General features: G+C 45.0%; 9 protein-coding genes across 15 annotated transcripts; 4 read left to right on the top strand and 5 right to left on the bottom strand.

Moving 5' to 3' along the window:
- Window positions 1-18: 18 nt before the first annotated feature.
- Window positions 19-10,076, top strand: LOC136052714 (cytokine receptor common subunit beta-like). The gene is made up of 13 exons (XM_065743028.1): window positions 19-300; window positions 1,228-1,357; window positions 3,085-3,269; window positions 3,577-3,722; window positions 4,192-4,357; window positions 4,839-4,971; window positions 5,078-5,238; window positions 5,555-5,700; window positions 5,792-5,963; window positions 6,905-6,995; window positions 7,217-7,286; window positions 8,044-8,147; window positions 8,429-10,076. The coding sequence occupies exons 1-13, from the start codon at window positions 150-152 to the stop codon at window positions 9,633-9,635; spliced, it is 2,862 nt and encodes a 953-aa protein (XP_065599100.1). The 5' UTR covers window positions 19-149; the 3' UTR covers window positions 9,636-10,076.
- Window positions 10,077-15,691: 5,615 nt separating this feature from the next.
- Window positions 15,692-24,746, top strand: LOC136052713 (cytokine receptor common subunit beta-like). Its single transcript, XM_065743027.1, is given in 14 exon segments — window positions 15,692-15,778; window positions 15,780-15,882; window positions 16,474-16,603; window positions 18,357-18,541; window positions 18,821-18,966; window positions 19,437-19,602; window positions 20,084-20,216; window positions 20,323-20,483; window positions 20,800-20,945; window positions 21,037-21,208; window positions 21,480-21,570; window positions 21,844-21,913; window positions 22,672-22,775; window positions 23,057-24,746. Coding segments are annotated over 14 exon segments (2,784 nt in total). The 5' UTR covers window positions 15,692-15,724; the 3' UTR covers window positions 24,180-24,746.
- Window positions 24,747-45,061: 20,315 nt separating this feature from the next.
- Window positions 45,062-47,777, bottom strand: CIMIP4 (ciliary microtubule inner protein 4; the record flags this gene model as incomplete). Its single annotated transcript, XM_065741312.1, is given in 5 exon segments — window positions 45,062-45,147; window positions 45,353-45,463; window positions 46,494-46,563; window positions 46,566-46,637; window positions 47,136-47,777. Coding segments are annotated over 5 exon segments (981 nt in total), but the record flags the coding sequence as incomplete, so codon positions are not given.
- Window positions 47,778-50,347: 2,570 nt separating this feature from the next.
- Window positions 50,348-57,374, bottom strand: LOC136052712 (thiosulfate sulfurtransferase). The gene is made up of 2 exons (XM_065743026.1): window positions 56,765-57,374; window positions 50,348-50,728 (listed from the first exon to the last, which is right to left on the bottom strand). Exons 1-2 carry the CDS (start codon window positions 57,336-57,338, stop codon window positions 50,430-50,432), a joined length of 873 nt encoding a protein of 290 aa, XP_065599098.1. The 5' UTR covers window positions 57,339-57,374; the 3' UTR covers window positions 50,348-50,429.
- Window positions 57,375-57,535: 161 nt separating this feature from the next.
- Window positions 57,536-60,322, top strand: LOC136052711 (3-mercaptopyruvate sulfurtransferase-like). The gene is made up of 3 exons (XM_065743025.1): window positions 57,536-57,627; window positions 58,205-58,838; window positions 59,382-60,322. Exons 2-3 carry the CDS (start codon window positions 58,244-58,246, stop codon window positions 59,678-59,680), a joined length of 894 nt encoding a protein of 297 aa, XP_065599097.1. The 5' UTR covers window positions 57,536-57,627; window positions 58,205-58,243; the 3' UTR covers window positions 59,681-60,322.
- Window positions 60,323-68,006: 7,684 nt separating this feature from the next.
- Window positions 68,007-75,201, top strand: KCTD17 (potassium channel tetramerization domain containing 17). 3 transcript variants are annotated; one of them, XM_065741310.1, is made up of 7 exons: window positions 68,007-68,228; window positions 68,784-68,892; window positions 70,638-70,729; window positions 71,671-71,766; window positions 72,091-72,216; window positions 72,935-73,070; window positions 74,490-75,201. In XM_065741310.1, the coding sequence occupies exons 1-6, from the start codon at window positions 68,007-68,009 to the stop codon at window positions 73,022-73,024; spliced, it is 735 nt and encodes a 244-aa protein (XP_065597382.1). In that variant the 3' UTR covers window positions 73,025-73,070; window positions 74,490-75,201. The 3 variants fall into 3 exon arrangements, with proteins under 3 accessions (XP_065597382.1, XP_065597381.1, XP_065597383.1); XM_065741309.1 differs by lacking the exon at window positions 72,935-73,070 and adding an exon at window positions 73,248-73,486 and having other exon boundaries at window positions 68,019-68,228; XM_065741311.1 differs by lacking the exon at window positions 72,935-73,070 and having other exon boundaries at window positions 68,019-68,228.
- Window positions 75,202-75,834: 633 nt separating this feature from the next.
- TMPRSS6 (transmembrane serine protease 6) lies at window positions 75,835-95,415 on the bottom strand. 3 transcript variants are annotated; one of them, XM_065743014.1, is made up of 18 exons: window positions 95,090-95,415; window positions 93,643-93,799; window positions 93,320-93,462; window positions 93,058-93,125; window positions 91,656-91,840; window positions 88,351-88,392; window positions 87,417-87,621; window positions 86,919-87,055; window positions 85,927-86,039; window positions 85,477-85,586; window positions 83,864-84,009; window positions 82,918-83,016; window positions 80,533-80,646; window positions 80,305-80,421; window positions 79,761-79,929; window positions 78,824-79,095; window positions 77,499-77,635; window positions 75,835-76,818 (listed from the first exon to the last, which is right to left on the bottom strand). In XM_065743014.1, exons 2-18 carry the CDS (start codon window positions 93,788-93,790, stop codon window positions 76,660-76,662), a joined length of 2,364 nt encoding a protein of 787 aa, XP_065599086.1. In that variant the 5' UTR covers window positions 93,791-93,799; window positions 95,090-95,415; the 3' UTR covers window positions 75,835-76,659. The 3 variants fall into 3 exon arrangements, with proteins under 3 accessions (XP_065599086.1, XP_065599087.1, XP_065599088.1); XM_065743015.1 differs by lacking the exon at window positions 95,090-95,415 and adding an exon at window positions 94,997-95,030; XM_065743016.1 differs by lacking the exon at window positions 88,351-88,392.
- Window positions 95,416-102,443: 7,028 nt separating this feature from the next.
- Window positions 102,444-123,932, bottom strand: IL2RB (interleukin 2 receptor subunit beta). Of its 2 annotated transcripts, none has more exons than XM_065743012.1 (10): window positions 123,893-123,932; window positions 114,437-114,534; window positions 114,017-114,143; window positions 112,305-112,428; window positions 111,044-111,152; window positions 109,962-110,110; window positions 109,099-109,270; window positions 106,802-106,898; window positions 104,914-104,998; window positions 102,444-103,247 (listed from the first exon to the last, which is right to left on the bottom strand). In XM_065743012.1, exons 2-10 carry the CDS (start codon window positions 114,516-114,518, stop codon window positions 102,444-102,446), a joined length of 1,749 nt encoding a protein of 582 aa, XP_065599084.1. In that variant the 5' UTR covers window positions 114,519-114,534; window positions 123,893-123,932. The 2 variants fall into 2 exon arrangements, with proteins under 2 accessions (XP_065599084.1, XP_065599083.1); XM_065743011.1 differs by lacking the exon at window positions 123,893-123,932 and adding an exon at window positions 115,692-115,762.
- A 7,069-nt stretch (window positions 123,933-131,001) lies between these two features.
- C1QTNF6 (C1q and TNF related 6) lies at window positions 131,002-136,694 on the bottom strand. 2 transcript variants are annotated; one of them, XM_065743009.1, is made up of 4 exons: window positions 136,615-136,673; window positions 133,560-133,766; window positions 132,629-132,866; window positions 131,002-131,797 (listed from the first exon to the last, which is right to left on the bottom strand). In XM_065743009.1, exons 3-4 carry the CDS (start codon window positions 132,858-132,860, stop codon window positions 131,250-131,252), a joined length of 780 nt encoding a protein of 259 aa, XP_065599081.1. In that variant the 5' UTR covers window positions 132,861-132,866; window positions 133,560-133,766; window positions 136,615-136,673; the 3' UTR covers window positions 131,002-131,249. The 2 variants fall into 2 exon arrangements, with proteins under 2 accessions (XP_065599081.1, XP_065599082.1); XM_065743010.1 differs by lacking the exon at window positions 133,560-133,766 and having other exon boundaries at window positions 136,615-136,694.
- Window positions 136,695-139,900: the final 3,206 nt, after the last annotated feature.

Raw genomic sequence — 139,900 nt, 5'->3', positions numbered from 1 at the left:
GTTTTTTTTGTCCATCAGTAATGGCTTTGTAGACATTCTGTCTGAATTTTGTTGAAATAAATACGTGGAAGGAGTTCTTTCTGAATGTCACTTCAACACAGCAAAACGCTGACAGTTCCCTAAATCAGTTTTACTTCTCTTTACAAGAGATGAAAACAAGAAGCTCAACAGTAAGACAAAAAGAAGCATGGACAATGAAAACATTTACTTTTTATAAGGACATACATTCAAAGAACAGTATGAAGATGAAAGGGTTTTTCATCTTTTTGCTCAATCTGTCATTGGTCTTCAGTGACCAAGGTGAGTTTCAAATCTATAATTTCTTTTACTCAATTCTTGTCAACTTTTTTCTGTATGTTTTTGTGTACATGTCTCCTTTCATCAGTTAGTCTTTCTCATTTTCTATTTCCTTTTGCTCCAACCTTGACTGCTGTAGGAGAACAAGCATTTCTGATGAAAAGCAGACAGTTTGTGGCAGGTGCAGGTGCAGACAGATAGGTGACAGTGTGGAGGTTGGCTGCAAAGAAGTCCCATAGAGCAACACACAAGGACATAATCATCACCAAATCCCTGCTGACTGCAGTATCCATGCCCAGGCAGCAATTTCTGCTTGACCAGAAACATGTCTTGCAGGCACAGAGGTCTCCACTGTATTTACTCATATCACTGCTTGACACTTTTGCACTATGGAAGATGTGCAGAATGACCACAGCTTCGTACATATTTTCATAAGTTCATAAGTTCATAAGTTCATAAGGTTGGAAAGGACCTATAAGATCATCTAGTCCAACCATCCTCCTATCACTATCTCTACCCAACTACTAAATTAAATCCTTTAGCACCTCATCTAAACGCTTCTTGAACAGCGCTAGGGATGGTGCCTCACCCACCTCCCTAGGCAGGCCATTCCAGTGCCTGACCACTCTTTCAGAAAAGAAATGCTTCCTCAGGTCTAATCTAAATCTTCCCCTGCGCAACTTGTGGCCATTCCCTCTCGTCCTGTCGTTATTTATCAGGGAGAAGAGGCCCACCCCCTCCTCACCACAACCCCCCCTCTTTTCACCAAGAGTCATTTCCTGGTGCCCTTGGAAGTGTTGCCATCTGTGTCATCCCCAATCCGATGGCAGAATCATTGTAATTCCTGCTCTCTCTCACTATTTCCATTTCCAAGCACGGCATCTTTCTTTCTTTTACTTTTTTTTGTGTGTGTCTTGTTTCCCTTTTCAGAAAGTGTTCCAATGAAGAGCTTGAGATGCCACAATGACTACAACTCACTCGTGACGTGCACATGGAAGGAACATTCAGAGGCTCATGCTCTCCTTGGTTTGACGCTCTACCAAAGGGATGATATTAAAAAGTAAGTACCTGAAATAGACCATGCTGGAAAAAGTCCAGAGAGTACTTGTCCACAACCTGGAATCCCAGTCAGGTTCTCAGATAATAAAAGCTGTTATTGGGTTACAGTGCTTGCTTCTGATGCCTCTTCTAAAAAGGGGAGAAGCCCTTATCACGTGCCTGCGGAGTTAATTTTATCACATTTTCCATTATTTTCCTGTAATTTTGTTATGGAATTGTGGATAGGAAATATGAGGAGGCGTGCAGATGGCAATTCATGAGGTAGTGAAGATAGACGGAGAGGAAGAGCGGGCTTGAGCCTTATTCATAAACCTAGCAGGGAGAGATGCTATTTTGCCTGGTTAGGGTCATCACTGAGAGGATGGCTTTGATCACTTCTGAAAGACCTTGAATATGCTATGCATGTGAAAGAGTGAATACGGGTAAGTTCATCTGTGCTATCAATCTTCCTCCCAGATAAACCAGTCTGTTTATGAGAGGCTCTCCATGCTGCATCTGTTTCCTTTGGAAAAGGGAACAGAATCAGCAGACACCATCAGTTGTGAGGATAAGAGAGGACAAAGAGCGAGGAATAGTGAAGGAGGAGAGGAAGTTAAGGATGGAAAGCTGAGAGGAAAATGTATTAGCATCTTGGGACAGAGGAAGGAAAGGAGAAGAGGGAACACTTGATTTGGTGGTAGGTAAGAGAGAACTGATACATCTAAAAACAGGAGAAATGAGCTGAAGTTCTTTGGAAAAGGACCTTGAAGCCAAAATTCTGAAAAAAAAACCAAAAATGAAAGGAAAGATTAAAAAAAAATAACTTTGATGTTTGGTGTCTGGTCTGGAACACTGTTTGATGATGGATTGTTTTCAGTGGCTGATACAGGAATCATGTCTGGTCAGAGCCATCTTTACTGCAGAAATATCCCTGGTTTTCTTGCTAGTATCCAAACATTGCAGTTGTCTGTACTCCTAAATAATGCCTGCTGGCATACGGTTGGCTTAGAGACCTCATCCAATCCTGGAAGACTGCAGTTCAGCTCAGATATGCACAGCTTTATTTGAACAGGAACAACGGGATGAAGTCATAGGCTCAAGCAGAATCCCAGAGGGTACAGAAAGAAGTATTACATCTCTTCATCAGCTCAGGCTACTCAAGCACACAAAGCTCATCCTCTTCTGACCACCATAAAATATTGTTTTTAATCTTGATGATGCTTTTTGGCCTGGAGAAAAGCTATCTAAAATGATGCCTAACATTCTGGATGAAGTTAATGAGTACGTAAGGTCTCTTGACAGAACAGAACTGCCAAGGATATAGAAATACAGTTTGGCTGAATTAAAAAAAATGCTTAAGTGTCTTTCTGGGACTGCCAAAGGAATTCCTTCAAGAAACTAAGGAATGTCAGAAACCTTCTTGCCTTTCACTCTAAGTATCAGATGCATTTCCCTGATACTATTTTTTATCCATCTACTTCTCACATAAAAAAATGAAAAAATGTGAGATTGGCAATGGTGAGACTGAAAACTAACTGTATACTTATATCAAAACAGAATATTCTGTTGAATACTTTGAAATGGGAATGGGTTTGTGAAAAAAAAAAACAGTGATAGAAATGTTAGTCATAGCAATTGGTGCAGTACCCAAGATAAAATGTTTGCCATGGAATCATTTTCAATTATCTATTTTTCATGAACTGTAAAGTTCCAGATCAGATTTTTATAGATTATTTTGGATATACACAGTGTCAGTGAAAAGATGCATTGCAAGAAGAAGCTGAAAGAAGAATTTCATGATGCTTCAGACCCCTATAGCCACTGGATTTGTTGGAAAACAGTCAACTATTTTGGAATTGGGGTATATGACTATTACAGCTTCAAACCCAAACAGATTCTTGAAGCACAACTGAAAGTTCATCTTTTCCACAACGGTAAGAAATAAATTGCAAGGTAATTTTTCAAATGTTTTTTGGGGATATTTGAGAACTTGTTTGGTGTTCTGTCAGGATATGAATTGCAATGCTGCTGAGAAAACTGACAACCAGCCATACAATGAGAGTGAAAAGGGCCAGAGGCTGGGAATAGGTAGACATTAGAGGAGCACACATCAAGCAGCTTATTACTGTAGCACTGATAAGATGTTGTGGAAATGAGAAAGCTTAACGAGGTGTCTTATTCCCCTCCTTCATGTCCCTGCCCTCAGTATTGCTTCTCATGTGTTGTACCTTCACCTTCCAGTTCAGCTCCTTCCACCTCAAAACCTCTCAGTCAGAGGAAGTTCAGGAGACTTCTTGCTGACCTGGACTGCTCCTGATGGAAGCCAAGGGCTGAGCAATGCACTGGAGTATGAAGTCGCTTACAAACGGGACTGGGAGTCGTGGGAGGTAAGAGCAGGAGGAGCTGGGCTGTCCTGGCCCTGGCTGCAGTCTTCTGGTTAGTTGAGGACTTTTGTTAAAGTCATGCAAATAGGCAGCATTTCTGTTCTCAGGCACTATGAAGAGTTGCAAAAAATGCTGATTTAGGCCAGGAGGAAGAGGTTGTGTTTCTGTCTGCAAGTGAATTTCCTGGTGAAATGCCACTTGTCCTGACTTGAATGCAGAAATCAATTCTTCACTGAAAAAAAACACTGCACTTGGGTTTTGAGTTGGAATTTATTTAACCCTGCGTCCCTCCCAAATGAATTTAGGACATGTTTGAAGAGGAGCCTGTGGGCTCACACGGGAGAAGGGCAAAACACCTTTGAAAATGTTTCACATGCACAGAACAGATTTGAGACACATCCCTTCTCCTTCTCTGCCTTCCCTCCAGCCGTCACCACTGATTTGTGTTCTCTCTCCTTTCCCCTGCTGACAGAAGGCTGCTTCACACCTGCTCTCCAACACCACTCACTGCCATCTCAGCCACCTCATCCCAGGAAGCAGATACACTGCCCGTGTGCGAGCCAGACCAGAGCAGGGCAGAGGCTTCTCTGGGCAATACAGCGAGTGGAGCACAGATGTGTCCTGGGATACCCCTGAAGGTAGAGGCGAATGGAGCAGGGCTGTACAGGGCTGGCTGAGAAGCCAGGACCATGGGACCATCCTTACGGGTCCCTTCCAAATCCAGAAGTTGCAGGAGAAGCACTTTCCAGTCATTGCTTTCTCTCAGGGAGCCTCAACACTTGATTCACCGGGATAGTCCTACCAACAGTGGTGTGGCTGGGGGCTGTGCACCTCTGTGGGAGGTCCACTCCATGGGACTGACTGTGTCTTGGGATGCAGCTCATGAAGAAGACTCGTGATTGTCTTCTCTTGTGTTGTTGGGCTTGTTCCATTTGGAAGGATAAGTATGGCCTAGAAGAGCATGGAGAAGTTTGGAAATGGAAATAAGAGCAAGTGTCCATCTTGTCTCTTGCAGTGTACTTGGCCTTTCCATCCCATTGGCAGGGTCCTTGTTCATGCAAGCCAAGGGCTTTCACTGGACTTGTCCTGCCTCTTAGCATGCTCTGATCTTCTGTGTAGGTGGCATTCAGCCCAGGAACCTTCGTTGCCTCTTCAATGGTGCAAATCTTCTGATGTGTAGCTGGGAAGTGAAGAAAGTGATTGCCACCTCTGTCGTCTTTGGCTTGTTCTTCAGGGCCACTCCAGCATCAGTGTATGTGATCTGCTGAATGCAGCACATCTATCTCTGTCTGTCCTGCTGGGCTTCTGCTCTGTGTCATTCCTGCTGACCTCAGCACCACCTCCTTTTCTCCGCTCAGGGAAGAAGAGTGCTTTCCTGTGTCTGAGAAGGCTTTGCCCCATGTCCCATACGTGCTGCAAAGCTGTGGGATTCCTGTTAGCAATATCAGCAGTCAAAGCCAGTACCAAGTGTCTGTGCGGATCAAGAGAGAGGAAAAGCTGATTGAAGGCAGCAAGAACAGTGAGTTGCTCTTTGGCATCTTGCCTCTCCTGGGAGAGTTGGGTCTGACCCAGGGGAGGTCCTGGGGGTTTGTGCAGTTGCCCCTGAAGCACTGGAAGAGGGAGGTGAGCCGGGTGAGTTGTCTCTGCCTGTGTGTGTCTGGAGGTACTGGTGATGCTCTTCACAGACAGCAGGCAGGGGAGTTCCCTCACTGGGACAAGATATCACTTTGTACCTGAAAATCTTTGGAAATGTGGTGGGTGATTATCGAAGGTGGTGAATGGGTGCGCTGGGTCTGCATGCTGTTACGGACTCTGAGACACTCTCTGTGTTCTAGTTAAGGTGCTGCCACCTGCCAATGTATCAGTGGAACTGATAGAAAACCAAGAGTATGAACTGAGGTGGAAAAAACACAGTTTACAGTATGGTTTCATAAAACAGCAATACCAAGTTCAGTTCTGGAAGCACAACCAATATGAAAAGGTGAATGATAGGTCCTGGTTTCTCCTTGCCTTGTGAGTGGGAATGAGAGTCACCCTCACTTCTGTCATTTGTGCTTCTTTCCTCTCCGCAGACTGTGCAGACAATAAATATTACCAGTGATGAGCCTCCCTTCACCTTCACCGATCAGATGTTGTCACCGTCTACAAAATACAGGGGAAAAATGCGTGCAATGGTGAACAATCAGGATTATCAGGGATACTGGAGCGAATGGAGTGAGGAGTTTGCCTGGGAAACGGAGAACGGTACTTTTCATGGGTAGTGGTTTTGTCAGGGTTTGTGTTCAGTTACGGAATAAAGTGCCTGTAGAGAAATAGTCATACATTCTCTTGGCAGAAGTGGCAGGTAGATCCAGCCATGTGATAGATGGGGCTGCTGAACATGGTAACTGTTCTGTGTGCATCCTTGCAGTGAAGCAGCAATGCTAACAAAGGCAGTGAGAAGGATGGAGCTTGTAAACATATTTCCTGCTTTCCTGCTTTCACCATGCTAATACAACTAGCTGCAAAGGTTACTATGTCGATTATCAAGACAAGATCCTAGTGAAAGGTCACTGCTACTTCCTGATCAGAATAATGTATTCTGCTTTAAGGGACTGAAGAGCCTGAGTATGCAGGAAGACAGAATAAAAATCAGTCATTTCGTTTTACAGAGGGCTATGGCATTGTGTAAAAGTCACACTGCAGTGTACTGGAAATACAGATATTACCATGTTTATGCAGTTTCTGTAGTTAGAAGCAGAATGCCTGTGATTACTGTGGTCATGTGCCCAAAATTATGTGACAGTAGAGAATTTGTCCCTACTATCCTAAAGTAGCAAGATATTCATCTTGATGTTCATCTACATCCATTAGCAGGGACAGTTTGTGAGAATCTCTGAGATTCCAGTCTCTCCAGCACTGTACAAAGTCAGGCAATCTAAGACCTCTGCACACCTCTAGTGGTCCTGGGGAAATACATAACCAAGCTTTCATTAGGATCAATTGTTTTCTCCAATAACAGTAAAAAAAAGATGGAGAATCAGTGAGGGAAAAGATGTCTTTGGTTCTCAGTACAGTATTAAGGACACATTTGGTCTTTTCCACTTCCCAGATATGTTTGCAGGAAGAATGATCAGAATGTAAAACCTGTTACGGGAAGTGAGGCCTCAAGTGATGACTCCCAATGTCTTTTTTCTCTCTTTCAGTTCTTTCACCACTGGTGCTCCCATTGATACTCCCAGCTCTCATCATCATTTTGCTCGTAGTTGCTTATTGCAGCTATAAGTATTTCCTGAGGTAAGTTGCCCTGTGCGGAGGCAGTTTAGCTGTTTGATGGCCATGTTTGTGGAAAAAAGGGTGAGGCACTACTTAGAGAGTGGTCTATGATGGGAGGACCGAGTTGGCTGCTGCTCACCAGGGCAACAGTGGGGCCATGCAGAGCAGCATGGTGCATGAGTTGTGGTCTCTTCTTCTTGCCACATTGAGACACAAATCTTGAAAACTCTGTGTTGTTGAAGGCAGAAGAAGCTATGGGAGGAAAAGATTCCAAACCCCAGTAAGAGTCTGCTGATCCAGAGCTACTTGAAGGTAAGAGGAAACCATATCTTGGAAGGTTCATTACTTCTTTCTTCTAGGTGAACCCCAGTAATACCAAGAGCTCCTCTTTGTGTCCTAGTCTGCAGGGAACAGATGCTTTAAATTGTCTATTCCTTGTTGTTAGGAAAAGTTCAGTCCATTTGCAATAGAACCATAATTGTACATTTATACCTGCAGACTTACCTATGTTGTGCTTGTCAGCATGAAAGTCATTTAATATCAAGGTGGGAAATTTTCAGTATTTTATCTCCTCTGCCAGAAGATAAAATGTTTCTGTTTCTGCTGTAGTCTTAAGTAAATTTTTTGCATGATCTTTCAGTAAAATCTGATTTTTATTTCCCCTCACACTTAAAGAGGCATCTTAGTAGCTTTGTTTATTATCCGTTATGTGTTTCCCCTTTCAGAAGAGGTCAGTGTCTTAATCTCATGGGTCTGTATTTGCACGAACCAACAGCTCTGTTTATTGTGGTCAGAACCTGTAGAGAAGGGTTCCAACCACCCCAGCTGTGTAGTGTTAGGTAAGGTCAGTAGCAAGGCAATTTGGTTTTGAAGCAAGATTCTTCTGGAGAAGTGAAAGCACCTAGCAGTCGTCATGTTGAAGTTGGATCCAACTTTACTAGAGCATACTGCCAGATGCTTTAGCCTCTACTAGTTTTTTTCCTTCTCCATGCTCAGTGTGTTGATCATGATTCTGCTGCTGGTGAAACGCTTCTCTTTCCTCAGGTCTGCTATTTTTTATTTTTTCCAGAAAGTTCCTCTAGGAAACTGGCACGCAAGCAGCGAGCTGGACTTCAACAAATGCAGCCTTGTGGAGCACGTGGATCAGCCTAGCTTCCTTCAAATTGTGAACAGGTGAATGAAGAGAACACTGTAGTCACACTGTGAATGACATGCTCTGAGAGCTCCCCAGCTCATGGGAAGCCAGAGTCAAATGGTCTGTTCCCAGAAAGCCCATGGTGGTTACTTCTGATCTGGGGATAGAGGTCCGTGCTATCTGGTTTAACTTGCTCACCTATACAGATCATTCTAACCATACGCATAGCTACTTCAGTTTTCTACTGAGCTTGTGTTTCTGCTTCATGTTTATCACAAATGTATTCCTCATGAGCAACTTTTAACTGTTCCCCATTCAGGCAGATGAACGTTTTGTCAGAGTCCGATGAAGTGCAGACGGAAAAGACAGAGGTTTCTTCGGATGTTTTGGACCTGCAGAACCCATACCATGCTCTAAATGTGCCAGAGCACGCCCCAGTCATCTTCCCGAGTCAGATTCCAGGCCATTCCTTTTCTGTTTCCGTTTCAAGGAGAAACAGTGGTGGTGCAAGTATTACTTCCCAGACAGCAATCACTAGCTTTGCTTTCAATGGCCCCTACTTGTACAGCCCAGCGATGTCCTTTCAGCCCGAGATGCATCAGACCCTGGAAGTGACCTCAAATCCAATGGGAGAACGGGAGAAAGCAGCGTCCCTACAGTATGTGACCCTTCCAGACAAAGCGAGTCCCCGGGCTGCACAGAGGCAAGAGCAGCCACAAGCAGGTCCTCTGCAGCCGTTCCTGCTCCCAGATCAGAAGGAAGTGATGCAGTATCTCAACGATAAGAAGGAAGTTTCACAACTTCCCACCGCCTGTGGGAAGGACACAGATGTGAGAACAAAAGAGCACAAGTCTCCAGAGGCTCCTGGCTGTCCCACACTCCTTCAGCAGTGCCCCTTGGAGTACATCACCGCAGACAGCCTGTTACTTCCATCAGCCCGTGACACCGCACACCTGCCACTTGTCACCGCTGGGGAGAAACCCTGTGACCCACAGGAGCTCCAGCCCTCCAGTGACTGCTCTTGCCATGAGGTTACTCCTGGGAAATTTGATGTCACGCTCCCACCTTCAGGCCAAGTACCAGCCTCTCCTGAAATGCACGGGGACACATTTGGAGACTACCTTGATGTCCATTCAGGTCTCCGTGGGCCTTCAGAACTCACAAAGACTTCTTTGCCTTTCCAACTGAAGGGAAGTACTCTCCCCAAAGAGCAGCCATTGTCCGAGGGTAATTTGGTGGTGTTAAATCCTGACAGCACTGAGCCAGTTTTCCTTTGCCAGGTTGGTGACTATTGCTTCCACAGTCTGAAATCCAATGAGAAGTTATGTATGAGTCAGGAAAACCCTGAAATAAAGAAACTTATTGGAGGCAGGACAGCATCTGAGAAACCTGTACAAGATGATGAATACGTCACCGGCAAGGAAGGGGATGTATCAAAAATGCAGGCTATTCAGCTTTTCAAAAACCTGAAATCAGATGATTACTTTTCCTGGCAGCAATCTTTAAGGATCACAGAAATCTGCTAGAGGAGCAAATGTCAATGAATAGGAAGTCTAAGAGTAGTTGAAAGTGCTGGCAACTATCTGATAAAAATGAACTCTCCAAGCTAGGAGCTAATTAACAGGAAGACACATTAACAGGAAAGTTGTGAAGGGGTAGAATCCTTTGTCTGGTGGAGATTTTCTGTTTCTCACTGTATGATTTCCTTTTAAGTTCTTTGGCTGTTTAAGCATGATATAATTCATCTTAACCATGTGATGTGCTCATTTTTCTTTTTTCTTCATAAGCTGTACTGAAAAAGAAGTACCACATTTTTCTGCTTCTGCTTCTGTAAATAAAGTGTTGCACGATAGAAGCACAGAACTGCCATTCTGTGATCAGTAAAAGGCTTTTGTTTTTGATTTAGAGGATGGGCTTGCCATTCCAAAAATATATATAATTTTAAGTAATAAAATATATTATTTCTTCTTACAAATCTCTTCTTTCATGTGTTAAAAGTGTTATACTTACAATAACATTAAAATTAGCTCTTTTGAATAGACCTTAAAAGATTCTGTAAGTTCAGAATTTGTAAGTTGACCTTGCTACAGTATTTGACAGACCTAATGAGGAGTTCTATGTTTGTGCCTGCTGATTCCTCCTGCTGGTTTAATGGGATAATGCTGATTCAGAAATTACAGGGAAATGCATTCTTTTTTCGGTTTAATTCCTTACTAATTTAAATCTGAAAGGAGTGCAAATTCAATTTGACTTTCTTGATGGGAAAAGGCATACAGTTGCATCCACTAATACAGCATACTGAGGAATATCTTTAACTATTTTCATTCTTTTAAATCTCTTTGGCCTTTTATGAGTAAGAAAGCCAATTTCTTCCAGGCTGTATGGTTGTGCCCTATCATGGCTGGTACTAAAAGGAGATGTTCAAATTCATATGCAAATCAGGTATGTAGATTCAGATCTCCGATATGCATCACCTTGGAATCAAAGCTTCCATAATCTTTGTTTTTGTCTTACATTCCTTACTGATGTAAGCACCTCAATTATAAGTGTGGATCACCTTTTACAACTCTCTGACTCAAGCTTCAAAGATTTTGCCTGTGTTTTGACAGTAAGAATTTTTCTCTTACTCTCAAGTAATAAGTTCATTATTGCTTATAAGAATAACTCTCAACCAGAGATATGTTACCTGAATTTACATGAGATTAAGCTGCTAAGTAAATAGTGACCTCAATAGTTCCAATGACAGTCCATGCTGAACTAGTCAATTGTTCTGTTTCTGCAAGTCTGGGGGTTATCTCCTACATAAAGAAGGAAAATGAGGGTGAGTGGTGTAATAGAAAAGGAAACAGGAATGGAAAAAGAAAAGCAGATGGAGAATTTCTGAGAAAATTGATCTCGACAGTGTAATGCAAAACAGGACCAACCTGCCCTGCCAATTGATGCAGACTTTCTTGTTCGTACACTGTCAAAAACATTTGTACAGTCTTATTCCTATACATCTCCAATAATTAATCTCTGATCCCTCTCTCTCCCTATGTACTCCTTCTGTTCTCACTGCAGAACTGAAATTTCCATGAAAAGAGACTGTCTGAAACAATCAGCTGGGTTTTTCCTATCCCTGTTTCAAAACCTTCTAGCAACTTTCACAGTGTGCTTATTTTGAGTGTAGTACTTTTGCCTCTGCTGGAGTCATGTACTATACTTTTAAACTTGTCTTTCTCCTGGACTCAGAAGTACACAGGATACCTATGGACATTTTTGAGAATATTTCTTTCATTGGAGACTCATGATGTATTCATGCTGCTGTTTCAGCATTTAAAGATATCATTTTCTTCCCTTGTATGTGGAGCAAATTCTATGATATAGGAATGCAGATGGACACAATGGGCTAACAAGTCATTACATCTCATCTGATATTCTGTCTCTGCCTGTTGCTTACAGTGGATACTTAGAGCAAGAGTGCAGTAGGAATAGGAAAGTACACAGTAAATAAACAGATCTTTCCTTAATATCTTTACCTTGAAACTGGCCCAGAGTCCTTCTGGCTGTTTACGTAGGCCACACTGCTTTCTGCTCATCTGGGCACACCAGGCTGGGGCACTGTATTAGAACAACATGGTGACCATGCTCTGCAACAGCTAGGCTGGGGCAGCAGCGCAGATACAGGGGCCACAATCTTTTTGGGCCTATGTGTGCACCCAGATAGACTTCCCCAGGACTGACAGAGTTGTCCAGACCTTCAGCTGTTGGAAATCTGGACGTCCCTCAACAGCCTGAGGGAGGTGTCATGGGTGCAGGCATCCCCTTCTCAGTGAACATCTTGAGCAGGTGGCCAGGCTGCAGGATGAGATTACTAGGCTGAGAGGCACCTGGCAATCAGGGAGGGGGATGTATCAGGTGCAGTCTAAGCCAACTCATGCTGACTGACAGCCCTGTCTTAAGTTCCTGCAAGGGAAAGAATGTAAGTCTGTTTCTCACTGGAAAAAGGTCACAGTAGCACAGAGTGAAGGGGCATGGACCCTCATTACTGTTAGAAGTAGAAGGAGATGTCTCCTTGTTCCCTCATAGTGTCCCTGAACAAGAGGAATGACACTCTGGTCTGGAAAAAGAAGAGAGTATGGGTAACAGTCAGAACCCAGGAAATAACAAGCGTATTAAACAGGCCCGTTTGAGGAATCACATCAATACTAGTTCCTCCACTACAGAACTGGCTACAGTAGACATGGAGAAGGCTGAGGTACAAAAAAAGTTCTTTGTCTCAGTCTTCACTGGCAGACAGGATTCTCATGTCTCTCACATTTCTGAACCTCACATCCCTGAACTTCTAGGTAGGAACTGGGGAGAAAAATCCTCCCGCTACAAAAGCAGATCAAATCCAAGACCATTTCACAAGACTGAATGTGTATAAATCTATGTGGCTGGATGGCATGCATCCTAGAGTCCAGAGGGAGCTGGCTGGTGGCTGCCAAACTACTCTCCATCATATCCAAGAAGTCATGCCTCTCAAGTGAAGTCCTTGGTGACTGGAAAAAGGGAAACATCACTCCCATATATGAAAGAAAGAAAGGAAGACCTGGAGAACTATACACGTTAGGGCACTTGTTAGAGATGAGCAGGTGATCCAAGGCAATCAGCACGGCTTCAGGCAGATTGTGTCTGACAACTGATGTTGTCTCTATGGACTCCTGCAAGGCCTTTGACGTGGTCCCACACCACATCCGTATCACTAAATTGGAAAGATATGGATCTGAAGGGTAGACTATTCAGTGGATAAGGAATTGGTTGGAAGATTGTAGCCAAAGGACTGTGGTCAATGACTCTATGTCCACGTGGAGACTGGTGATGAGTGGTGTCCCACAGGGGGTCTGTCTTAGGACCTATGCTCTTAAACATCTTTATCAATGACACAGAGTGGGATTAAGAGAATCCTCAGCAAGTTTGCAGTGAGCTGAGTGCTGCAGTTGATATGACAGAAGAAAGGGACACGATCCAAAGGGACTTTGAGAAACAAAAATGATGAGTCCATGTAAACTTGACAAAATTCAGCAAGGCCAAACATGAGTGGCTGCAATTGGGTTGGAACAATCCCAGATATGTATACAGATTAGGAGAAGAAATCCTTGAGGGTAGCCCTGCCAAGAAAGGCTTAAGTGTGCTGGTAGATGAAAAACTTAACACGAGCCAGAAAGTGTGCTTTGGCAGCCTGGAAGAACAACTGTATATTGGACTGCATCAAAAGAAGAGTGGCCAGCAGGACAAGGGAGGTCATTGCCCCTCTACTTGGCCCTCATGAAGCCCAATCTGCAGTACTGCATCTGGGTGTGGGGCTACCATCCCAGGAAGGACATGGAGCTGTTGGAGCAGGTCCAGAAGAGAGTCATGAGGATGATCAGAGGGCAGGAGAACCCCTCCTATGAAGACAGGCTGAAGGAACTGGGCTTGTTGTCTGGATAAGGATCCAGGGAGACCGCATTATGGCCTTCTAGTATAAGCAGGAGGGAAATCAACTTTTTTCAGGGATCAATAGTGACAGGATAAGGGCAATAATTTTAAAACAAAGAAGGAGAGCTTTAGGTTAAATATTAGAAGGAAGTTTTTCACTGAGAAGGTGGTGAGGAGCTAGAACAGGCTGCTCAGAGAGGTTTTGGATGGCCCATCCCTGGAGGTGTCAAAGGCTGGGTTGGATGGAGTCTTGGGCAACATGATCTAGTGCTTGATCTAGTGGTCAGCAACTCTGTCCATGGCAGGGGGTCTTGAACTAGATAATCTTTGAGGTCCCTTCCAATCCAAGCCATTCTATGATTCCACAATTCCCTTATTCACAGAATATACATATATATATTTCTCTTGTATGTTAAAGGAGTTCTTGTGAACTTAGCTAAATCTGCTAAGTATGGGTTTGGTCAGATTTTATAGAAGGTCTAGTGGCTACGAAGAACAAACAGACTGAAGAGTTATATATTCTGTATCTGGGGACCAACCTCAGCCAGCTGTACTTTACTTCTGAGAGCACAAATCCGAATGTGTTTCACAGAACCATAGAATGGCTGAGACTAGAAGGAACTAAGCCCCAGTTTTCACCATTTCCTCTATGTATTATGTATCATCAATTATTAATTGTTGAAATCAGTAAAACATAAAAGGTTTTAAAATATTGCTCAAATTAGAGGATTGCAGAGATAAAGGTAGTCTCTCCTCCCTAGTCCCTCTAATTACAAATTATGCATATGCATACAAGCACAAAGTATAGAATGATCCCATGGATCAAATCTCCGTATAGAATGGAGATTTTTAAGACTTCAATAAAGTAAGAAACAATATCGGAGTAGAAAGAATTTCTCCCTGTACTTTCACACATTTACTGCAGCCAATCCTCCCTTTTTCTGCCCCTTTTTCTTCATAAGTACACTGATGCCACAAACTGATAATTCTTAACACACAGATTAGCAATGACATACTTCCTTCCCCATATTTCCCACTTAAACTGTCCACACTGAGTAAGTGCTTTGAAGCTTAAAATAGGAGGTATGTGACTGTGCAAATATACAAGCAACTGCTTTACTTGAAAGGGTGTGGTCTGCTTCCTCAAAACTGAAATTTGAGTGTATGGAAGGTACATAAATGTAGTCGTATACAGATTCCATTGTAGGGAAGCGGCTAGTTGCTGCATCAGAAGATTCTGAACCTGCTGGGGAGGCTGAACAGTGGTGGTCACCCATCAAGTCTTATCATCTGCCTCACAGACAGCTCTGGATACAGGTAAGGGAACTGCTTCTTTCTGGGGAAAGTAAAACTGAAGAGTCTTCTCTCAGGGAAAGTCTTGAGAGCCCTTAAGGGGACTCCTTGCAATGATGATGGAAGGGCTCATGTATCTGTTTCTGGTATCAAGAAGCTGCATTCAGGAATCTGAAAGTCAAAAGGAATTTAAGAGGAGCCTTCAAAAAGTAAAGTAGGAAAGAGTTGGAGTCTGTATGTTCCCTGAGTACAAGGGTCTCAGCTCTGTAAGTTTGTTATACTTTTGAGAGAGCAATAAGAGATGGCCAAAAGTGCCAGCCAGTATTCCAGTACTGAAGAACGTGGTCCTTGGTCTTTTAACTACTCAATGTTCCCTAGATCTTGACAATCCCTGAAATAAGAGAAATAATTTATTTGGAACTGTTGCTAAAATTTGCAAATTGTTTGAGAAGTGGCATATTGAAAAGAAACCTGATAACAAATGAATAAAGAAATTCAATCACATATTCGGGAGGTTATGTGGTTGGGGAACATATTTTTAAGGAAAGCAACAAAACAGAAGGAAGACTATAAGCATAAAGAGCATAAGGACAAATGAATATGCAGGCTGCAAATATTCACAATTATGCATGTTTCTTGTTTAGTGCTGGAAGACTTTGTGCATTTTCGTGGATATACGTGTTTGCTCTTGATACTTTGCTCATGTTGCAGGTTCGCACAATAAGAAGACTGGGAATTTTGAACATCAGCAAAGGCCTTGTAGACATTCTATCAGAATTTTGACACAACAAACTAACGGAGGGAATTCCTTCCAAACATCACTTCAATACAGCAAAATGCCTAAGGTTCCCTAAATCAGTTTTACTTCTCTTTACAAGAAATGAAAACAAGATCAACAATAAGACAAAAAGAAACATGGGCAATGAAAACATTTACTTTTTATAGAAAACATATGTTCAAAGAACAGTATGAAGATGAAAGGGTTTTTCATCTTTTTGCTCAATCTGTCATTGGACTTCAGTGACCAAGTCATTAAAGGTGAGCTTCAAATTTATTATTTATTTATCCGTTTCTTGCCCTTTTTTTCCTTTTTTTCCTCTCTTTTGTGTACCAGTCTCCTTTCATCAGTTAGTCTTTCTCATTTTCTATTTCCTTTTTTGATGGAAGCATTGAAGTGAAGCATTTCTGATGAAAAGCAGACAGTTCGTGGCAGGTGCAGGTGCAGACAGATAGGTGACAGTGTGGAGGTTGGCTGCAAAGAAGTCCTATAGAGCAATACACAAGGACAAAATCATCACCAAATCCCTGCTGACTGCAGTATCCATGCCCAGCCAGCAATTTCTGCTTGACCAGAAACATGTCTTGCAGGCACAGAGGTCTCCACTGTATTTACTCATATCACTGCTTGACACTTTTGCACTATGGAAGATGTGCAGAATGACCACAGCTTCGTACATATTTTCACCAAGAGTCATTTCCTGGTGCCCTTGGAAGTGTTGCCATCTGTGCCATCCCCAATTCGATGGCAGAATCATTGTAATTCCTGCTCTCTCTCACTATTTCCATTTCCAAGCACGGCATCTTTCTTTCTTTTACTTTTTTTTGTGTGTGTCTTGTTTCCCTTTTCAGAAAGTGTTCCAATGAAGAGCTTGAGATGCCACAATGACTACAACTCACTCGTGACGTGCACATGGAAGGAACATTCAGAGGCTCATGCTCTCCTTGGTTTGACGCTCTACCAAAGGGATGATATTAAAAAGTAAGTACCTGAAATAGACCATGCTGGAAAAAGTCCAGAGAGTACTTGTCCACAACCTGGAATCCCAGTCAGGTTCTCAGATAATAAAAGCTGTTATTGGGTTACAGTGCTTGCTTCTGATGCCTCTTCTAAAAAGGGGAGAAGCCCTTATCACGTGCCTGCGGAGTTAATTTTATCACATTTTCCATTATTTTCTTGTAATTTTGTTATGGAATTGTGGATAGGAAATATGAGGAGGCGTGCAGATGGCAATTCATGAGGTAGTGAAGATAGACGGAGAGGAAGAGCGGGCTTGAGCCTTATTCATAAACCTAGCAGGGAGAGATGCTATTTTGCCTGGTTAGGGTCATCACTGAGAGGATGGCTTTGATCACTTCTGAAAGACCTTGAATATGCTATGCATGTGAAAGAGTGAATACGGGTAAGTTCATCTGTGCTATCAATCTTCCTCCCAGAGATACCGGTCTGTTTATGAGAGGCTCTCCATGCTGCATCTGTTTCCTTTGGAAAAGGGAACAGAATCAGCAGACACCATCAGTTGTGAGGATAAGAGAGGACAAAGAGCGAGAAATAGTAAAGGAGGAGAGGAAGTTAAGGATGGAAAGCTGAGAGGAAAATGTATTAGCATCTTGGGACAGAGGAAGGAAAGGAGAAGAGGGAACACTTGATTTGGTGGTAGGTAAGAGAGAACTGATACATCTAAAAACAGGAGAAATGAGCTGAAGTTCTTTGGAAAAGGACCTTGAAGCCAAAATTCTGGAAAAAAACCACAAATGAAAGGAAAGATAAAAAAAATAACTTTGATGTTTGGTGTCTGGTCTGGAACACTGTTTGATGATGGATTGTTTTCAGTGGCTGATACAGGAATCATGTCTGGTCAGAGCCATCTTTACTGCAGAAATATCCCTGGTTTTCTTGCTAGTATCCAAACATTGCAGTTGTCTGTACTCCTAAATAATGCCTGCTGGCATACGGTTGGCTTAGAGACCTCATCCAATCCTGGAAGACTGCAGTTCAGCTCAGATATGCACAGCTTTATTTGAACAGGAACAACGGGATGAAGTCATAGGCTCAAGCAGAATCCCAGAGGGTACAGAAAGAAGTATTGCATCTCTTGTCATCTCAGGCTACTCAAGCACACAAAGCTCATCCTCTTCTGACCACCATAAAATATTGTTTTTAATCTTGATGATGCTTTTTGGCCCGGAGAAAAGCTATCTAAAATGATGCCTAACATTCTGGATGAAGTTAATGAGTACGTAAGGTCTCTTGACAGAACAGAACTGCCAAGGATATAGAAATACAGTTTGGGTGAATTAAAAAAAATGCTTAAGTGTCTTTCTGGGACTGCCAAAGGAATTCCTTCAAGAAACTAAGGAATGTCAGAAACCTTCTTGCCTTTCACTCTAAGTATCAGATGCATTTCCCTGATACTATTTTTTATCCATCTATTTCTCAAAAAAAAATGTGAGATAATCAATGGCTAGACTGAAAACTGACAAAATTTTATTGTACCAAAATGTAAGATTCTGTTGAATACTTTGAAATGGGAATGGATTTGAGAAAAACAAAAGGTGATAAAAATGTTAGTCATAGTATTTGGTGCAATATGGGAATAATATTGATAATAAGGATATACTTTTCATATTAAATTAGGAAAATATAAACAGATGGAATAGTTTTCATCATTTAATTTTACATGAACAGAAGAGATCCATATTGCGTCTTTATAGATCGCTTTGTTTTTACACAGACAGAGAGAAGAAATGATTTGCATAAAGGAAGTGAAAGATGATGTACATGAGGCTCCAGACTCCTACATTCACTGGGTTTGTCAGAAAACTGTACATAATTTGGGGATCGGGCCAGATGATATTTACAGCTTCGAACCAAAGCAGATTCTTGAAGCACAACTAAAAGTTCATCTTTTCCAAAATGGTAAGGAATAAACACCATGTTCCATTTTGAAATGTTTGGTCCAGAGGTGAACTGTACTGATAATGTGAAAATTGAAAAACATCTGTACAATGAAAGGATGTGACAGGGAGGGGAAAGAGTGAGAGGCTCTGAAAACTGGTGGACAAATGAGGGGCACTCCACAAGTGGCACCTGAAAAGTTATTGTGGAAATGAGAAAGCTTAACGAGGTGTCTTATTCCCCTCCTTCATGTCCCTGCCCTCAGTATTGCTTCTCATGTGTTGTACCTTCACCTTCCAGTTCAGCTCCTTCCACCTCAAAACCTCTCAGTCAGAGGAAGTTCAGGAGACTTCTTGCTGACCTGGACTGCTCCTGATGGAAGCCAAGGGCTGAGCAATGCACTGGAGTATGAAGTCGCTTACAAACGGGACTGGGAGTCGTGGGAGGTAAGAGCAGGAGGAGCTGGGCTGTCCTGGCCCTGGCTGCAGCCTTCTGGTTGGTTGAGGACTTATGGTAAACGTCATGCAAATAGGCAACATTTCTGTTCTCAGGCACTATGAAGAGTTGCAAAAAATGCTGATTTAGGCCAGGAGGAAGAGGTTGTGTTTCTGTCTGCAAGTGAATTTCCTGGTGAAATGCCACTTGTCCTGACTTGAATGCAGAAATCAATTCTTCACTGAAAAAAAACACTGCACTTGGGTTTTGAGTTGGAGTTTATTTAACCCTGCGTCCCTCCCAAATGAATTTAGGACATGTTTGAAGAGGAGCCTGTGGGCTCACACGGGAGAAGGGCAAAACACCTTTGAAAATGTTTCACATGCACAGAACAGATTTGAGACGCATCCCTTCTCCTTCTCTGCCTTCCCTCCAGCCGTCACCACTGATTTGTGTTCTCTCTCCTTTCCCCTGCTGACAGAAGGCTGCTTCACACCTGCTCTCCAACACCACTCACTGCCATCTCAGCCACCTCATCCCAGGAAGCAGATACACTGCCCGTGTGCGAGCCAGACCGGAGCAGGGCAGAGGCTTCTCTGGGCAATACAGCGAGTGGAGCACAGATGTGTCCTGGGATACCCCCGAAGGTAGAGGCGGATGGAGCAGGGCTGTACAGGGCTGGCTGAGAAGCCAGGACCATGGGACCATCCTTACGGGTCCCTTCCAAATCCAGAAGTTGCAGGAGAAGCACTTTCCAGTCATTGCTTTCTCTCAGGGAGCCTCAACACTTGATTCACCGGGATAGTCCTACCAACAGTGGTGTGGCTGGGGGCTGTGCACCTCTGTGGGAGGTCCACTCCATGGGACTGACTGTGTCTTGGGATGCAGCTCATGAAGAAGACTCGTGATTGTCTTCTCTTGTGTTGTTGGGCTTGTTCCATTTGGAAGGATAAGTATGGCCTAGAAGAGCATGGAGAAGTTTGGAAATGGAAATAAGAGCAAGTGTCCATCTTGTCTCTTGCAGTGTACTTGGCCTTTCCATCCCATTGGCAGGGTCCTTGTTCATGCAAGCCAAAGGCTTTCACTGGACTTGTCCTGCCTCTTAGCATGCTCTGATCTTCTGTGTAGGTGGCATTCAGCCCAGGAACCTTCGTTGCCTCTTCAATGGTGCAAATCTTCTGATGTGTAGCTGGGAAGTGAAGAAAGTGATTGCCACCTCTGTCGTCTTTGGCTTGTTCTTCAGGGCCACTCCAGCATCAGTGTATGTGATCTGCTGAAGGCAGCACACCTATCTCTGTCTGTCCTGCTGGGCTTCTGCTCTGTGTCATTCCTGCTGACCTCAGCACCACCTCCTTTTCTCCGCTCAGGGAAGAAGAGTGCTTTCCTGTGTCTGAGAAGGCTTTGCCCCATGTCCCATACGTGCTGCAAAGCTGTGGGATTCCTGTTAGCAATATCAGCAGTCAAAGCCAGTACCAAGTGTCTGTGCGGATCAAGAGAGAGGAAAAGCTGATTGAAGGCAGCAAGAACAGTGAGTTGCTCTTTGGCATCTTGCCTCTCCTGGGAGAGTTGGGTCTGACCCAGGGGAGGTCCTGGAGGTTTGTGCAGTTGCCCCTGAAGCACTGGAAGAGGGAGGTGAGCCGGGTGAGTTGTCTCTGCCTGTGTGTGTTTGGAGGTACTGGTGATGCTCTTCACAGACAGCAGGCAGGGGAGTTCCCACACTGGGACAAGATATCACTTTGTACCTGAAAATGTTTGGAAATGTGGTGGATGATTATGGAAGGTGGTGAATGGGTGCACTGGGTCTGCATGCTGTTACGGACTCTGAGACACTCTCTGTGTTCTAGTTAAGGTGCTGCCACCTGCCAATGTATCAGTGGAACTGATAGAAAACCAAGAGTATGAACTGAGGTGGAAAAAACACAGTTTACAGTATGGTTTCATAAAACAGCAATACCAAGTTCAGTTCTGGAAGCACAACCAATATGAAAAGGTGAATGATAGGTCCTGGTTTCTCCTTGCCTTGTGAGTGGGAATGAGAGTCACTCTCACTTCTGTCATTTGTGCTTCTTTCCTCTCCGCAGACTGTGCAGACAATAAATATTACCAGTGATGAGCCTCCCTTCACCTTCACCGATCAGATGTTGTCACCGTCTACAAAATACAGGGGAAAAATGCGTGCAATGGTGAACAATCAGGATTATCAGGGATACTGGAGCGAATGGAGTGAGGAGTTTGCCTGGGAAACGGAGAACGGTACTTTTCATGGGTAGTGGTTTTGTCAGGGTTTGTGTTCAGTTACGGAATAAAGTGCCTGTAGAGAAATAGTCATACATTCTCTTGGCAGATGTAACATGTTGGAAAAGAGCCAAGATGTCTTTCTTGCTCCTCATTGCGGTATTCAGGACACATTTGGTCATTTCCACTTCCCATATATGTCTGCAGGAAGAATGATCAGAATGTAAAACCTGTTATGGGAAGTGAGGCCTCAAGTGATGACTCCCGATGTCTTTTTTCTCTCTTTCAGTTCTTTCACCACTGGTGCTCCCATTGATACTCCCAGCTCTCATCACCATTTTGCTCGTAGTTGCTTATTGCAGCTATAAGTATTTCCTGAGGTAAGTTGCCCTGTGAGGAGGCAGTTTAGCTGTTTGATGGCCATGGGTGTGGAAGAAAGGGTGAGGCAATGCTTGTCCACTAAAAGAGTGGTCTATGAAGAGAGGACCCTGTATGTGCAGTGACAGCCTTGTGCAAGGCCGAACAGTGGTGAGAGTTGGCTGCTGCTCACCAGGGCCACAGTGGGGCCATGCAGAGCAGCATGGAGCATGAGTTGTGGTCTCTTCTTCTTGTCACATTGAGACACAAATCTTGAAAACTCTGTGTTGTTGAAGGCAGAAGAAGCTGTGGGAGGAAAAGATTCCAAACCCCAGTAAGAGTCTGCTGATCCAGAGCTACTTGAAGGTAAGAGGAAACCATATCTTGGAAGGTTCATTACTTCTTTCTTCTAGGTGAACCCCAGTAATACCAAGAGCACCATTTTGTGTCCTAGTCTGCAGGGAACAGATACTTTATATTGTCTATTCCTTGTTGTTAGGAAAAGTTCAGTCCATTTGCAATAGAACCGTAATTGTACATTTATACCTGCAGACTTACCTGTGTTGTGCTTGTCAGCATGAAAATCATTTAATATCAAGGTGGGAAATTTTCAGTATTTTATCTCCTCTGCCAGAAGATAAAATGTTTCTGTTTCTACTGTAGTCTTAACATAGTTTTTTTGCATGATATTTCAGTAAAATCTGATTTTTATTTCCCCCCACACTTAAAGAGGCATCTTAGTAGCTTTGTTTACTATCTGTTACGTGTTTTCCCTTTCAGAAGAGGTCAGTGTCTTAATCTCATGGGTCTGAATTTGCACGAACCAACAGCTCTGTTTATTGTGGTCAGAACCTGTAGAGAAGGGTTCCAACCACCCCAGCTGTGTAGTGTTAGGTAAGGTCAGTAGCAAGGCAATTTGGTTTTGAAGCAAGATTCTTCTGGAGAAGTGAAAGCACCTAGCAGTCGTCATGTTGAAGTTGGATCCAACTTTACTAGAGCATACTGCCAGATGCTTTAGCCTCTACTAGTTTTTTTCCTTCTCCATGCTCAGTGTGTTGATCATGATTCTGCTGCTGGTGAAACGCTTCTCTATCCTCAGGTCTGCTATTTTTTATTTTTTCCAGAAAGTTCCTCTAGGAAACTGGCACGCAAGCAGCGAGCTGGACTTCAACAAATGCAGCCTTGTGGAGCACGTGGATCAGCCTAGCTTCCTTCAAGTTGTGAACAGGTGAATGAAGAGAACACTGTAGTCACACTGTGAATGACATGCTCTGAGAGCACCCCAGCTCATGGGAAGCCAGAGTCAAATGTTCTGTCCCCAGAAAGCCCATGGTGGTTACTTCTGATCTGGGGATAGAGGTCCGTGCTATCTGGTTTAACTTGCTCACCTATACAGATCATTCTAACCATACGCATAGCTACTTCAGTTTTCTACTGAGCTTGTGTTTCTGCTTCATGTTTATCACAAATGTATTCCTCATGAGCAACTTTTAACTGTTCCCCATTCAGGCAGATGAACGTTTTGTCAGAGTCCGCTGAAGTGCAGACGGAAAAAACAGAGGTTTCTTCGGATGTTTTGGACCTGCAGAACCCATACCGTGCTCTAAATGTGCCAGAGCACGCCCCAGTCATCTTCCCAAGTCAGATTCCAGGCCATTCCTTTTCCGTTTCCGTTTCAAGGAGAAACAGTGGTGGTGCAAGTATTACTTCCCAGACAGTAATCACTAGCTTTGCTTTCAATGGCCCCTACTTGTACAGCCCAGCGATGTCCTCTCAGCCCGAGATGCATCAGACCCTGGAAGTGACCTCGAATCCAATGGAAGAACGGGAGAAAGCAGCGTCCCTACAGTATGTGACCCTTCCAGACAAAGCGAGTCCCCGGGCTGCACAGAGGCAAGAGCAGCCACAAGCAGGTCCTCTGCCGCCGTTTCTGCTCCCAGATCAGAAGGAAGTGATGCAGTATCTCAACGATAAGAAGGAAGTTTCACAACTTCCCACCGCCTGTGGGAAGGACACAGATGTGAGAACAAAAGAGCACAAGTCTCCAGAGGCTCCTGGCTGTCCCACACTCCTTCAGCAGTGCCCCTTGGAGTACATCACCGCAGACAGCCTGTTACTTCCATCAGCCCGTGACACCGCACACCTGCCACTTGTCACCGCTGGGGAGAAACCCTGTGACCCACAGGAGCTCCAGCCCTCCAGTGACTGCTCTTGCCATGAGGTTACTCCTGGGAAATTTGATGTCACGCTCCCACCTTCAGGCCAAGTACCAGCCTCTCCTGAAATGCATGGGGACACATTTGGAGACTACCTTGATGTCCATTCAGGTCTCCGTGGGCCTTCAGAACTCACAAAGACTTCTTTGCCTTTCCAACTGAAGGGAAGTACTCTCCCCAAAGAGCAGCCATTGTCCGAGGGTAATTTGGTGGTGTTAAATCCTGACAGCACTGAGCCAGGTTTCCTGACTTCCAGAGGTAGGACAGCACCTGGGAAACCCATACAAGATGATGAATCCAACACGGGCAAGGAAAGGGATGTATCAAAAATGCAGGCTATTCAGCTTTTCAAAAACCTGAAATCAGATGATTACTTCTCTTGGCAGCAATCTTTAAAGATCACAGAAATCTCTTAGAGGAGCAAATATAAATGAATAGCAAGGCTAAGAGTAGCTGAAAGTGGTGGCAGCTATCTGATAAAAATGAACTCTCTAATCTAGGAGCAAATAAACAGTAATTCCTTTTTCTATCTTACAGTGCAAATTGGTGTTGAAAGCCATGGCTTGATCTTATCCTCCACGACCTTTGCAACTTTGTCATGAAAGACAATCTAAATATTGCCATATTGACAGACTTGGTGTTTTTGGAACTGTTTTTGGCTTTCCATGGAGACGTTACTGAGATACATATATTACTGGAGAAAATCCCAAAGACTCACTCAGTACAGTAAAAGGAATGGAATGGGCCAATAACAGAGAGATGAGAGAAAGGATGTGAAGGGATGGGAGCCCGTGTCTGGTGGGGTTTTTCAATTTCTGTATGTTAAAATATCAAATTATTTTCCTTTAATTTCAGTGGATGTTAAGCATGCTATAATTCATCTTAACTATGTGACATTTTCTTTTTTCTTTTTTTTTTCTTAATAAGTGTTACTGAGAAAGAAAACCCTATGTTTATTTTATTTTATTGGTACTGCTTCAGTAAAAAAAAATCGTTGCAAGATAGGAGCACAGAAATGCCACTCTGAACAGATAAAAGGCTTTAGTTTTAGATCTGAAGATGGGCTTACCATTATAAAGAATATGTGTGTTTTTCAAATATATAATTTTAACTAATAAAATATATTATTTTTTCTTACAAATTCTTCCTTTCATATGTTAAGAATGTTGTACTTACAAAAGCATCAGTCATTTGAACATGCCTTAGAAGATTCTCTAGGTTCAGAACTGGCACTTATGAAGTAGGACGTTTTCTCCTGAGCTTGCTATATTATTTGACAGACCTATTCAGAAGCAGTTCTGTCTTTATGCCTGCTGATTCCTCCTGCTGCTTTAATGGGACAATACTGATTCAGAAATTGCAGAGAAATGCATTATTTTTTCACGATTTAATTCCTTCCAAATAGCATTTTAAATCTGAAGGGAGTGCAAATTCAGTTTGATATTCCTGAAGGCAAAGGACAGACTGTTGCAGCCGCTAATAGAGAATATTGAGGAACACTTTAAGTCATTTTCAGGTTTTTTTTTAGTTTCTTTGCATGACACTAAGTTGCTAAGTAAATTGTGATCTCAATAGTTCTAATAACAATCCATGCAGAACTAGTACATTTGTTTATACAACATCAAACACATTTGTACAGTCCTATTCTATACATCTCTAACGTTTAATCTCTGATTCCTCTCACTCTCTATGCACTTCCTCTGTTCTCACTGCAGAGCTAAAATTTCCATGAAGAGAAACCCTCAGAATTATATTCTGCAAATGAAGAACTGGCACGAGTACGTCAATGACTATTTTGGCCCCTTCTAACTTTTTTCTAGTTGCTCCTGATATTCTCTAGCCTCAGCCATAACTGTGCATACTACTCCATGAATATTTCACAGTGTTTAGCAGGTGGGCCCTTGTCCTGCCAACTTGCTCAGTATAAGTCAGATTTAGGTCCAAAGCTTTGCAGATTCATTATGTCTTTTTCAGTTTGTTGTTAGAGGAGTGTTGATAGAGAAGTGATAGTTTCTCATTGTTGACGGCTAAAATGTTACTCTAAAGCAGCAGACATAAAACTATCTGAAACAATTGGTAGGCTTTTTCCTACCTGTAATGGAAATGCTAAGTCATGGCTTGAAGCAGTGACTGAGCACCTGGTGGGAAGGCAGGCACAACCCAGGGGAGCTCAGGTGCACGCAATGCATCTGACTGGAAGGGGTGGAGCCAGGATTCACCTCTTCCCAGACTTCATCCAAGGGCTGGCAGTGGAGGTGATGGCATTTTGTTGGACATCCTTGTGTGCCTGAGATCCTCCAAAGGTAAACAGCTGATTTCTTTTATTTCTGTGTTTATGGCTGTTGCATTTGAGCAAATTCTCACGTTCTGCAGTCTAGGGCCTTGCTGCTCTAGTGTCATTTTTATGTTTTCCTTTGTGTTACACTATTCCTGTTTCAAAGCCTTCTAGCATCTTGTTCATAATGTGCATGTTTTGTGTGTAGCACTTTTGCAACTGCTGGAGTCATGTAGTATACTTTTAAGCTAGTTGTCTTTCTTCTGCGTTTGGAAGTATATAGGTTAGCTATGGAAATTTCTGAGTTTCATTCATTGGAGACTCAGTGTTAGATTCTTGATCATAGAACAGTAGGAGTTGGAAGGGACCTTGAGATCTCTGAGTTCAAACCTCTGCTGAAGCAGGTATCCTGAAGTAGTTTACACAGGTAGGCATCTAGATGGGTCTTGATTATCTTCTCTGGAAGGAGACTCTACAGCCTCTCTGGGTAACCTGCTCCAGTGCTGTCACCCTTACTGTGAAGAACTACTTCTGCATGTTCTTATCGTTTGTATGAAACTGTTTCAGCATCTGAAGACGTCATTTTCTTCCCATGGAGCAGTCGGTGATATAGGGACATAGCTGAACACAGTAAGACTACCTCTTGTCTGATATTCTCTCTCTGCCGATAGCTTACAGTGAATGCTTACTACAAGAGCGTAGTAAACACAGGAAAGCAAACAATAAATAATTAAATACTTACTTGATATCCTTACTGGCATCTCACTTAGAGCCTTCCTGAGAAGACTTTGTTCTTCCTCTATAAGAATTAAAATGATTGTTCCTTATTTACTACCTCACTCCTGTTTGTGCTGCTTTAATCCTTTAATTCTGGTGTAATTGGTCTTTCTTCTTATCAATCCAATATTTTTGAGAACACTGGTTGGGCTTGTGTGCACCTTTTTTGTTTCTACTGTGTATTCTACAGTATTATTTTAGGCATGAGAGTCCAAGAACTGAATAGAGAATTCAAGAAACAAGGTACTATCCAGTCAGTGATGGTTGAACTCTCCCATTACTGTTATCATTAGTCTGCTCTCACACCTTCTTTGATCTTGTTCTATAGTTAAAACTGTTTCTCTGTAATGTGAATTTTATTGCACTTATTGAATTTAATATCCCTTTTATACCTAGTAACTCAGTGTTTTTTCCATTGTTCTTAGATTTGAGTACTCCAGATAAAACTTTGGTCCTTTCAGTTATCTTTTTTTCCAGATCATTTATCATTATGATGAAGAATATAAATTTCTGGGAGAATTCACATAAAGCTTTTACCAATACAAGGAATAAGTAGTTGTTTTATGTTTCTCATTGTCTTTAATCTACATAAGAATTATTTTTTTTAGGGAGTTCATGAAGCTTTTCAGAAATCTAAATATAATACAGTAATGGGATGACCCTGTCTCTGCTCCTGGAGTTCTTTCAAGAACTCTACCAGTTTTGTGAAGCACTAATACTCTATACAAAAACCCAGATCCTTTCTATCTGCTATTTCTATTCTCCATTATGGTCCATATCAGCTATACAAAAGCCACTATTTTTCTGGATTCTTCTCCAAGTCCTTCTCAAAAACCTCATTTAGTATTTCCTTTTCTCTGATACTAGAACTAACTGAAGCCTTTGATTATTTGCTATAATTATTTGGTCAGCAATTGCATTTTGAGTTCCTTTGTAGATTTTTATTATAAAAAAGCAATTGAGTACGAATATAGGTTATGCAAGGCTTGTAGAGAAGATAATTATATTTTATTAAACCAAAAGATGTAGTTGGAAAAAAAATTAAGTTATCGTTTTTCTTCCCCTGTCTTGCCTCATTTACCTCTTCAGAATATTGAGGCTACAAAAATCTAACCTTTATAGCATGGGTAGATTTGCAAAAGGCTTAAGTTCTCTTCTGAGTTTTAAAATGATTCTTAAAACACCTCCTTTATTGCTGCAAACATTCAACACTTTAAATAGCTTTTTGGGCTTATTGTTGCCATTTTTTTTTTTTTTTTTTTGCTGTTGTTTCAACTTGTACTAGGTCTTGCATGTTATTCAGGACTAATTGATAGTTTATTGTTTTTCTTGTATGTAGTTTCACAAAATAATTTCAAGAAGCAATTATTTACAGTGACTAATCTGTACCTACATCAATACTGGGAAATGAATGTCATAAGGATAGAAGATGTGGGACAATCATAGAACATCTACATACCTGAACTCCTTCCCCCAGTAGTAGGAGAGGGCCTTTTCTGCATGGTGTATTGGAAACTGTCCTTGACCTGCTCATTGAGATGGATAACAGATATATTAAACTGTTTGCTAACAAATAATGAAACCTGTGATCTCAGTCCAGAACTCAAGCTTTTGTCTTGTCCTGGTGTAGTCCTCCAGTGCAAAGTTTGTGTCATGGTTCACTACTACGTTTACCTTGTCTATATGATTGGTCTGTTACATCGCTATCGGTTGTCTGCCCTTCGAGCCCTCTGATTCTCTACAGCACTTCACTCAATTTGGTCAGATGATTGATAGTGCAGCACCAAAAACATACTACTCTTCTTATCATGGAATGAAGTCCCATAGCCATTGAAATTCTGTATTACACCACACTGTTTGTCACTGTACATTCCTAAACATTAATGTGTAAAAAGAAACAACTTGTCTTATACAAAATGTATTTTCTTTTATTAATGTTCCAGCGAACACCTTCCTGTCATCAAACTTCCATAATCAAAGTTTATTTTTAAAACAATGGGCATTCCTTAGTGCTTCTGCTATTTAATCTATATTTTAAAACTGAAGTATTTGAATGGAGATATTTGGACATTTGACTTGACCTGGTTGCTTATTTTTATGTGCTATCACTCTGTGGAATATTAGTTGCTTTTGATTTTGTTTTGTTTGTTTTTCAGCACCTTCTATTTTATTTTTTTTTTTAATTCATAGGTTTTCTCTGATTTCAGACCACACAGATATATCTGTCTGAAGAATTTACTTTCCACATTTGGTATGTTTTCCTCTGTTTTCAGTTTAAAATTCTCATAGCTTTTTTTAATCTTAAATGTCAGCTGCACTGATTTTATTCTTGATAAGGTAGCACCCATCTTATATAAACTCAATCTACTTCAAAAATTTACCAGATAGTAGTAAGTATAATCTCTCTCTCTGTACACAGTTTAATCAGTCATACACTCAACCTCTGCTGTCTGACAGTGTATGTGATAAGGACCATTTTGAAAAATGCTCCTTTGTAGGACTACATTTTTAGTCTCTCGGCTTAAGCTTTCTTTCAGCACCTCTCCAGCCAATCCTCTGTTGTTCATATGGGTAATAAACACTGGGTGTTACTCTTCACTGAGTATGAAGATGTCTGAATTCCTCATGATATGTGCCGTGTTTTCAACTGTATGTGCTTTTTATAGTAAAATGTTTGTCCATCTACTTTTTGTAGATGTTTTCAATCTACTTTTTCATAGTTCTGCTTGATTTTGTTAGAAATGGAAGAGATCTTTTTCTCCTGGAGGAAGCCTGTCTTGCTTAAGACACTCAGCAACCTTTGAACCACTTGATACCTGTTGGGTAAATCACAGTGAGCATTCATAGCTGTTAGGATCACTTTTTTATGATGATCTTGTCCTGCAGGTGAAGATCTAATCCACCGGTTAAATCCACATTGCCCTCCTGGGGTTATCTACCTGCTGCCCTGTCTGTGATTTAACATGCCAGAGCTTCCACTGAGTGCAAGGAAGGCTATGAATGACCTGCACAAACATATCAAGATAGTGTCTAAAGGAGTATCTAGCTTCAACTTCATGTTCAGACTTGGAGGTGAAAGTCTGACTTTGTCTGTCTTCTCAGCCAAAGTATAACTCATTTTTGAGTTAAAAAAATACTATCTGACTAGTAAATGCCTTTTTGGTGTCTTACCAATTCATGATTTTAGGTGAACTAAAAGTCTTTCTGGTCAAGGGCCCCATCCCGAGTGGATTTTAGTAGTGGTCCTGTATTTGTTGCCATTGAAATTGTTTGTTTGCTCATTGTTTTATACAGTTGTGAAGATTGCTTTTGCTGTGGCTCAGGAAACAGAGCAGAGGAAATCCAGGAGGATTTAAGACAAATTCCTTCTACCTGGTCTTTTTTACCAGAAGAGTTGGCTTCAAAATCTAAACTTGTTGTTCAAAATTGTTTGTGGATTTCACTTTAGATAGGAAATTGATATGCTGTCATTGATCTGGGCACATTCCATGCAAGCTCATGTCACTCTAGCAGTATCACTGAAGAGATGTGCCTTTGTTCCAACCACAGGAACTTCATACTCAACTTTACCAACCATTGTTCTGTTGCAGAAGTGCTGCACCTGAAAGGAGACCCTTCATGCCTTGGGTACAAAGATCTAATTTGGCATAAATTAAGTGAGAGGAGTAATGGAGTGTTGCTTGGAAATACACACATTGTGAAAGTGCTTAACAAACATGAAAAGGAGAAAAAGCAATTATGAATGACTGGAGCGTCAAGAGACATAGTCCATGGTTATTTGCTACCAGTCTTCATTTTTTTTTCTTCTTTAAAGACTGCAAATAAATGGAATGACTTCTGTCCGACCGTGACAATTAAGAGTAAAAAAGAATGATAAACTCACATATTCGTCTGTGAAAGGAGCATGAAGGACAGTGCACATGTGACCTTTAGTGACTCTGAAGACAAGTCTCTATTCTCAAGCTCACGTGCTTGTAATGTGCAGTGTTAATTTTTGCAGAATGTCCTGAAAACTACTGTCAAGCAGACTCTTCTTCCTTCCTTCTGCTTACTTTGATTTTTATTCTAGTATGTTTTTTTAAATATACTTCCAACTGCCATGGATGTTACTGAGGACAACCCTGAATTGCCTGAAGTCTGTAACTTTCAATGGATAAAGGTACAGTCCAGAATTCTCCCTTTCCAGAGACTGCACAGTCTAGATCAGAGAAAGCAGTAAGAAATTTCACATCCTCCCACTTTACTAGTTGTCACCACCTCCCACTACCATTCTTCCAGAGATTAAAAAGATCTAAATAAACATTACATTACACTGTCTCCATTTCAGTGCATTTTCTTCTACTGATGCAGTGTGATATTATCATTTAAATTAAAACATAACTTGAATTTTATTCCCTTAATTGTGTTTTTCATTTAAAGAGAATTCACACTTTTGATGCTACTATTTGTACGGAGGCTGCATTTGGGAGTCAGGCTGCATCACCATGATGACATTCACAACGCAAACTAATGTTCTATTTAATGACTGTTTGACTAGGTGGCAAAGAATTTTCCTTGCAGAAAACATTGTATATGAGGAGAATGGTGAGTTAAAGTGGAGATTTTGAGTACGACTCAGCAGAAGAGAGAACAAATCATTACGTATCTTTTGCTGAAAAATTAGCCTCTTTTCTTGAGAAGTGTTTAAGCAGAATATAACATGGAAAAGTACTTCCTTCCCTCTTCCTCTTAATTGTATGACATCTGATCAGTTGCTTAGCTGTTGAACTTATGCTGTAAGCTGGAAGGTTAGAGATAGTGAGTCACACATCTGTCTCTTTGATACTAAAGCCAGTAACTGCATAACCAAAAGGGAAAGAAAGTACAGGCTAAGGGGTAAGACTGTGCAGTTGCATTTGCACCAGCTCCCTGTGAGCGATAAATAGGAAAGTTGCATATCCATTTTCTCTGAAGCACCTGCCTTGAAGATCACTCAGCATTCCTGTAAAGGCAAATGGGAGGAAGGAATTGGCAATGAACACTCTCCCTTTTAACAAACAAGGGCTTAAAAGCCCTACGAATCAGGGCTTTTTGTAATGGGAAGAAGTAAGGGGATTATATCTCTCAGCTTGCCAGAACTGTATTATTGTAAGTGGGAGTGGTAAGAAAGATAAGGAAGTGCTTCTTTTTAAACAGGTTCATTATTCAGTGGATCAGAAAGTGTACTTCATGTAGATTGGGAGGGTGAATCAGCGTGGATAATTAATTCCTTCTCATAACACAGGGTTTATTCCTGACTCTCAAGGTGAAAGGAAATGGTCAAAAAACTTGACATTAGTTTTAGAATGCAAAATTTATTGTCCTCTGGTGAAGAGGTAGAATTTTTTTCTTCTTAATAAGCATCTGCATATCAAAGTACTTTGAAAGGTCACTTAAGTGTTGATGAACAGGTAGTCTGGGGCCAAGTGAAGGCTCAAGACTTACTCAGCAAACAACATGAGCTTTGCTTCCAGCTAAAGCAGGTGATAAAGAAGGATATACAGTAGCGGTAAAGCAAAAAGGAAAAGCAGACACTGATGGAGGGATTTGTTGCCTGACAAATCATACTTGTGTGTAAAGATGCGAAGATGACAGAGTTCATCATTTTTCTGGTGCTATGCATGATTTAGGGAGATGGAACAACTAAAGGTGAATTTCAGGCTATTTGTCTTTATTTTTTCCCCTCCTTTCTTTTCTATTTTTGTTCTTTTTCTTTTACCTGGACATTTCTCCATCCTACTTTCATCTTGGTGACAGAAAGAGAAGGAGACCTTGAGTGCACATGTATAGTTACTAGGGTTATATACCAAGTGCTTCAGATGTACATTAATGGCAAGGCTGTGAATGGCATTTAGTTAAGACCTTGAAATTCATGGTTCAGACTGTGTTCGGTCTGTTAGTATTTTCATTTAAAATAGGTAGTCATAAAGTTTCATATCTAGCTGGGTCTCATTATTGTTTTATGAGCAGAGACTTTGCCTATCCCATTACTGAATATCTTTTTGGCTTATACAAGAAAAATACTTCTCCAATCTTCCAACTTTCCCCAATAATAAGTGTCCCTTTGTTACATCTATTGACTTGTCCCATCTTCTCATAATATTCTCCTTTTCTTTAGGGCTGGCTGTGCCCTAAGAAACAGGGAGCTGAGAACCAATTGATAGCACAACTGGCAGAGCAGAGGTTACGCCACCTGTATGAAATGAAGAAATTGCTCATTAATTACTCTGTTATAGGTACCAAGATTGTATTAAACAAAAGGCAATGAAATAATAGGTATGCTGGATGAATTATGCTGTCTTGGCTAACACTTGACTTCCATTACTAAATAAATACCATGTTTTCTCTGGTCTCTTAAGCAATGCCCCTGTGAAGACTGAAAAAAACTTCTTTCCAGCATGTTCCATCCATTCTTTGAACGTGAACATAGCTTGGGTTGGGCGCACTCTCTGCCTGCATTAGGCAGCCATAGGCCTGCTAGAAATTCCTTGACATCTCTTGCCTGCTGTTCCTGAATAAAGAGCTCTCAATCATGCTGACCTTAGCTCAATAGTTTCTGTCATAGCAGGGCCTACTCCAGCACCTCTTGTTGGAGTCTGAAGCATCACAGACAGGCAATTCCATTTTCCCAGGTTAACAGTGGTTTTTCCTCACCACGACTCCTTCTTGCACTGTTTTTTCGCATTTACAACATAAAAGAAGAAAGCAACTTCTCTGTGAACCCCTCTACATGATACATTTGCCTGCTGATAGAAGGACACAATTTCTAGCCACTAGAGTCTTGAAATATTTTCCTTACCAGGAAGCTTTCAGTGATGTTGTTGTGGCTACCTGGAGAGGGGTGTCTCTCACTTCCGCATACAACTTCCTAGAAGCGTAAATCTTGCTAAAGCAAGTGTGTGTCCTAGGTGGGAATGTGAATATATTCACCGCTGTGCTAGTAACCCACAAAGGAAAACTGAATGTTCTGCTTAAGGAGGCATCATTTATTTTCTTTAAATATGTTTAATACGTTCACTCATAGCTTCCACTTACTGCCTTTGTACCAAGAGCACTCCTAACTGTTAGAAGAGCAGTGAATTGGTGATGGCATTGGTTTAGCTTTTAAAACAAAATCTGTGATTAGATTATATGCAGTTGTTTTTCTAAACATCTTCCAGGTTTTTTCTGTCTTTAAGACATATACTGGCTAGATCCTGGGGGCCCTCTCATCCATTTTGCAGTGTCTGGGAGTCTAAAATCATCCCAAGATTTAGCAAGGACTAAGAATTGTGCTGACTTTAGGACAATGATGCTGAAGCATGTGCTCAGCTAAGTAAATCTCCATTCAGCACTGCCCAGTTGATCTTGGTATTCTCACTTCCTTCTGCTGGTATTCTTGAAGGGTCATTGAGAGGAGAAAATAAGCTTCTTACTGGGGAGAACTGTTCATTAAGTTTTTTGTCTTATACCCCTGTTTGCCTGCGTGGGTTCTCATTTTTGTAGCAGTTCCATGGAATGCTGCTATTTTGCAGTTCAGGAAAAGAAGCAGGTACAATCTCAGGGCTTAGATCAACTCATTGTGCCAGAGTAGATGTGATTCCTCTCTGTCAGATGGGGAATGGAAAAGCGAGGATGTTTTTTCATGTTTTAATCAATGTTAGGGTACTCTTTAGCTTCAAAGGCACAAAGATCAATGAGGTTTAAAAACACCAAGCTGAAGACTTCATAGAATGTTTCAATACATTTAGATAATTAATTTTACTGTAACAGAACAACTCTTGCTTTTCTTCAGAGCTTGTAGATCAGATTCTTATTTTTTCTTGCATAAGCATCTTGATTTGTGGACGACCAACAAAATTTGAGGCTTTCTCAGCCTTAAGACTCACAATGACATTCTGATAAATAATAACAATGACAGGCCTTCTCGAAGAGCTGCAGCTGTTGTTGGAGACTTCTTGCCTCTGCGGTTTTCCATAAAGGGCTGTATTTTAATTGTGAAAAATCTACTGTATGAGTTAAACTATGTAGTGGGTGTTTCCAGCAGACCCCATAGCCCTGTTCCTCACTTCTCTATCTCTGCTTTCTCTAGCATGGGAACAGAGTTCATGATCCTTTTACTGTTTCCTACTACTTGCTCTGTGGCCAACTTGTCTTTAATTATTTTCTCCTTGCAGAGAACATCCCAATGCAGTCTTTATACTACCATGACGATTACAACTGTCTTGCAACATGCAGAGTGTTCGGAGGCACATCTGTTCCTGAATTTGACTGAACTTTAACTGTATCCACACGAAGTAAATGTCTGGCTGGTGTTTTGTGAAAAGCCTAAAGAGGCTTGTCTGCTGCACCTGTGAGATGGTGATGGGCAATAGGACATTGGCCTAGGCTTCCAGTTAGCATGGAATCCGGCATGCAGGCACAAATGTTATGTTCCAGCTTAGGAGAAAGCTGGATCACTGCAGGATAAGGAAAAATAGGATGCACAGCATGATAATCAAGGACACATTAATTATTTTGCTTGAGTGGAGAAGAATGTGCTTCATTAGATACATGGATGATAACAACTAGTTAGTATGGCATTAAAAGCTTCTTCTCTGTCCTTAAATTTGTAGCATAGCTACCTTGAAATAATTTCTTGAAAACAAGCCGTGGGAAAGTCACAAGTTTTACATGTTTCCTCTCAGAGATACTGGGTTGTGTCTGTCACTATCTTTTCACTGCTTCTGCTTCCTTTCAAGAAAACACAGAGCCTGTGAACTGAAGAGTATGAGGGAGAGAAAGGGACAGAGAAGGAGGAAATGACAGAGGAACGAGAGAAATAGATAGCAGAAGCAGGAGATGGAGGGCTGAACATCAGATAGATTGAAAGGTGTTAAGAAAACATGTGAAATGAGAATGGAAAGAAGACATCTTGGTTTTATTTTTGAGAAAGAGTTATAGAATTTAGTCACAAATTGACCTGACATCTGATTAAGTCAATGAAGATAGTACCCCTTACAGTAAAAACTCCATAGAGTATTCAATCGTATTCAGAATTTGAGCAATTTTCTGTGTTTCGGGGGAGTGAGTCACTGTGCCATCTTGCAAGAACCTAGTGGAGTTCCTGAGGGTTTGTGTAGTGGTCCCTGGAGCGCTGGATGAGATAGGGCTGCACTGCTGAGTTAGGTGTGCTGATGGATCATCTCTGCCTGCATGCATCTGGAAGTGTAGGTGAAGTTCTTTGCAGACAGGAGCCAGGGAGAGTCCATGCACTGGTTGAAAACAGTAGGTCCATGTAAGTGCCCTTGGAGATGAATATGCTGTAGAAAATCTGCCAAGAACTGGGAAAACACCCTGAGAATTAGTGGATTATTATGGGTTTTTATCATGGGTTATGCATAAGCTAACACCCATCAGTCTTAGTTCTCATGCCATTTGCTCATACAGTGTAACCCTTTCAATGTTTCATATGTAAAAAGGCACTCTTAATTGTTTCCTCATTGCAGCTTCATCTCCTAGTGAGAATATGTCGTCGTTCAGGCATGTCCAACCTGCAGGCCACATGCAGCCCAGCACAGTTGGCTCTGGTGCCATCATGGCAGCGGCCTGGCCCTGAGTGTGCAACCATCACACAGCACTGATGGAACATCAATGCAATATTAATGTTGTCTGGACTGAAACCAGGGCATGGGGAGGATGCAGTGTAATACTGACTCTAGTTATGGCAAATAATTGTGTACCACCAACATTCTGTTTCCTTGGGACAGATGGCAGCAGAGGGATGGTCTGACAAAATGGCATCTGACATGGAAGAGTCGGAAGAGAAGCAAAGGTGTGTCACTGAATTCTTCCATGTGAAAAAATGGCACCCACTGACACTCACTGATGCTTGCTGGATGTTTATGAAGAACAAACAGCAGACGTGAGCACAGTGAGGTGGTGGGTGCTGTGTTTCAGCAGAGGTGGCAGTGATATTGGGTCACCTCTGCTGGTGAAGATAATTACAAGCACAGCATATAGGCTCTTGTTCACTGATGGTGGAAATACATAGCTAATGGTGGCAATTGTGTTGCAAAAGTGTTTTGTGGCTGAGAATTTGCTCTATTAAGTAGTATTATTGTGCTCTTTGTATCTGTTGTAGTTTCCACGGAAAAGATTAGGAGGCATTACTTTTGGAACAGCCTTGGTAGATGTGGTACAAGTTGATTTCTCTTCACTCAGTGTGGCCCAGGAAAGCCAGAAGGTTGGACACCCATGCTGCTTTTCCTTCCATTGATCTCAGGCCTATGGCTTCTTTTTGAAAAGATCATGACAGCACAGTATGACCAAGCACATCCCCAGGAATGGAGCCAGCAAGAACATTTTCTTCCATGTAGGAAAGGAGAGAGCAAAAAGTAGTGTGTATTTTGTACAGTCTTATCTTTGGAGGCACTTTAAAAAGTAAATGGCTTTCTATTTTCCATATCTCTCTCTCAGCCATTTCATCTGCAAGGGCCGTGCAAATCTTGTGATCCAGATAAATGATATCCCAGTAGGTAGATATCACCAAAACAGGCACGGTGTGATGCATACTTCAAGTTCTATGAAAATAGTGTCTGAGTTCCTTCTCGGAACTGACTCTTGTGTCTGAGTTTCTCACTAGCAGAATCCTGCAGCCTTATTTATCTGCAAGTCTCCCCTGAACTGCTGGATTTGTATTTGATCTCACATCTGTAATATCTCTATCTCCTTAAGGCAATGTTGCTAATCTCCGTTCCACAGACAGAGATCATACTATTTTTGCCTCTGTGTATTATCTTCTATTTAAGCTAATTGACTCCCACCTGATCTCTGGCTCCCTGCAGTGTAAGTCAGTGATGTATATATAACTTCAAGGAAGAGGGGTCTTGACAAAGATTAGCTTCTCAGTTACCTCTCCAATCCCAATGTTCTTAGCTTTCCACCCCTATCTTCTCTATCAGCCTCACCCCTTACCTTGACGATTCTTCTGTCCCACTTCATCTATTGCTCTAAAGAGAGCTTTGCTTCCCATCTCAAACCCAACTTTCCATCCATAAGTGCTCTCTGTTCTTTACCACATGGTTGTGAGAATTTAGATGCAAAGTGAAGAAAAAGTCTTCTGGACCAGAACATATTCTGTAGCCACAAAAGTCTGATTGCTTCAGTACTGCTATTCTTTGTGGCTTGAAGATTGAAGACAAACAGATCTCATCTTGTTTTGATTGGAGAATGAAGGCTGAAATGTGAAGAGGACCTGCTGTTGGAGCAAGGACAAAGGAGGGGAAAGCTGATAGAAAATGTTAGAACAAATTGAAGGGGTATGAAGGTGCCAGGAATTTATTCAGACTGACAGTTTTTAAGCCTGTGTCAATCTATTAAACATGGCCTGTAGCAAAGTTACTGCTGTGTTTAGACAGGGAAGCAGCATGGCCCTTCAAATGAGAATGCCAAGGTTGTTGGGACAGAATTTTCTTTGAAAAGACCACTTTTGAAGCATGGGTTGATAAACCGTTAAAACTATAAAAGGCAGTGACCAACTAAGATGGAAATCTTGGCTGAATTCCTCCCAGCCCACCTGAGCATAACCTCCCTCTCAGACAAATACACATATTCCTTTACCACTTTCTCCCCCAGAAATGGCATTCTCTCAGCTCATTCAAGCAAAGACTGACTTTGACAGGGGAGAGTGTACACAGAGCTGCAGAAGCTCCAACCACTGTGACTGATTAGAAATAGTTCCAAATTGTTCAAGTTTGTGCCAGGTCTTCAAAGGTGGAGGTGACCATGGTGCTCTGTTAGAGGCTGTAGAGCAGTCAGGGGGAAGATGGCACAAATAAAATGATTCTTGTGTTTCATGATTATATATTTCTTAGGAGAGGAATCGGCCCTTTTCAATATAAACTTTTGTAAGTCATGTGAAGGGCGGATGGGTTATGTTAATTATTTCTTTGAAATTTTATTTTGCCTTCTGAGGGCCCTGATCAAGCTGTAGATGTCCTTGTTCAGTGTGGGGGAGTTGTCCAAGTTAGAAACGCTCCAAGACAAGAATTTCTGGTCAGGCAAAGACCTCAGTGATAGCAGCAATTTCATCCATTATTGCAATAAAGGGCGCACGCCCCCTATTGACAAGGGAGAGATTGAGCACAAGTTTGTGAAATTCATTCCATTATATACCCTAAACTCGGTATGGGTCATGCTCTCCTGGCTTTTGTGGAGCACCTCAGGCTCACAATCTTCCCAACATGGTTGCTATGATACATTTCCATATAAGGTCCATTTCCAGGTCCAGTACCAATCTGTCATTTTTATGGATGATTTGTATTTTTATGGACTGCCATGATTCCAACCAGTGACAGCATGTTCTGTCTGTTCAGTGTTAGGCTTCCCTCCCCACCACCTGCATGTTTATCTTATTCAGTTCCTGTCTCAATTTTACTCAAATTCCTAGCATGTTTTCCCTATCTTGTGCCTGGCTCGAGATGATACCCCAACTTAAATTGTACTGAGGTGATTATAAGCTGAGTTAAGGCTCATGCTACCTAGAAAAATAAGGCCTACACTTACATACAGAAACATGTGAAACTTCCACTGCAAAAACACAATCTACCTCTCATATACCAGATGACCTTCAATAGTCCCAATTCAAATAATTCTATGATTCTCCTTTTACTGATCTTCACATTCAGTACATGTGAGATTCCTGAGACAAGGCCCTTCATTTTGAATGCAACTGCAATGTTGCAGTTGCAAAGCTCCAGTGCTGCATAAATGCTGATGCTAGCAGTCATATTGTCTGAGTCTATACTGCTAAATAAATCAGGGCCAAGATGTATCATCAAGCATTGCCTTGTAACTTCTCATACTGCTTTTTGTTGTCAGCATTCTCTCGGCCATGGTTTGGCCTCTGCCAACTAATGCTCTCCAGGGCAACATCCTAGAACAATTTGAGAGACAGCACAGGGCAGTCACTGTTCCCAGTGTGCAACACAGGCATCGCTGTAGAAGGTTTGGCTTTTTCTAGTGTCCTGCAGCAGAATTCTAGTAATTTTGCACCTAGGCCATGCAACACACAGCCTCATTCTCATACTATGAGTACAGCTGTAAGACAGTGCTCATGTTATAGTGCATGAATCATGTTGATGAAAGCAAGCACAAAACCTTTGCTTTATAGTACAAGGGAGTTTGATAGGATAAGGAAGAATGTCTTTAAACTAAAAGGGGATATTTAGGTTAGATGTTAGGCAGAAATCCTTCACCCAGAGGACACTGAGGCACTGGCACAGCTGTCCAGAGCAGCTGTGGTGCCCCACCCCAGGAGGTTCAAGGCCAGGTTGGATGGGGCCCTGGGCAGCTGAGCTGTTGGGTGGCAGCCCTGCTCATGGCAGGGGGTGGGACTGGGTGGGCTTTGAGGTCCTCTCCAATAAAGTTCTTTCTATGATTCTATGACTCTGAGCTGTGTTTTAGTCTGCAGGGACACCATGGGAGACCTGGCAGGCAAGCAGGGCTGTACACTGTGAACATGGCCATTTCACATCAGGTCCAAAGAACAGTCCCTGGCTCTGTTTTGCTTACAATAAAAGCACAACCTTTCTCAAAATCTAATTTGTGCTTGCACATCTTGGCGCAGAGTTGGAATTGGCAGTAGACTCTTGGCACCTTGCTGTTGCATAGAAAAGGCTGAGGCTTGCATCTTCTGAGGAAAATACAAGAGATGTGGCCAAAGATTCCTCCTGGCTTCCTGGAAGAGAGAGCAGCCCATTACAGCTGCTCCTGTTTGTATGCAGAGATCACCTTAGAGAGCTGTCAATTAGGCAGCTGTCAATAGCAGCTAAGCCCTTTGCTTTTCACCTAAACAGGATGATTAAGAACAGTTCAGCTGAGTTCCCTGGAGCTAGGGCAGAGACAGTGAAGGTTCCCCATTCTACACTGATTCCACAGATTCCTGTCAGATATCAGAAGTGCCACTTAAAGCCTCACTTTTGCCAGCTGCACTTGCCTGCCCATAGAATGAGAGTGCAGCACAGTGCTGCCTATTGGCCAGGGTTCCATGCAAGAGTGCTGCTGATGCAAGTATGGGTTCTCAGACAGCAATCCCTTGCTTGGCTTCCAATGCTCCATACTTGTAGAGTCCAGTGATGTCCTCCAAGCCCCACAAGCCTCAGAGCCTGGAAGAAGACCCAGTGGGAAACCAGGAGAAATTAGTGTCCATTCAACCTACCCCTTTCTTCATTATATGTATTTGGTAAAAAGGGGCAGGCCACAACTCTCATATACCTGCATTTATATAAGCTTGCTTCAAGTGCCATGATAGATATGACTGGCAGGGGAAAAAGCCAGATTTAGCTAGGGCTTCTTTCTAAAAATAGGTAATCAATTTCAGCTCAAGCGTCTCAGGTTATAGGAAAAGAAAATGATTTTGCTTGGGCACATAATAAGCTTGTATAATCAGTTTTCCTGCATAAAAGCAACAAATCCAAGTGTTTAAAAGAAAAGCAATCTTATTAAAAGGGATAAAATGGAAACTCAAAATGAACAGTGGAAGGTCTGTTTACTGAAGTCACCAACAGAACCTGAAAGCATCCTGGTAAAGTAACCCACTCTCACACTTTGCCTGGAGTTGAGAGAGTCCCTTGTTCCTCTGTAAGGAAATGTCCCTAAACCTCTTTTTGTTGCTCTAAAACGCAGTGATTCCACCTCTGATACTGGATGGCTGCTGTAGCAGCTCTAGCCCAAGAAACCTTGGCTTGCTCTCCTTACACTGCCTCCTCAACATTTCACATCCTCAGGGGAAGGAGTCAATGGGAAACAAAATCTCAAGACAACCCTCAGAAAATAAAATTAAAAAAATTTTTCTCCTTCATAGGTCTTCTGTTCTATCAGTATCAACAACACAGGTAATTCCTAATGCTGAAAACATTGTTCTCTACTAGTGATTAATGATGTTTTAAATACCTTCCAGGGTAAGACAGAATTGCACTTCAGTCCCAGTGCCCAAGAATGAAATCCACTGAAGTCAATTCATTTGCATCCTGTTTGTTGGGATCTCCAGCCACTCTGGGAAGCTCTGGATCTTTCTTTAATCCCATTATAGTCAGGATCATCAGTAAGTACTCCATTCCTTTAGGAATACTGGGTTTATCTCAGAAGAGATGTAGCTCTGAATTTAAGTTTTATTTCATTGAAAGCTTTACAATATAGTGAATTTATAGTCGGGTGAAGATTTTGATCAGAACCCTCGCACTGACTTCTTACAATTGTTACCATTTCTTTAGTGAGCCATTTTAAATCATTTTCAGTGAAGATATCAAAGATTAGAATCATTCAGCATAGTACAGGATAGGCAGAAATCAGAGGGGTAAATAAAAATGATTGGCTGGAGAACAGAAAATCTTTAATAGTGATATCCTGCAGAATCACTTGTTTCTCAATTACAGGGATGCATAAACCTAAACTAGGAAATATCATTTACTGCAGGCAAAACAAGAAGGCAGAAGAATCATATAACTGCATATGAGTTGGAAGGGACCTTTAAAAGGTCATCTGGTCCAAATCCCGTGGAATGAATAGGGACACCTACAGCTCAATCAGGGTACTCACAGCCCCTCCAGCCTGACCTTGGATATCTCCAGGGTCAGGGCATCCACCACCTCTCTGGGCAACCTGTCCTAGTGCCTTACCACCCTTATTGTAAAAAAATCTTTTTTCTTATATCCAATCTAAATCTCCTCTCCTTTAGTTTGAAATCATTTCCCCCTGACCTATCAGGAACCTTGGATGCAATTGGTCTCTTCAATTTCAAATTGCTATAGTATGGTTATCTGTATTTCAAGTGCATTACCTGTTTATAGATGACTGAAACAGCACTTAAATAGCTATTTTGGTAAACAGTTTAACTAAGCCAGAGAATAACCATTTTTTTGTAAGCTCTTTCCTGACAGATAAAACATTGGCTCACAGCTGCCACCCAATGATAAGTCCTGGTAAAATCACTGAAATACATTGCAAAGTGCTTACTGAGACTGTACAGCAGAGACTTAATTTCTCACTGTATAAAAAAAGGCAATGAAAAGCCATTTCCCTTTCCACTTCTTTTCCACTCCTCTTCCCCAACATCTGCATAGCCCACCATTTACTGCCCTACCCGTAATGAGGTCTTTTCCTTAACTAATTTGATTTGTTAACTTGTTAACTTTGCTTTTCTTTCCCTTCTGTATTCATCTTCGACTGATCATCAAGTTGAATTGGTTCAAAATGTTGGCAGGTAAGTAAGCAAGAAAGAATGAATAGCTGAGAGATGAATGAGTAGAAGGGAGGCTTTCAGCTGTGGTGAGAGCTTTATTTCTTGCCTACTTTCATCTGCGGTGCTATTTGGAGATCCCAGAACTGGCTTTATATATGCATGTTTGGGTACCCAAAGCAGTCCAGTCATTATGGAGTGCCACATAGCAGTGTTCCTAGCCAAGTTTTGGGCAGAATTATTCTGTTCAGCACTCAGAAACTTCAAGCATTGATTGATTCCAGGAGCTGAGCTGTCTCCTTGAAAGCCATCTCAGTTATCTCGGCAGCTTTCGATGTGTCACCCATCACAAAGTGTTTGCCCCCGTCTGTGCTGTCATTTGGTGAAGCAGAGGAGATGAATGGGGATTGTCATGTGTGTGTTCATGTGGCATCAAACAGCTGCCACCCATTCAAGTCCGTTTACATCAACTATTTTGTATCATTTAACTGCTTATAAAGACATTATTTGAAATTATAGGAAGCATGCAAAATGACTTTGCTGCTCTTTGCTGCAGAAGGCAAACAACACAGTTTGTGACAGCATTTAACAGTAAACCAAGACCTTCCAGTCTGTTTTCCTTCTGAGTCTCTTCATTAGCCTTTCAAGGGTAGCAAAGTGTATTTTCTCCAAGCTGTACAGTAATTCCGCAGTCTGTCTGCTCAGCCATTAGGAAGAGAGCTGTAAATCAGTATGCTGATTCAGCCCACATGTTATGTCTTGTGTGTGTATTAGCTAACCATACCCTGAACTGCCTACTTTCAGTATGCCAAACAATATTGGTATATTTCTATTTATGTTTACTGGAGTAGGATTTGCCTGTGGCACTGTTTCAGAAGATGGTATTTATTATGTACCTGTTATCAGTGACAGATGAACCCAGAACAGGGTGTTCCTAAGAGCAGTTTTGCACTTGATGCCATGAGGCCTCCCCTCAGCCCCCATTGATCTGAACAAACCAAGGGACCTCAGCTGCCCCTCATGCATCTTGCCCTCCAGACTCTTCATCAGCTCTGTAGACCTTCTTTGGATGCTCTCTAATAGTTTTATATCCTTCTTATATTGGTGCCAAAAAACTGCATGCAGTATTTGAGATAAAGCTGTGCCGGCGCAAAGCAGAGCAGTTCATCCTTCACTGTTTTTATGCAGTCAGCATATTGTTACCTAATCCCAACCAACAAAGGGGAGAATAAAAATCCTAATTCTGCCCCCAAACAGTATGTATAATTTAGTGGAGCAGCAGTCTTTTGAAACTGTGTAAGCTTGGGACCGGAGGGGAAGACTCAGCACATCAATTTTTCCAGACATGAATCACCGCACTGCACTGATACACCTTATGGAGCTGGAAGGACCAGCCCTGCAGTAAGGACCAACAGGAACCTCAAAACATCCTGCAGGTCTGGCAGCATTCAAGCCTCTTGGTGATCCTAGATTATTGTTCAGATACACTTTCTGAACTTCAGATTGTGCAGAATGTGGTAGATTCATAGTCTGGTGATGGTGCTTCTCTGGGAGACTGGGAAAGGGTTTGCAGGGATGAGTACAGTTTCTGAGAGCTTCAGTAGGGGTCAATTCACACTGTGGATTCAGGGAGGGTGACATTCAAAAGTCCTGCTCATTTCCACCCATCATCCTCTCATGCCACTCAGTGGGATTCTTGGCCCTGCATCATTGGTCCTATTCCATCTTATGTGTTTATATGGCTTCCTTTCACTACCACATCCTTCTACCCTTGGAAAGGGCATGTACTTCACACCTAAGTCAGGCCCACTTTACCAGTGACCATCAAATATGTGTATATATATATATATATTTGCATTTGCATTCAGATTTATCTCAAATTTCTCTCTCAAAGACACTCTAACTGAGAGGGAAGAAGAGCAACAGAAACAAATCTGTAGTTGACAACTATTAAGCAATGGGTTGGTGCTCTGCATGGAAGTTTATTAGATAGCTGAGGAAGAAATCACCTGGTGAATGCAGTTCATCTTCTAGGGCTTGACATTTTTCTTCCCATATTTCTCTTCCATTGTTTTCTGCAGGTTAAGATTTAGGGCATTTTTCTCATGCCACTTTCCTGAAAAACAGAAAATGATTGTTCAGTTGCAACCTCCCTTCTAATGCTGTTATCCCTCAGGGATTTTTCTAGTTGCAGAAATTCTCTCTTGTGAAAATGCCAATTTTTAGTCCCCACTCTTTGCCCAGATTCATCCATTACCCCTGGCAGAAGCAGCACCCTTCTCAGGAATTCAGCAACATACTTTTCCTGGCAGATTCCATACCTATCTCATCAGTCCTCCTTCCATGCCAGTTCTTGGGATCCCTGGTTGCCTTCTGAAATACATCAGGGGTGTAGGAATCTTTCATCAAGCTTCTGCATTCCAGTGGGCCTCCTACAAGGAACAGCAAATGAGGAAATGCATGCAGATATCACCCTAATGCAGTCCTGGAATTGAAGCAGAGGAGCAACACTGGCAGTTTCAAGGGCATGGGAAAAGTCATGTGTTGACTGCAATACCTTTGACCAGATGTGTGGCTCGGTGCTGAATAATAGCTTCATCACCACCCAGGAGGGAGCTTATGTGTACCAATGTATCTGCTTTTCATTCTTAAGGATGAGACATGTATAGAGGGTACAGCAAGGGTATCACCTTTATTTGTATCCCATTGCACTTACTTTATTCAAGTGCCCACCTGATCTCCCCTTGAGTCTCCTTGTCCAAGTGAGTAACTTCCTACTTAACATTATAGCTCCACAAAAATCACCACCTCACCACTCCAGGTCTTCCTGAGCTCCTCTTCTGCCATAACACTTACAATTAGCTCCTAACCGTGACTTCTCTATTTACTGCCTCTTGACTTCTGGCCAGTTGGGGTGCATTATTTTCATTCTCTTCTCCTTAGTTTCCTTTTAATTGTACCCTCTCCTTGATAATAATAATTTTGAGCTTCCTGGGACAAGATGTTCTTCTTTACTATGTGACAAAGCCCAGGACAATGCAATACCTAACAGAGGTTTGAGAAAACATTTCAAAGGCCCATATCTCTAAATATCTTGAAGATAAATAATGCTAGTATTGAAAATTGAGGTAATCTGAGACAAGAGATGACAGAGCACATTGAATTCCAGATGGTGTTCATTTAGCTCTGAACAGGGAGAACTGGGATCATGATACAGCTTCACTTTTCGTACCTTGGAAATTAAAGGGGAGAGGAGAGGAGAAGAGAGGAGAAAAGTATGTAGAAAGGGAGGCTCCAGCTTTCATTTCTTGGGAAAGGAGTGACTGTGGATCAAAGAAGTAAAAGGAAATGTGGGTCACCTGCAGTCAGACCTCTATCCAAACCAATGCAGCTGCTCTGAGCCCAGGCACAATACAGACAGAATTAGCTTGAAGGTCAGGCATAGGTACCAGCATCCCTTACCTTGGAAGATATTTGACCTCAGGTTAAAACCCAGCTCGTTGTAATCAGTAAATGGCTCCAGCTTTTTTTTTTTAGCATCTCATCACAGTTGCTGAGTCTTTTCTGTCCTATGATGATGGCTGCCATACACAGAGATAGTCGCTCCTGAAAACACAAACAGCAAGGAACTCTCAGCACTCCCTACATGTAGCAGACTCCTAGCGTTTCCATCCCTATATAAGCCTATGAGCTACAACTAATCCCTGGGACTTGAGTCTGCCCTTGAGTTTCCTTCAGGAGTTTCTGTATGCACTGTAATTGCATGAGACATCTGGGAATGGCAAAATGGGTGCAAATCAGAAAGGGACAAGGATGTTGGGCTCTGGACCTTGTCTGAGTGCCACCCTGTTTTGCCTTGCTGAGCTACTATTCTGCCTGACTACAGGAACCTTACAAATGAAAGGGTGACGGAAAAACAAAATGAAAGAAAAACAAAAAAACAGAGAGGTGAAAGGCTGCCTGTGGAGCGTGTCACTGTCCCCTACTCTGAAGCCCCAAACCATCCCTCTCTGTCTTCTAGAAACTGCTAATACCCCACTCTACAGCATAAAACATCCTTCAGTATGCCATAAAGGAGACATAAAACACATCTTTCCTCAGTACCTCTTCATTGTTGGTAAGTTTATCTGCACTGGCAAATTCACTTTTGCTGTTGCTATGGGTCGAACTGTTTTTCTTCTCTAGAGGTACCTTCCACTCTGCTTTCATATCTGGTGCTAATGATGATATGGACCCACAGGCACTCCTGCAGGTTTTCTTGTTTTTTTCACAGCTGGTTTTGGTGGTCTTCCACAGAGATCCAGGCATTTTAGAACCTGGGGCTTGCTGCTGGCCTGATACTAGCTCTTTGCCATTTGACATAGATTTGGAGCTCTCTGCCTCTCTCTCCCTGGATGCTGCAGACAGACGGGAAACATTGTTCCTGCTTCTTGGCTCAAGCCTTGCCCTTGGGTCTTTGGTGGCAGAAGTACCTCCTCCTTCCTCTTCAAGTCTTCTTGAATGATGATTCTGCATGTAAGGAGTTTTGGCTTGGAGATGCTGTTTACTCTGTCTTTTAGTCTGAATACACTCTACAGAAGGAGATATCTTGGATTTAATACATGTGGAGTTCTTTGTCGTTCCCTGAGCTGCTTGGGTCTTGGAGATCTTGCAAGAAGCTCTGCTGGAAGTCTTTTGAGATGTTCTCTGTCTGTTATGACCTAAGTCTGCTGGAAGATGCTTCTTTTTCCCTTCCTTAGTTTTCACTTAAAGACAAAAAGCATAGTTCAATGAATTTGATACTGTCTGGATGATTGATAGGGGGTAACTTAAATGGAGCTGGAAAAAAAAAAACAGGTAGGTCACTGTGTTACTGACAGACAACAAAAGAAAAATTGAACTCTCAAAGAGAGAAAGAAAGCAGAAAAGAATAACAAAAGTAGCTTTGTGTCAAATTTCATGCTTAATCAGAAGGTGCCTGAGGAGTCTTTGATGCACGAACAGGCACAGAAATATGCAAGTAAAAATCCTGAGGTCAGACATGCACACAAAGCTCTGTATTTTCTCTGTATTTTTGACTTAGTTTATTCTCAAGCAACGGACAGTAGTCTATTTCATTCAAGTGAAACATGTGACAGGTTAGAGCTGAAGCCATGCTCCATGATGGTGAACATGTTGTTTGTGAGTCTGCTGGCAATACAAGAGCGACCTGAATCAGACAGGGATATACTTCTGCACTTTTCAAATGAGCTAGGGTATGTCATATATACTTAGTTTCTGCTCTTGAGGCTCTTTTTTGGAATACAGACACCAGCTGAGGGGGAAGGAAACCCTCTGCTTCGAAGTTAGCTCATGGGAACAAACAGGGCTGATCTGAGCCACCAGTTTCTTCCACACTGCTCCAGTAATTTGAAGTAGTGTCTGGTACAACACTGGGATCCTGAAATTGAAGCTGCTCTTTAACTCAGACTCCAAGTGTAAATGCTGCATGCTGTGTAAATGTGATAAGAGAAATAACTTCTTCCACAAATAGAAATAGGCCTTGATATGCAAAGAAGAAGTTAGTCTTGACTCACGTGGCAGCATTTGCTTCTTTTCTGTACTGTTTCTAAAGAGCTAAATATTTAAACATGCACAGGAATCTGTTTCTAAATAAACTGTGTTAATTCCCTCCTCCTACTTAAAACAAAATCACATTTGTTATTATTAATGTATTCAGTGGAAAGTATGTTCCAGTTCACTGTTGTAGAAATTCCTCCCCTCCCCATTTCATTGCCCCTCTTTCAATGAAGCAGGACTTTTGTACAGAGGCAATGTTCACATTTCTCAAACCCCACTCATTGATAACCTTCCCCAGTTCATGCTGGACAAAATGATGCTGAAGTTCTGCTATTGCCCTTGCTTTCCTTACTTGTAATTGCATTTGAAGTTATTGCTATTGTTAATTGTTCATTTTACTTTTGAGCCAGAAAGTCCAAAGTCAAAGTACCATTCTGAGACTCCTAAATCTTAATAAGAAGAAGGTCCCTAACATAATTTTACTATACTTCTGGATAACAGACACCACAGAACTATGTCTACTTACTACTTTGCTAAACCAATTATTTGAGGGACAATATGCATGACATACCAGAAAATACAATTGTTGAACAAACAGCTAAAAATGATTAAACTTGATACTTCTTTCTGGAAAACAAAAGAGGGTTTCTTTGACTTCCTTAACATCTAACCATGGAGGAAATAACAGGCATACAAACCAGCATGCCATTCACACCTGGCCATCAGATGTGATTTAAGCACAACCCCATTTGCCCTCCAGATCCGGCTGGGCCTCTAAAATATGAGGATATTTCATTGACTTTCCAGACCTGGGAAGTTCCATAGGTGTTACAATGTAATGGGATCATTTCCCTCCTTTTATTTTTTTGTTTGTTTCCCCATTATAGAAAAGACCTAAGACTTAACAAGGGGCAGAGCCTGTTCCACAGCTATCTCTTGCCTGGTCCATGGTCCTTGATGTGGTGTCAAAGTGATTCTTAGAAGCAGACAGGTCCTGCTGATGTCCACGGTATGGAGGTGGGCTGAAGGCTGAAAGGCAGCAACAGTTGCTACGGAACAACCCTTCCTCCATCTATGAGCTGTAGTCACCATGGGAACCAGAAGAACCATGGCATTGATGAGCAGTGTCCTTGCTGATCAACAAACAAAACCAAAAACAAGCAAACAAACAAAAAAATACAGCGTAGGAAAGAGAGTAGAAGATTCATGTCTGTGTCCTTGAGTCTTCATCGTTATGTATAGGATTTCTTGGAGTCTTTCATCAGGCAATCCTGATAATCAACAAGACTTTATTTCAGTAGATCTGGATCTTATACCATTTCTAGACAGTTCATGTGAGCTCAGTGATCCCCTCAGAGAGGCAGGGAAAGGTGCCCACCGTTTTCCACACTGGAAAAGGGAGTTGGTTGGCTGACAAACAGCCTCACATCCAGTCAGTAACGGAATCAAGCCTGGACCTCCTGTATTCAGCACCCAGAGCTGTAATTTAGTCCCAGAGTTTTCACCTGTTCCACTACATCATGGACTTGCATTCTTATAAGGCCACAAGAAATTCTGGAAGCCTCAAGAGAAGAGTGCAACTCTCCCTCATGCTGAAAAGCTGCTCTGCCCACCCAGCACAAAGAAATCAGGGGCAAGAAAATTATTAGAGACGTTCATAAGTGCATTATCTTAGAAGTAGATTTTATTTCATTGTGAGAAACTGCAAGATGTGATAGAAAACCACTAATCATTCTGAGAAAAATTGGCAAAATATAAATCAGCATGATTTTTTCCCCCCCTTTTTCTACCTCCTCCCTTTTTTGTACCCTGGGCCACAGACAGCTGCTAGATCTCATCACTCAAGGAATGACACTTCCTCTAGCCCTTGCTGCGCTTCACCTCAGTGACCTTGTACTGAGGTGGGGCACGGTGGAACCATTCGGACCAGGAGCCATCATAAACAGCCACATCAGGTTTGCCACACAGGTAGGCTGCCAAGGCAATGTGACATGCCGTGACACCTTTGCGGCACGTGGCAGTCAGTGGCTTTGAGAGATCCACTTTCTTCTCGAGGAACATCTGCTGAATCTCCTCAATACTCTTCTCATGGCCTGTTTCTGATAGGAATGTTGAGAAGGGCATGTTCACAGCACCAGGGATATGACCAGATTCCAGTCCTGCAAGAGCAAGCGAGAAGAAAAAAATATGAGCAGGGAGACATTAATGTAGGTGATGAAGGACGCCTACAGAAGAGACACTAAAGAGACATCACTGCAGATACTCCCCAAGATGCTCAGATCCTTCACGTGACAATGAAGATGCAAAACAGTAGAGGGCTAAAAAGAGGACAAATGTTTTTTAACTTAGCTAAAGTTACTTAGAAAATTGTTTCCCCCCTGAAAGCAATAGGAGGTAGGAATCTGAAAGCTTTGGCAGTCCTAGATATGACAAGAATCAAAGAGCCACCAGTAAGGGAACTGCTGAGTCACAACCTGAACCACTGACTGAGCAGCCTGGAAAAAAGACCTGGTCAGCCCTGGAAGCACTGGTGAAGGCAATTCTTAGACCTCATTTAAGGGCTGACTGCCACTGAAAAAGGATCTCCTTTGGAGATCCCTCCTTTTTGGAGTTCTTTCCTGTGAACCCAGATCCTCAGAGGCAGGAGAGCATTCCTTTTCTTTTTCTAACATCTCCTCTTTTGTGCTGGTTCCTTCCCTGTTGCACCACTGCAGGGAAGTTCCTAGCAAAGGATCTGGTCAATCTAGCAAATGATCTAAGAGAGACATAGGAGTAAGAATTCAGATTTTTATATCACTTCTTATCCACTTTGTGGATGAAACCAGTCTGAGTTCTGTTTCTCTACTGGTATAGCTAACCAATACAGTTAAGTTGAAACTTACATCTCAAGAACAAGTTCTCTAGAGAAAAGCATGTGTGAAAATACAACGGATGAGATTTTCATCACATCCTTGAAACTCTCACTACAGGTCTAATTGAGGTCTATTATATTCAACTCAAGTTTTTCCATCAACTTTGAGAGGCTTTAGATCAAGCCTTGTCAAAGCAGAAAACATTAAACATTACCTTGAATGGCTCCTTGCTAGGTTTGACTTTATAACAAGATAGCCCTGGGAAAGCTTCAGAAATGGTAGTCTTTCATTTATAGCTCTCGACTTCCCTAAGGCATTAGAGCAGCTGATCTCAGGAGATAGGGACAGACTGAGGAAGGAAATCTTTGCTGTAGCCAAAAGATTTAAGTAATATTTGGCCAGAAACTGGCACTGCTGTAATGATGCTGCAGTTCTATCACTCATACAAAATGATGTCATGACATGACAGGACATGCCACAAGGAAACAGGATTATAAGGTTGTGTAAGAGGGGATTTTTGCTCAGCTGGGCAAAAGTAGGAGCCTATATACAAAGCCATTCCTAGACAGCAAAATTTCTTGTTGTTCAACATGGACCCTCATTGTCTTTGTTCTACCAACACAGAAGAGTCTGTGAACCACAGAACTGCAGCCTCATACCATCCTAGGGCACTGGGGAAGTATTCTAAGGTCAAGAAATCCTGCGGTCTGAACCAGAGTGGCCAGCCCTTGCTCAAAGAAACTTGCTGGGTCACTAATTGGTTCTCAGCTGTTCCAGGTCTAATGGCCATGACTGCCCACAATACATAGGTTTTTCACCCTAATTCTGGAGTCTGCAGTCTTATATTCACTGTTCTTAAACAAATATTTAGTTAGGGGCAGAGCAGATCTGAAAAGTCTCATTTTAGAGTATTTTGGCTTTCATCTGTAGAGAAAGTCAAAAGTTTGTCAGAAAGACCAGTGCTTGTGTTCTGCAAGTGGACGTTGGGGAATTCTGTAGAAACAGCATTTACTCCTGTGTGTGGGCGCTCAGCTGACAAACTAGCTGACACTGCACCACCACAGCTCCTTGGACTGCTGAAGAAGTGCTCTTGAGTGGCTGAGGAAGTTTTATCATCTCCCTCTCTTCTAGCTCCCTCACCTGGGCAACAAACAGTACTTGTGTTACTTGCCCTCTTCTCACACTGAGATAATAACTGTCCCCTTATATGTCCAAGGTATCAGTGAGGTTCAAATGGATCAAATCTACTTTGAGGGTACCTCTGATAGCTGGAAGAAAGGATCAAACATTACATCCATGCATAAGTGTTTCCTTTTCTCTGACTTTGCAGATCAATTCTGTTGTCAAAGAAATTGAGCCCTCAGTTGGACTGCAAATTTACCAAGGTGTTTTATTCAATTCTGCCTTCACTTCAAATATGTTTTATTAAAAAGTTTTTTGAAACCATTAGTTTACTGATGTTATTAGATCAACAGATGCATAGACTATGCTGTACCTCCTAGCCTAAGTAAAAATGCAAGCTTTGCTAGTGTTTTTCTCCTGTAGAACCATGTTCTGATGTGATCTACTTATTAAATGTCTCATTAAGTTTCAATGTCACATAACTGATTTTCTACTTCTCTTGGGGAGAGAAATTATCTGCCTCACAGATTTAAGCACATGGATTTCTTTTGGTTATATACTCTACTTAAAAATGATTATTTCTGCCTCTTTCCCCTTCCTGTTGCTACCTCTCATGCTCATCTATAATAGATGATATCCTCAGAAAAAAAACCAAACACTGAATCAGAATACTATCCATGTACAAAAAAATAAAAAGACATCCAGAAAACTAAAAAATCCAGTAGCACAGCCTCAGTATAATTCTGAAGCTGTACACAATCTTTCACCCAGAACCCCTGCTAACTGCATAGCAACCTTATTTACTCTCTCTCTCCTTGTTTTCTTTTTATTCACTTTGCTCCAGCAGTTTTTGTTGTTTTAATTTCCTTTGCCAAGTCTCTCTCACTCAGCTTGGCTTCTGGCAATTCTTCCTCACACTTTGTAACCTGCAATATGTTATCTTCTTCACTGTTTAATCCCCTTTTCCACATCTGTTAGGTTCTTTGCTTAAACCTCTCTTTTTTATTGGCTATTTATCTAGCTAAGAGTACAGTTCCTTCTCTACAGACTTACCCTTTGCGACAAAACCTCCAAATGGAATTTCTTAAGGGCAAAAAGATAAAAGCTGTGCCTTGTCCACATTTAACTCCCGGAGTAACAGAGTACAAATAGCTGTTCCCTCCAAAATCCCTCTGTTGCCTCCGTTTTTCTCTCTCTTTCATTCAAACCATATGTTTTCAAATGAACCATTCTATTCTACATTCTATTAATGACTTCATCTGACCTATCTTGAACTCACTGGAAGGAAAACTTTCAGTTCAGTCCTGGCCTGATACATCCTCACAGCCAGATCAATAAGCCTTTGCCACCAGTGTCAAAACACTGTGCATGTACTTGGCCACAAGAGTTGACTTGAAGAACTGGCACGATGCTCATTGTGGCATCTGATGTTTGTCAATCTGGTCATAAGATGGACACCTTTGACTGTAAGCTCTTGTGGGATGAAACAGACTTTGAAAGCCTCAATCTTCATGTTGTGCCTCAAGTATTACTCCATGGGCAAAGCAGAGTCAGTGTGCTTTACACTACAGACTGCATTTGGAGAAGAGAGGGATCTCATTCTTCCTGCCACTGAACATTCAAGTCAAGCAAAAACTTTGTTTGGGAGATCTGAGAGCTTGGAAAATGAATAGAACCCAAAGAATAGTGTATGTGTATGGGAGACAAGAACACAAGTACCTCCAGCAACACAGCACCATGTAGGGACACTTAACCACTCTGATTAGCTGTACATGCACACTATGTACAAACATCAGAGCTTCATTTTCATTCCAAGTAGTATTTGTATTTAAGACCTATGAGATCCAGCTTAAAGGCACATCATTTATCTTTCTCCACCCTGGCAACCTGTGTAAACCTCTACCAGCAACTAAAAATGAAGCATGTATTATGGCTTATTTCAAATATTAGAGACCTAAGTACTAGCAAGGTAACAGTTATATAAAAACAAAATGGGGGTAGATGATTCCTACCACAAGGAGCTGAAAAAATTAAGCAGACAAAAGAGTCAGCTGAAATTAGCCTCTTCTGGAGATGGAGTTCATGAAACAGAAGAGATTAATGGACTTAATTAGGAAGTCAAGAGCTGAGGCAATAATTAAACTGAAATCACCTGAGAACACATTAAGTTCCTTAACCTCAAGACCATTCTTCTTTTCTAAATTGCAGGCTACGTTTCTCCTCCCTGATTGAATGACCCCTGTAATTAATCAGCATTGATTTCAAATTACCCTTTTAGGTGTACGCGCTACCTTCTACCTACCACTGGCTGTAGCACAGCTATTGGCTAGCTTGGCTCAGAAAGCTGTTGAGCTCTTGCAGAATGAGCAGCTGCAGATGGAGTGCTTACCCTGCTGGATCTGCTGTGGGAAGCAGAACTGGACTACCACAAATAAACTGTTTCATGCTGACTCACTTCAAAGGAAAAATCTGTTTCCAAGATGCTGTCAGAGGCTGCAGTATTTGTCACCTGGTGACAACTCCCACTTTGGGAAAGAGAATATGAAATCCATCACCTCCATCAGCAAGGGGTGCTTTATTCATGTTTTGAGGTTAAAATTCCACCTTCACTTTGATGGACTGTAGTAGACAAGAAAACAGAATAAGCAATAAGCCTAACTGCCCTCTCCCTGCAACAGCCTCCTCTGTCACTCCTATTATTCCTACCTTTCACAGTGCCTAGCACAGGTCAAGCATGTTTGGGGTTCACCACAGACACTTAGGACCTATAAGAAAGAAGTAGACTCCTTAGCAGGGTCTCTTGCAATGTGACAAAGGGAAATGTTTTCAAGCTAAAAGAGGAGAGATTTAGACTGGATACAAGGAAGCAAGTTTTCTACAGCAAGGGTAGTGAAACACTGGAACAGGTTTCCGGAGAGGTGGTGGATTCCCTGTCCGCAGATATCCAAAGTCAGGCTGGAGGGGATCTGAGCACCCTAAGTGAGGTGTACACGTCCCCGTTTGTTACAAAGGAGTTGGACTAGACGGCCTTTAAGAGTTCCTTCCAACTCAAATGATTATTATGTGTTCACAGCCATTACAGACAAACAGTTCTGAGGTTTGGTTGTGGGAATTCATTTCAGGATGAGACCCTCTGAGCTTAGGACACAATGTCCCACTCAATGGCTGCAAAGCATCACACACAATGAAACTCTGAAAGTCCATGTGCAATGCAGAAGCACAGCACAGCCATCAGACCACGCAAGACTGTTACACATCCTCCCCTTTGGAGCAGACTGTAATTCCGACCAAACCACTCCTGCTGAGTTTTTCCTTTTGATTGTAAAATTCCCACTTTTAAAACCATTTTAGTGATTCTGATTTTAGGGGAAGTTGTTTTGTGGTATACCAAGGCTTAAGTTATGCAGTACAAGCCTCCTTTAGGAACCAACTCAAATTTCATTCCAGGCACACTGCTGCACCAGCTTTCCCCACTGCACAGTATTTCTTCCACCTCTGTTGCTTGCATGTCCAGTGATTGAGGTAACAACATCAATTTTAATTCCTGTTATTTGCATTGAAAAAGAAACAGGATGATAGCTTTAACAGAATACCCCAAGTAGGAAGGGATCTATAAGGATCATACAGTCCAACTCTTGCCTGCATGTCCGGGATGTGTTAGGAGCTTTCCCTTCTTGCTAGATTTATGGCTGAGAGCAGAAGCACCACGATCAGGACCAGAAGTTATTTGTTGGGAATTTGAGCAAAAAGGAAAATGTCTCTTGGGTTACAGCGCTGCCTGAAACAACTTGGGCTTTTGCTAGGGCATTCATTAATGTGAGAAGTGCCTGGATTAATACTGATTAGTTTGTGTGCATCTGTTAGTACAAGATTAAGCCCTACAGAAACCCCTGGAAGCTCTCATCTCCCATTCTGCTTCATCCCATGTGCATTCTTACTATCTCCTGCAGGGTGAGGGAAGAGAGATTCTGTATGCAGCTGACTGCAGACTTCTGGGTGCTTTCCATTCCCTTTTGTGCTATTTTCTCCTGCTGCTTTACAACGAATTACAAAAAAAAAGCATCCAATGAGAATGCTGGAATCCAAGTGCTCAAATGCACATCCCTTAAGGTAAATCCATGAGTTGGGTTGAGGCGTGCCTGCCGGCTGGGAGAATCTGTTCCACCACCAATGCTCACCCTGCTACTACACAGGGAGCAGTCGCCGTTCCCTCTACTTTACCTTGGTCCAGCTCAGTGCCCTGAAACCGGCCAGCAGGGCGAGAATCCACCACCTGGAACTGCTTCGACCCAATGTTTTCCATCATCTCCTCGAAGGTCTTCAGCAGGGTCTTGTCCAGCTTGGCCTTAAAGACTGCTGGCGTGGGCTGGCTGAGCTCTGCCGTCACGGGGTGGCCCTCCTTCACCCAGTTCTTGAAGCCACCATTCAGCACGGAGACCTCACGGTGCCCAAAGGCCCGGAACATCCACCAAGCGCGGGGGGCATAGAAAGTGCCCAGCTTGTCACCATCATACACCACTACATGGGTGTCGTTGCCGACCCCCAGGCGCCCCACGTAGTCGGCGAAGTGGGCCTCGCTCGGCAGCATGAAATCATACGGGGAGGCCTTATCCCTGCACTCCTCGATGTCGAAAAAGGACGCGCCGGGGATGTGCCTCTCCCTGAACTCCTGCCGGGCGTTGCGCTCTTGAGGGGGGTACCAGGAGGCATCCAGCACCCGCAGCCTGGCCCCGACCCTGCCGGCCCGCACGGCCTCGGACAACCACTTGGCGCTGACCAACGCCTGCACCGCCATCACGGAGCACTGAGGCACGACGAGGCGCCCGCAGTGGGCCGGGCCGCGGGCGGGTCGGGGCTGCACCTCCCCCTGGAGCTGCCCTAGAGCGGCCCAGGGCCCTCCCAGCCTCGCAGTCCCTTTGCATTGAGGGGAGGGACAGCCGAGCCGGGGCCCACCCCTCCGCTCGCGCATACACGCACAAAATGGCGGTACGGGGGCGGGGGGTGGGAGGGTTTTGGTTCCCGCCCCTTGAAGCGACGGAGGCCACTGGTGTCGGGGAGCTGCTCGGCAGAGGCCCGGCGCGGAGGTACAGGGCCTTGTGACTTCACTTGTGCTCGGGGTGGTGGGTGTCAGGGAGATGGGTGCTGCGGGATAAGCCTCCCTCGTTACGGGACCCGTCTCCTCAGGGTCATAGGGCTGCCTTACTCCGTGTGCTGTTCTCAGTGCTGGGTGCGAAGGGCCGTGGGCATAGCTACCCTGCTTGGTGCAAGGTTTAGGTTGAGCTCTGTGTGACTCTTTATTCTGAGGGCTGGAACATTGAGCTAGGAGAGGTTCAGGTTTGCTGTTAAGAAAGATTTATGCTTAGAAAGAGTGGTGCTGCAGTGGCACAGGGTGCCCAGAGAGGTGGTGGAGTCACCGTCCCTGGCGGTGTTCAGGAACCATGTGTGTGTGGCACTGGGGACATGGTCAGTGGGGATGGGCTGGCAATTGGGCTAGCTGATCTTAGTGGTCTTTTTCAACCTCAGTGATTCAGTGATTGCAAACTTCTCACTGTAGGCTTAGCTAGCATCTCAGTGCATACACAAGGCTTTGGTACTTAAATACTTCTTTGGCTTGCTTTTTGTGAGGCTGGCCTTTTATTTGCAGCTTTCTTGCTTTTGCAGACAGGTTTCTCAGGTAGCCTCAGCCAGGATTTGGAAGCAATGTCGCAACAACTCCTCTACCGTGCTCTGGTCTCTGCCAAGTGGCTTTCAGAAGCCATCAAGTCCAAGCAAACTGGACAGGCCTTGAAGGTTGTGGATGCATCCTGGTATTTGCCGAAGATGAAGCGTGACCCAAAGCAGGAATTTGAGGAGCGCCATATCCCTGGTGCAGTTTTCTTTGACATTGACCATTGCAGTGATCGTACTTCACCTTACGATCACATGATGCCTAAGGCCAATGAGTTTGCTGAGTATGTGGGGAAGCTGGGTGTGGGAAATGACTCCCATGTTGTGGTGTACGACGGCAGCGACCAAGGTCTCTTCTCAGCACCACGAGTGTGGTGGATGTTCCGGGTCTTTGGACATGAGGCAGTTTCTCTTCTAGATGGTGGCCTGAAGAACTGGCTACGAGAGGGATTTCCTCTGAGCTCTGGGAAAACCCAGGTAGCTCCCACTGAGTTCCATGCCACCTTGGACAAGAGCATGGTGAAAACCTACGAAGACATCGTAGATAACTTGGATTCCCATCGCTTCCAAGTTGTGGATGCACGTGTTGAAGGACGGTTCCGAGGAATAGAGCCAGAGCCCCGAGATGGTAATGTGCCTGCATAGATAATGGCATAGTAAGCCAGGGTAGTAAGGGAACTTAAGGTGTTCTAAGTTTGGCTCTTGTAGAGGTAGGGATGGGAAATAAGGTTCTTCTTTATGGGATGGTACTTGAAACTATGTATTCACTTGTTCTTTTTGCCCTTGGACTGGCTGCTGGTCTTTGAAACTCAGGAGTGGGAGAGCTGTTTTTTTGTTTTGTTTTTCTTGAAGGGCTGGGATGAGGAAAGCAGTTCTCATACACCTCAAAGAGGTGTATTAATTTCTCCATGTACTGGTGCTCCTATTCTATTGGAAGAGCCTGTGGAAGTGCTTCATTGAGAGACTGTAGCGTGGGTTGCTCTGATGGATGGAAGATGTGGTGGGAATTGAGAGGAAGAGCAGAACTTTAACAAAAATTAATGTTATGCTTTTTATTTAAACAAAATACATTAAGCAGTAAATGCTTCTTGTGAAATAGAGGGTGAATTTTGCAGTAGAATTCTCTCAAACAGTAGAAGTTAATTTCTTTGTGTACTGCTTTTTTTTCCAGGAATTGAGCCTGGTCATATCCCTGGCTCCCTGAACATCCCCTTCACCAGTTTTCTCACAGAGTCTGGGTTAGAGAAGACCCCAGAGCAGATCAGAAGCCTGTTCCAAGAGAAGAAAGTGGACCTCTCAAAGCCTGTGGTAGCTACGTGTGGCTCTGGGGTCACTGCCTGTCATGTGGCTCTGGGGGCATACCTCTGTGGCAAACCAGATGTTGCTGTGTACGATGGGGCCTGGGTGGAATGGTACATGAGAGCACAGCCTGAAAATATTATTTCTGAGGGGAAGGGGAAGACTGTGTAATGAGCTGCTTCATCTCTTAGTCATACAGATAATCTGCCTTGAAACAGGATTTGGGAAAACTGAGTTTGTATGTTCCTGGTTAAGTGTCATGAGGTGAAGGTGTTGGGGAACGTGTATGGACACGTGGTGCTTTGGCACTTTCGCCTTCCCCAGTCCTTTAGGAACATAAAGATAACCTGGGCAGCCTGCTCTAGGTGACCATGCATGAGCAGGTGGGTTGACCAAGATGATCTCCAGAGCTCTCTTCCAACCTCAAACATAATGTGATTCTGTGACCTCTTTACAGTTTCATATGTAAAGGAGAGAGTGCTGGTGGCAGTGTGGGAATGTAACTGAGTCAAGCCAAGCTTATGACTCAAGGCATTCACCATGTTTAGTCACAAGATGGTCATATTTGTATAACTGTGCCTCATGGTCTTACTCTCTGCCTCTGTTCGAGAAGCCAGCCATACATATCAGGGCTGTTTTGGGTGAAAAGCTGAGGGAAAAAACAAAACTTTTAAAGGAGGAAATGTGGCTTCTAAGTTGGCATTCATTGAGGTTAGAGACTTAGTTTACATTTCTTCTTGTATTTGGACTCTTAACTGCAATGTATATGCTTAGCCAATTTTGTACCCCCATGGTTCAAAATCCCTTCCCCCCCTGCCCAAAAACAAACAAACAAAAAAACCAACACAAAACAAAACCTGGAATTTAAAAAAGAGCAAATAAACATTTGTTTCAAGGTCTTTCTGCTGAATGGAGCTTATCTAAGTGTTGCTTGGCTGAATTCTTTCCAGGGAATTGTCTAGGTTATTCACATGAGATGTTTCCCTCTTCAGTGATCTCTTATTCTCAAGGAGTTCTTTGGACCTGGAAAGATAATGGTATGCCTTCTCTCTTGGGTCTTTTTGCCATCTCCCTCCTTACAGTCCTTGCTTTTTTGTTTTTAAACTCCATGTTAGTCAGTCTTAGTTCTGTTCCTTAAAGACTGAATGTCAGTTCACGTAGTGAAAATTGGACTGTACGGGTGTCACATCCTGTCAGTGGGAACAACCTGAAGGGGAGGGAAAAGAGTGACCACATTTACTCATTTCAATGAGTGTTCCCATTCTTTCCACAAGGCTTACCATGTAACCTTAAAAACCTTAGTGCAACTCTAACCTACAGCAGAATAGTTCAAAATGGCAAGATTCTTTTTTTACCCCATAACCATTGCCTTATTTTTGAGAGTTGAAATCTCCTTAGGTATCCCTGCCAATGTTCAACAGTTTGCTTTACCTAGGATTTTCTCCCTTAAAAAAAAAAATTAAAAAGCCTGCAGCAATTGTGTCTCACTGGTAACTGAGGTTCTGTTCTTGAGTGTGCAGCAACACGTGCCTGTTGATATCAGAGATGATGTGGTCGTGCTCTCCAGTGAATGCTTATAGTCACAGACTTGCAGAGTCCCTACCAAGGCACTAAATCCAGCAGCTGGACACAGCTCCATTGGAGAAAGGTTATTGTCTGCATCTGCTTTGACTTATGTTCCCTGGCTTACACGGACATGAGCTCCATTTTTGTGGATTTCCTATAAAGTTTAGAATTTTGCTATTCAGATGATTTCTTCCCTTTTCCTATCCATCCATACATGCATTCTGACTCTTTTCCACCACGCTCCCCACCCTCCACCCTCTCCCCAACTTCCAGTGGCTGGAAACATTAAAGTTCCTTAGTTGCATTTCCTCCAGCAGCTTAGCTCCTTAGGGTCTTGGGGCTGACACTGCAGCAAGTGTTGAATATACAGAGTGCACAGGAGTCTGAAACGAGTGACCTTTAAGGGGGCAGAGCAAGACACAGATCTGAATGATCTAATAAAGCTTTATCTTCGCCAGCTTCCATTTAGCTCTTTGGGATTGAACTTCCTCAAAGAGCTTGTTTTTGCAGGTTGCATCTTGAAAATTGTGAAGGCTTACCATTCTGGATCAGCTTCTGATCTAACTGGCTGTTTAATTTTATTCTTCCTGCTGGGGAAAGATTTTCTTCTCTACCTCTTTATGGATCTCTCCACCCATCTAATTGCTGTGTTTGCAAAGGCTGGTAGCAACAGTTTGCCTTAATCCAAGTGGGGTAATTTTCTAGCAACTGTTTCCTGAAGTAGAAAGGGAGGAACTGGTCCACATATCATGTAAGACATCTGATGCTTTTTCTAACTGATGGCACTTGAAAAAGGCTTCTTAAGCTGAAGTGTGGTATTGAGATAAAAATGGAAGGATAAGCACTGGTGTGGATCAGCTGATAGGTTTTAAACTCTCTGTGGATGGGCCTTCCAATGTGAGCAACAAGAACCCTGCTTTTTAAGACACCTTAAATATATTTGGACAGAGAGTGTTGTCTAATATGTAATGCTATAACAGGTCTTGGCCTCTGACATCTCTTCAGGATTTTTAGCTTTTTGCTCCGCCAGCCAAGCTTATGTGTGGTAGGTCATGAAGGTTTACTTTCTGGGTGTGGTGGATTTTGTGTGTCACATTTTGTCAATATGTACAAACAGGCAGACAGGAGTGCTGTGCCTGCCATACTTCTCCATGAAAATTTGTTTCTTAGTGAGAATGGATGCATTCTTTCAGTATTCATCATTCACAATAGATGCAGGGGGCTAGCTTTGTCTTTTGTCCTTTCCAAGTATCCGGCACACTGCTGTGCTGCCCTTGTTTCTTTTTGGGACAGAGCAGTCCTTGGTGTTAGTGGGAATCTGCTTCCTCTTGATCCTGATTTCTTTCCTCTATAATGTGTCTGGCAGAAGTTTCTGGTGCAGCTCTGCAAGTCACCCAGAGATGACAAAATGAAATATTTCCTTCTCCCCATGCTCTGTGTTTCGATTGCGTGACTCTATGGCACCCAGCAGGGCCCTTCCCCTCTCTGGTAAGTGTGCCAAGATTTGCAGAACTAAACTGCTCTTTTCCCTGCTGCCTTTAGAATTACAAAATTTTCTCAGCAGTTTTTCTGCTTCCCAGCTTTCAGCAAATCTTTTACCAAGCACTTAGCTTAGCTTTGATTTCCCCTCTCAGGAGGAATGGAAAACTTCTTCCCCACACCAAGATATTTTGTGTTTCTGTTACATCACATACCGAAAATCTGTCCCAGACAGTCTTCTGATGTTCTCCCTCCCTTTAGCTGAGATCTGTTCTCACACTGCAAAGAACTAGGAACATTGAGACAAAGTTTTCAAAGCCTGGAGACTATAAAAGCCTATTTTGAGCCATAACAGATGCTACTGGACATATGGAACAGCTGAAGGGACTTGCACCAGGACTAAAAATGTTCTGCAGATCTTTATGTCTCTGACTCAGTGGGTGGGTTTCCTATGGAACTGGAAACAGGGATGGAGAGAAGTGGAGGTGAGTGCAAATCATCAATGTTTATAACTCTTCTCTAGAAAATTTACTATTGGGAAAGAGGAATAGCATATTTTGGGTAAGATAGTGTTCCTGGTGGATGAGAAGTAGCCTAAAAATCAACCCTGATATGGGGAGAGGGTCATATTGACCTGTGGCTAACTTCAGGCTTGGGTTTTTCCAGCTTTACATAAGTTTGAGAATTTGAGGTCAATGTGTAAACTTTTTTATTGGTATTTTTTACTGTCTGTAATGCTTTTACAGACCAGCTTTGGACTTACAAACAAGCAATCTGGTCAAGGAAAAACTGTGCCTCTTTCAGAGCACAGATCAGCCTTGGGAGTTTGAATATCCCCAACCCTGCAGGGATGAGACCATGGTGATTATGGCTTGGATCTGCTCTGCACCTGGCAGCGTAGCGGTGTGTGCACTCTGTGGAGCAGTAGTAAAGGAAAGGAAGAGGAAGCACTGCAGCTGCCTGGTAAGTCCACTTGTGGATCTAAATTTAGTGGGAAAGGAAAATCATAGAATCACAGAATCATTAAGTGTGGAAAAGACCACTAACATCACCCGGTCCAACTATCAGCCCATCCCCACCATGCCCACTGACCACGTCCTCAGTGCCACATCCACACGGTTCTGGAACACCTCCAGGGATGGAGACTTCACTTCCCTGGGCAGCCTGTGCCACTGCAGCACCACTCTAAATTTTTCTTAATATCCAATCTGAACCTCTCCTGTCACAACTTAAGGCCGTTCCCTCTCATCCTATTACTATTATCTTGGAGAAGACGCCAGCCTCCATCTTGCTATAAGTTTCTTTCAGATCATGAGAGTGATAAGCTGAGTCTTTCCAGACTGAACAATCCCAGCTTCCCTCAACTGCTCCCCATAAGAGTTGTGCTTCAGACCCTACCCAGCTTCGTTGCCTTTCTCTGGACACACTTCAGGGCCTCAATATCTTTCTTGTAGTGAATGGCTAAAAACTGAATGCAGTATTTGAGATGCAGCCTCACCAGTGCCAAATACAGAGGGACAATCACCTCCCTGCTCCTGCTCGCTGTGCTATTTCTGGTACAAGTCATGATGACATTTGTCTTCTTGGCCACCTGGGCACACTGCTGGCTTGTATTCAGATGTCTGTTAACTAGTAACCCCAGATCCTTTACCTCAACAAGCATTCTGTCACATATGGAGGTTCTCCTCAACTTCTAGGACCATTACTGTGTCCCTCACGTGCACCTCCAGCTCCATTTCATCACACATTTGCAACACAGCTCCACCTTTAATAGGGATTAAGCATGAACAGTTCTCTAATGACAGTCCTACAGTTTTATGTTCCTCACCTGTTTTCTTTACCCCTGCTACCCTCTTCCCTACCTGCTTCTGTGCAATCCTACTGCATGGTTTCACGGTTAACTTCCCTGTGGGCCATTTGTTCCCCCACAAACTTTCCCAAATCCCAAAGCAGCACCACTGTCTCTTCCCACTAATGACCACTGCATGAGGAATGGTAATCACTCTTACCTGCATTGCTCAAAAGAACTGGAGAAAGATCAGCTCTCCTGCATGCCATGGGACTTTCTTCTTATTGGTCCAACATGCCTGCCTCATCTGGCAGTCAAACTGAGCTCTGCTAGTTACAAGTGAACTGCCTTCCTCCCGCCACCATGTCCCATGTAGGATTTTTCCTTTGCCCAGTTTGCTGTGGGTTTAATTGCAAACATCAGTGTTACTTGCCCTCCCCCTAAGAGAAGAGAGGAGATGGTTTCTTCTCCAGTGCCTCATGCCACAGTGTGTTCATTATTAAATGATGTGTTTGCAGACTGCCTGATTGGTGACACTGCCTATGCTGACACATGGTGATTCCTTTTCCTACTGATGCTCCAAAGCTCAACAGTTCCTAAGAGCAGCTTTGCAGATTCAGTGATGCATCACATACCATGTGCTTGGCTGGACTTTTCGGGCTGTGATGTATGTCTGCATGCAGTGTCTGCAGCTTTCTGCAGCTTTTCACAGCAAGCCTGCTGTCTGCTGCTTAGTTTACCCCTTCCCATTGTCCTTGTTCAGGCCCTCTACCTATCTATACAGTGGCTGCCCAGCTTTCCCTGCCCCTGTTCTGTCTGTGCAACTGGTCCCTGTGATCAGCTTTGTATTCACTGGGTCTGTATGACATTGCATAGTGATGTTGCTCTCTATAAGCTCCTGACTGCTGCTGTCTCTGTGCAAATGCTTTGTATGCAGTTATCATCAAAGCAGGAAGAACAGCCATTTATTATTTGAATTTATTTCTCTTCTGTCCTATTGCTTAATTTTAATGGACCTTAATAAGGGCAGCTCAGGATTGTGTCTGGTGATGATGTGCAAATCAGGCTCTTATTTAGCCCACCCCAGCTACTCATTATAGCATTTCAATTGTTAACTCACCCTCGACTTTCTTCTTTCTAAAAGAGATTTTCACTTACTACAGGAAACTCCCTCGCCTGAGGGAGTTCCAGTAAAGCTCATGCTGTATAATGCAGAAAACAAGGGATGAGGTTGATGTACCTTGACCTCTGTTTGTAGTTACATGTTACTACTTCTAGTTGAACTACTTGCCTTTCACCCCATTGCCCTAGAGTGAGCAAGTGTTGGCTACAGATGAAGAATAGCACTGATGGAAGAGGGTGTGCTCTGAACACAGACCATCCCTGCCCCATGAGCAACATTGGCATGGGAGAGATTGTAGAGGAAGGCATCAAAAACAAGGGATTGGACCTAAAATGGAGAAAGAGACCGAGGGGCTGTGAAACAGGTTTGGATGAAAGGGAGGCGAGTTAAACCCTTGACAGAAAAAGGAACAAAACAAAGGCAGGGCAGATTTCTTTGAGGTGAAGATAAGGGGCAGTAGGCTGCCACCTTCAACCGCTGCAGTCATATCAGGCAGTCACAGTTCTCTGTCTCTGCTGCAACTGTTGCCAGAGCTGACAGGATCTCATACTCCTAACACACCAGAGTGTAATGCAGAGCTCTCGGATATGCCATGACTCGACTCAGAGCTGGAGGTAGGAAGTTAACAATCTCACAGCACAGAGCTGTGTTGTACTGTGTGATGCTTCAGCTCAGGCTGGTGATGGTCTGAGCATCCTTGATGTCTTCTGCTGCTCAATGGAGAGTGACCCGGGGGCTGGGGACTAATTTAGTAATGGACCTGCTCCATGCAAATAGGAAAAAAAAAAAACTTCTCCCTATTAACGGTCACTATAGAGCTGGCAAGCTTTTGATATAAATTAAAGGAAATCCAAAGTTATTTGAATTTACACTCTGCAGCAGCTGAATTGTTCCTGTGCTTAAGTTAGCTATAGGTCAGCAATTTCAAAACCTTTTCATTGTTACCCTCTCTTCCTCCCAATCCCCTTTGCATTCCTGCACAGAAGGAGCAAAGTACACATCTTTGTCAAGAGAATTCTGGGTAATTTGGGGGAAGGGTGATGCTACACTCATGTTCTGTGATGTTAAAAGGGAGTGATTTTTAAGCAAAGAGAGAGTGAAGAAAAGATAAGAAATGTGAGTAAAACATGATCTTTGTCTTTTTTCCACTCTCTTCCCCCTGGTAACCCCCACCTCAAAAGACCCATGATCTAGGTGAAAGAACAAAGTGTCTGCAGGGCACAGTGGTGTCTCTGCAGTGCTGCATTGCCATGACTAGTGGCATGATTAGTTTGCAACATGATTAGTTTGCAACAAAGGAGGAGCCACAGTATTGCTTTAGGTGAAGGAAGACTTTGGGCCACATTCAGGTGAAACATCAGCCTTTCTTTTCCATCCCCAGCGTGCTTCACCTTCTTCACCTTCTTTCACCTGGCAGGCAGGTTGTGTTTAGGTAGGAGAGGGGAAAGCAGTGCTGCTGGAGAAAGAACTTATTCAGGTCATGTATGTGCCAAGAAGTGCATTTGAACGGAGTCCCGTGGGTAAGAGCTGCTGAGCTCCATGCTTAACTTGGCAGGAGAAGTGGCAGAGGCAGGGCTGTGCTCAGCAAGGACCAGTTGAGTTGGCACACTGGTATTCAGCATGTGGTATGCCTGGGGAAGAGGTAAAGATCCACGCAGAGCAGGGTTAAATTCTGAGCTCTCTGCAGGCAAGACAGCATCAGAGCTGGGAAATAGCCAGTGGTCTCTGTCTGGAATGGTTTGTGGCGGTAGGACCATACTGGGGGGGGTGGGGGGAACATTTGCTGAATCAGCGACTCTTCTAAGTCAGAAGAAAAATTGTTCCTGCCCCCCTGCCAGCACTTCATCCAGATCCAAGATACTGTTCTCAGAAGAGTCCCTACATATGTTAGCAAGAAGACAACTGTCTGCACATTTTGCAGCAAGAGCTGTGTGGCAACTGATGCAGCACTGTGCTGTGAGCCTGGGGTAATGTATCTCCTGAAGGGAAAGCTGCGGAGTGCAGTGCTGACCGGCTTAATCTGCTGACTGCCAGAGATCAGTTCTTTTTTCTGACTCCAGAGAAGCTTGCCTGCAAGATCCACAGCTCAAAGCAAGCAAATGACTAGCTGTAGAGTCAGGGTTATGTATTACAGCATCCCCTTTTGCCAGGACAGCAAGCTGGGAAAACTACAGTTCCCAGCACCCCTTCTGTGCACGTTCCTGCAAACTACAGTTCCCAGAACCTTTTCCTGAGCCAGGGAGGGTGTTCATGGAAGCAAACACTGAGGAATTTTGCATAACAGTCCATACTCTCAAAGTGCTGGCCAGCCTTCGGTCAATGTAAACTGAAAGAGAGGAAAAGCCAGGGAGCGTTGAGGCTGTGGTTTTGCCCACTCCTAAATAACTGCAGCACGGAGCATCCTTCTCCCACTGGAGCCTCCCTGGGCAGACGTAGGGAGGATTCTTGCCCCTAAGGAGAACACGGCTGCTGCGGAAGGAGAGCAGACAAACTACAGATCCCAGCATTCCCTAGCAGGCAGCACCTGCGGCTGTCCCTGCATGCCAGGGGGGATGAGGGTGTGGATGGAGGGCGGGGAAGAGATGAAGGGTGCTGTGGGGCTGCGCTGCGGCTGGGACCCATCCCCCAATGATGCCCAGGCAAAGTGGGTGAGGCTCAATGTGGGGGGCACCGTCTTCCTTACCACCAGGCAGACCCTGTGCCGGGAGCAGAAATCTTTCCTGTGTCGCTTGTGCCAGGGAGAGGAGCTGCAGTTGGACCGGGTAAGGCAGCTGGGTTGCCTACTGCACCATGCCCCTCTGAGCACGGGGAGGGGTGGAGGGATGGAGTTAGACCCCAACAGCTGTAGGAGAAACCCAGAGGAAAATACCTACACTTTCTCCCAGGAAGAATTTTCTCTTGCTAGATGCCACCTGACCGTGTTGTAGCCCAGCACCTAATTTCCCCACCTAGGAAAAACAAGGTCACCTCCCCTTCACCCCTGCTGCTCCATCACCCCAAATGCCCTGGGGCAACACCTCGGATTTGCCTGCCGGACTCAACCTTTTCCCCTGTGAGACGTCCCTGTTCCCTCACACCAGGCCTGTATGCACGGTTGCAGAAGGAGCCTGAGGTCAGGTTTTTTGGCTTTCTTAGCTGGTTTGGTCTGTGCTGAGATGGACATTCTGAGCATAATAATGCAGGAGTTAAAATCCGAGTGAAGCTGTCTTAGCTACAGTCAAGACAAGTGTAGTGCATCTCAGGAGAGTGAATTGCAGATGGGTGCAGGTCAAGATGCCCCACGTTTTTTCACCTTGTGGTCTACCTCTTGTTGCTAGGATGAGACTGGTGCATACCTGATAGACCGGGACCCTACTTACTTTGGGCCCATCCTGAATTTTCTCCGTCACGGGAAGCTGGTCCTGGATAAAGATATGGCTGAAGAGGGTGAGTCTTGGAGCTCAGAAGCTTCTCACTTAACCACTGCTGAAGCAGCACAGTAGGATTTGTAGTTGACCTCCTTGTCTCTCATTATCCTTCTGAAGATTGGTGTGGGAGATTTGAGGCTATCCCTGCAGCTCTTGGAAAACATGTTCCCTTCACTAAGTGGGAATGAAGAAGGTGAAGAAGGCATCCTGCATGTACAGAGGCTTTATGGCTGTTAGTTGAGCAGAGGTGTCACTGAGATGGAAGCAGACTAGGTCTCTTATCCTTGATAAACAGTTTTATTACCTGTTCCTGATATACTTTTAACCAGACTTTGTGACTGAGGTTTGTGTTAATGACTGAGTGTTTCTAATTAGGAGTGAAAACCCAGAAGACCAAGTAGACCAACTGACTGTAATAAACCCCATAATTAATCAGTGACATGTAATGTATGCTAATAGTGCTCTGATGGGTTGTGGGCTGTAGCAGTTCCAGTGGAGCAAGCCAAACAAACCAATCCCTCATTTGATGTTGACAGGGAGTCCAATAGGATAACTCAATAACATCATCATGGTGTTACAAGCCAGCGATCCCCAATGCCTCATTATTTTTTGGATGTTAGGAACTAACAAGCAGCCAATTTCAAAGACAGGCTGTGTTGTCCAGCCCTTGCCAAGCACAGTTTCTGCAGGTTCATTAGCCTTCTTGCCTCTCTTATTTATTTTTACCAAGGAGTATTTTATTCAAAATCATTTTATGAGTTATAATGCAAAAAAAAAAAAGTATAAAATACTACAGAGTTGTAATAATCAGGATTCAGAGATTTTCCTTACTTGTCATTGATTGTCGCCCTTGGGTCAGACAGAGTTCATCCAAGGCTTTTAACACCAGAACTGAAACATAAACAGGAGTCTTGTTCTGTTCACAGCTTGTCCACTGCCCTTTGCTCCTGACACAGACAGACTGGCATGAAACCAACCCGTTAGAGGGTTCATGGCTGAATGAGGGACTCTGAATGGGTCTGAGTGCTCAGGTGGAGAAGGATCAAACCCCCATTAATTCTGTCTGCATGCTGATCTGAGATTGCTGGTTCCTGGCCTTCTTCCCCTTACTAACCCACTGAGAACCCACCTCCCTTTCCCTGATGGCTTATTAGCAAGCAGGAGTGTGTCAGGAGAGGTGAAGAATGCAGACGCCGTGCAGAAAAAATCAAAATAGTTCTGTTTGCCTGTTTAGTGATGAAGCACAGGTGAGAGAACCGAAGACTGAAGTCATACAGGGCTGCAACTCTAACTTGCCCAGGAGGAAAGATGGAATTTTCTGGGGTCTTTTGCTGGAAAAGTCAGAACAAATTGTAGTTCTCTACCTTCCAAAGAGGACCTGAGCAAAGTGTTAAATAGTGGTCACTGAGAGCATGAGTCCTACATTTATTCTCCTTGACCTGTAATCTGAAAGTTGATTTTGGACTCTCACAGAAATCCTCCTCTTCCTTGGGAATATATTAGCAGACCTTGACACCAACCTTCACTGTTTCTGTAGTAGTAGACAGTGTAAAGAAACTGGGGTGAGCAGTAGAACATAACACTAGAGAGCCAGTGCTCAATTCTCTGCTATAAGGGTTTCAAGCAACAGGAACCTCTTAAAGTTCTGTGCAAGGCTTGGGTATTTCATCCAAGGGACACAACCTTGTGAAGAGTACTTAGAGTTGTTTCTTTGGCTTAAAAACAATCTGTCTGTTAACTTTGTGGTTTGTCATTCTTTCTTAGGGATCCTGGAAGAAGCAGAGTTCTATAACATTGTCCCTTTAATCCGGTTAATTAAGGATCGACTGGAGGAGAAGGACTACACAGTGACTCAGGTATGGTGGGAAATGGCAAACAAAGGTGGTGAAGGAAGAAGGAAATGCTGAAAGACAGAAGTAAATCTAGAGGGAGAGCAGATGTGGGAGAGGCAGCAAGGAGTGGAAAGGAGCAACTAATTAGAGTTTATGTGCTAATCTCTGTTTAGCAAAATCTTGCTTGGGGACAGGCTAACACCAATTTAGTCACTATAAACAAGTTCCACATTTGTTTTGCAGCTCCTGAGGTGGTGTTGGATGTAGCCTCTGTAACAAAATTGGCTTCTGGAAGAAGCCTGCTAGTTGCTGTGGGATATGGAAAGATATTTGTGGTGAGAGAGAACAGGTGTTGAGGGAAGGAGTATTCTGGTACGGGGAGTCCTGAGAGTGTAATCACAGTGTAGAATATGGGGATACTTGTAGAGAATCCTGAAGGAAACAGGTGAAGAAACGTCTGTAGAAGAGAAATGCAGACAATGAAGCACAAGGAATCAGTCCTGTGGCTCAATCACACCTTGTCTTGGCTAATAACCTTTTCAAAACTGTCTTCTGGGAGTCTTGACTGGTGTCTCACTTTTCATCATGTCTGCCTTAGGATGTAAGCCTCCAGCAATGCAATCACTTTGTGCCTGCAAAACCCCATCAGCGTTTGTGGCATTTGCATAAATGACTTTTGATGACAAACGCAAACTCCCAGTTGTAAAGAGGCCAGTATCTTCTGAGGACATTGCAAGAAGCTCTCAACTCAGTCCCTTCTCTCCAAAAGTGATAGCATTGTTCTTGCTCCCCAAAACAGTGCAGTACAAGGCTTGGTTGTGGTTTCCACCCTATCTTTAATCTGGGACGTGATGAGAAGGATAGGTCTGAGAGGAAGGGGTGCTACCTCTTCCTTCTGCATGTGGGCAGTGGCCTTTAGCATTTGATCTCTGTCAACACCCTTATCTGCAATTTTTTTCTGTCAGGTACCTCCTAAACATGTCTACCGTGTGCTACAGTGCCAGGAAGAGGAGCTCACTCAAATGGTTTCCACTATGTCAGATGGATGGCGCTTTGAGCAGGTATGGGGAGGATAGAAGAGGAGGGTGAGGACTTGTCTTTTGGAATACAGATGGATGGCTGTATGGTATCCATACAGCCCTCAATCAAGACTGAGAATGTTGGGTCAGTTGTTGATAATGCTGCCACACCTACTGTCTCTTGCCTCTTCTCTTGAAGCTTAGAGGACATCCCTGTTCTCTGCACTTACTCAGCCTAGTTATAAGGCCTTTCTACTGAGGTCAGGGACTGGAGTCCTATTGAGTGATGGGCTTTCTCCCTTACTCCCTAGGTGAAGTGGAAGTTTGCAGTAATGTGTTTGTTATCATTTCTCTTATCCTCTCTAGCTTGTGAACATTGGTTCATGCTACAGCTATGGGAATGAGGATCAGACGGAGTTCCTGTGTGTGGTCTCCAAGGAACTGTACAACTCTCCCAGTGGTGTGAGCTCTGAGCCCAGCCACAAAGCCAAGGTGAGACCAACTTCACTATGGCCTTTCTCCTGTTGCTTATGAAACAGTTTGCTCTTGTTCATCCCCTCTTCCTTTCTTTACTGCGATCATGGAGCACTCAGTAGTGAAATAGATGGTGATATACAGGGTCTTTTGGTGTGTTCAGCACCTTGACGTTATGCCCATGGCCCAAAACAAGGAATGCATGTATTCCAAGTGGAGGTGCCTAGCTATATGTGGCAGATAGCTTTACCAAGTGACGCTGGCACTTCTCATGCTTCTCTAAAATCCCCCCCATGCCTCCACATAACCACGCTGTGTGTGTGTCACTCTACCATTAGGCTGTGAATTCCCCAAAGGTTCTGCAGCATTCTCATTCCTTGTTGAGTCCCATCTAAGGGACGGGAGGTCACTTGCTCCCCTTGGGAGGGAAGGACAGGAACATGTGGCATTGCATGATGTCCTGTAGACACCTAGATACTAGAAGGAGCAACTGATGGAAGCTCTTGAGCAGCAGGATCACAACACTTGTAAGGATTGCCCTTAGATGATGCTACAGAAGAAGACGAGTCTCTTTGCCCCCTGACCCAGAGCTGTCTTGGCTGTGAGGAAAGGTCCCTTTCTATTTCAGCATCATGACCATTGCTTTTATGCCCTTGTGTGTCAGCAAGAACTGCCATGGCTCATCTTGCAAGTGTCTCCGCTCTTTCTTCCCTTTGTCCTGCATGCTGGCCTGCAGAGCACAGAGGATGACGTGGAGAAGGAAGAGCAGGAGATGGAGGAGGAAGCAGAGGCAGAAGCAGAAGAGAAAGGTGCAGCAAATCCTTGAGGAAAAAATAGACTAACCCCCAAGCATAGACCCATCCACCTTTCTGGTGAGAACTCACAGCTAGCAGCAGGGAAGAGCTAGGGCACGCGTGGGGTGGAGGGAAAGTCCTCCCTGGGAGCAGGAGTCTCTCTGGAGATTAAGTTCATAGGGAGGACTTGTTACCTTGGCTGCTGCTTTGTGTTTTTAACTTGATGGTTTATTTATATTATATTTTTATTTGCAGACCGTCCATGTACCGGACACTCCCTCCTGCTCCCCTTTGTCTCCATCTCTGCACTGTCACCTGCCTGGGACATCCTACCCTATTCCCCAGCCTCCAGCATCCTCCCCTCTGCTCTCTTTGCCCCTCACAGCCTCCTCCCAGCAGACCAGGTTCCCATCTCCCCTCCCTAACCCAAGATTCCGAGTGCTCCCTGCTCAGGGCCCCATCTCTCTCTGCTCCTCACTTTTCCTCCTCTGCAGGTATGATACCTATCTGCACTCTCAGATCCTGCCAGTTTGAGCTCTGCATGAGTGACTCACATTCTTCCCTCTTGTGGATAAAGTCCTGGTTTGTAGAGCTTGGGGAGGGGGAAAGCTGGGGGAGGTTGAGTCATTCCTAAGGTGGCTTTTCTGATTTGCATCATACGTGTGTCTTCATTTGCCAAGCTGATCTTACAGCTCTGGACTGGAGGCTCTGGTAGCAGCAGGGAAAGTGCAACCGGGAGTAAGGAGGAGGGCTGGAGAAGAATGCAAAGCAGGCAGGGGTGGTACATGGGAACGCCTACCGTGTGGCTGCCTGCCATGCATGCCAGATCACTTCTCTTGATTACCATCCGTTCCTGCAGCTTCTTTGCACCTCCCTGCTCACGCTTCCCTGGGCTTTTCCCTCCCCCCACCTCTGTGACAGTTGCAGTGGCAGAGGGTGGTGAAAGTGCAGTGGAAGCTGTGGGTCCCAGCTCCAGATGTTCCTGCAGCTACGCTTGTAAGGGACCTCTGCTCTGTCTCCTACTGAGACAGGCTGCCCATCTGCAGCTGAGCAAAGCAAGCTTTCACAGGGGGACCCCTCTCTCTAGCTGGAAAACAGATTTCTTATTGAAGTGGTGGTGCTCAGTGCCACTTTCCATCCTAATGGGGGACACTTGTTAGCTGGATGGCATTTCTCATTTTCTCTGTTCAAGAGCCTCCTTGTTCATGGCTGTGGGACCTGAGTGTGTGTTATCACACTGTGGGGCCAGTGTGTGTTAATCAAAGACTTCTCCCTCTTTTTTTCTCTTTCCCCACTAGGCTCAATCCTTTTCCTTCTTCCTTCCCTTTTCCTTTTTCCCTTTTCCTTTCCTTTTTGTTTATATCTTGTTTCCGCTGTCATGTGCTCTTTCCCTTTTCGTTTCTTGTCCTCCCCTATATGTTCAATTGATTTTTTTTTTTATTTTATATAATTTCTTTGATTTGGTTTCTCTCTCTCTCTCTCTCTCTCCTTCTCTAGCTGTTACAACCCAGAGGCCTGAGGATGTGATCCTGACGCTACACTCCAGCCTTTTAATTTATGCTTGATATCTTTATTTTTGTACGGTAGCGTATGACAGCCCCTTGTGCTGCAGTGACACCCGCAGCCCCCTTCACACTCCACACTCAGCTACTGACTTTTACAAACTCATCTCTGCCCAGAGTTGGGGGGGGGGGTCAGGTGCTCCAAGGAGAGCTGCGGGGGCTGGAGCCCCCTCCTATGCCTAGCAGAACGGCTTTCTTTAGTGTCACAGTGGCCCCTGCTGGGGACATCAGTGATCAACCACTGCAGAACTTTGCTCACTTCCCGAAAACCGATGTGGTGGCATCTGCATTAGGACCACTCCTTACCCTTTCACAGTTGCAGGCAACTAGTCTGGTCTTTTGCCCAGGGGGCAAATGTAGTGCTGCTGCTTCTTTTTTTTCTCGGTCACCTGCACTACTGGTGGAGTGCCCCTCTTCTGGGTGTCACCTTGCTGGTGTCTCACTTCCTGTCCTCCTAAATATCTCTATATTGGATGGGTGAGTGGAGACAGGTGTGTGCTGCTTGGGTATGTGTTGGGAATGCACTGGCAGCTGACAAGACTGGTAGGGCAAGAGCATTCCTGCCTCAGGGAGCCAGGGATTCACTTCACTGCTCTGTCTGAAGATGCCAGGTTGTGGCTCCTAAATAAATCTCACACTTTCTTCCTTCTTGCTGCCTCTCATTTCAAGTGGTAGAAATTTGGTGTTGGGAGGCTGGGCAAAAGGATTGATCACCTGGAGCCATCAGAAATTGAGCCTGCCTTCTGGGCACTGGGGCATCTCCTGCTGCATTTGTGTTGCATCCCCGTGCAGGTGGAGCTACAGAGCAGGTTTGCTAATTGCTATCTCCACCCCTAAATTACAACAATGAAGACTGTCTTCCTAGATGAAGTGTTGACCCTGCTGGGTCTGGGACATAGCTAGGAGGGAGGGCAGTGTTCTGGGAACTTATGCCAGTTTGCCAGTGCCAGGACTGGAGTTTGGCCAAAAAGATCCAAACCCCAGAAGAATACATAACAAAATAATCATAGAATAGCTGAAGTTGGAGAAGACCTCTAAGATTATCTGGTCTGCCTGTCAGCCCATCTCTGCGGTGCCCACTGACCTCAGTGCCACATCCACACGATTCTGGGACACTTCCAGGGACGGTGACTGCACCACCTCCCTGGGCAGCCTGTGCCACTGCAGCACTGCTTCTGAGAAGAAAATTTTTCATAATATTCAGCCTGGTGCAACTTGAGGCCATCAGCTCTTGTCCTGAATAGTAGGCAATAATAAATGAAGTTAGAGCAAGAAAAAAATCCAAATTATTTTTATTTCTATTTCCAGAGAAGCCGTATAATATATACACATACCTACCTGTGCATATATATATATATGTATGCATATCTTCAGTAAAAAACAACCAAACCCATAGCAGCCCCTTTTAAAGCACTGTGCCCCTAAGCCTTCCCCTTCACCTCCTGGATTATCTGAGTCAGGATTTTGAAGTAGCTGAGAATCCCTCATGTTAATGGCGTTCAGAAGGGCAGAAGGGAGAGAATAGAAGGGTGCTTTAATAGTTTTACCACAGGCCTGGGATAGTCTAAGGGGATCCAAGAGCAGCAGTTGGAGGCTGCTCCAGCAGGGAGGCACTGAATGATGTTGGACTTCATGTATGGGAGTCACTGAGATGTGAAGAGTTGCCTGGCAGAGCTGAACAGCACACGCCAGCTAAGAAAATAAGCAATTAGGGAGATGGAAGAGGAGGAGTGATGGGAGGGGAAGGGGGAAGAAGGATGAGCAGCAGGAAGGAGGAGGGAGGGAGATTGATTCTACAGTTACTGGAATCTCTAACTACATCAGTCACATTTTCTTTCAGCAGATGTTCCAGCATAAGACTGTGGCTGAATCACATGGTTCATGGAAAGTTCAGCTCTTCTTGTACTTAGACGTGCGGGTATGCCTGCTTTCCACTGCAGTCCCCCCTGTAAGCTTCTTTTCCCACCCTGCTCAGAAGAGCATCCTGGGACTGACAACATCCCATACAGAAACTCTCTTTCTTTGAGAAGCAAATGATTAAGGTCAGGAATGAGTGCCATTTGTGAGTGTAGATCTGATGTGGAGAAAGAAGAGGTGCACATTTCTCAGCTCATGGTTTGGTTCATCCAGCCCAGAACTTGAGTGATCCTGGTGTACACTCCATAGTAATTTGGACGCCCACATCCCATTCCCCAGCTGACCAAACCAGCCAGAAACCACCTGCCACTGGGCTCCTCACAGGCTAGTGGACCTCCAGAATCACCCTAGAGAAAAGGAAAGAAAAATGGTGTGATGGTGACCCACCAGATTCTTCTACTATTTGTTTTTCATTGGCTTCAGAGTCTCTCTGCATGTATCTCCTCAACTCATGTCTAAGCCATCCACCACATCTCTTATGCCTTAGACAGATGTCAGAACTGTCTCCTGCGCAAACACCTGATGTATTGCTGCATTCTTTCATCATCCAAATCTCTCCCCATGAGCCAGCTCCCAGGCAGCTGGCAGATCTATTGTCTCCTGTTCCATGAGGCATTTGCAAATACATGGAGAGCAAGTAAGCTGGTGGAACTTAACAGGATATCCTGAGGGATGGGAAACAGAGGAATTGCTTGAGATTGACTGTAATGAAGAACATGTTGGTTACTGTGTCTGACAGATGCTAATGAAATGAGAGGGGAAGAGACTGATGTAGACTTGTGACTTGGAAGCGGGAGGTAAAGAGTGGAAAATGGGCTGCGATGAGAAAGTGAGAAGCTTCTGTGTGTTTGGATCCTGTCTAAGGCAAAGATATTGCGAAGATGTTGTCCGGGAAGCTGTTTTAGGCTATTGAGATCAGAGGAAGGACTGAGGGGTCACCCTCATTTCAGGCTATGGAGTGCATTTGGAGGTCTGGGACATGGGCTCATCTGTGCTACCCACCCTGCTCCCGCAACCCCACTGTCACCTGGCAGGCATCCTTCTTGCCCTTGTTGTAGCCAGCACAGAGCATCCTGGGAGAAATCATGTAGTGATAGGCCTCGCTGCAGATGTCCTGCTGGATGATCTGCACATCCACCTTCTGCAGGATATTGCTAATGTGCCCTGGGGGTAAAGCACCAAGAGCAATGCAGTGAGAAATGGTGGAGCTTCCCACAGCTGACCACGTTAGCTCCAGCCCATCCCCCATCTCATTGCCTGCTGAAAGCTGCCACCTGGACTTCTATTCTGCTGTCCATGAGCATCAGACTTTCTAACTTTCAGCAGAGTGCTCCACCTGCCTGACAGGAATAACATGTTTCTCTGCATATTCCCTGCAGGAATATGTTGTGGGCATTTTAGCTTTTGGGATGAGGAGGATTGTGGTTTAGGTCAACCTCTGGAATGCCAGCATTTGGGTTTACTTCTCATTGAAATGGATTTTAGGCCATTCTGGCTAAGTAATGCAAACCCAAGAGTCTTCAGCTCTGGACAGAACCCTCTGAATATTTCCATTTAGGAAGCAAAAGAAGGAAGTCTGATGGTGTCTGAAGACACAAAGTTGAGTTGAGTGAGCATATATGTATTTCTGTGGCATGCACTACTAAGCAAACAGACTGAGCCTGTTTGTTGCCCTTGTGGGAAGGGGACGTGAAGGATTATTTCCATACAGCTAAGCTCTCTTTTTCTCACAAAAGAGAATGGACTCTGGGCCCATGGGAACAAGTCTTGGACCATGCTGTCTCCTAGTGGTGTATGGGCACTGTGTGTCCAAACTATGCCAATGTGATCCTTGGACATCACTCAAACTCTGCTCTGAATTTACTAGCACAGTTGTTACTTGGAAAAATACAGCTAATAGGATCTTTGATAGGGCGTCCCAAGGAGAGACAGTGTTGGTTTGATGAGGAGCAGTCTTTTGTCTCATCTCTCTCCAGTTGAGCACTGTCTCTGGAGGACAACATGACAGAAGCCAACATGCTTGCATAGCATGAGGCTGGGCTTTGGGACTGGGGCTATTCCATGAGCACGAGTAGCCAGGTAAGTAAGTTCTTCAGGGTTATTCGAGTCTTTGGATGAAGGAACACATGCTGTCCTCATAAATCTTAGTAGACTGTCAAACTTACCTCTTTGAAAGAGGTTTCAAGACATTCAACAGGTAAATTTGGCCAACTTGTGACCAAAAAGCAAAGAGAGTGAAGGATGCATAGTATTTTACAGTGAGCAGAAGCCTGTTCTGCCTACCCTACATCTGAACCTATGTTTCTGCTTGATCCTGCTGCTGTGGGCCACCAGCAAAAACACTGCACTTACCACCTTCCTTGAGGGCTCCCCAGCCAGTGATCCAGCAGTGAAGGCCAGGCTCAAAGAGATGGGAAGAGGCAGGCAAGCAGATGGGCTGGATGAAGGGTGAGGTGATCACAGGATGGTCCAGCTGGAGCAGGGCCACATCATAGTCATGGCTGTCCTCCTCGTAATAGGGGTGAAGGAAGAGGCGGATCACTTTGAAGGACACCTCTGTGTGGCTGCTGGTGTTTTGGAAGTATTTGCCCAAGTAAACAGTCCAGACTGAGGGAGAAGCCAGTCTGTATGATGAAGCAGAGAAGAAAACTTGTCACATAAACAGGGAGGGATGGGAAGAGGTATCATCAGGATGATACCTCTAAGAAAATGTCAGCCAAGGAAGATCCTATCACAGGTGAACTTTCCATGGGCCAGAGCAAAAGGAAGCAAGAAAAGAGATTGTTTTAGACTCAAAATCCTGTGTACCTTTTGCCTTACACATGCTATTTTCTCCCACACTTCCTCTCTGGGTGCAAAAATCTCCCTGCTTTTGTTTGGATCTTTATCTGTTCAACTTTATCTCCCTCTGTTTCTTCTCTCTAGCCCCACTTAACGTTGTCTCCCTGTCAAGCACATGCACACACATACACCATCTAACAGGGCTGCATTAGCTTTATTAATTCTGCATCAGGACTCCTGAAGATGACCAAACTTCATGCTTCCTCCTGAAAGGACAGATCCTGGGGATGGGCAGTGTGGGAAGCAAACAGCATCTTTAGCAGGTGATGGTATCTCAGTCTCATCCTACCACATGCTGATGTGTCTATGGCAGTAATAGTATGGGGACAGGCCAGAGCCAAAAGAAAGAAGGACCAGAGAGGTGTATTTCACTACTGTTGCTCACCCAATGCCGCACTGTGAATCTTAACATCCTTCTCTGGTCTATCACCCTCCTCTGTCTATTTACCTTTCATCCTGGAAGCAGTGTGCAGCTGAGACCACCCAGCGGTCAGCAATGAGCGTTCCCCCACAAATGTGGCGTCCCCGGACTTGCAGGCTGGCTTGCCATGGCCATTCCCCTTCCACAGAGTTAGCACCACCGATGATCCTGCTGAGAGGGGCCTGCAGCCCACAGTCTGTGGAGAAGACATGGTATGTTCTTTAGAGGGTGAAGGAATATGAGATATACCTGCCCTTACTTCTGTTTTGCTGGCTGAAGAATTTGATCATTTGGTTGTAGATTCAAGACCAGGTTGGATGGGATCCTGGGCAGCCTGATCTGGTGGGTTGGAACTCAATGATCTTTGAGGTCCCTTCCAACCCAAGTTATTCTATGATTCTATGATTCTGCAATTCTATGATTCTACTCCCTTGGGCCCTTGCCCTACCTGACAATATGGAAGCTGCAGAGATACCAAGAAGGGCAAACAGAGCATAAGTTCTCTCCCTGCCCAAATTGGGGTTGCGGGGCATCCTGAATCTGCCTAACATGGGGCTGGGCATTTCCTAACCGCAGTGCTTCTCATCAGACATGTCCTTGCAGTCCACGGTGGCGTCACACAACGGGTTGGGTTTCTTGACACAGGTCCCATCATCACAATGGTGGGTGAAAAGACCACAGGGGACCTCTGTGAAGATGAAGGGGGGACAGGGCTGAGGAAATGTGAGCTACACTACCAACAGCCTTGGTCTGAGAGTAGGACAGGGCATGTGTCATCCTCTCCCTCTCCCTTCCCTACCTTCATTGCAGTGCTCCTCATCGCTCCCGTTGACACAGTCATGCTGTTGATTGCAGACATTGCTGAACTCAATGCAGGTGCTGTCCTCTCTGCACTGGAACTTTGCAGGGCACACTGCACAGGATGGAAGCAACCAGCAATTAAATATGCAAGACATTGTGTTAGGTGCGATGTCCCCAGTAGGTTCCAAAACCTCTTTTCCTACCTCCTGGGAAGGGCCTGGTTGCCTGTGAAAAGGTGTTTAATTTCAGGTCCTTGTTGTTGGTCTTTGCCTGAGCTACACTGTAGGTATTTCTACACCACATCTTATACCTTGCTGGTTCTGACCTAGCTTGCCTTGATTTCTTGGCTTCACCTCAGACCTGCCTCAACATTATGAGCTTGTCTCATGAACCCTGGGCTCCGGGTTGACCTTTGTTTACCATCTCCAGAGTTTCTCTGCTTACCTGGCTCAAATTCCTATGGGGTTGCATCCTGTCTGGTGAGGTCACTGTTCCTCCTCTTTGTTCTCACCCTCAGCTTGTGGATCACCTTCCCCAGCAGAGCAGCCACTCCTCTTGCTCTTTGATAGGTGAGTCCTGAACCCTGATGGATTTTCTGATGTCCAAGTTGTCTGGTAGTTGCTCAAAATGGAAACCGGTGCCTACTCATCACAGCTTGACTTCAGCTGTGACTGCAAGAACTATCGTTTGCTGTGTTCTTTTGTGTATTTATGTGCAATGCCAAACATGATGGACCTCCACCTCCTAGGCATTTTCTTACTGCAAAGACTCTAATTTCTTCACTAATTAGTGTGAGACTTCCAGAAGATTAAAGGCACATGAAGGTGTGAGGCAATGTGAAAACTGGTTTTAAAGACAAATATGAGGTTAAATCATCAGACGTGCAACAATGACAATGTAAGAATGTCTGTCTGCAAGAGGGAAATATACAAGCCCCGATGTCAGAGGCATGGAAAATGGGCAGAGGGCATCCTCAGCAAATCTGCAGAATGTACAAAAAGTAATCTTTCCCCTCTACTCAGCTCTGGTGAGAGACATCCAGAGTGTTGTGTTCATTTCAGGGCTTGACGGTACTCAAAACCTGACTGCCCAAGACCATGAACAACCTAGGTGACCCCACTTCAGATGCTGAGGCCTGGAGCAGGTTGCCCAGAGAGGTGGTGGATCCCCACCCCTGGAGACCTCCAAGATCAGGCTGGAGGGGCTCTGATCACCCTGATTTAGCTGTGGGTGTCCCTGATAGTTGCAGGGGAGCTTCTAGAATTCACAGACCCCCTGTAGTTGCCCCCCACTCTCAGTGATCCTGTGAGAGCTCTCATGCTTTCAGCAGCAAATGAAAATTCCCTTTTGAAAGATTTCTCCTTTTGTATTCTCTCTTTTTTTTTTTTTTTTTAATTTTAGACTGAATTTTGAATCTTTCAGAATTGGCCACAGTCTTTAGTGGTTCAGGGATCTTATTGTCTGTGAAAAAACAGCCAGAGGGGACAACTCATGAAAAATTAGTTCTGGCAGCAATGTGATGAACACCCGCTCATATAAGTGTTGGGATATGGTTTTAATTAGGTGTCTTGTCTGAGTCCGAACACCTCTTCCCATGAGAACATGACTTTGCAGGAATCCTGGGGTACTGTGTCTGAGTCAGTACTAACTGGTGTTTGTGGTGAGAACCAATGGTTGGTCAAAGACTTAAGATATTCCCCAAACAAACGATGGCAATACATCGTTTAGGATTTCTACATTTTATGTGTGACAAACGGCCTGGCGGGAGAGGTGGGAGCAGAGCAGATGGTGGTTTTGAGGAGGCATTGGCAGGGAGGGAGGGTTGGAATGGGAGACACTGAGTGCTAAGACAGCAGAGGGGGCTGTAAGCCAGGGCTGAGATTGATTGCCAAGACAGGGTGGTGGAAAGCCGGACAAGGTGGTAGGCAGACTGGACTAGGGGATCTGGGATCTTTCAGACTATCTTGAGCTCTTGGTGCATGACATCAGGGTTCTCCAGTCACTATGCACAGGAAATGTAGTGGATGCTCTATCCCTGGAGACATCCAGTGTCAGGCTGGAGGGGCTCTGAGCAACCTGATCAAGCTGTAGATGTCCCTGTTCATCACAGGCGAGTTGGACCAGATGCCCTGTAAAGGTCTCTTCCAACTCAAACCATTCTGATGGTTCTATGAATATTTGCTGCTGCTCCTTCCAGAACAGTCTGAAAACACTTGGCAGCAAGATGACACCTTTGTGGATACATAGATTTTATCTCCTGAAGGGGGGAGCACAAGTTGTACCCAGGTCATGTGGATCCTTTCCCATCAATCCCTACCTTTGGAAGATCAAAGAGCTGTGTCCTGCTGTGATCAAGGACAAGTGGGGAGAAGTCATCACTCACCGCAGTTTCTCTCATCCAGCCCATTGGGGCAATCTTTGATTCCGTCACAGGCTGGGACGCACAAGCCGTTCACAGAACACAGGAACTCCCTGGGACAGGCTGTGAAACCACCATAAAGCAATCAGTCCCCAGTGACTGGAAACCTCCTTGAAGCAGAGCACGGTGACTTAAAAGTGGAGCATGGAACCGCATACCTTCCTGACTGCACACAAGCTGCAACAGCTTGCACGTGGCCTCACTAAAATCCCCCAGTTTTGCCACATCATCCACCTGCCTGGCATGCTCTACCTCTGGTCTTGCACTGTTCCATGACTCCTGAACACCGCAGCAAAAATGAAGTCTTTTATCTGGGGTTGTGATTAAATCTTGGTCAGGGCCACAAAGGAGCAGTTTTTAAACACTTGTTGCCAGGTGCAAATATTCAGTGACTGATGTGGGTTACATCAACCCTATAGCAGGGAACTGAAAAAATGTTGGACAAGGACTATGTGTGCATATTTGTGTGTAGTTTCATTTATCTCTCACTTGCACCAGTTCCAAGTTGAGCAGGAAACAGCTCTCTCTAAGAGCTTTTATGATTGAAACAAACACCACTTCAAGTCAGAGACGGCCTCCCCTTGAAATCTGAAGGTCAATCTATGCTGTGGGTGTAAGGGGTGAGCCAGTAAGCAATGTCCTGGGCTTTGGTACCAGGATGCTTTTGGAACATGGGTCAGGGATAAGTGCTGAAGCAGTTTAAGATGTAAACACTCCTTTTTGGGAGATCAGTGGTGTGTGTTCATGAGCTCACTGTGTTCATGAGCATGTTCCTGAAGGGCAGCTGGCACCTAGAGCTCACGGGATGTGCCTTCTGTTTCTCCTAACACAACCCAAGCACACGTGTTGCTGGTAGCCATCTGGGACCCCCACCACCCCTTTAAGGAGCAAAGAGGAGTCCTAAACTTACGATCAGATTGGTTATACAGGCTGTAAGCTGCCTGCACGCCGGGGCCAGTTAAGGAGATCTGCGAGGTGAAGGTGATGGCAATGTCAGCAGAGGATGTGACTGGGATCCTCTCGGCGTAGGCTTGTAGGGTCCGCAGGCCACACATCCTGAGGAGCAAACACAGATGGGATGTCCTAGGCAGCAAGGGAGAAGACAGCCAAGTGGGACATGGGGGTTTTCTGGGTCTGGGGGTGTTGGGAAGGAGACTACACAGATGGAGTGCTGGAGATAAATACTTTAATATGCTATAAGGTTATGAAGGAGCAATGGAAAATGGCTGTGATTGACACCCATGTCCAGTTAACACGTAGGAGTGCTGACACTGGATCTTTCTCTGCCCGGCCATAGAGCAGTGATTGAGCAAGACCAAGAGAGAAAAATGTAACCCTGTAGAAACCAGAGGCCCTCTCTGCGCATAAGGTAGCATAACTAAGCTAGTGCCTGCCCCAGAATGGCTAGAGAAGGTGGATGATGAAGCCCCAGAGATAAATAGGAATGAAAAAAGAAAACAACCACACACATATGCTGTGGTGGGAACTGATGCAGAAAGTAGGGAAACAAGTAGAAAAGCCATGAAATTCAAAGCTAAATATCTGGGCACAACAGGGTACAATTAAACCTGATGAACAAGGTAAGAACAGCCTATACATATTGTCACCCAGTTCTCCCCTCTGGTCATATGTGAGTCCAGAGTGACCCTGCTTTTGGACATTTCCCACTATGGGGGCAAGTGTTGAAGTCAGGCTACACAAAGCAGTTCAGTTCTTAACTGTATCCTCCTTAAGAGAACTCATAGAAACTGTAGCTCTGATGGTTTCAGAGAGGAAGGTAAATTGAGAAAAAGTGAAAATCCTAAGCCAGGGGAAAGCAATGTTCAGTAATTTCTGGATCAGATCCCTCAGGGGAAAAGAAACTACCACTGCTGGAATGGTCGAGAAGAAGTCAATGAGGCGTGCTGGAGGAGATTTTGCAGGGAAGAAGACAATCTTGCAGCGATTCTTAGGAAACAAAGGGTCCATCCAGCTCCGAGCCTGCTGTGAGCTCAGCAGCTGTGTCTCCTTGCACCTAGGTGGTGGTGAGCAGCAGCCTATGTATGGAGGAGGCAGATTATGGGAAGTCCCACAGGGGTATGCAGTTCTAATCAAAGCAGGAGGATCTGGAGCTTGGAGGAAGATCTGTACGGAGGTGGATGCAAGGCAACGGCGCACACAGATAATATTGCAGAGGTGGTGACAGGCAGATTTGCAAACACAGGAGACGTGGGAGGATGCCAAGGTTACACACAGAGGAGAAAACTAGGAAGCATGACGCAAACAGCAAGACAGAGGGGGCAGGCTGGTAGTTTGGAGCAAATCTATAAGAAATGTGTTCACTAGAGAACCTATGAATGAGAGAGGCTGAAAAAGAAGTAGGCAGGCAAGAAAGAGACACTGTCCCAGATGGCGACCACTGAGCAGGGTGATGGGATCTCTCTCCTTAGGCTTGGTGGCTGAATTTAGCAGGGAACCTGCAGAGGTTTAATCCCAGTTAAGGAGTGGGTAGCAAGAGACAGAGATCAGGACACCAGCACAAACCTTCTGTTCTGAATTATCCACTGGCCTTGGGTACAGGGCAGGTCCTGCTTCTGTCTGCTGAGTGCGTAGGCATCGAACCACAGAGTGATCCCATAGTTGAGGGATGGGACCTGCAAGGGAGGAGGTCAAGAACAGTGTGGTGATGTCTCCTAAGAGTGCTCCTGCCAAGATTCCAGATCCCTGCTCAGCAATGGCATTTCTGCTCTGGCATGCAATATGAGACTCCCCTGCCTTCAGAAACACACACAAAGTGCAGGCTAGGCAGGCTGCCATCATCTTCTCATGATTGTCTTACAGGGAGAAATGGCCAAGTGACGTACACCACCTTAATCATAGAATCACAGAATCATAGAACTATGGATTTATAGAATCACAGAACTGCAGAATTGTGTAGGATGCCACATGGGTTTCAGGGAGAAGGTGGATGCTCTTGTAGGAGCTGGCACTTACCAACATGTGCCAGGTGCACTGGGTGTTGGGTGAGTAGTAACTGGGGTAATGTGGGGTGCTGATCTTCCCCTGCAGCTCCAGGCCTTCCCTCAGGGTTATATTCATTTCACAGGCTGTAAATAAAGATATTCAAAACCCTGCTACCTGTCAGCTCAGCCTCAGCCTGGGTATATCATGTACGTAACTCACTGCAGTAGAGAAGAAAAGGGGCTCTAAAGCCTGATGCTAACATTCATTAAGGTTGGAAAAGACGTCTAAGGTCATAGAGTCCAACCATCAGCCCATCCCCACCATGCCCTCTGACCATGCCCTCAGTGCCACATCCGCACAGTTTTGGGCACCTCCAGGGCTGGTGACTCCACCACCTCCCTGGGCAGCCTGTGCCACTGCAGCACCGCTCTTTTGGAGATGTTTTTCCTAATATCCAACCTGAACCTCCCTTGGCACAACTTGAACCCATTAGTTCTCATCCTGTCGCTGTTACCTGGGACAGGAGGCCATCCCCCACCTCTCCACAACCTGCTTTCAGGTTGCTGTAGGGAATCCACTATAGAACCAGTTCATTGAGATGTGACTCCTGTTAAGAGGCCATTTCCATCTGGCAAGACTTCTAGCTTTCTCCTCTTGTCCAGGGAGGCACAATAGTAATGTACTTAGTTGCTTTAGTTTCTTATATTAAATTGACATTTATCTGAGTGTAGCTGGATGTGTTGCCCAGATCACATCTGGTCTGCATATTCACAAGAGCTTGAGCTTGTTTCTGATGTATCATGATCACTCTGGCTCTGCTTGCCAGAGCCTAGGCTGCCTAATCTTGAGCCAGATACTGATATGTGAACCCAGGCCAGTGAGCAAATTTTAACTTGCTTTTTGCTCACCAACTCTACCTTTGCAATCTTGGCCCCTAGTGGTAATGGAGCACCCCTAGGTGCATTGTGTTGTAGGAGGTATCCTTTCTGCACTTATGGCCACCCTGCTCCAGCCTTTCTCACCTTTGAGGGGCACCACCTGTGCTGAGAGGATGAAGGGGTCATAGTAGCTGTACAGGGCTTTCTTCCACACAATGGACATGACAGGGCCTGATGAAAGGACTTCCACAACAGGCTCCTGCCGACTGCAGCCATAGATCCTGGAGGGAGAGAAAGAACAAAGATGTGGGGAGAAAGGATGGGAGTGAAGCAAGCGATAAACAAATGAAGGAGAAGAATGAGACAGAGAGACAGCAGAGGTCTGTGTTGTCCATGTCCATTGTGAGACACTAACTGAATCTAATACAGGGCCAGCAGAGAGACAACTTGTGCTGCTGTAATCTGTCAGAATGCAGAGCTGACTGCGTGCTATCCCACATCAGTGACTTCAGCTCATCAGTGCTGGGTTTTGCATCAAAGAGAATTTCCTCTGATGAAGTCTAACACCTTCCCCTGCTGTGGTGTGTTCTGCCATCCTGCCTTGCTTCCTCACCGTGCCTGCCCTGCTCAGGAGCTACCTACGAGGTGATGAGGTGTTTCTCCAAGGGGCCAGCTGCATCATACATAGCCAGGCGGTCCCTGCAGTCTGGCAGAGTCCACTCCAAGCGTAGCTTGATCATGTAGCCCTTGAGGCCATGGAGGTGCCAAAGACAACTGGAGGCCAGGTAGTCAGGGCCCTCCAGTCTTAGGATGTCATCCTCCTGGACGTAGCTGTATCTGTAGCAACCTGAATGCAGAGGAAAGATAGATTGTTTTAAACCTCAGGGTGATATAACTGGAGGGAAGAGGGGCCTAGGGATGGTTGTAAAGGAACTTAAGGTATGGGATTGTCACTTGGGATATCAGTGTGGGCTGTATTTCAGTGTTAGGCTGAACCGTCCCAGTGATCTCAGTTTACTTTCACACATGTCTCAGTGACACCAGTCCCCTCTTAGTCCCAATTTCTCTCTGTAAGAACTGTCCCCTCTCCCTTGGTTAAGTCCATACTGTCTCAGACTTTAAATATCACAACACATACATCTTCCACTGTCTTTCTTTTCTTTTACATCTCTTTCTTCTCTCTTCCCCATATTCTTCCCAGCTTTACAACCCCCATGTTTGCTTTCCAGGCTTCAGCTGCCTCCCGAACCTGCATTTTTGAGTAGAAGTCAGCTTATAGGTGCATTGCCAATAGTAGAGCTAATGCAAATTGCCAGCCACAACACTTAAAGCACTGCCCACGATTATTGAAAGGACTTTCAAACATCATTAGGACAATAGACTGCACCACATCCAAAGATGAGCTATGGAGGAAAACCCCCAGCTTTGTAGAATAGATTTTCTTGTGCTCCTTTGCTCCTGCTCTTATCTCCCCTTCCCAGGTGTTACAGCCTCAGGAAACTAATAGACCTTCTGTTCTTGTAAAAATCCCTCCCACAAGGTAATAAACTCAAAAGAAAAGGAAAAGATAGCCTACCTAAAGTGGATTTCAGCACTACTATGTCTTTCACAGTGGATTCTGTTAGAAAAGAAATATACAAAGGAAGATAAACAAAAAGAAAAAATGGTTGTATTTGCATGCTAGCATGGTAGGTGATGATTCCCTTCCCATGTAGACAACTCCCTTAAAACTTTGGCTTGGGGCACTCTCTATGTACATGTCTGCTCTCAGAGACCTGTTTCAGTCACTTATTTCCCACCACATTCCACTGGAATATATCTCTGGCCCCTGTCCCAAATCCATCATCCCTAATTTGTCCTTTCCAGCCCACCACAGGCTTCTCTTCCTTTTTCCCACTCCCTACTGCTACTCCAGGGGCTTTCTCCCTTTCTTATCAGGGCTGGACATTGCATTAGGCACTCCCTTCCCTGGAAGCCATACCACAGGTCACAGCCTCCCATTCCAGAGCTTTGTCCTTGCTCTTTGAGTTCAAATAAACCTCACTGAAAAGCATGGGATTTATTGAAGATGAGGAAGCAGGTCTCTTGATGGCATGTTGTTGATAGCCCCCAGTGTTCATCTTTTGGGAATCATAGAATCATTAGGATTGGAAAAGACCTTCATGATCATGAAGTCCAACCATCAACTCATCACCACCAAGCCTGGGGAGAGGATAGCCCAGGACTGATTCCTTTGGGCTTTAAGGCATGTTTTGGAGATGCTGGCATCCCTGCTGCCTGAATGGAATGCTCCTGGTATCCTGGTGCTAGTTTCCAGACCAGAGAACTATAAAGGTTGGAAAGGACCTCTGAGATCATCTAGTCTAACCATCAACCCATCACTACCATGTCCACTAAACCATATCCCCAAGTGCCACATCTCCACTTTTCTTGAACACCTCCAGGGAACACTTCCACCAAATATCCAGGTCCTAGTTGATACTGAGGTCCAGGTCCTGAAATTTTGCATCTGAAGTCATGGGTAAATCTGACCTCCTCCCTCTCACATTACCAGGAGTTTTGCTTCTTAATTCTATTGCTACGTGTTGACAGCTTCTGCTACATAGCAAAGTCACAGGAGGGCTCTGCTGACATCTGTGTGAATAATCATGGCTTTTTAGGGTAAAACACAGAAGAATAATTCAGTAATTCAAACAATGGCTATGGGCCCTCCCTGAGACCACTCCCTGGTGTAGTGAGAGAGATTTCGGGGTATGTGATGCAGAGAAAGGCAACAGCATGGACTATAAATTTACGCAGAAAAAAATACAGGGTAGACAACAATTCTAGGGGCTGGGTCTTGCTTCAGCCTCCCAGCTGAACAGGGAGCAGCCAGGGATCAGATGCAACTGCCAGAACAAGAGGCGCCATGAGGTCAACTGGGTGTGAGGACTGCTGCTGGAAGATTGTCTAGCCTGGGCCTTTGGTCTTATTTGGCTTCTAAGCAAAGCTGGCTATTCTGCTGGGAGAGCTCTAGTGTTTTATCACGATATAAACAGATGCTGTAGAAAGGATGATCCTGCAGGCACAAGGAGAGACACATGTGCTGTGTGAAAGGACATGCTGAGCTGGCGTTACATGCTCTTTCATCTTTTCATTAAAACTGAGTTCCTGCAAGGAGAAGGAAGGAAGTCCTGATACTCTTTGGGAGTAATGAGGGAGCTGGGGTGAGTGTGGTTGTTAAAAATAAAGCATTGGATGGCTGGAAAATGTTCCTGCACTAGTAAGTAGTCAGCAGCTCTGCATGTTGTGGCAGACTGCAGCAAGAATTCATATTTAGAGCTAAGCAGGTCAGCAAGTGAGACTGTCAGAAAGCACCGAGGTGCTAATGGCTTGCTATTAGCTGGCTATTTTTTCACTTTGTTTTTAAAGAGCAAAGGAAGCCAAAGGTTAAGCCACTGGATTGAACTCACTCTGGCCCAGCAGTGTAAAAGGCTGTGGCTTAGCCTGGAATGCAGGAAGGATGAGGGAAAGCAGAAAGAGCCAGAGAAACTATGACTAGTGTATTAACTCCAAAATAGGAAGATGGGTGTTCTGCTCGTGCAAATCTACCTGAAATCAAGACAGCAGTAAAACAGATGCAAAGAGAATAAAAGGGAACTGGGGACAGCTTAAAGAATGGCACCATCGTTTGTATTTTTAAGAATTACATTATAAAGTGAGTAAATAAATAGAAACTGCAAGATGGGCTGACTTTGAAGCAGTTAGCATATTGTCTTATGACATCTCTCTTAAGAAAGTTAATTTAAGTTGGCTGAACATAAGGTCTAGTATGCTGGAAACAAATTATAGGCAGAAACAAATGATAAGCAGAAGTGACTAATTCTAACTGCAGGCAGAGAGGTGTTCATAGGATGCTAATGCAGTTTCAGCACAATATCTCAGCACAAATATATGGATGAGAGAGTGAGATCATTTTAAGAAAATCAGATTTACTTTAGAGACATCAGGAAATTTATAACCAAATCAAAGCAACTGAGATGTGGAGGGAAAAGTTAAAGAAATATGAGTGTGATATATTAACATAAGATTAATCTTTGAAAAATGCAACATAACATTGTCTGGGGAAAAACTTGGAGCTGTAACATTTAATGTGAAGAAGAAACTTGGAAGTGAGATACTGTAGATGAAAGAAGAAACATAATGTATTTTAAAACCTCTGTGGTTTAGAGCTCTGTAGGAGGGTTCAGATCAGGCTGAGAAGCTAAGTTTCATTATACAGACTAAATACAAATTCCATCAAACTCAGATGCACTGAATGCAGACTCATCCTGTAGTCCTTCACCTAACACACATTTAGAGAAGTTCTGTAGGGATTTCTTTTGAAACAGGCTGTGATCTTCACTTTGGGCAGGAACTGTATGTAGCAGCTGCTATGTGTTGTCTCAGAATAAGACTAGTGGTGACTTAAATGTATTGACTCGTTCTCTCAGTCAAGTAAACTGGAATAATCTCCCCGTGGAAGGAAACAACCTAACTGATCAACTCAGCTCAAAATCAGCAAGCAAAGTCATGACCTGAGTAAGATGTTTCTTCATACAAGCCAAGGCTGACTGAAAGAATGTGAAAACAAAATTGTTATCTAACTGGTCATGGTCAGCTGCACCTCCAAGAATGTTTAATCCTTCAAAGGAAGGATGTTCACTGTGAAACTTTGATTCCTCTATGAGGAAAAAACATACGTAATTGTCTTGATCCTTATTTCTCTCTTATCCTCTTAGTTTTGTCCTATTCCCTTCAGTAGTGACTTCTGCCCACAACTTATGACCTCCCTTCATCATGTTTGGCCAACTGCAGGCCGTTTCTGACTGCTCAGGACACATTAGAGCAGTTGGTACTTACCCAGCAGAACCAGTGAGTCTGGGTTGACCCTGTACTCTGCCTGGTAGGACAGACTACCTGAGTTGTTGAAGCTGGTGGTAAGCTCTTGGTGGAGCACTGCATTTACCCTCTCAGCATTCATTTCCTTCTGCTGACTTTCGGGAATTTGGAGGGCAAACCAGAAGAAGAAGGTCAGAGCCCCCTCCCTAATGGAGAAACACCATGTTAAGTATCTTTTGGGGTGGCAAACTCAAGAGATAAACCCCCACTGTTTATCCACAAATCCAAGCATGTCTGCGAGGACCCTCAAACTCATTGCTGTGACCCTGAAGAATTATTGTGACTGGTGTGAAAGAGCTGCTGTGACCATGGAACTAGTTAAAATTCAGACCTTCGCAAGACTAATCCATTTTATGCCATCTGCCTTTAGTAATGACCATATGCAGGCAGATTAATTTGTTGATTAACCAAGTCTGGTTAAATGAGTAGTATCATTTCAGGTAGAAGTGACTTTTGGTTACTGCTGGTCAGGGGCTGAAATGAAACTCTTGAGACTTCATTGCATCACCACTGAGAGGTGACAAGGGGATGCTACATGACTCATTACCTTATCACAGACATTAATGCTGGGCAGGCTCAAGTATCAGGAGACTGGGACTGGGAAGGCTCTGTCCAACCAGCTGACGGAAAACTGGCTGGTGGATGGGGAATGGCAGAGGAAGAGATGTAGAAGCAAATCTTTGTTCAGAAAAAAGCTAGAGGCAAGCGAGACAATTCCTTCTCCAATTGAAAATGGAGTTACATCAAAATTGAATGTTTCTTTATCTGAAGGACAAGTTTAAGGGTGTAGTTTTCCATGGGGGAAAAAAAAACAAACAACAAAAAACAGTAGAAGCATTCATATATGTCAGTTTGGAAGTTATTCCTGCTTTCTTGAATTACTGTGATGGCCTCACACCTGTTCCATTCTGCTGTTACCCTACTCTCATGTGGACCACATGTCTCAGCTGAAACATCTTTTCCATGCATTCTGACCTTTTGGTGCTTAGAATCTGGCCACAAAAAAATGATTTCCTCAAGTTAGAGAAATAAATTTCCAGATCCTTAGATTTTATTGAGAATGCCAAGCCCAGATTTTTTTTTTCCTCAGTTGTTCTCAGTCAGTATTTTCCCTCACTTGAACTTTCGTCCCTTTGAGAAAAAAAAAATCTCAGTTTTGGCTTTTCATCTTGACCATGTTTGAATATGAACATCAAAACATCCACAGCTCTGTCATACTGGAGTCACTGGATATGGACTGCCCAGTCTAGCCTTGTGCTCATGGTGGGAACTGCAGCAGCTTGTCATGGCCAGATTTCAGTGAAACCAGCATACAAGGGAACTTCTCACACAAACAAGCAAAAAAGCTGTGGAAGCTACTCACCCGAAGGCATACACCGTGCTTGAGTTGTAATATCGACCCAGCTCTGTGGAATGAATGAGATCCTTCAACTGCAATGAGAGAGTCACTTGATAACAATCATGCAATGATTACAGTGACGAAGTGCATATGTCCAGCCCTAAGTTTTATCCCTCTTGCTGCACAGACCCACCAAGTCTGTCACTTAGATGAGGCTACCTGACCCCTTCCTCGTTCATGCATAGAACTGCCTCAGGGCCAGCTCTGGTCATAATATCGTCCTCACCATACTCTGGAGTTTAGCTGACTCCAGCCAGAAGGCTCTGGATTCCATCTGCCCAAGCTCTGGGAAGTATCGTCGATTGAGGACCTGGAGGCTGCCAGAGTAAAACTGTAGGATGACTGGTTCCAGGTGCCATGGCCTGTAGTCTGCCAATAGAAGACACTCATAGATTACCTTGCTGATACATGGGGAGAGGGATATGCACAGTAATTTACCCAATTTTCATCTGTAAAGATCACCAGAAGTCCAGGCTCTTTGTCATGGACATTGCCTTTACTATACCCCATCCAATTCCTACACAGGAATAAAATATGTTGAATTTTTACCTAGGAAGTACCATGTTGCTGCAGCAGCTCCAGCCAGCAAGAGAAAGACTATTCCAAGAAACACATAGCGGAGGCAGACACGTGAGTTAGTCTCTGATTCACTCTTTGAGAAGGAGCTGGCATCTTCCTCCTGTTCCTCGGCCTCCATCAGGAGTATCTAGTGACAGAGCACACCACAGTCAGGCTGTTTACAGCAGCCTCTTACATCCATCTTGGGAGGTGCACTGTCAGCTCTGCAATCCTCTCCCCAGATCTATATGCCCAAGACATCTGTGGGCTAACCATCGAACACTGCTCAGTGCAGACACAAGCCAAACTTCTAAATCAGTAGAAGACAGGCTTCTGGGAAACTGCCCTGCCTGTGCTCCCTGTGAAACCCTCAGGTTTCAAAGAAAATCACAGAACCATAGGATTTAAAGGGACCCTTAAAGGCCATCTGATCCAACTCCCTGCAGTGAACGGGGACACCTATAGCCTGATCATGGTGCCCAGAGCCTGGGCCAGCCTGACCTTGGATGTTGCCAAAAACAGGGCATATACCAAAATCCCTGGGTTTCCCCTCCTGCTTAAAACACAAGTGAGTACAGTAATAAAATTCCCCATAGACAAGAATGTTGTTCTCTCAGGCTGGGAATAGTTTTAAAACTGGTATTTTACTGACTTGGAGAGCAATACAAAAGTAAATTGATGCCTTCAGTTTCATGAAGAGGTCGCACACAGCAGCCCCAGCCTGGGAGCCTGCAGTTGCACTTTGCTCTTGGTCCCCAAAAGCAAACAAGCTATGCCATTCCCACCCAGTCACCAGTCCCAGGGCTAAGCCCATGCTGGCCCTGACTCAGGAGCTGTGCTAGCACAGGGAGAGCACACAAACACCTTCCATCCTTGGGAACGTTCACAGGACAAAGACTTCTTGGCTTGCCTCCTCTCCCTCCATTCCTGAGCCCTAACACTCCAGGCTGGTTTGCAGCAGAGATGTGCTCACACAGTGTAAACATCAAGCGACCCACTCTAGAAAATCAAACCTAGCTTGGCTTACATCAACACTCTGACACACAGCAGCACATTGCTTGCTCTGAGGCACTCTTCCAGAGGGACATGCAGTACAAACAGCCTAGCAGGACTAGGCTTGATCCCTGCAGGGTCATCTTTCTGTGGGTTCTCCCCACCAAACCCATCAGGCGGTCCAGGAGAGCCACTACCATAGGATCTTTTCAGGAACAGCAGGCATAAGCAAAGAACCACAAACCGAGGGGCAGGGCGAGGGGAGGAGAGCAGGAAACAACAGCAGAAGAACCTCTTTGTTTGAAGGTTTAATTGTAGACACAGGGGTTTCCCCCCAGAGCTGCAGACCTACCTTGGAAACCCGCTGCTGCCTGCGAGGCCGAGCCCACACCCCCCACACAAGGCAGCTCACACGCACATGGAGAGGGAGAGGATATCTATTTACCTAAGCTCAAGGTCTCCTCAGTGATCAATAACCGGACTCCATGTCCCTTCAGCTTGGCCTTTGTCCTGCACAGTCCTGCTGTGGTGGGTCAGCACATCCTGTGCATTCAGAGATAGGGATTTCGGAGGCTTGCTGAGAGAGATCTACAGGTTAGGAGCACCTCCACCTGTGCTGAGAGCAACTTCAGAGGTTGATGCAGGTAGTTAAGTTGTCCTCCTCAGGGGACAGGGAGTTGCTGAGCGACTGTTGTATGCCTCGGACACCCTCCTTGGTCCCATTGGGTGCAGGCAGGCAGAGCTCCCTGGCTGACAGGCATAGAAGGCTCAAAGGAGGGAAGCAGACTACGTGCAGTGACGACAGGGGTTGTGTTGATGAAAGCAAAGCACGGCATCCATCAGTCCTGACCTGCTGCACTCCCTCTGGTCTTCCTGGGCTCCTTGCTGCCCATTCTCTTGCCGTGGTACTCCCCACACTCAGGTGCACCACTGCTCACTCCTTCCTGCAGCATCTGCTACCTTCAATTCCCAAGTCCTTCTTGCCTGCACTGCCTTCTCTCTATGGCCCTGCAGCTCTGTTTGTGCCCCTTATTTTTCACAAAGTAAACAGAGCTATCCCGTCAATAAAGCTGGGAGGAGGACACACAGGCTACTCTTGACCCAGGGCTGAGCTCCAGCCAATAGGGAACCAACTTCAGGTTGAGTGGCATTCTGAATCTGCCTGACTGATGTAGGACCGAGTGCATCCTCCTTGCAGTCAGCAGAGGTGTCACACAGCAGGTTGGGTTTCTTCCTATCATCACTGCTGTAGTTGTACTGTGGTGGGCTTTAGTAGAAAAAATGTTAAGCGTGGATGAAATCTGCAGTATTTGGGAATGTGTCAGTGTGGTTATCCTGACTAAAACACTGTTGCACATATGAGAAACTGAGGTGTACAATGAAAACAAGAAATGCTTTCAGAACTGCTTAAGAGATTTAACTGACAAGACTGCATTTTCAGAAATGTCTTTGAGACAGAATTTCCACAGATAACTGAAGACTAGCTGCATCTCTAAGTGTGTATGTATCACTTTCCAAAACTTAGCATTATGAGAGCTTGCCACAGAGGATCAGACCCCAGCTGAGAGTATTTCTCAGTGCCAGAGATCTTACTTTTTTGTATCCATCTTTCCTGGAAAGAAGCACCTTCCTTCTCTGGTGTTTTCAGCAGAACAAAATATACAGGATTTCAATCTGATCTATCTAAGCGTACCACATCTATCACCACAGTCTTTTGAATCAACCAACCAAGGACCCAAAACCTTGATCAGATTTGAGTTCAGAGGAATTCCTTTATTGCAAATACTCTTTATTTACTGCTTCCCCACAGCAAAAATATATAAAAAATAAAAATAAAAAAAGAGATGTCTGTGGCTGTTAGCTGAACTGTTCAGTTTTGGTATGAGTCTGGTACTGATGGACATTGCCATCTGTCTGTGGTCTGACTTGCACTGTGTGTTCACATCAGCTTGGGAGGAGAACATCTGCCCATGTGACATTTCCAGTGAGCTCTCGGGGACCCAGAAGAGAAAGGGCCCCATATCACTGAGTTTTGTGTCACTGGTATTCACAGCCTGGGTTACTCACATATGAGACCACATGACCTCATCTTCCTGGAAGAAAGGTCCAGTTATCGACAGATCTTATGTTGAGTGCTTCCTGCCGCAGAGTGTCACACATTCACACCCAGTGTGGCTGCTAATGCAGTGCTAACAGCTTGCCAGTTCGAAAGCTGTCAGCATTTTCACATGGGAGAAAAGTACTAATCCAGCAGGATGGTCCTCAGGGACCTGCAGCAGGATTCACTTACATCTCTTCTCTCTGGGCACATCTCAGTAAAAACTTCTTCTTATGGCAGAATCTGAAGAATTTGCCTCATTAAGCCTTTTGTCCTCTGCCCCCAAACTTTTTGTGTTTGCTGTAGATAACACATCTTTCCTTCTTTCTTAATGTTAGCCACCTGTGGAGTGGTGCATGTTCCCCTCACAACTTTATTCTGACCCTACTCCTCTTTGCCTGAAGCTGACTGTTGGAGCTGACTCAGAACCTGCTGAAGTTATTAGGGGAAGTGCCATTCACTATGAAGGGCTTCTGATGGTTTACTCACAGCTGAGTCCTCCAGGCAAGTGTCTTTCCAAGCATCCCCTTTCTTTGCTCTGGCCTCAAAACCCACTTGCCCACATAGTGCAAATGCCCTGTTTTAGGTGGTGGTGTGCCTTGAGAAAGGGAGGAGCAAGAATGCTAACGATAATTGGTCCCAACAAAGCTTCACCCTGTCCAGTACTTGGAAAATCTGTTAGTCCTCCCCCCTCTACCCCAAATAAGACACGATGCTTCTTTTATTTACAAAGAGGAAAAATGGGTAGGTTTTTTATTCTCATCATAGCAGCAAGAATAATTGAGAAGCTTATGAAGATCTACACAGGGACAGGAGAACCATCAGTACAACTAGGATCCCTGGCCTATGTAAGATATTATTTTTCCTTTTGGGGCAAGGGATTCAGTGTCTCCTTTAGAGCTCCATCTGGAAAGACTCTCAAAACAGTGGTCAAATCTTGTGCTTGCTCATCTGGGAAGCTGTGGGATTTTCTTCGACTGCTATGTCCAGGAGGCAAAGGGTCAGACCACATCTTGAGGCAGATGAAGAAGCTGATGAGCAGAGGATAAGGGTTGCCCCAGTCCTCTCTGTTGTAGGCAGGGTCAAGTCCTTTGAGCAGATCTTTTGAGATGATATCCAGGACAGTATGCAAATAATTGGGATTCCTAATGGCATTCAGGCTGCGTAATGGAAGGTCAGATAGCAGTGAGGGACTGGGACCAAGAAGATCAATACTTCTACAGACAGAGGTAGGGAAGAGTTAATTCTGTGATATACTCAAAGGGGTGACGAAAGTACCAAGAGGTTTGATATCCTTGAAAGTTTTTGATCTTAGAAGAAAGATCTTTAGCACAGGGTTGGTATTCTCCCACTTTTGAGTAGTCCAGAAATATGGCAAGAGAAGAGACAGACAGTACGGATGTTGAATGCAGGGAGGGATGGAAGCAGAACAGCATGTCTTGCTCTGCCTTAATGCTTCTCTTCTGTGTTACTGCTGTTTATCCACCCAGAAAAGCAAATGCAAAGAAAAATGTAGTCTTTGCAGTCTTTTTTTTTTTTTTTTTTTTTTGGAGAGTGGATTGAAGTTTTCTTTTCAATGAAGGTGCTGTTTTGTGAGTTAGTTTTCTGGGCTCATTTACCGTATCTTTGCCACTAACTAGGCAATGGTTTCCCTTGAGCAATGGAAGGAATAGGCAGCACCTTTATGACGTTTTCCACTAATACAGGATGTGGAATGAACTAATCTGCAATCAGCTTATCGTAGTCAAATAACAGTGTTTTGCCAGAAGGGCAGAGAGGCTTTCGATTTCATGAAAAATACTGCAGCAAGAATGGGAAATTGTGTGTGTTCTTTTTACTGCCATCATCAGACTTGGGGGAGAAAGTGGAAGGGGAGGGGATTTCCCCAGTATTTTTAACCCAATAATGGGGATTTCTTTTTTACACTGCACTGCTTAGACAGCTGACACAGCTAAGGCTCTGAGCTAATCTTAGAGACCTGAGTCTAAAATTGGACTGAGCAGCTCAGAATGCACTCTGATTAAAACCTGAAACAAGGAAGAACATCATAGGAAAAAAGCAGAAGACACTCTTGGTTAGTCAGGAAGAGGTGTCTTCATGCATTCTATCATCAGCCCCATCTATCAATTTACATCGTGTCCATCTTATTCCTTTCCCAAGTTTGCATCCCTCTAGAGTAACTCTGTTCTCCAGCCTCATTAAAGAACAGTTCCACTGAGTTAGTGATTGGAGACTACACTCCTGCTCTGAAGAGAAGAAATGTACATCTTGTCTTCCCTGCATAGAAGGCCTTTCCCTCTTGTAGACTTCCCCCCAGCATGATCCTAGAGAGAGCAGTGGCTGTTGTTGCAAACTAGGTTTGCAGCAATTGTCCCAGGGTTAGCCCAGAGTGTCGTGGGGAAGCATACACATATTCAATGTGAATAAGCTTCGATTTATTGTTGGTTACATATCTGCTTATATAGTTATTCGGTTGCTAATATTAGGTTTACAGCACACAATCTTTTAGCTACGTGATTGGTTAAAAGAAGCTTACATAAAAGCTATAGTGATTAATAACCACATGGTTTACATTGTTTAGTAGTTTCTATAACATCCAATTCCTTAGATTAGGTTTCCATAACATTCAGTTCTCTCACAACATTCAGTTCCTCAGATAATGTCCAGTTCCATTGAAATCAGATCCAGCCGTTTTGGTCCAGTCGTCTTGGTTTCTGTTACTAAGTATGGTTTCACGCAACATTGCTCCATAACTTAAGACTATTATTCTTACCCAGATTTATTACATCCCTGACATTTCCCCTGTTTTTCTTTTAAAGTAATATAGTCATGTCCTCCCTGTTCTATCAGCCAATTTTGGAAAATATATCGGTTGAAGTGGCCAGATTTACTTTAGGCGTAGCAAGTCGCATAGTACAGCTTACTACTAAGCGAGCTATGATTATAATCAAAATAATAATTAACACTCATTTTATTCCTTCCTTTAACAAGTCGTAGAGCCAGGATGAAAGGCCTGGAAAGATTGATCGAAACCATTCATCAATTGGGTTGTGATCTTTGGTTACCTGACTTGTGTGATTGAGCAACCAGTGGATCTGATTTTGAATAGACTGACTATTATCTGACAGGTTAAAACAACACATACCCTCAAAATCTTTACACCCATGCCCCTGTGCTAGTAATAAGAAATCAATGGCAGCGCGATTTTGCAGTACAGCGTGTCTCAAGCTATTCATATCTTCCAACATTTCTTCAAGAATTAATGATGTAATATTACTTTGTTTAACAGTCCAACAAGCTAGTCTCTCGATTTGGGTTAAGGCTTGTGCTGCTGCTACACCTGGAACCAGGAAAGATGCGAATACATTTGCTGTTGTTGTCCATAATTTTATCTCGTCCGAGCACTCGGTTGTCAGAGCTGAAGCAGCTCTCCGATGTCGACGACTAGTGCTATTGGTTAACTGTTTCCCGAGCGACATACAACCGTAGCATGAGTATTTGACCGACAGTTATTACACCATACATCTGACTTACAGTCTTTACGAAAATAGCCATTTCGTCCGCACTTAAAGCAACGTTGAGGGCGCGGGGTTGTAGACGCCGCTTTACTCTCAGCTTGCTGCAACAGCGGTCCAAAGGCAGCAAACACCCGATCCTGAGCTCCAGCCAGCTTCTCACCTATATCCTGAACAATAGAGCTTAACATTGCTTGAGTGGGGGTAGGCACTCGGCTCATATGTTCTAACATTTCTTCAACAGTGGCATTTAAAGGGAGAGTGGCAAGAACTGCTTTTGTTGCTTGATTACTATTTTCTAACAGACACTGGCGTAACAAAGATTGTTTCATCCAATCAGGTACATCTGCATGTGACAACGCTTCAGTTATCTTATCAACAAAGTTAGCAAAAGATTCTTCTCGACCTTGTTTAATTGACAAATAAGATGGAGTAGGTTTCGAAGATCGAACCATATTATATGCATCTCGCGCTAGATTCATACTTTCCATACAGACTTCTGGCCCCATTTGAACCTGCATCTCTGGTCTAGAGAACATATTACTACCCGTCAATTGGTCAGCTGTCACTTGGTACAATGGATCATGCATATCCCGTGGCGCGTTAGCACTCAATTCACATAAGCGGCGCCAGTGGGATTGCCACATCATTTGTTCTGACGGCTTCATAATCATTCTCATAATTGTTTTTATATCCTCTGGAACAAGCACACTGCTAGACCATATATAAGTTAATAATTGACGAGCCGGTTCACTATGTAACCCATGTTCTGACACTGTAGAACGCAATTGAAATAGCATTTTCCAACCAAGAGGAACATGAACCCCTTGAGCTCCACCATCTGCTGTGGGGTCGTACCGAATGGGAAAAGCCTGACCAATTATTTCAGCCACGTCAGAGTGTCCTTGCTCCACAGCTTGCCGAGCAATTTCTGCCCAGTGAGGTCGCGCAAGGGAACCTGCAGTGGGTCCACTTTTACGCGCTCTGCCGCCTGAAAGCGACGGTGGAGGAGGTAATGGCGGTGGTGGTGGTGGGAGATCCCCGTTTCCCTCCTCTGGGGGAAACAGATCAGGTTCTGCCTCCGGGTCCTCAGCTGTTGGTGCAGTAGGCAGCACCGCTGATACCCGCACAGGGACAGGGATCCCTAGGGACGGTTGAGGGGGATCTTCAATTCGACCAGTCGCAGCGGCAGCTCCGCCATGCAACTGAGCAGCTGCTTGCCCTGCTACCTCCTGCTCAATCTTATGCCGCTTTATACAATTAATAATCTCCCGCCAGGGCTTCATCAGCTTTTTCGCCTCCTTTCTGTCATCAATAACATGATCCCACAGCACGTCACCTAAGGTACGCCACTGATCGATATTAAACAATGTCCCTGCATGCAAGAAAACTCCCACTGTCCGCCCATAATCCAAAATATTTGGCACTGCTTTAAGGGTGCCAGCACTAATTCCCTGCTTTTCTAAAAAGCATGATAAAAGATTTTGGGCTACCTCTCTCTCCATCCGTTCTGTCCCGCAGGAACAAAGGCACTCTGAGGAGGAGAAATTGCGCTGCGCAGTCGCTTAGCCCCGGGATCCCGTGCCGGTCTCGCTATGCGGTCAACCGAAGCTACGCTGCTTTTCCGCTTTTTGCAGCTGTGCCAGTACCGCTGTGTGGTCAACCGGTCCTACGTAGCTTCTCTGCTGCAAAGCAGCAGAGGCTTTGGTCCAAAACCTACGCACTCAGGGTCCCTGTTCGGGCACCAGATGTTGCAAACTAGGTTTGCAGCAATTGTCCCAGGGTTAGCCCAGAGTGTCGTGGGGAAGCATACACATATTCAATGTGAATAAGCTTCGATTTATTGTTGGCTACATATCTGCTTATATAGTTATTCGGTTGCTAATATTAGGTTTACAGCACACAATCTTTTAGCTACGTGATTGGTTAAAAGAAGCTTACATAAAAGCTATAGTGATTAATAACCACACGGTTTACATTGTTTAGTAGTTTCTATAACATCCAATTCCTTAGATTAGGTTTCCATAACATTCAGTTCTCTCACAACATTCAGTTCCTCAGATAATGTCCAGTTCCATTGAAATCAGATCCAGCCGTTTTGGTCCAGTCGTCTTGGTTTCTGTTACTAAGTATGGTTTCAGGCAACATTGCTCCATAACTTAAGACTATAATTTTAACCAGATTTATTACATCCCTGACAGGCTGTATTGGCTTTGGAGGTCCTTCAGAGAAAGGTAGGCACCAGTGTTTGGCACTTGGCTGGAGAAGGCTGTTCTGCAATGATCCTCATCCTGGCATTGCCTTAGAGTTGTAGGCTGAGAAAAGGAAGAGGTAGCATGTGCTGCAGGAGTGCTGGGATCAATTGGAGGGTCTGCTTTCCCACTTGATACATCAGAAGTATTGCTGTCATGCAGGTCTGATGAGGCAGGAAAGTCTGTGTCCAGCTGGCATGGTGCCTCAGCGGGTTGTAAAGCAGCTCTGTCAGTCATCTGCTCATCCTGCCTCAGAACTGGTATTGGTGAGGTGCTTGCTCTTGACAGGGAAGCCTTGGCCTGCTGGGCTTCACCTTGTGTCTCCACCACAAAGGAGCTATTTCGGAAGCCCTGGATCCCATTTATACAGTGCAGAAAGTTGTAGGGCAACACTGGCATGTCCTCTGCCAATGTGCAGAGGTCTGGGGAGGGGAGATCATGGTAAGTCTCGCTGTTCTCACTCCCATTGCTCTCCTGAGTGAAAGGCTCATATGTGAAGTAGACCTGACATGGCTCAATCTCAAAGGAGTTGGGGAGGTGGAAGAAGAAGTAGCCTTGGTTGGTGAAGCAGCTGGACAGAGAGTGCCCACTGGTTTCTAAGGGAGGCTCAGGTTCCAGGGCTCCCTTGGAAAGCTGAGATTCCAGATCGTTCTTCTGCATCACCTCCAGCATTGAGATTTCTGGGGCTGTGCTGTTCACGCACATGGAAGATGTGGAGAATGGGGAGGAGAGCCATTTCTGATGGGAAAGAAACACAGAAGACAGACTGTTATGTCCAAAGTATAGCACAGTGAGGAACAGAAAACTTTTGCTTTTGAGCTATAAAGTGTCCTTTTCCTTGTTCAAGAAATTGGAATTGAGGAGAGGGAAATCTATGTCCGTGATGTCCCAATTGCAGTGTTTCAGAGGTACAATATCTTTCTGCCACTATCAAATCAAGGGCAGATCTTGCAAACCTGTTTTGAGATTTCTGTATGTAATTGAGGATGGAAGACTAAAAGGAAAGGAAAGGTAAGGAGAAAGGAAGAGAGATAAGAATAGAGGATAGTGAAGAAGAGAAGAGAAGAGAAGAGAAGAGAAGAGAAGAGAAGAGAAGAGAAGAGAAGAGAAGAGAAGAGAAGAGAAGAGAAGAGAAGAGAAGAGAAGAGAAGAGAAGAGAAGAGAAGAGAAGAGAAGAGAAGAGAAGAGAAGAGAAGAGAAGAGAAGAGAAGAGAAGAGAAGAGAAGAGAAGAGAAGAGAAGAGAAGAGAAGAGAAAAGAAGAGAAGAGAAGAGAAGAGAAAAGAGGAGGTGAAAGAAAAAAGATAAAATGACAGGACTGGAAAGAGGGGTGGAGGGGGAAACACAGAAAAAAGTACTCAGCTGTATCTCATGCAATCTATTCCCAGAAGCTGAACCAATTTTTAATACTGCTACATGGTTGCATGCAGCAGCTTTTTTGTCTGAACTGCTCTTCCAATTTGATTGTGACTTGACTGGACTTCTACACTCACTGCAAATTACATCCTGGAATGAGCCATTATCCTTATAAATAACTTGGTTTTGATAATATCCAACTGAATTTCACTTATGGTCAGTAAAGCAAATTCTTCTAGTTTTTTCAACGCTGAGAAAGTGACTCTGATGCTCATTGCAACTCCCTCTCTGCACTTTCTCTGCAATTTCTCTGCACTTTCTCTGCAGTTCCCTTCTAAGTTTAGCTTTCAAAGGGTTTTTGCACTTAGGCTTTTCCAAAGCTTTGCTGTCCTATGGATCCTCTGCATTTTGTCTCCATCCTTCTTAAAGTGAGACTGCTCATGGGACCACCTCCCATGTCTTGCATCTGATGCTCCCTTTAATGCTGCACAGAATGGTAATTATCTCCTTGCATCTTCCCATACTCAAGAAGAAACTGGGAAAGGAAGAAAGATTAGAAAGACGGGGTGGGGAAGGAAAAGGAAGAAGAATGTAGAAAATGGCTAAATACCATCCAGAATGATAGTAATTAACAGCAAGAGCAGAGGTGAAGCTCACAGCCAGAAGAAGGGAGAAAAAGAAGAAAATCTGTGAAGAGCTGGGCAGTCTGGGATGGGTAGAGGGCAAGAAGCAGGCTGGAAGGGGATCTGAGAGGCCAAGCTCCCTCCCACAAGTTCTTTGTATTTTCTCAGGGTGTCCTGTCAGGGGAGCAGTGTGCTGAGGTTTGCGTGGTTTGCTGTTTCTCAGTTCTGAAATCAGAGATGCATCAACTGAGTATCAGGTTTTAGGTCAAAAAATAAAACTCAAGCAGATAACCCAGCATCTGGTGCTGTAGGCACATGGGTTATATGTGCACGTAGGTCCAAGCACCTGATATCTGTGCCAGGCACGTGCAACTGATCCATCTCCTTCTTCATTTCTCCCTAATAACCATCTGGATCCTTCCCATACCTGAATGTCACCTCCATGAACAGAGATGAGTGGGGGAAAGAACTTCTCAGGATCTGGGATGTGAATCTTCAGGATCTTCTTAAACCTTGAGAAGAGAGAAGGAGATTGAGAAATGAAGCAGGGCCTGATCCTAACCTCTCTGGTGCTGTGGTGGTAGATGAGCATTTCATTGCATTGCAGCTCATGGTTACTACCTTGGTGTGGGGGAAAGGTGAAGAATAAGAGTGATCCCAAAGGCTCACAACCACCAGTTTACAGCCTTCTCTACCTTGGTCATCAGCTTAGCATTTCCATTGCCCTCTGCTCATTTATAGGTCTGAACAGATCTCTTTTGTTTCTGTGGCCTAGCTACTGTGAGTTATCCCCCTCTTTGTTTGTTCACACCATAGTAACTCAGAGGACCACATGGCATGAGCAGGATCTTGCTGTGTGAGACAGCTGGAACTTAATGGATATGCAAGGCCTTGTGAGCATGCCATACAACAACAGAACAACCTCCGCTTTACTGGAAACAGTGTGTTGTCAATTGAGGCAGCATGAAGTGATCTCATCTGCTCCTTGGTCCCTCTGAGAGGTTGGCTGATCCTGCCAGCATAATGCTGGTGCTTTGCTGCGGGATGCTCAGAGAAGAGACTCTTCTGACCTCTGGAGGCAATCAGTACACTCTCTGAAGCTTGAGAATTTGCTAGTTTTTAAATATAAACTAGCGTCACTTGAATATAAACTTACATCACTGCAGATGCTATTTTTATTCATGCATGTCTAATCCTTCCTTGCATCTTACCTCAGCATTATCCTTCATCCAATCCCACAAGTTAATTACACTCTGTGGAGATAGGCCTTTTTGTCTCACTGTGTGCCATGTAGCTTGTCCTTCCTCAACTTTTTGTTGTGATTTGAGGCAGAGCACAGTGAGCAGTGATTTTACTTGTGTCCATCTCATGTTAATATCTTTCTCCTTTCCTTACAAAGAAACCATCCCAACCTCTGCTGCTTTTTTCCCTGAGAACATTTCTGTCACCAGTACCATTTGGTGCTGCAGTGGCACAGGCTGCCCAGGGAGGTGGTGTAGCCACTGTCCCTGGAGGTGTTCCAGAACTGTGTGGATGTGGCACTGAGGATGTGGTCAGTGGGCATGGAGGGGATGGGCTGGTGGTTGGAATGGGTGATCTTAGAGGTCTTTTCCAACCTTAATGATTCTATGATTCTAGGATCAGTGCCTTGTTTCTCTGTTCGTGTCCTGAGAAGAGAAAACCTGAAGCCATTTCTAATCTCACTATGATGACAGGTCACTCTGTATTATTGCACTGGGTAACCTTGAGAGCCATTTTCAGCCCTAACTGAAAGCCATGTCTGCTGGCAAAAGGGAGTGATATTTGAAATATCATGTAGATGTTTACCAGCATGTGGTGATACACATCAGGACTGCATAGACCAGGGAGAAGATGAACTGTACTTTTAGAGACCAGTTATCAGTCATCCTCGCAGGGATTGTGCTGGAATATTTAAGTGAGAAGATCAATGCATCTGGCCTTCTTTGTCCCATCTGCTGAGAGTGCCCAACCCAGTGACCTGTTATTTTTTTCTGCTGGAAAATATTGCTCTAACTCATGGGCAGCAGAAGTGCTGAGGTAGCTGTTTTCAATTCAGCCAGGCTGTGGCATCAGGTCTCAGCAACATGGCTCAGAATGACAGTGTTTGTAACACAGCGTCATCTTGAGTGGTGATCTACCCAGACAAATGTCAGCCTCAAAATGCTGAGATACGAACAATATATTTGAGTCTCTCTGAATGCTGAGTAATGCTCATTAAAAAATAAACCAGAATATGAGAAGACACACAATATAGAGCAGAGAAGGAACAGACAGAAAAACTGATTCTCATTTACCATCTTGGAGTCCGTAAGTTTATAAGGAAGGCAGTCCCAACGATCACAAAGATGCATGTGCTCACTATAATAGCTGGCAGGACTGGCCCGGATGTTCCTGCAGGATAGAAGACAAAGACAGAATTGCAATGGAAATTTAGCCAGGGTTTTGGAGGCTGGAGCTGCAGCAGTTCCATGGCTATTCAGACTCATCAAACTGGGTCTTTCCATGTAATTATTATATGATGTGTTGATAATTATAATAATACAGTACAATATACTAATTATAGTATAATGCAATGTAATATAATACAATATAATTATAATGAAATGGGATAGGATGGGATGGAATTGAAAAGAACAGAATAGAGTGCATAGGTCAAATAAACGAGTTGTTCTCTGTTGCATAGGATGCCTTTGAGCTGAGATGGGTTTCAATGTCTGCTTAGCTAGGTTTAATAGATAATTCTTGCTGAACAGCTGGAACTCCCTCTTAAGAACAGCACCGCAGCCAAGGACTGCCACAGATGAGGTGCCACAGTCCACTAGTAAAAGAGCTCAACATCCTGCCTGATTCATTGCAAAATGAAGCAGGGAGTCCTAAAATCAGTTTAAGAGGGGTTGGGGAATTCAAACAGCATTATGAGTCTTTGGGGAAATAGAGTCATGGGGTTCATGGGTCTGGGTTAGAGGTGTCACGGTTTGCAGGACAGTTTGACCCGGTACCGTGACAATTTAGGCAGGGGACCCACGGGCCCACACCCCGGGGAAGGGGAAGGGGGAAAAGGGAAAAGGAGAAGGGAGATGGGCCTAGGAACAAAACAGCGGCAACGATCTGAGGAGGAAAGCTATTTTACTAAATAGATATCAGAAAGGAAAAATAACACAATATAATATAATATAATTGGAATTGAGGCAAATGAATCAAATAAAATGAGCAAGAGAGAGAGTGTCTGATAAACCGAAGGCCTTACGCTAACGCTGAAGGCGGACGGCTGCAACAAACACCCACTGCCGAGCTCGGTCCCGAAGGGAAGAGAGAGTCCCGTGACCACAGACAGTTTTTATCTTTCCCTCTGAGCGTAAACACGTAAGAACGCAAAGCATCACAAAGTCCTCTGGGGAATAGAGTTCTTCTTCTCTTCTGAGACAGGCATACCTGGAACTATCGATGGTCCACGGAGCTGGAGCATTAACTCTTTAACTCTAAATGCACTACATGATGTTATGATGTGGAATACCAGTACCAAAAATCATAAAACCATGACAAGAGGGCAGTAGAGCCAAGGATGGACAAGGTTGGGGTCAAGGGCTTAGCCTCTTTCTTTGGATATCTGGAAAAAAGCTTTAAGAAGGCTACAGTTTTCCAACACATGCTAATTCTGATACTTAAATTGTAGGGATAGGACAAAGTGACTGAATTTCTTCATTACTAGCTCTGCCAGCACTCCTCAACCTTTTCTGGCATCATCTCCAACTTTTTTAATCTGCCTCTTTCACACATCTCCCCAAGGCACCTTTGATAGGTCATGTTGTTCTGGTGCCTGGGTCCTCTGCTTGCCACCCCCATCTCCCTCCATCCCTAGGGCCCCTTGCTCTACACCTGCAGAGCTCCTTTGGAGCACACGTGGGGAAGCAGAGAGACATGAAAGGAGACAGTTTTAGAAAGCCCTTTCTTTGCCTGTCCTTGAGATGCTACTCAGATCACTTTGTCTTCTCTGCCTTTGGTACCCTGGTTATCTTTGGGTCTTGGTTGCTATGACAACTGGTTGCGACTGTATCCTGTTCATTGACATCACACACTGTCAAAATTTGATCGCCACAGCAACGCAATGCCCTTTCTAAACATAGCTCCTGTGTTTATATCAGCACCAGGCACAACAGAGAGGGACTGGGCAGGGACAGAGCAGGGTGACGTGAAGAGGAATAACCTCTAGCAGCTTGTTTTCCAGGAAAGATGTGGCAGAGACCACAGCCCATGACTCACCAAAGGAGGCTTGCTCAGGGCACTATATTTCAAGCCTGTAGGTATCCACCATGCTGTGGTTCATTGTAACGACTAGTGCAATGCTCAGCAGAGCTTTTTGGATGGGACTTACACACATGCAAGTGCTTAAGGCCTGTTGAGAAAGCCTGACTGATAGATTAGAAGGAACAGACAGTTTCTAATTTTCTCATTGTTCTTCAGTTAATGCAATCCTTCATTCCTCTCTTCTTCAAGATTTTCAGCTCACTTTGGGCCTCCTGCCTTGGGCCTGCTGTTTTACCTGAGTCCCCTCTTTCTCCTCCACGTCAAGCTGCCTGACTCTGATCCTTACCTTCAGCATGTGTGCTCCACAGTACTGTCTTGCTCCAGTCACTCCACACACCTCTGCAGGTGCTTGAGGCACCTGGCTTTACACGGACGACTGCCTCATACTTCATGTTGGGGGAGAGTCTTTCAAAAGGTACCCACATCTGGTCCTGCTTAATGATGAAGGTCTTGGCCTCCTGAAATGAGGGCAAAATTACAGCATCCCTAGCATCCTGCTGTGGCTTAGCCTCATAGATTCGTTCTTTCCAAGGCCCTCAGAGAGGACCCATCTCAGATTCCTCCACTTTGTGCACTGCCTATTTGCACTGGAGGACAAGTCTTCACTTTACATTTTTCATCCCAGAGGATACCTGTTTGTTGCTTTGTATTTCTCATCATTTCAGGTTTGGCCTGGAGCTACCTGGATTTCTTTTGAGACAGCACCAAGTAAAATAAACTTCCCATCTGTTTCCATGTCATTACTGCATGCTGGCAGCAGATGACACACATGAAAGGGAGAGGGGAGGCAAACCCCTCTCCACAGAATCATAGAATCAATTAGGATGGACAAGATAACTAGGATCATCAAATCCAACTATCAGCCCACCCCCACCATGCCCACTAACCACGTTTCTCTGTGCCACATTCACACAATTCTTGAGCACCTCCAGGGTGATCCCAGCACCTCCCTGGGCAGCCTGGCCATTGCAGCATTGCTCTTTCTGAGACAATGTTTTTTCCTAATATCCAGCTGGAACTTCTACCGGTGCAACTTGAAGCCATTCTCCACACTATAACTTGTTTCATCCTGAGAGGAAGTTCCTAGATGATGTAAGGAAGACCAGGTTTTGTATGGTGTCTAGTCCCAGTGCTCTACCCTGTACTCACCTCCCACGGCTGACTTGTGGTTCGGTACCGTACTTCGTATTCTCGTTTCCCGTTCAAGTAGTGAGAGGAAATATTCAGGCTCCACGTTAAGTTGTAGGTATTTTTAGCTTTGCTAAACAGCTGAAGATCTCCTGGAGGCCACAGTTTTACTGGAAAGACAGAGAGTGGGAATGTCAACAGTGCATTCTCTGGCTTTTACTCAGCTACAATGGCACACACCATGGCAGCTAGGGTGGTGCATAGGCTCACAGAGCCAACCATGACTGGGTGAGATACTCAGGGAGTTTTTTCTCTCTGTTCATCCTTCTTATTCACTGTCACTGATGACAAAAGGCCCGGGGCTATAGTAAAGGCAGTTCTTCCAGTAGCCTGGGAGAATGGCCACTGCATTCAGTGCAATCTCGTGGCCTACATCCTATCACATGGGGTAATCCACAAGGCAGTTGTATGGACAGGAAAGGAGCATGGTTGGGATGACAGCTTCTCCCTAGCTGCTCTTTCAGAGAACTAAAGCCATGGGGACAGGAGTTATACAGGCTGTCTGGGGTGAATCTTCTCAGTCCCTGATTCCAGTCATGACTTCTGGTGACTCACATGGCAGTAATTTCACTGGACTTTTTCTCAAGCCAAATAAACTCACACATCCAGGAAAAAAAAAAAAGAACTAAGAAGATGATTTTTTACTGGATTAGTGAGTTGAATCAAGTCAGCAGATTTATTCTTGCCAAAGCTGCCTTAAAAGAGAGTGGAAGCACATGCCTGGTAGGAGGGGAAGAGCAGCAAGACTTTCTCTCCTTCTTGTAGCACGTATTTTTCAGAAAGTCAGCAGAGCTGTCATAGCCTGTTTGAAGCCAAAACTCCTATCCCAATGCACTATCATTCAGCAGTGTACCAGATACAGAGCAGAATGGGAAGTGGCTGGCGCGACACTGCCCGTTAGATGAGCAGAGGGTGGGAGTCAGTGTACTGCTACAACTTTGCTAGTTGTACAAGGCGCAACAGAAGGAGAGTAGACAGCGATGAGAAACTGAGTATCCCTTCATGGGGAAGCTTCAGGGACTGCCAGACAGAAGAGCACTCACTATTTTGAAGTGGACTGAAATCTTCCAGTTGAGCAGGTATAGACCTATTCTCCCCAGTCTGGCAGTGTACAGACATGGTAAGATGATCCGCTGCAGTGAAGCACTGCATCTGCAATGAAAATTGACCATTAGTGACAATAAAGCCGCATCAATAACCATTGATACTTCCAAGCATTGCCTGCATATAAGAGGATTAAAAATACTTGACAATAAGTATGGGTGACACTTGTTTTGAAAAGCATAAGCTTCAGTTTTGAGTAGAGGAAACAAAAATCTATACTCATCTTTTCTTGTTTCTCACTGAAAAGCAGGGCACAAAATATTTTGGTATGGTATTTTGCTAGGATTGCTGTGTGTGCTGACTAAGCAGGAAAAAGTTACTTTCAGCAAGTGACATTTGTTGAGATAAAATATTTTGACCAAAATACTTCATGTTCATGACTGAGATAATATTGGTATTCAATTTTACTCTTGAAATGAGTAGAACTCTTGAACTGATAGAACCTATTTCTACAGTGGTACAAAAGGGCTATGTATATCACACAGTGTTAAATAAGAAATGGGAAAAACAGCTTGATTAGAAAGAAAACGTGTTTGAAAGAATAGTTTATGGAGTTGTTTACTAGTCCTACAGTTTGTTTTCACGTACAATGTGTGAAAGTAAAAAAACTTGGCTGTTGTCAGAACTCATTGTGACTTAGCCAATAAAGGGAATTAGCTCTTCTATTTTTTCTTTCTGAAAACACAGAAATTACAGTGATTTCTGGATATGACTGAGGGAAGTACCCAATAAGCCTGAAAAAGAGACTGATTTAAATAACGAATGGTAAGTAGAAGAATTGTATCAATATTGGTTTCATTGATGTACTGCTGTTGCATCTTGCATGTGGCACATTTTACCAGGTTCCACAGCAGTTAATAATTTGGAAAATGGCACTGAATTCGTCAAGGAAGATAAGTTCTAGAGGTAACCTTAGAGATCCTGGTCATTCCTCATCAGAGGAAGAGATGGGGGCCAAACCTAGATAAATATGACATGGGACTCCGCACACAATCTACTCTGCACTTCTGCACAAGTCAGGGCATCATGACTCAGCTCACAATGAAGCCGGTCCCCACAAAGGGCAACATACAACAAGTCCAAGCCCAAAACTGGTTAGGCTTGGGCAATGTATAGTGCTCATGAGAGTCACAGTTTATATTCCTAAAATTGACATACCATCCTTATCATTAACCAGGACACCATAGAGGAATTACTCACATTATAGTCTTTGCTGAAAATCTTGATGCATCTCCTCAGTCCACTCATGTGTTCTGCCTTGGGTAACACACAGTGCTCAGATTTTTTATTTGACCTGAGTTTTAAGTAGGAGAATTCCAGTGAGCTGGGGAGTTGGTTTTATATGTAGTCAGATTTTATCTGACATTAAAGGCCTTTTAAAGTATGTTGCACTGAACAGCTTACAGTTAAGATATACTCCCTCTTTCCCTCCCCACAGCATCATTCAGTCAAGTTTAATGTGCTGACACATGGAGAATGAATTCATCCCAGATACCAAAAACCAAAGATAATAGGAGCCTTTCAATTTTCTGTCTATATCCTCTGCTACCTATTGATTTGGGAGACAGTTGCCAGTTTCAGCCCCTCTAGGGTTTTACTAATCTCTTTCAAGCCACTGACAGCCCTATAGCAGCTCAGATACCAGGTGGGAGGTATCTTCTGAACCAGGTCACATCCCAGCCAGCCAGAAATGTATGCCACAGGGGCAAAGACATGTTTGGTTGTCAAAGTCCATGTACCCAGCCTCAGAATGTGTTTGCCTATCTCACCCCATTGGAGACATTTCTACTGACAGTCAAGACAATCTACCCATGTCAGAACCACACTGGACTTTTCTTATGACAGGCACCCAGGGAATTCCTGGGTAGACCAGTAACAATTTTAACTGAAAATGTCACACTTGGAGACCAGAGAAACAGCCCAGCCCCTGCTGCAGAACTGGCTGCATAACTACCCCTCCTCTGGGAGATACTTGGGAGAGGAAAACATCATAGAATCATTAAAGTTGGAAAAGATCTCTAAGATAATCTAGTCTGACCATCATTCCATCCCCACCGTGCCCACTGACCATGTCCCTCAGTGCCACATCCACAGTTCTTGAGCACCTCCAAAGATGAAGACTCTAGCACCCCCCCAGGCAGGCAGCCTATGCCAGTGCAGCACCACTCCATCTGAGAAGAAAGTTTCCCTAATGTCCAAACTGAACCTAGCACAGCTTATGGTCATTCCCTCTCATCCTATTGCTGTTACTTGGGAGAAGAGGCCACCTCACCACAACCTCCTTACAGGTCATTGCAGAGAGTGATGAAGTCTCCCTGGACCTCCTCTTCTCCAGTCTGAACAACCTCAGTTCCCTCAGCCACTCCCCACAAGACTTGTGCTGCAGATCCCTCACAGATTTTTTGCCCTTCTCTGGGGCATCACTGACTCAGAGGGGCATAAGGGCCAGGGAAGAAAAATGGCAGGGGAACGATACATTCCTTCTCTCACTGTTGCTCAGTATGCAACTTTCCTGTCATGTCCAGCTCACTCTGGCAATGAGCAGAAGGTCCCTATATAACTTTAATTCCACCTTCCACTCCCTGTCTTTGCATACCCTCTCGTTCTGTTGAAAGTGGCCTTCAGTACAGAGGGCTGCTACTAGAGAAGGATTTTTGGAAAATGAAGGACAGAATTATGGAGTTAGGATATAAGCAGTACTAGGCAGTTTGGGACCCTCCGATGACAAACACTGAGCAGTGACCAACATCTCAGGTCACCTTGGGTCAGAGACAGACTGATTTCAAAAGCAAACCCTTCATCTGTGAGACTCTACCACACTGGACTTTGTTAGAGGGAGCCTACATTGATGTACTCTCCAGGAGACTTTTCATTCAAAGCATTGTCTTCCCTCAGCCTTCCCAGTCACCCACCTGTCACAGAATTCATACTTTGACAAAATCGTCAGATTGCACGGTGCATCAGCAAGGTCCCTGCCTGAGTTCCAGTCGCAAAGGAGAGCTGCCCTCGAGTCATACCAACAAGTGAGACTGGAGTTGCCTGTCAGCAAGGAAGAGATGGACAACATTGTGGTTGAATTAGCAATGACTTTTGGCATTAAGCAGCAACCGCTGACCCCAGACAATCTTGCCCCATCCCAAACTGCAGACAGACTCCTCAGTCGGATAGATGTCTCCAGGTAAAAAAGACAGAGCTACTCGCTCCTCTGGCTGCTCTCTGCCCTTGGAGGATGGAGTCCTAAAAGCTCTTTCATTAATGCAGCCTCCTCTGGTTGTATGTTAAAATGTGGGCATTACTCAACAATGACACCAACACAGGAGATCATTTCTTACCTTGCTTGGAGTCCGATGCCAATGAGAGAGGAATCAGGCTGAGCAGCCAGAGGTGGTGCAGAGGCAATGAGGAGGGATTCATCTGTTCTGGGAGCACACTGAAAGAGAGAAGACCCCCCCACACACAACCTCATTCAGGAGTGCTAATTAAGAAGCTGTCATCTCACATTGGGTATCCACTCTCCCAGAGCTCAAAACCAGTGTGTTCGTCTTCCACGCTCAGAAACTCATATCCCTTCCACTCCGGTCTGCTTTTTCCTCAGCATCTCATTGTTTTCCTGCCTTGGGGTGCTTTGCTCAGCACTGAAACCATCCACAGAGCAACGCAGATGGGCTGTTTGCAGAGTTGATGTCTTCTGGAAATGTGTGTGAGCGCACAGTGCCCTGCACACTCTGTTTCAGGCTGCTGCTGACTCAGGTAGAGAGTGCTGCCGTGGCTGCATGAGGCTTTTTTTGGTAAGCCCTGGGACTGAAGTCACTAGGAGTCTGCTGAATGAGAAGGCTGCAACTACCAGAAGTTGGCTTGGGAGAAAGATTTTGAGTGGCTAGCTTGGGATAGGGAAAATGATAAAATCAGGGAGGTTTACCCAGTTCTGGAAAGGCAAAGATATACCATACCATAAAATATGACAGTTGCACATAAATTACGCACCATCCTTGCCAATCAGACCCTGTACTTCCTTGAAAGGAGGTGTGCTTTCAGGTATAGCAGAAAATTTAGGCTTTGCAATTAGGTAACCTCTGCAAATCCTCTGCAGCCAATCCCAACACATGGGGCTTATAAGCTTCTCAAGTGAGCATCCCCCTCTCCCCCTTTACCTGCACACCTGTACCTCAAAATCTGACACTGCCTGCAGGAGAAGGGACCATCCTCACTTCTACACACAGGCAGGTCTGGGCACAAGGCAGAGCCCTGCTGAACCCTACTAGGGAAGTGGGAGCTGGGTTTTTTTTAAAAGGCTGGCATGAGGCATGCTATAGATTCCAGTTGTGATAAACGATTAGGATCAGAAGAAGAAAAACAGGATGACAACACAATCATAGACAAATGGGGAGAGAAAGGGAAAGACAGAAACCAGACAATGTCATTTTGAGATGCGGGGTATGATTTGAGAGGATTGTGGAAAGACAGAGATAAATATGCACTCAGCCCTCCCCGACAACAAAAACCAGCTTGTCAGACTGAAACTCCTTCCAAGACGCTTCTCAGATCAGCCACCCCCGTGTGGGACAGAGCTGGCATCGCCTGCATTACCTTCCAGATCCAGGCACCCGGTGCTCCAGGGATGGGGTCGCGAGGACGGATGGATGCAGATGCTGTTGACCCAGCTGGGAGGGAAGCAGGGAGCAGGGAGAGGGGCTGGGGGGAAGCTCTTCTCAGAGCACATCCACCCACCAGCCAGCGCTGCTGGCATGAGAGGAGAGGGGCACGTCTGCTGCGGATCTGTTCCTCTCGTGTGTGATCAGTCTTTGTCTGCTCCCTCTCACCTTGCACAGGAAGCTGCTGCTTGCTTGCCTTGTCAGAATGAGATGAGGCCCCAAAGTATCGAAAAGGCTAGCGAGGCCGAGAATAAAAAGCCCCAAACCACGTCCTACTTCCTGCTGGTAAAGCAATAGGTGCAGAAACAAGGGTGGAGAAACAGGTATTAGCTCGCAAAGCTCAGATATACTAGGGCCCAGTTTGTAACTACTACTGGGAAGTAAAAGAGAGGGAGAAAGACCTGTCCTCTCCAAACACCATCCAGTGACCCATAACTTCCTCTTTCAGATACCCAGAGAGGCTCACTTTCAGGGTCCACATATATGCACAGGTCAATTTGAAACTGAGGAAGGAGTCACTCTGCTGTAGAAATACAAAATGAACCACTTAGTGAAAAATAGCTCAAGTAAGCAGCAACAGAACGAAACCAGCCTTGCCACCAGTGTCCCAGATCCATCCTGGGTCAGAGCTGGAGTGGAACAAGGGCAGCGCTGTGGCTGAGCAAGCTGGCAGCACCACCCTCACCCTTCAGATGGTGTGACACCACAGGAACACCTGTCTTCCAGTGTTCCTACCCAGCAAAACACCCCACTCACTCTATAGAAGGAAAAAGCCTTCCCTCTGAGTTGAACCTTTCAGTTGGTTCAGCCAGGCTACACTTCCCCCTGCTGCAGTGCCTGCTTCACATGGCTTGTGCAGTCAGCAGGACAGAGGGATACAAAAAATACATCAATTTTCTTCTAAGGTTAAATGTGCCCCCGACAGTTCTCCAGGGAACAGTTAGTAATAAAAAAGCCTTTTACCACGGGCAGTATTAAAAAAGCCTTTTACCACGGTGATCTTCCCAACATAGCTTGCTCTCCCAAGCCAATCCAGATGCATAAACACCAACCCATAGGCCCACTAGTTGCCTGGCTCATAAACAAACTTGCACATGTGTGACCCCACACATCTCTCTTTTTCCATACACAAATAGAATTCTCTGAAATACAGCACCTCACATTTCCTGTCTGGTCTGGACAGTACAAAGATGGCCACTGGTGTGTGGTAGGAAGATAAGAATCTTCCTCTGTGCACACAGTGGTCACCGTGCTCCCTGCTCCTCACCCTTCTTTCCCAGAGCAGCTCAAGACCAAGGCACATGTCTGCCAGCAGGTTTTCCTGACTGAAAGTTACAAATCCCAGGTCCCCAGGCAGCTCCTTTTTGAGGACTAAGTAAACTCAGAGGATGGGGCCTCCTGTAACAACAAAGGGATGTTGGTTTCAGATAGTGGAAAAAGGGTGTGGGAGGAGGATAGGTTTTTTAGTCACGGGCAATACAGCCCAGAGAGCGGGTCTAAGAAGATATTAGATCTTAAGAAGAGAGAATGTTGGAGCAAAACAGTGATTTGAAAGCAAAGACAGAGCCATTTTGAAGGAAGTTGCAATGCTGGATACTGAAAGCCATTTCTGGCAGAGTATTTCAGTTCAGACTGCAACTCAGCATCAAGCACTCACTTGCAGTGGTCTAAAGCACAACAACTCTCTCCTCACCATGCTTGACATGGTCCAGGTGTCTCAGAGGTTTCATCTGGATACTCTTGCTGACTATCTGAAGACTGGCAAGATATGGCCACCTTCCAAGAGAAACTGGGGAATCTGACCATCCAGCCCCCATTGAAGAGGAAAATGAATGAGGATGGGCTGTACGCTTGCTTGCCCTTGTTTTTACGGACTGTACAAGTTGCACCTTGAATGCTCCCACCAGGGTTGAGGGCTGGACGAGGAAAGGGTGCCTTGAGACTTTGAGCATCTCTTAGCACTTCTATCAGCACCTGTTCAAATCAGATCTACAGTTCCCAGAGAATTGGCTGTGATCCTATGAGTCCCAGGAGTGTAGGGGACAGCCATTGGGCCCAATGCATGGCAACTGCTGAGAGCTTCTCCTCAAATAGACTCCTGGCTTTCAGGGCCTTTCTACACCACATCCAGACAGAAGATTCTCCTGGTACTGATGATCAAGACGCAGCATTTCCCAGGAACTCTTAGCACGAGTGCAGCTACTCTGGTGTCGAAGTCTTTCAATGATGTGCTCTGTGACTAACTTCTTGGTGTCACCAGCTCTGCAGCTGCAATGCAGTATTCATGGTTACTACCATTTTACTCATTTATCCTTCAGACAAAAAAATTTGCAGCTTCCTTCACTTTGGGAAAGAAAGAGCATAAAGCACAAGTTTTATTATGCAGCTAATCAAGCAAAGAAAACCTCACTGATTTCCTTGGTATTTTGTTTTTGTTTTAATGTGTAAGAAGCAGAAACTGATTGATTTTTTCCAAAACTGTGGGGGAAGGAAGAATGGTCTGACCGATCATCTAACAGAAAATACCCATGCATGAACACACAGACTGCCTTAGTGCCGTTAATTTCTGCTGGAAACACGTCGAATATATATAAAAACAACAACTTCATGGAGTAGGAAGAAAGGGCTGTGCCCAGACCTTACATGATACATAGTTTTCATATTTGATTGCTTACAACACTGAGACTTGGGCCCTTTTTAACTCCTTTACATTGACAGGAACGGTGCCATTTGCAATTTAAAAAAGCCAAACCACACCATCAGTGTGAGGTGTTCTAGTGATTGCCTTCCTGTCCTTGCAATGGTGACCGAGGCATGCAAGCTCACCCATCAGCTCAGCTGTGCAGCGTTAAAGTGTCAGGTAAAAGTGTGCAGTTGGAGGTTTGGTTAAAGGCGTTGTTTGGGCCAGATAAGTGTGTCATAAACAATGCAAGTTTTTTCCAGCCCTCAAGGCTGAAACAGGCTGATCTTTTGCCTCCCTTCTGCTTTCATTAGAGAAGAGTGGTGCTGATGAAGCTTCTCATTTTCAGTTGCACGTCTGCTGAGTGACTCTTCAGGGTGGACAGGGGAATGCTTTCACTAAATACAGAGACAGCGAAGAAGTGTGAAGTGAGGAAGTATGGCACAATTTATCGGCTCACTAGCTGGTTAGGATAGGCACATCGCTTCCCTTTGCTAGCTCTCACCTGGAGCTGAGGTCCCAGGCTCACTGGATGCCTTACTTGTGGTTTACAAATCATCCGACTCACCAGGGACAAATTTGGTGGAGAGCTCCGAAGGTCCATCTCAGTGTCCTTTCCCTGTGGTCCTCTTAAACTGAGTGGTGGGAAGGGTGAAGACTCAGCAGTAGGTGAGGGGATGCGGACAGAGATGGCTTTGATGGCCACCAAAGCTCGCTTTCTGCTAGGATACATTGTGAAGATCTCTAGACGCTCTTAAAGTTATTTCTGGTACTTTCCAAATAATGTTCTCTTAACCTTTACTTCGAATTTCCTGCCCTACACATACAAGCGCTTCTCAAAACTACAACATTGAGCTATATCTGCTGTTATCTTCCCCTTAAATTGTGGTTCTACTCTGAAAAACGTCTGTTAAAATGGCTCTGCGGGGAGCCACTGTTTATTGTATCAGTGATCTTTTTATCAAATTTGTTCACGTTGCCAGTCTATAAGAGGCTTTGCTTTGTATCAAAATGGCAACCTTGGTTGATGTTAAAGCATCAAACTGTTTTTGTTCCCCCTGATCTAATATTCCTAGTGATACTTCTGTTATAGGCTAGATGCTGTCCTTAGGTTCATTGACATGACTGCGTTTAAGAGGAGAGGCACTTAAATGATGGAATTTAAGTTCTGGGATCATGTACTGCAATGTTCATAAGTTCATAAGTTCATAAGTTCATAAGGTTGGAAAGGACCTATAAGATCATCTAGTCCAACCATCCTCCTATCACTATCTCTACCCAACTACTAAATTAAGTCCTTTAGCACCTCATCTAAACGCTTCTTGAACAGCGCTAGGGATGGTGCCTCAACCACCTCCCTAGGCAGGCCATTCCAGTGCCTGACCACTCGTTCAGAAAAGAAATGCTTCCTGAGGTCTAATCTAAATCTTCCCTGGCGCAACTTGTGGCCATTCCCTCTCGTCCTGTCATTACTTATCAGGGAGAAGAGGCCTACCCCCTCCTCACCACAACCCCCCTTCAGGAAGTGGTAGAGTGCAATAAGGTCTCCTCTGAGCCTCCTCTTCTCCAGACTAAACAATCCCAGCTCCCTCAGCCGCTCCTCATAAGACTTGTGCTCCAGACCCCTCACCAGTTTTGTTGCCCTTCTCTGAACACGCTCCAGGGCCTCAATGTCCTTCTTGTAGTGAGGGGCCCAAAACTGAACACAGTACTCGAGGTGCGGCCGTACCAGAGCTGAGTACAGGGGGATGATCACCTCCCTGCTCCTGCTGGCTACACTATTTCTAATACAGGCCAGGATGCTGTTGGCCTTCTTGGCCACCTGGGCACACTGCCGGCTCATGTTGAGCCGAGCATCAACCAACACCCCCAGGTCCTTTTCCTCTCTACATTCTTCAAGCCATTCTGCCCCAAGCCTATAGCATTGCATGGGGTTATTGTGGCCAAAGTGCAGGACCCGGCACTTGGTCTTATTGAACCTCATCCCATTCTGCTCAGCCCAGCTGTTCAGCCTATCCAAATCCCTCTGAAGGGCCTCCCTACCCTCAGGCAGTTTGACACATCCTCCCAGCTTTGTGTCATCTGCAAACTTACTGAGGGTACACTCAATTCCCTCGTCTAGGTCATCAATAAAGATATTAAACAAGATGGGCCCCAAAACTGACCCTTGGGGGACACCACTCGTAACAGAGTGGTGGAGTCGTAATGGAGTCACCATGCTGGTCAGCAAGTCCAACTTTTGTCCCACAGAGGGTGACCAGATAGATCTGCCTGATAAAAGCAGAAGACATCAGATATACAAAGAAATACACAAAACATTTGAGAGATTCTCTAGTCCTGTAGGCTGTGGAAGAACATGGAGAAAAATAGGAAGATGAGTTATTTGCAGATGCTCTCACATGCAACAAGTTTGAGGCTGTAGGTGGGAGGAAGTGTTCACTTTCCCTCTCTATTGGTGATGGTCACAGGCCCAGAGAAGAGAAACAAGAATGGGGAGGGGGGGGGGGAGGTGGGGAAGCATGCTACTTTCAAGCAGTTTCACTCTTAGCCTATTTGAACATAAACTCATGAACATGGAGCAGTCATGAGATGCTCTCACTTATGGAACTCGGGGACATGGTTTAGTGGTCAATATTGGTGGTAGGTGGAGCTGGACTAGATGATCTTAGAGGTCTTTTCCAACCTTAATGATTCGGTGATTGTGTGATTCTACACCCTTGGGCTCAGTGATCTGAAAGAACACCAATCCCTGTACCCTTCTCTGAGCATATGGACACACTATGGGGGGAAGAGCTTGTGACAAATGGCCGCTGAATTGTGGTATCTGCATCTATGGATGTTCTTAACCTGGGACACCTGTGATGGAGAGCTCATCAGTGTGAAGTGGAAGGAAGGTGACGTACTTATGGGACTCCTGACGTATTTATATGGCTCTCACATCCTCTCTCTCAATTTTCTCAGCAGAAAAAAAGGGGTCTGAAAGGTGTTTCCCAACTTCTTCAAGAACTGAGATTCTCAAGCTAGGGGCTAGATCCTGCATGACTAACAGGTGTCCTTTGACGAGGTATGAAGGGACATTATTTAGTTCTAGTATTAAAATGAGCGTATGCAAGTTTGTGAAAGTTAACCTGGCATTAAAAGCTGAAGATGCAAGGCTGGAGCAACTTGTGAACTTGCAAATAGACCTGTACTGAGGGATATCCCAGAACATCTGGAGGATATCTGCTCCAGTTATATGATCTAGAAATATGTAGAGCTGAATTCAGAGATCAGTGTTATGCCAGATCTGTACCCAAGCACAATCAGCAAGTATTCCACTGACCAGTTTACTATTCAGCACCAGTGACTGCTCTTGGCCTTGGGGTAGATTATTACCTTGTTACTTGGACAATCTTGGAATATAAAGCCCTATTTTGTTTTGTAGCTTGTCAAGGTGTTAATCTCTCTCCATTTAAAGTTGGAAAACTTCGTGTGCAAATGCTTGACAAGCCTAATAGGAAGCAATAATGGCTTCCAGACATAATAAATTGAGAAGAATTCAGAGATCTATTTTACATTCACAATTGCTTGAGGGCAATATATGATAGTGCCAGGAGATTCTTGGGAATAAACCCTCAGGTGCTGTGATTAGCAGGGCTTCCTCTCATTTCCCTTCCTTCTCTAGTGGAATTATTACAATTGCCTCCATTCTGCTCAGAGCTCTCCTTGCTCCTTTTCTGTTTTCTTCATCTCTCTGAGCAGTAGTTAGAAAGGGATTTATTAGATTGTTGAGTTTATTTTAAAGTAAGTTTGGTGATGTCATACTCATCCACAGGCCAACCCCCCCATTCCTCCTTAAGCCCTTCTGGGGGTTATTGATTTGCAACAATATGAATTGTTATAATGTCATTAACATGCCTGAATTGAAAAAAAAAAAAAAGACCTGTTTGGAATCTGCTTTCTGTCTCCCTATTGCTCTGTGCACTGGATTGTGATCCCGTCCCTCCCCTGGGTTTAGGCAGGAGAGACACTTTCGCCCTGCTCTGTGACTTCCCTGGTTCAGGCCACTTCAACTTCCTTTGCTACTGAATATCCTCATCCTTATTCCTCACCTTGGGAAGTGAAATATTTGGTAAGAGAGGCAGTTGCGACAGCAAGTGTTCCTATAGAACAGAGTGAAAGGGAAAGGTGAAGTCCAGGTTTGTGACCGAAGACTGGATGGCACCTCACTCTCCCAATGGACATTCTGCCTTGTGGAACAGGTCAGCCTGCAGGGCTCCTCATACTTCTCGAGAGTCCACTTCTGGCTCTGGTTCTCTGCAGACTTTTCCTCTCAGAATGCCTGGTGTAAATTACCTGTAGCAGAGCACCTTTGCAGCTTGAAAAGACTTCGGTGACACAGAACTGAAGAGTCAATTTTCTGTCTGGGACAGCTAACATAGAAAGGTCTCCGCAGAATCATATAATGGCTAGGGTTGGAAGGGCCCATGAAGATTTTACAGTTCCAACTTCTTGCCATGGGCAGGGCTGCTATGCTTAGGATGCCCAGGGCCCCATCCAGCCTGGCCTTGAACCTCCAGTGATGGGGCACCAGAGCTTCTCTGGGCAGCCTGAACCAGTGCCTCATCACTCTCTGAGTTAAGAATATCTTCCAAACACGTATCCTAAATATCCTCTCTTTTAGTTTAAAGCCATTACCCCTTGTTCTACCACTATCACGCCATGTGAAAATTTGGTCCCTTCTTCTTGATACTGAGAAACTGACCTAATCCTGGTGAGCATTTCAGGATCATCACTTGTAGAAAAAAAAAAAGTAGTGTGGAAATGGCTATTTTTCCCACTGTGGCCTCTGAGAAGCCTGAAGGTTTTGCATGCAAGATAGAATCACGGAATCATAGCATCATTAAGGTTGAAAAGACCACAAAGGTCACCTAGTCCATCCATTTGTTACAAAGAGTACATGTGAGATTTCAGGTTTGTTGCTATGAATATGAAGACCAAGGGACCTCTCATCATACTAGCCCCATTGATTGTGTCTATATTGTAAATGGGATGTGAAGGCCTTGGGGGAAATGGGACTTGGTTCCCTGTGAGGAGGATAAGAGCAGAATGCCACTTTCCTCCTCTTCTGGTTGCTGAGAATGGTTATGCACGAACACGAGGGAAAGGCACTTTAGAACTTTGTTCCAGCACTTCATGCAAAAGAAGCAGAAAAGTACACAGAGCACTGAAGCGGTTAATAGTTCTCCCTCTCTCTTCAGCTCATAAGAGCAGTGACAGCTGTTGCAGCCAGCACTGGGCTGGGAAGGCTGCTTCGGGCAGGGTGCTGTGCTGCAGGGCTGTGGAGAAGGCCTGAGGGGGAATGCCTATTGCCTGCACCTGTGCATGCATTCACACTGGCAAATGCACATTCACAGCTGCAGCCAACAGGAGACACACGAAGGGGATCCAGCACTTGGCTCCAGTTGAATGCTTACCCTGGAAAAAGCCCAAGGACAGCACGTGTGTAGGCACCAGGGTCCCATCCCTTGGTCACAGCTCTGCAGCTGAGACCTGAAATCTAAGGAAAACGTGCACCATTACCTCTATTTTTCAAGGACGGGAGCACCAATGCATTTTTATGACCATCTTTCTTTACAACCATCAGCAAGGATCCCTCCTTTCTTTCTTTGCAAGAAGCAGGTTCCTCCATCAGAGGTTCTCAGTGCATGGAGAGAGCTGTGGAGAAGGACTGCTTTGAGGCTTTTATCCCTCTTCCATCTTGGAAACGATGCTGGCAGCCCAGTGCAGCAGCTCTTCTCCTTCCCCCTCTCTTGCCTCAGCCCCCAGGGTACGGGGTGAGGGGGGGGGGGGGGGGTGAAGAGGGGGGGGGAAGGGAGGAAGAGCGTGGGCGGTGGAAGGAGTTGTGGTCCCCAGATGTGTGAATTGTTGCCGAGAAGAAATAGCACACCACGGACAAACGGCAGAGCGGCTGAGCTGAGGGAGAGCCATCACGCTGGGCTTGCGTCACTGACCTTTTCCTCTCGCCCTTCTCAGACCTCACCTGACCCTCCCACTGCTTCCCCTGCACTTTGTACTCAGCCATCTCTCCGCTCAGTGCTCCGCAATGGTGATTAGAGCAGGCACGGGAGCTTAGAGAGGGGGAGGGAAGCGGAGAAAAAAAAAAAGCCCTAAAGCAAAAAGAGGGCATTGTGGCAATCATCTCTTCATTTCCCTCGAGTTCACATTGCCCATCCCACCGCTGACCCAGCACACCACAGTCCCTGCCCACCGCAGCCATTGCAGTGTAAGCACGTAACCTTGAAAATGTGGTGCAATTGCAAAAGCCTGCCTAAGTGTTCTGGAAACTCAAACAATGCCACCAACAGAGTAGATCATAGGATGATAGAATGGCTTGGGTTGGAAGGGACCTCAAAGATCATCTAGTTCCAAACCCAAATGAAAAGAAGTGGGAGTCAGCATGTGGAGAGGATCTGGGAGGTGTTTTGGACCTTGTGTGGAGTGGTGTGTGGGTCCTTGGCTCAAAAGACGTGCGTGTTACTGCCTGTGGCTGCAGGGATAGGGCTGGGCTTCCTAGGAAGTCCCTTCTAGTGCTCTCTCCATTTTACTGCTTCACAAGAAGAGTCAAGGACACAAGGAAAAAAAGTGTGTGTGTCAGGGTGGGAAGTGAATGGTAGGGTGCCATGAGCACAAGCATGCGTGACCCTCAGGCAGCAAGCCTCGGGCACCCCATGAAATGTGTACCCACTTTTGTATATACCCACTTTGTATACCCAAAGATTCCTTTACTCCTTCTTTCAAGAAACGTGGATGTGGAACATGGCTAGTGGGCATGGTGGGGACGGGCTCATAGTTGGACTAGATCATCTTAGTGGTCTTTTCAGCCTTCATGATTTTATGACTCTATGATTCTCTTTGCCCTCCCATCATCACATTGGACCATGTGCAAAGAAGGCTGGAAAAGGGCAGAAGAACATGAAGTTCCCATCCTGTTTCTTCAGAGGTGCTTGGCCCAAGTCTTGCACTATGACACTATTCTGTGAAACACACCTGTGTGTTCAGGGCTTTAAGGCAGGGGACCAGATTAGTGAAAGTTGTGACTGCTTGATGAGAGTCAGTGAGGCAAGAGACCTGCTGCCCTCCTTCTATTTTGATGGTTGTTTCCCTCTCCTGGCTTCTTTGAAGCATTGCAACTGTCCTCAGAGGCAACCAGTGAGGTTTGGACAATTCTCACTCCTCAGAGATAAGCTGCTGTTTATGTTTTCTGGATTCTATAGTGGTTGAGGGAAATTAACAGCTTTGAGGTTGATGTAGACAAGCCTTGATTCTTGTAGGCATGGCTGCAAGTGGGTTAGCATGAATCAAAAGCCAACACAACCCCCACTTCTCTCTTGCCTAGGGCTGGGTTTCCAGCCTTGCAGGCAGATGGGCAGCCCACCAATTCTTAAATTTTTAGGCCTATCTGCTCTCTCCCATCTTAGCCACTGCAAAAAGACATATGGAAAAGCGTGAGATTCTCCAATAATTCCCTGGTCATTTGTGAGTTAAGTGGCATAAACTGAAGTGATTGGACTGGTCTGTGGGTTGAGAAACTGTCAGAAGCTTTTGAGAGGGACCTTCTGCCTGTTCCTCACCATGGTATATATAACTGTGAGGAAGGAGATTGCAGTCTTGTGGGAGCAGAGGGGACACACATCAACAGGAGCTGTACTTGTACAGAAGAGCCTGATGCCTCAGCCCCATTCTACCCATCTTCTGATAGCATCTTCAGAGTGAGCTGGGCTTGCAAAGGGCAATGGTTTCCGTTGGCAGGAAGGCAAGAGATGTCCATATGGGGTTGGTATATGTGTGTACACATGTGTGGGTGTGACAACAGAGCACAGCTCCAAACTGGCCTCTGAAGCCTTGCACAGCCCAGAAAAAGACCATTTTACCATCGTGGAAAATTTGCCCACAAAACTGAAGTATGAATGAAGATGATGATTATCTGGGCGGTCTGGGAGTGAGAGCAGGCTGGAGCTATGTTACAGAGCCTCCAAAGCGGTGCAGAAGTCCTCTATGTGCCTCATACCCTGCACTGTGGCTGGAAGCTAAACTGAGGCTCAAGGGCTGCCTGAGACCTTCCCCTTGACTGCCCCATGGTGCTCAGGGTGCAAGCATTCACACTTGTATCACACACAGAGATAGAACCATCTCCTGCCCTTTACCTCCTCTCTCCCCCATCCTCCCCCTTCATACCTTCAAGACCACAAACCCGCAGGAAACCAGTTTAAAGGGCCAACTTCGTGGAAGATAACTTCATAAGATTTTAATGGGCCCACATCTCAAGCTTGATAAACTGAAGAGATTTTTTAATATGAGTGTGGTTAGATACTGAGACAGGTTGCCCAGAGAAGTTGTGAATGCTCCCTCCCTAGAAGTGTTCAGGGCCAGGTTGGTTGGGAAATTTAGAAACCTGATCAAACCTAATCTGGGAAGATGCCTGTGCCCATGGCAGGTGAGTTTGAACTACATGATTTTTAAAGGTTCCCTCCAGCCCAAGCCATTCTTTGGTTGTATAATTTGATTCTATACCTTGAAGAAACTTGAAGCAAAGCCATTTGCAGCAGGGCTTGGATCTCTCTCCTTCAGGGGAGAAGAGAGGTTCCCACCCCATATATATGGTTCCCACCCCATAGCATGCTTCTTGCTTCACCCAAGAGAGAGGTACTGGCCATCCAGGGTCACATATTGCACCTTGCATGGAGAAGTACACAGCACTGGAGTGAATGGGATGACTGGAGGTCTCATGACCTTCAGGCCATGACTGTATCAACAGATTGGGTAGGAGAGATGTCTCCAACTTCGGGACTGTTCTTTCTACAGTACTGCAGGGTCCAGACTGCCTGAGCTGGGTCTCACCTATGGCAGCTTCCAAGCCAAACCATGGTGCGATGGGTTGCAGTAGCCTCAGACTCTGCTAGTGATGCATGTATTGTAGCCTTGAAGGAGTGGGCTGAATAGATTGTTCAGACAGCATGCTTCTCTCTAAGTGGATAAGCTGAAGGTCTGAATCATAGAAGGCTTTTCTAGAAGGTTTGACTACACATTTCCACTCTCCCCTCCTCCCTCGCTCCACACAAGTGCGATAGAGGCACCTCCAATCTACCAACATCTTACCTCAAGGGGCCAGGAACACACATAAACACAACCCTGGCATTTCCTGAGGGCACAGTTCTCAGAAGTAAATTAAAAAAATGAAAAAAAAAGACTGGTGTCGGATCTGACAAAGTTTCACATTCACAAGCACACATGCAGTCCAAACTCTAGGCCTGAAACAGGACCAAAGAGGCCTGTAAGACATATGGTTATGTTTTCCATTCTGCCAAATGGAGCATCTGCTACATGTCAAACCGCAGCAGAAACTATTTGAAGATGAATGAGCCTCAAAACAGAAGCTCTTATATGGGCATCTGCTCTTGTTTTCTTGTCCATTTCTCTACCTGACCATGAGTGTTTGTCCCAAACTCCAAAGACTGACTTACCTCTTCTACTTGTACTGAGACCTCCTATAAGAATCATTTCCCTCCCTAGGACTCTATCTATCCTATATCTTCCATTCAAGACCCTAAGTCTTCCTGTCCAGTAACCGTCAATTTCACCATTTTCCCTAAGCTTACATGCAATTGTCCCTTGTCTTCTTACCTCTGACCTGAAACTAAAGTCTTTACACTCTGGTCTTCCAAAAAACAGGTGTCCAGATTGAATCCGGAACTACCACCTGCCCCAATGTTAAATGTACAGATGTCTGGTTGAAAGTTTCATGTCCTTCTTGCCTACACATCCTAGCTTTTACCTCTTGGCAGAGAAAACAAAAATACCACAGGGAAAACACACTCTTATCATGCTTACTAAGTGCCTGATGGAAGGATGTGCCAAAATTGAAACAAGTCAAAGAAGCTGATCCCCTTTGGAAAAGTCCAGCCTCGGTCCAGCTTTTCTCAGTAGAATTTGTTAAGTGCTTGAAGACTAATCCTAATTCTTTTCTAATCCTTTTTGGGTTATTTTCAAAGCATTGTGCCCTGAATTTGCTTAAGGGTTTCCCAGGAGAGAGAAGAGAGCTGTCATAACTGAAAGTGTCTGTAAAGCAATTGTCTTTAAGGAAACAGAAAGGGATTGCCAAGGATTTCCTAAGGAAGTTTCACAACTGAATTAGACTTTGTACTTGTTTCTTTCAGATCAGTATCTTTTTCATTGCACTATTTAGCCATAATCAGAGCTAGAATGAATAGTCTGGGATGAAAAAAAACAGATCTAAGTGCAAAACAACCAAGGAAAAAGTTTAATATAACTGGAATTATATGTATATATATATACACACATAAGTTCTTGGAATTTGTTTCTGTAACATAAAGCACCATTAATTCCACAGTACATTACAACTCAGCCTACTGCACCTTCCAGAAAGCACACAAATCTTCTGAAAACTTATTTAGCACCAAGGGATTGCCATCTTGTTTAGCACCAAGAAGCCTGTTAAACATACCCTTTGGTCCCCCTGCCTTCCTCTACCATCTGGATGCTCATGAGTAACAGGTGAGATCTACCACTGGAATTTGAAAAACAAACAAACAGAAAAGGAGGAAAATTGAAGCTTGTTTCTGAAGATAATCAGTGTTAGAAATGTTTGTTTCTCTTCAGGATGACATGGGGCACTTTACACTGTAAATACACAATACCTGCATTTGCAGCCTGTGGCTTAGGAAGACAGAAAGGGATTCAGTCCCAAGCATCACCTACAGCATGCTTCTTCCTCTCTACTGCCTATAATCCTGTCTCTGAGCAGTTTCATACACTTGTCCTGCTAAGGGAGAGGAAAAAACTGTTTCCTTCCATTCCCATGATCCTGTCATCATGCTGTTCCCTGGGAAAGACCCAGCTTTACCTTGGTGAAACTTCGTTTTTATACACATTGCATCAGTGATGACCGTGGGGAGGATCAGGGGCCAAAAAGCACCTGAAATTCATTCCAGTCGGCACAGCTTCCTTAGAATAGCAGGTAAGTAAGCAGAGCAAGAGAGAAAATGTCCTGCAATTCTCTCAAGCATTTTCAATAGTTAACCTGTGTTCCTGCACCTTTGCATCCTGGGCTGAGTGTACCTGATTGAGTCCTAATATAATAATTTGATTTGTATCTCCAATGGGAGATCTTTGATAGTCCCAGTACTATAGACAGAGACCACGGCTAATCATGAGACTGCAGAAGCATAAATCAAAAGACTTCATTATCAATGATGGGCAGCAGAGAAATACAATTTCTCCTGCTTGTCCTGTCCTGAGACTCAAAAAAGAGACAACTGTTGGCACTGCCATTTGTGGCAGCATCACAACACATGGAAGTGATTTTCACAAAGTGCTGAGTCAGCCTCACATCCCTACATGGATGTGAGTGAGGGCAGTGTGAGGCCAGTATAAATTGTACTAGAATATCCTACCACTGGCATCCTTTCCCACTGCAACATCTCCAACCTGACACGGAGAGTGAGGGTTTGTTTTAGCCACATTTTTTTCTCAGTTGCTCTAATGAGACTGCCAGAAAAGGGCACAGAAAATGTGGCAGGGAAGCTTTTAATATGGGTTTAGTTGCTGAAGTCTCGCTTCCTTTCACACCGCTTTTTTGCATCTAGTTTTTTCCATCACAGAGGCAAAGAGATGCCAACCCATCCAGGTCTGGAAACTGTGGTTTAACTGCAATTGGCCTTGCAGCCTACAGCTTTTGTCCTGAAACAGCAGTCCCTCAACACCAATGTGAGAGAACCACCTTCAGGAGGAATGACATAATGGCATGCAGGAGCCAGGGCCATGCCACTGGTACCAATGGGTGCAACTCTGTCACAGAAGTGAGCAGAATCAGGTTCACCAAAATGCACTTGGGAAAGGTAGAGCCCCTTCTGGACTGGGCTGGCTTCCCACAGCTGGGGAATCAAGGCCAAGTGGCACTCCGGCATGTTTGGGAGGGAGGTTTGTAGGGTTCTCTCTCATTCTGTGCTTATGGTCTAATGGGAACAAACTGATGGGCTCTACTCATTCAACAGCAGATATCTCTGAATTATCTGGCTGAGTGTCCAATCTGCTACCTCTCAGAAGAGCTAGAGATGGCTCAGTGGAGGCCTATCCCACCAGGCCACAATTTTACAGCCAGCCTGGGGAAGGACCACAGGACTTAGGAGTCTGTGCCATAACTTGAGGGCTCTGAGACCCTGAATGGTTTCTACTGAAAGTCAATGACATAACAGAAACGCCAACAGACCCTTTTTTGGAAAGGCAGTATCATCTCCCACAGCATCTACCTCTTTCTCTGTGCTACAGAAGGCCAGTAGGCCTCAGTCTGTTCTCCAGTCTACAGGCATGAGTGTTGGCATTAGGGTCATGCTGCAGGCTGCATAACTGTCCAGTCAAGACATAGAGAAGCCAGCATGCAACAAGGACTTTCTAGCCCTTTGACTGGGAGTCATTTGTGTAAGAAATCCCAAGGAAGGACACATCCCCAGGAGCAACATCTTAGTTTTTCTCCCACTTTAAGACCCTAAAAGCCAGCCACATTTTGAACAAGCCAATTACTTAAGCTGGGTCACAAGATGAGGTGTGAGAGATGATAGTGTCATGCTGTAAATCCACAGCTACAGGCTTGACTGCGAGAGAGAGTGAGGTGGGAGCCAGTGCAGCAATTTCACACTCTATGCCTGAGACTTCACAGGCCCATTTCCAAGAGATTTGCAGTGGTTGCGGGCAATAAAAAGAGAGAGAGAAAGAGAGGAAGAAGGCCAGAGAGGCTTTAGAGGGGAGGAGAGGAAATTAGTCAAGGCTTGGCTTGACCAGATATCCACTGAAGGTGATATACACATCAACATCATCACTGTAAATGGCATTCTCCCTCTCCCGCTTGTAGAGCCTCACCCAGACCTCATCATTTTCCTGAAGATCCAGCATGAGGCTCTGGCTCTGCATGATGCTGCGGTCACTGGGTTGGGCATACAGGATGACTGCCTCTTCTTCATTGTGCATGATGTGCATGTAGGTCTCCTTGAAGTTCCAGGTGTGGACGTTGAGGCTGAAATAGTAAAGGCCAGCCACAGAGCAGTAGAACTTGCCATTGAACATGTCAAAGTGACTGTAGAGGTTGACAAAGACGGTGTCAAAGATCAAGACCTGGAAGCCCTCGCTGCTGTGCAGTGCTTTCTTGCGGCCAACAGAGAATGCAGCATACTGGTGCTTGCAAGGATCTCCTGCTGTGCCCATCTGTCCTTTACTGCCTTTCTGGCCCTGGGCACCCCTCTCTCCACGTGGTCCTTCTTTGCCCCATTTCCCTGGTATCCCAGGCTCTCCTCGATCTCCTTTCTCTCCTGCAAGATGAAGCAGAGAACACAAGCCCTGTGTGATATCAGAGGGAGAGATGCAAGTGGATGTGAGAAAACCCAGTAAGGAGGCAGAGGATTGCTAACAGATTGGGGAATGACAGAAGAAGGAATGCTCTTGATTGTTACAATATTGTGCTTCATGGAAAAGGAGCCAACAGATTTACAAATGACTGGGGTATTTTTTTTCTAACCTTCTATTCACTGCCTGGTATAGCTCTGCTGGAAGCACCAGGGTTTATTCGTAGGAGACCCCAGCACAAGATGGAGAACAACAGCGCAAAGTACTGTTCTTGGCCTCTTTTTCATCCTCCAAACTCCCTTACCCCCACCACAGTCTCTGCCCTCCTACAGATCTCTCCCAGGACTCAGTTATCCACATAATGTTCTTGCTACAGGCTGGAGAAGGTGGAGAAGTGCTGATGTATGTAGGAGAATATGACTAGAGAGGAGCAAGGAGTAGGGTTGAAGAGAAAACATCCAAACTTAACTGGCCAGTGGGAAAAGATCCAGTCTGAGCTTTATGAGTGATGCAGTGTAGGTTAGAGGGCTGGTACTTTGACAGTACAAGGATAATCTGGGCATCCTCTGTAATTAATACTGTAGCTCTACTCTGTTGTTGGTGTGTTACTTGTCATAGGCTTGGGGAGACGTTAAAACACAGAGAGAAGAGCACCAGAACTTACATTTTGTTTATAGAGAAGGTGGAGGTCAGAGCAGCCTCCAGCAGAACTGCTAGCCTCACAGATATGTACTTTGTTTCTCTGTGTCCCCTGAGTTAACTGGTCTTGGCACTCTGGGGCCAAGATGAGCACTCACCTTTCAGTATGGTGATATTGATATAGGGACGGATCTCTGGCATCGGGTAGGGCAGGTGGTGGTGGCTGGAAGGCAGTGGTGGGTCATCTGCAGAAGAATCTGGTGGGTCACAGCAACGCCTGCAAGCACCAGGAGCAGGTTCTGTGAGGTGGAGTTCATCAGTGGGTGCCCCAAGCACAGCAAGTGGGAGAAGAAGGAAGGCCAGGGGTTTGCACAGGTAAATCATGTCCATGGTGACCTGGAAGGATATGAGAAAGTGCCTGAGTGAAGCATAAGAAAGTGAGGACATGGGGGATAGAGGACAGATCACTAAGAAACAAGCTATCTTGGTGGCTGGAGTCAGTGGTGAGACAGAATGACATTGTCCTGTGAGGGAATTAATGTCCTTGGTGTCCCTGGAGACTCAAGGCTGCAATCTGAGTAGCAAGCACATGGCCCAGGAGGATGCCCCACACCCTTCAACTCAGATGAATGGAGACTGGCTACTAGCCCTGGTGCAAGGCATGAACCTGAAAGCCTGTCACTAGGCAAACCACTGGAGCCACTCAAAGCTGCCAGGCTGGGATAGAGAAAGAAAGCACAGCAAAACCACACAGCTCCTTCAGCAAACGTACACTCTAATAGGATACTGTATCTGTTCAGACAGCTGTGAAAAACTTCTCCAGACCTCCACTCACTAGCTGTTAGCTATTCACAAAGGAAACTCAATATCCCAGCGGGAGTCAGACCCATGTCTCCCTGCAGAGAGACTTAACTCCAGCCTCTCTTTTCCCCAGCACCAAATCTAATCCCTCAGTGTTCCTTGGCCCCCCACCAGTCACAGAACTGTTTGAGTTGGAAGGAATCCATAAAGGTCATCTGGTCCAACTCCCCTGCAATGAACAGGGACACCCACAAGTAGATCAAGTGCTCACAGCCCCTCCAGACTGACCTTGGATGTCTCCAGGGATGGGGCATCCACCACCCCTCTGGAAAGCCTTTTCCAGTGCTATTCCAATTCCTGTTCCAGTGCTCAGCAGTGTCTCAGCTCCTTGCTTCCTTTCTGTCACAGGAGGAGAGTCAAACCCCAGCACCTTGACCAAAGGGGTGACTGATTTTCAGGGCAGCAGATTCTCGCAAAACGCCTGGTGTGGAGCTGCTGCACTGGAGAGAGAAAGAAAGCAGAGTGGAGCAGGCAGCCTTCAGAGAAGTATGTATGCAAAAGACACATGCAGGCATGCTCAGACACCCCTCTCTCAGCTGCTGCCCACGCTGCTTCTGCCCACACCCCACTGCAGCTCACCCTGGATGCTGAGAGCTCCCTGATGTGCTCCCCAGCCCCCCTGTTTGCTGGCTGCCCTCTGCCTGCAGAGCCAGCCTTGGGGCCCATGGCTTTAAGAGCCTGCGCTTGGCAGTGGCTGCTGAGTGCTGGCAGGGTGCATGGCCTGGGATTGGACCTGCTCCCTCCCCAATCCTCCCCCTCCCTTTCTCTCCCTGGCTTTGGGCACATTGCAGACTGGCTTGGGTTGCAGTGCCTCTTAACTCTTTCCTAGGTGGTTCATTTCCCTTTTTTTTCTCTCCTGTCTTTTGTCTTCCCGAATGGATTGCACTCTCTGCTAAGGATAGGTAAGGCAGAACAGGAGCATCCCACCCTGAGCACCTTGGGGATACGATGGTGTGGGATTCTTCTCTGTCTGATAATACCCTGTGTTAGCCCTCATCATCCCTTCACCTGGCAGCCCATACTCTCCCAAACTTCTTCATCTTTTGTTCTCTCCCACATGGTTTCTCTTTGCACATCACTGCAGTTTCTCGTCCCAGTCATGCTATTTCCAGCAGGTTCATTTGCCAACTGGGAGAGACACTGTCTTTTTCCTCTCTGGTCATCTTTCCCCAGGCAGAGCCCCAAGCCTCACACTTGGGCACATGTCACAGCAAGGTCACAACCCAGGCACAGCAGTTTGCACGGGAGGGGTGTGCCGGCCCCAGGCTCAGCCCTGATGCTGCTCCTTGCCCCAGCCCAGCACCAAGTGGTCTCTTTATGCCCTTTGAGTTAGAGCTGTGTGGCTGCACTGGGAGTTTGGAGGGAGTTTTAGGGTTCCTATGCTGTGACAAAGCTGGATTTAAGAATTTATACCCTATGGGAATGCATATATGTGGCAGAAGGGAGGAGGGGCAATAATTCTTTCTGCAGGGGCCCAAAGTGCCAAGTCAGCACTGCACGATTGCCAAGGGAATCTGGAGAAGGCTCCCATATTTCGGAGGGGAAAAGGCTTTTGTGCGTGTCTACGTGCGCTTGGATATTTGTTTTTGGTTTTGTTTTCCTTCTCCCACTTATGCGGTTTGGGAATGGGAGGCCCTCGCTTCCCAGAGAGTGGCTGGCGCTTGGCAGGACCCCAGCACCACTGGAGGAGCAAGCGGAAAAGTCTGGGAAAATATGTGCTGTGAACTGGGGGGGAAGGGAAGGAGGGGGCTGGGAGGGCTGTCTGTCAGTCTGCAACTTAACAAGCACAGAGCAAACAAATGTCCATCCGTGGCCAGAGGAGCCCCACAGAATTCATTGCTGTGTTCATGAGCTCCCAGCGCTGAGTCACGCCCCTCTTTCTCAGATTTCCCTGCCTGTCTCATTTCCAAGCATGACACTCCCCCTTTTTGCAGCTCCCTGCCTCACCTCAGCCTTACCTCCACCTTTCCAAGGGAGCAGGCAGAAGGAATGTGTTTGCCTTCATTTCCCCCTCACCTCTCCATCTGTGCAATGGATTTCCTACAACCTAGCAAATGTTTTTCACAGAGAATCACAGAATTATAGAATGGATTGAGTTGGAAGGGACCTCAAAGATCATCTAGTTCCAACCTGAGCACCCCATTGGAATGGCCCTTGCCATATTCTTGTCTATGAGCAGGACTTTGCACCTCATGTCTTTCCCAAACTGAACAGAGATACTCAAGGAGCCAGCAAACAAAGATAAGGGGTAATGGTTTCAAACTAAATGATTTAGATTGGGTATAAGGAAGAAGTTGTTTACAATTAGGGTAGTGAAGCACTGGCTTCACTTTAACTTTGTTGCCTGGAGAAGCGATGGATACCCAGTTCCTGGAGACACCCAAGGTCAGGCTGGAGGGGCTCTGAGCATCTGACCTACCTGTAGGTGTCCCTGTTCATTCCAGGGGAGTTGGACCAGGTGACCTTTAAGGATCCCTTTGAACTCAAACGATTCTGATTCTAAGGCCTGCTCTGGTAGCATCATCCTGCTGGGAAGCAGTTTATGCTAATAAAGACACCTTTGTCAGGGTAGTATCATCTTTCTCTCTGGAAGCAATGGGCTGCACCAGCAGTGTTTTGCTGGTGCAGACACTTTTCCAAGAGGTTTTGGCTTGTGTGGCCAAGTGCTCCAGTGTAAGGGTTTTCAGAGCACTCTCCTCAGTCCACATGCCAACCACACTGCTGAGCATAACACAACCTGCAGGCACCCTGAGTGTGTACTCAGCTGTCCTCCAGCTCACTCCTCACACACTGCCTTGGAGGCAGCCCAGGGAAGCTCTGAACAGATTGGACAACAACTATCTTTGCTCAAAAGCAGCTGCTTCCTCCTCCAGCATTTCCTCCCTTTTGCAACCCTCTCCACAAAGGACAGATCAGGGGGCAAGCCTGGCTTTCCCTCAGGCACTCCCCACATTCTATTAACCCTATCTATCACAAGCACAGCAGGAAGGAAGCTCCTTGCTGTTTCCTCTCCTTCCCACCCCTGTGTACAGCTCAGCTCCTCTTGCACATATGGACCCCCTGCCCTGCTGCCCATGCACACATCCACCCACAAACACTGCCGTGCATCTCTTCCATCTGCTAATCCTCTGGAGCAAAGGCATTGTCAGCACCAAGATCAGCCCCTTCCATTCTCCATCCTGGCTGCTTCCCCTGGAGAAGGGTGGTTTTCCCCTTCCTCACCTCTCTTCCCCTACTCTCCCAGAATAACACAAGCAGGAAGGGGAAGCAGAAGATCTCTTACCTCTGCACCCCTCCACAGAGGAGTCCCGAGTTGGGTTTGGTGTATCCTCAGCTGCTCCTGGTTAGCAGTGCAGGGAGGAAGGGAGCGAGGGAGGGAAGGATGGAGGGAGGGAGGGAGGGAGGGAGGGAGGGAGGGAGGGAGGGAGGGAGGGAGGGAGGGAGGGAGGGAGGGAGGGAGGGAGAGAGAGCTGGCGGGGCCCAGCTGACTCCAGCCAGATGCTCGCCAAGTGCTCTTATGTAATTATCGTCCTTTCCATCCTCCCTCAGAGGCCTTGGTGAGTGCCTCCCCCCATGCTGCCCCGTGTCAGGCTTGGCTCATGCTGCCTCCGTCCTTCCTTCCACCCGCCTCATGCTTTGCTCAGCTCAACAGCTGATCCATTCTGGAAGCAAAGTTCCTGCTCCTGGCTACTGCCTCTGCTGCCTTTCAGAAGGAAGAGCACGTGCTCCAAGAGCACGGGACCAGTGAGCAGCATGGCTCTGTGCTCTGCTCCTCTTCATCACTGCCCAGCTCTGGTGGGGGCCCTCATACTGATCCCAGAAAGAAACATTGCTCTAACTTTTCCCCTATTATCCCTCTAATTTTCCAGAAGTTGAAAGTGAGGCACAGACTGGTGGGATGTTCAGTGCCTGCAGATGGGGAGGAAGAGACTTGGGGTGCTGAGAGGTAACTGTGAGTTTCCATGCTGCAGTGCTTTGGAGTGCTCTCAAGTCACCCCATAACATCAGCAAGCCCTCTTTGTTCTTCGTATCACTGATTGTCTCAAGCCAAACTGCACAGTGGGATGGGAAAACAAGCCTTGCCCAGCCTGTGGGCTTGTGCATCAGCCAATCCCTGCTCACCAGCAGCACCACCACTTCATGAAACCCTTTGGCAGGGACAGCTGAGGATGTGCAGGTTTGCTAGAAGCCATCCGCGTGGCTGCATTTCACTCATAGCTGCTGCTCAAGCAGGGCCTGGCTCAGTGAGCAATGACACGTTCCTTGGCCTTACGCAGGCAGCCGCAGTGTGTGAGGGCACTGCTGCCAGCAGCAATTCCTGCTGGGGCTGCTCTGTCAGCGTGGCGGCCTGGGCTTCCTCACACAGACATCAAGTCCTGCCAAAGCTGCTGCAGTTTCTTTTCTTCACCCCCCCAGTCCCCCCCCCCTCCCTTCCCCTTTTTTTTTCTTTTTTTCTTTTTTTCTGCACATTGCTTAAACGCCACGTGGCTGAGGAGAAGCTGGGGGAGCCTTTCACCTGTACTTGCAACTTCTTTTCTTCTGTGACCCTTCTTTAGAAGCCCTCCTGCCTACAATGAGTATTTCAAGCTGATGGAACAAGCCTGACAGCAGGAGTCTGAGACTATGTGTTCCCACCATTGCTTGGTAGCCAAGTCTCGAACTGGTCAGCAGAATCCTGCCATGTTCTCTGGGTATTTGGTCCATCACAAGACCATGAGTCAACAGTGTGCCATTATGGCCAAGGAAGACAATGGTATTTTGGGGTACATTTAAAAAGAGCATTGATGGAGGAGATCTTCCTCTGCTCCTCTTCCCTGCTGTGACCACACTTGGAGTGTTGTGTCCAGTTCTGGGTTCCTCAGTTCAAAAAAGACAGGGAACTTCTAGAGACTGTCATGATGAATGGCTGAGAGCCCTTGGACTGTTCTGTCTGGGGAAGAGAAGGCTGGAGGCGGATCTTATCAGTGTTTATAAATATCCCACGGGTGGGAGTGAAGTGGATGGGGCCAGGCTCTTTTGAACAGTGCCCAGTGACAGGACAAGGAGCAGTGGGCACAAAGTGGAACACAGGAAGTTACATACAAACATGAGAAGAAGCTTCAAGGGTGGCACAGCACTGAAACAATCTGCCCATAGTATTTGTGGAGTCTCCTCTGAAGATATTGAAGACTTAGCTGGATGCTGTCCTGTGAAATCTACTGCAGGTAACCTGCTTTAGCGGTAGGTTGGACTAAATCATAGAATCACAGAATTTTTAAGGCTGGAAAAGACCTCTAAAATCACCTGGTCCAACCACCAGTCCATCCCCACCATGCCCACTATGGCCCTCAGTGCCACATCCACACAGTTCTGAACACCTCCAAGGATTGTGACTCCACCACCTTCCTGGGCAGATGATTTCCAGAGGTCCCTTCCAAATCTACCGTTCTGTGACTCTATGATTACTCCAGTCTCCATGCAGTGGGCAAGAACACAAGCTTTGTAACACAGCAGTACAGCAAAGCACCAGGCTTTTACAGTAACAGATCTGTGGGGCTCAGCATGGGGCCCGGGTCTGTGTGTTCCTAAAAGGCAGAAAGTGGCTGGGGATGACATCCTAGTGAGTGGCAGCAGGGCTGGGTGCTGGCATACATCCCACCCTCTCCTCTGTCAGCTGAAAGAGCAGTGAGAGGGTACAGATGAAATGTCCATGTTGTGCACACACAGCACATGAGTCAAGGCATATATATTTCCTCCCAGTATGTCCCCATTTGTCATGTAGAGAGGGACATGCCGCAGCTGTCTGAACTGACATCCCAGTGTGTGTGTTTGTGCATGACGCACTGAGTGCAAGATCTGAGCAAGCCGGCTGCATGCTGCGTGACGTTTGCATATTTTATGCTTGGGAAGGCAAAGCACACCAAGTTTTCATGAGCAAATATTTGCATATTTTCCACTCATTCGAGCAGATAAAACATTTCAGTTCTCTGTTGCATCCTCAGGAGATGCAGAAGCATCTTTTTTTTCTGGGGCTTTTATATTTTTTTTTATCTCCCTGGCTCTCCTGTTTCCCCTATAACAACTGATCAACTGCTTCCTGACCCCTCCCCACATCCCATTATTCCAGGGTCCTGTGTAGCAGCTGAAGCAGAAAGTGGACAGTACTGTTTGCCTGAGCTGAGCCACTGCATTACCCTGCTGATTACAAATACATTGGCTTCCCTAACAACAGCTTCCAAGTGTGGGCTGCACTGGTAGGAGCCCCTTGCCTTGCTGCAGGACCTCTTCCCCTTAGCACCATTCCCTGCCCTTCTCATGAATGGGTCCAAGGCTGCCCTGTGCCACAGTTGGGATGGCAACATTGTGCTTGGGCACGCACGCACCCATATTTCGTCTCACACACTCACAGACAACGCATGGATTAAAGCACCCACAGACGTGAATATACGCGCGCACGCGTTCACACATACCCACAATGTGCAGCCACGTAAATACTCATTTGCATGCACGCAAACACATCACATAAATACGCCTTTCTGTATCTGCTTTCTGACGTGTGCACATGAGCTCTCGGCAGGGTGGGCTCCCTG

This window comes from Cyrtonyx montezumae, unplaced genomic scaffold (genome assembly GCF_038088225.1).
Source record: "Cyrtonyx montezumae isolate F1298 unplaced genomic scaffold, pur_monq_1.0 scaffold_3, whole genome shotgun sequence".
Classification (NCBI taxonomy): Eukaryota; Metazoa; Chordata; class Aves; order Galliformes; family Odontophoridae; genus Cyrtonyx; species Cyrtonyx montezumae.
Note: the sequence above shows the minus strand (reverse complement) of the source record. Positions and strands in the feature narration are given on the sequence as shown.

Bases quoted from the DNA above. Each gene is read 5' to 3' on its own strand.
- LOC136052711 (XM_065743025.1), top strand. From the start codon at position 58,244: ATGTCGCAACAACTCCTCTACCGTGCTCTGGTCTCTGCCAAGTGGCTT. The intron at 58,839-59,381 runs GTAATGTGCCTG...TTTTTTTTCCAG, and splicing joins AGAGCCAGAGCCCCGAGATG to GAATTGAGCCTGGTCATATC.
- TMPRSS6 (XM_065743014.1), bottom strand. From the start codon at position 93,790: ATGGAGGCCGAGGAACAGGAGGAAGATGCCAGCTCCTTCTCAAAGAGT. The intron at 79,930-80,304 runs GTTAGGAAATGC...TCTTCTCCACAG, and splicing joins GTCTGATGAGAAGCACTGCG to ACTGTGGGCTGCAGGCCCCT. The intron at 76,819-77,498 runs GTGACAGTGGGG...CCTTTTCTCTAG, and splicing joins GCAAGAAGGATGCCTGCCAG to GGTGATTCTGGAGGTCCACT.
- KCTD17 (XM_065741309.1), top strand. From the start codon at position 68,019: ATGAGGGTGTGGATGGAGGGCGGGGAAGAGATGAAGGGTGCTGTGGGG. The intron at 68,229-68,783 runs GTAAGGCAGCTG...TCTTGTTGCTAG, and splicing joins AGGAGCTGCAGTTGGACCGG to GATGAGACTGGTGCATACCT. The intron at 73,487-74,489 runs GTATGATACCTA...CTCCTTCTCTAG, and splicing joins TCACTTTTCCTCCTCTGCAG to CTGTTACAACCCAGAGGCCT.
- LOC136052714 (XM_065743028.1), top strand. From the start codon at position 150: ATGAAAACAAGAAGCTCAACAGTAAGACAAAAAGAAGCATGGACAATG. The intron at 301-1,227 runs GTGAGTTTCAAA...TTCCCTTTTCAG, and splicing joins ATTGGTCTTCAGTGACCAAG to AAAGTGTTCCAATGAAGAGC. The intron at 8,148-8,428 runs GTGAATGAAGAG...TTCCCCATTCAG, and splicing joins TTCCTTCAAATTGTGAACAG to GCAGATGAACGTTTTGTCAG.
- LOC136052712 (XM_065743026.1), bottom strand. From the start codon at position 57,338: ATGGCGGTGCAGGCGTTGGTCAGCGCCAAGTGGTTGTCCGAGGCCGTG. The intron at 50,729-56,764 runs GTAAAGTAGAGG...TTGCTCTTGCAG, and splicing joins GGGCACTGAGCTGGACCAAG to GACTGGAATCTGGTCATATC.
- C1QTNF6 (XM_065743010.1), bottom strand. From the start codon at position 132,860: ATGGACATGATTTACCTGTGCAAACCCCTGGCCTTCCTTCTTCTCCCA. The intron at 131,798-132,628 runs GTGAGTGCTCAT...TTCATCTTGCAG, and splicing joins CAATATCACCATACTGAAAG to GAGAGAAAGGAGATCGAGGA.
- IL2RB (XM_065743012.1), bottom strand. From the start codon at position 114,518: ATGAATCCCTCCTCATTGCCTCTGCACCACCTCTGGCTGCTCAGCCTG. The intron at 111,153-112,304 runs GTGAGTAATTCC...TTTTCATTGCAG, and splicing joins TTTTCAGCAAAGACTATAAT to ATGCAGTGCTTCACTGCAGC. The intron at 110,111-111,043 runs GTGAGTGCTCTT...CTGTCTTTCCAG, and splicing joins TTTCAGTCCACTTCAAAATA to TAAAACTGTGGCCTCCAGGA.